Here is a 105882-nt window from a genome sequence, read left to right as displayed (position 1 = left end):
TTAATGTTCTACAATCACTGCCATAAAACTTAGATGTTAATGCCACCCCCCCACCCTTACCCTTCTCCTCCCCCTCCTTCCCCAAGATGGCATACAATTTTATATAGGATCTACATATACTTTCCTATTGAATATGTTTTCACTTTAGTCATGCTATGTAGATGAACTAAAATAAATGGAAGAAATCATATAACAAATCAGAGCATAATACACAAACACACACATACAAACATGATCTGCTACACTCAGCAAATGAATTCCATAGTTCTTTCTCTGAGTGTGGAAGGCATTTTGCCTTAGAAAACCATTGGGAATTTTTTTCTAAGTTCTTGTGTTTAAATAACTCAATCTTAAAAAAATATATTGAACAAGCCTGAGTGAATTCTCAAAAGAAGGAAGTTGGATTTAAGAATGAATTCTATCAAAAGTTTGAAGAACAATTAAATTCATTAGCTTATGAAATATTGGCAAAAATAGGAAATAAGGTATCATAACAAATTCTTTCTTTGGAAAAAAAATGTGATCTTGAAACCTAAATCAGGGAAATACAAAAAGAGAAAGAAACTGTAGACTAATATTGCTAATAAGGATTGATGCAAAAGTTTTAAGTAAATTATTACGGAAGAGGCTATGGCAATATATTTATAAAAGATTACAAACTACCACCAGATTGAATTTATACTAAGAATGAGAGATTGGTTTAAAATTAAGAAAACTATAGACATAATAAATCATTGTAGTAATAAAAATAATAAAAATCGCAATAGATGAAGAAAAGCATACGATAAAATGATATTTATTTTTGTTTAAAAAACATTTTTAAGTACCACAGGAATAGACTTTTTAAAGATAGTCAGTACTATCTGTCTAAAATCAGAAGCTTCTATCAGGAATGGAGAAGCACTAGAAACTTTTCTAATATCATGGTTATGATATATATGATATCTATGACATAGGTAAGCATACCCATTGTTAGCCCTATTATTTCATGTACTTCCAGAAACATTGGCTATTCATATGAGTGTGTGTATAGCAACAAGTCAAGAAAAAGAAATTAAAGGAATTTAAGAAGCAAAGACGACATAAAATCATGGCTTTTGTAGAAGATATGATGATTTGCTTAGAAAACCCTAAAGATTCAAATAAAAGTAGAAACAATAACTTCAGCAAAAATAGGATATAAAATACAACCACAATTTTCATTCTTTCTGTAGATTACCAACAAATATCAGCAGGAAGCAATAGTAAGAGAAATTTCATTTAAAATAGTGGCATCTTCTCTCTCTCTCTCTCTCTCTCTCTCTCTCTCTCTCTCTCTCTCTCTCTCTCTCTCTCTCATTTTTGTGTCCATCTACCAAAACATTCATAAGAATTGTATGAATGCAAATGAAAAATTCTCTCTTCAGAGAAAAAGACATTCTTAAATAATGAGTTAAGATATTTGCTTAAAGTTAGGCATGCCAAAATAATAAAAATGACAATACTAATTATATTACTTATTCAGTACTATGACAAACTACCAAAGTTACTTTACTGAATTATATTTCTTTTATGATTGTGGTCATAGTATGAATTCTTTTCTTAGTTTTGTTTAATTGCCTCTGTATCAGTTCTTACCAGATTTCTCCAGTGTCTCCTAATTCTCCATATTCATAATTTTCTTATGGTGAGATAATGTTCTATTACGTTCCTCTACCATTGACATTTGGGTTTTTCAGAACCATACCAGCACTATACAAGCTTTGGTAGATCCTTTCAAACTGGAAAGTCTTCAAGCATATGGACTGTGTCTGTGGTCAGAGGATCAGCCTAGCTAGGAGGATCATCACTACAGGTCAGTCCATCAGGTGAAAAAGTAAAAATAAAACGCAGTAATTCACAAAGACAGCTTGCTAAGGCAGGAAAGGGCTGTTATTGCTGTTGGTTGAAGTTTTTGTTCCACATCAACAGAACCTTGAGTCACTGGAGCATTGAAGAATAATCGTAGAATGAATCAGAAAGGCCCATATAGTCACACACACATACACATACACACGAATATACACATACATACAGTTATATAACTCTTGTAGTCCAACTCACCATTCAAAGGACAATTCTTAGGTTCAAATATTGACTCTCCTATCTACTGCCTTTGTGACTCTGGTCAAATAAGTTAACCTTTCTGGACTTCAGTTTTCTCATCTATAAAATGAAGGGTTTAGACTCAGTCCTGCTTAGCTGTACATCTATGCATATCCCTGGAAGTTGGCCCTCCAGCCTCTACCTGAAAACTTCCTCACTGATTGTAACATCCACCAGGATATAAGCATGTCTTATACTGCTTTTGAATCTTTTACCTTGACTAGTACAATGTTAGATATTCAGTAAATACTTGATGAATTGTATGAGGGTTAAAGAGTAAAGGAAGCTATTTTAGAAATTTATCTTTATGACTTAATCTTGACTATCTAAGTCAATAAATGCAGACTTGGAGTAGGATTTTTTCTTTTTAAAAGTGTTATTATATTGTTTTACATGATTACACATACTATAACCTGTATCTGATTGCTTACCATCTCAGGGAGGAGGAAGGGGAAAGGAGGGAGGGAAGTATAGAATTTGAAGCTCAAAACTTCAAAGAAGGTTAAAATTGTTTTAACATGTAATTGGGGAGATATATATTTATGTATATATATGCATGTCTGTATATACATATATATAAAAACAGTGAATTTCCATTTCAAGAAAAAGTGATAAATATTACACATTGTTTTTAAAGCTTAAAAAGTTCATTATTGGAGCATATTGCCTAGCAGACTTGTACATTAGTAAATAATTTATGAATAAACAAGAGATAGAGAGTACTGTGAGATGTAAAATGAATAATTTTCATTAGATTAAATCAAAAAGGTTTTATATAAATAAATCCAATGTAGCCATGATTAGAAGGAAAGCAGAAACTTGTTTAAAAAAAATTTATAATCCATTTCTCAGCTAAAGGTCTCATATCTCAAATATTTAGAGAACTTTGTCAAATTTATAAGAGTATTATTCATTCCTCAATTGATAAATGGTCAAAGGATATGCATAGGCAGTTTTTCAATGAAAAGATCAAAGCTATATGTAGGCACATAAAATGCTCTAAATCATTATTAATTAGAGAAATGCGAATTAAAACAATTTTGAGATATCATCTCACATCTATCAGATTGATTAAAATGATAGAAGGGGAAAATAACAAATGTTGAAGAGAATATGGAAAAATTGGGACACATACACTGTTGGTGGAACTGTGAACTGATTCAACCATTTTGGAGAGCAATCTGTAATTATGCCCAAAGAGTTACAAAGCTGTACTATAAATTATGTTTAAAAAAAACATCCAAAAACCTTTTTTTCACCCAACAATACCACTATTAGGTCTGTTTCCCAAGGGAAAAAGAAAAAGAAGTATCTGTTCTAAAATATTTATATCAGTTTTCTTTGCGGCAACAAAGAACTGGAAATTGAGGGAATGCCCATCAATTGGGGAATGGATAAACAAGTTGTGGCACATGATTGTGAGAGAATACTACTGTGCTTTATGAAATGATGTATAGGTTGATTTTAGAAAAACATGGAAAGACTTGCATGAAATAGCGAAGAGTGAAATGAGCACAACCAAGAGATTGTTGTACACAGTAACAGCAATATTGTTTGAAAAATAACTGAATGAGTAAGTTATTCTGAGTATTATAAATACTCATATCAACTCTAAAGATCCTATGAAGGAAGATGCTAGTTGCCTCCAGAGAAAGAACTGATAAACAGAAATGTGCATAGTATAGTTTTCATTCATATATTTGTGTGTGTGTGTGTGTGTGTGTGTGTATTCATCCAAAGAAGACCATGCTATCATAGAAATAATGGCTTGACTTGCACTTAACTTTGTTTTGAGTGAGGGAGGGGGCTGTGCAGGTCACCAGCCTCACTTCTCCTCCAGAGCCATCTGAATCCAATGATCTGATATTTCTCAGGATTACTGGAGATGACCCAGGATGAGGCAATTGGGGTTAAGTGACTTGCCCAAGGTCACGCAGCTAGTGAGTGTCAAGTGTCTGAGGTGAGATTTGAACTCAGGTCCTCCTGACTCCTGCACTGGTGCTCTATCCACTGCACCACCTAGCTGCTCCATAATTTTGACTACAATAAATTGAAAAGTTTATGCACAGACAAAGCCAATGCAACCAAGATTAGGAGGGAAACAGAAAACTGAGAAAGAATTTTTACAACTAGTGTCTGTGATAAAGGCCTCATTTCTAAAATAGAGAACTGAGTCAAATGTACAAGAATACAAATCATTCCTCAATTGATAAATAGTCAAAGGATATGAGCAGGCAGTTTTCAGAGGAAGAAATTAAAGCTATTTATAGTTGTAGGAAAAAATGCTCTAAATCACTATTGGGTAGAGAGATGCAAATCAAAGCAACTCTGAGGTACCACATCACACCTATCAGATTGGCTAATATGACAAAACAGGAAGATGATAAATGTTGGAGAAGGTGTGGGAGAGTTGGAACACTAATTCATTGTTGGTGGAGCTGTGAGCTGATCCAACCATTCTAGAGAGCAATTTGGAACTATATCCAAAGGGCTACAAAAATGTGTATACCCTTTGATCCAGCAATATAACTTCTAGGACTGTATCTCAAAGAGACCATAAAAATGAGAAAGGTCCTACATGTACAAAAATACTTATAGCAGCTCTCTTTGTGGTGCCAAAAACTGGAAATCAAGGGAAAGCCCATCAACTGAAAAATGACTGAACGAGTTTTGGTATATGAATGTAATGGAATATTATTGTGCTACAAGAAATGATGAACAGCTGGACTTCAGAAAAACCTGGAAAGACTTATATGAACTGATGCTGAGTGAAATGTGCAGAACCAGGAGAACATTATACTCAGTAAGAGCCACAGCATATGAGGACTGTTTCTGATAGATTTAGTCATTCACAGTAATGCAAAGGCCTAAAATATTCCCAAAAGACTCTTGAGGCAAAATGCCATCCACATTCAGAAAAAGAACTATGAAATTGGAACACAGAATGAAGCAGATTATTTTTTCTTGTGTTATATTTTTGCTTTGGGTTTTTCTCATGGTTTCTCCTATATGTTTTAATTTGTCTATGCAGCATGACCAATGTGAAAATGTGTTTAATAAGAATGTATGTGTTAGAACCCATATAAGATTGCATGCCATCTCAGGGAGGGAGGGGGAGAAAATTTAAAACTTATAGAAATGATTGTTGAAAACAGGAATAAAATTAATTAAATATTTAAAAATATGTATACCAAATAAGGAAAATAAATGAATATATAAATGAAGGTGCCATCCCTTGGGTAACTAAAGAAAAAAAAAGATACTGTAATTCCTTATCAGGACTAAGACTTTTTTATATTCCATCAGTATTTGAGTCTTTCTAAGTGATATTATCATTCTAGATCATATTTTTGCCTCTGCTTTCTTCATTCTGCATTACTTTATATAAAGCATGATCTCTAAATGTCACTGCTCTGGGCTCCAATTCATTTCAACAAGTAATTGCCTATTTCTTTCAGCCATGGCCTCTAGTTCTGGCATCAGATCACAGGACTTATCCTTCACATGTTAAGACTGCAGTTGATAATGCATTCTCTCTGAAGAATTCATTTGAATCAGACAAGAAAGGAGTGTGTAATACATTCCTTACATGCACTACAGATCAGCTCCTGCCCCTCCCCATGGTGTAATTGGCTAGTGGTAACTGTAGTATAATAAACCTTTTGGTCATGGAGTGGTGCGGGTGTCTCAGCTAAAAAAGGAGATTTTCTACCTTAGTGAAAATTGAATTTTTTTTTCTATTAGACATTCTAGAATATTGCCCATTATCTTTTCTTAGCCTCTTAAGATTTAGAATATTTTAGATGTTCTTATTACTTAATCTTACAATCATGTAAGGTCACCTAGTCCAAACCCCATCATTTTTTTAGATGAGGAAACTAAGGGATAGCAAGAAGTCACAGGAGATTATAAAGCAGCAATCATCAAAACTACTTGGTACTGGCTAAGAAATAGAGTTGTGGGTCAGTGGAATGGGTTAGGTACACAATACACAGTAGTCAATGACTATAGTAATCTACAGTTTGATAAACCCAAAGACTCCAACTTCTGGGATAAGAACTCAATATCTGACAAAAACTGCTGAGAAAACTGGAAAACAGTGTGGCAGAAACTAGGCATAGACCAACATCTTATACCATATATCAAGATAAGGTCAAAGGGTAAAAGCATAAGCAAATTGGGAAAACAAGAAATAGTTTACCTGTCAGATTTATGGAGAAAGGAAGAATTAATGACCAAATAAGAGATAGAAGACATTATGAAATGCAACCTATGAGTCCAGATATTCTGCCCAGAAGATCAGTGAATATTCTGGCCTATGACCCAGGGCTTCTGCTGAAAATCCAAAGGAGAACTGGGGATTATAGCTTATTCCACTGTGAAACCTGCTGGCTGATTGGTGGATCCTTTCTCTGGGATCAATATATCTTGAGGAGCGGCAACCTCACTGCTCAATTCACTTCCTAATTTTCTCTCTATCTCTCTCCTGAGCAAGAGTGTTCCTCCATTAAAGTCAGTTTCCTCTGACATTCAATGGCCAAACCTCCTTTTTATAGAACTCCAAGGGACACATGGAGACCAATTAAGAGTTGTTATGTTATCTCTGCCAAATGAAGTCATTCATTCATAGGCGAATGTGTATGATCATTCCCATGGGACCAGCATTCATGTTCCATGGGAATCACCCCTGCTACAAATCCATAGTAGTCATCATAAAACACTTCTGCAATTGTTAACATATCTGCAGTTCATTAAGATAACTGTTTTGCTATTAATTATTTAATAATATTTTGAAACCACTAAGAATCTTTAGCATTTTATAATGATGGTGTGTGGTAGAGTAATGGAGTGGCAAGTGAGGTGAGGGAGGGTTGTTTCTAAGTAAGAACAATTTTCTAAGGTGGTGGAGCCAAGATGGCAGAGTAAAATCAAGGACTTGATAGAGCTCTCCCCCCAAACCCAGACAAATACCTATAAAAAATGACTCTAAACAAATTCTGGAGTAGCAAAACCCACAAAATGATGGAGTAAAGCAAATCTCCAGCACAAGACATCCTGAAAGGTCAACAGGAAGCATCTATCATGCTGCACTGGGAGCAGAGCACAGTCCAGGGGGGGCCATGCCCAGCGCAAATGGGACCTGAGCAGGCCTTGGGGGGGCACTGAATCACTGGCAGCTGTGGTGGTTTTCAGACCTCATGACCCCAAAACACCAAGGACAAATTGGAAGGTCAGTGGGAAAAAACTGTTGGACCTGTGTGAAACAGTAGAGTGATCTACCCTGGCCCCACCCATAGGGTGGTGGAGCGGTGGAGGAGCCTGTGAAAGCTTCAGCAGCAGCAGGGGCAATAGCAGTGGTTGTTTCTGGAGCTCTAGTCCCACAGATTGTGTGTGTGTAGGGGATTGAGCAGCTGACGGTAAACACTCCCACCCCCACTGGAAGCAAGGAACTACCTCGATAAAGAGCTCAAAAGTCAAGTAATTGGCTGGGGGAAATGAGCAAAAACAAGGGGAAAAAATCATACTATAGAATCTTACTTTGGTGACAAGGAAGATCAAAACATACAACCATAAGGAGACTACAAAGTCAAAACTCCTACATCCAAAGTCTCCAAGAAAAATATGAATTGATCTTAGGCCATGGAAGAGCTCAAAAAAGATTTTGAAAATCATATAAAAGAAGTAGAAGAACAATTGGGAAGGGAAATGAGGAATGATGCAAGAAAATCATGAAAACTGACTCAACTGCTTCCTAAAGGGGACAGAAAAAAATACCAAAGAAAATAACACCTTAAAAAATAGACTAACGCAAATGGTTAAAGAGATCCAAAAAGCCAGTGAGGAGAAGAAAGCCTTAAAAAGGAGAATTGGCCAAATGGAAAGTAGGTCCAAAAACTTAGTGAAGAAAATAATTCCTTCAAAATTAGAATGGAGCAGATGGAAGTTAATGACTTTATGAAAAATCAAGAAATTATAAAACAAAAACAAAAGAATTAAAAAAGTAGCAGACAATGTGAAATATCTCATTGGAAAAACAACTGACCTGGAAAATAGATCCAGGAGAGATCATTTAAAAATTATTGGACTACCTGAAAGACATAATCAAAAAAAGAGCCTAGATATCATCTTTCATGAAATTATCAAGGAAAACTGCCCTGATAGTCTAGAACCAGAAGGTAAAATAGATATTGAAAGAATTTAGCAATTGCCTCCTGAAAGAAACCCCAAAAGGAAAACTCACAGGAATATTGTAGCCAAATTTCAGAGCTCCCAGGTCAAGGAGAAAATATTGCAAGCATCCAGAAAGAAACAATTTAAGTATTGTGGAAACACAATCAGGATAACACAAGATCTAGCAGTTTCTACATTAAGGGACTGGAGGGCTTGGCATATGATATTCCAGAGGTCACAGGAGCTAGAATTAAAACTAAGAATCACCAGCCCAGCAAAAGTGAATATAATACTTCAGGGGCAAAAAAAAGTTCATTCAATGAAATAGCAAACATTCAAGCATTCTTGATGTAAAGATCAGAGCTGAATAGAAAACTTGACTTTTAAGTACAAGAATCAAGAGAAGCATGAAAAAGTAAACAGGAAAGAGAAATCATAAAGGACTTACTAAAGTTGAACTGTTTACCTTCCTACATGGAAAGATAATATTTGTAATTCTTGAGCCTTTTCTCAGTATTAGGATAGCTGGAGGGATTATACACATATAGACAGAGGGCACAGGGTGAGTTGAATAGGAAGGGATCATATTTAAAAAAATAAAATTAAGGAGTGAGAGAGGAACATGCTGGGAGAAGGAGAAAGGGAGAAATAGGATGGGATAAATTATCTCTCACATAAAAGAGGCAAGAAAAAGCTTTTTCAGTGGAGGAGAAGAGGGGGAAGGTAAGAGGGAAAGAGTGAACCTTGCTCTTATCAGATTTGGCTTAAGGAGGAAATATGTACACTCAATTGGATATGAAAATGTATCTTACACTACAGGAAAGTAGGAGGGAAGGGTGGAAGTAGTCTGGGGTGGTGGATGATAGAAAGGAGGGAAAATGGGAGGAGGGGTAATTAGAAGTTAACACTTTTGAGGAAGGACAGGGTCAAAAGAGAGAATAGAATAAATGGAAGGCAGGATGGGATGGAGGGAAATGTAGTTAGTCTTTCACAACATGACTGTTATGGAAGTGTTTTGCATAACTACACATGTATAACCTATATTGAATTGCTTGCCTTCTCAGTGGGGATGTGTGGGGAGGGAAGAAGGGAGGGGAGTTGGAACTCAAAGATTTAAAAATAACTGTCAAAAAATAATTTTACATTCTACTGGGAAATAATACATACAGGGAAGGTGGTATAGAAATCTATCTTGCCCTCCAAGAAAAAAGAGGGGAAGGGGATAAGAGAAGGGAGGGGTGTGATAGAAGGGAGGGCAGACTGGGGGAAGGGGTAATCAGAATGCATGCTGCCTTAGAGTGGGAGGAGGGAAGAGATGGGGAGAAAATTTGGAACTCAAAATCTTGTGGAATTGAATGTTGAAAACTAAAAATAATTAATTTTAAAAAACAAATGTTATCCTCACAACAACCCTGAAAAAAAAAATAGTTTTCTAAGCATTCCTTTGAGCTGAGTGAGAGGCAAGATGAATTATCCCCACTTCACAGAGGGGAAACAAGCAGAGAAAAGTTACCTGTTTCAAGTTACTACTACTGAGCTGGGGTGTAGTTCAGACTTGTGATCTCCTTCCCTGTCAAAGGCTCCAAAAGCTTTGCTTCTGTAAATGGTAAGAAAGAGAACCAGAATGTGGTCTCTGTTTCTATTAGCAGCAAGGACAACTTGGTATTGGACTTGATCCAATAACCTCTAGGTGACTGGAAGGTAGCTTTTCACCTGGGCAGGGCTCCAGTTTCCTAAAGGGGAAGGAGGAAGCTTCATGGTATGACCAAGCCTTGTGGATGACGCCTCACTCCCCTCTTCAAGAGGCCCTCTCATTTCCAAAGATGGAGATTTGTCTGGGCCTCATGCCATTTCTCAGACTATCACATGGGGCCCAGGCTCTTTGCCAGCACAGATGTTTCCCTGAGTTCTTAAAACACCCACCTTTTCTCCCTTCCCTACTTCTCTTGACAAAAAAGAACAACTTTCACCTTCTGCCATATTGTTTTGCTCTAGAATTCTGCTTCAGGCTGGGGAGAGGAGTAGGAGATTGCTTGCATTATCCTTCCACCATCTCACTCCTTTTGGTTTTCCTATTCCCTCTCCCCACCCTCTCTTTTTCTCTTTCTTTTCAAGATAATAGGAAAAAGTGGAAGTGGATGTGAGCAAAAATAAACAAAAATTCTAGGAATATGTTCCATCTGTTGACCATTCAATCACCTAAATCTCCTTGGTGTCCCTGCTAAAAAGAATAAGGTTTAAGAAAAAGGATTTGGGGATGGTGGGCAAGGCATTGGAGCAGAAAGGAAAGAATTTCCACTCGGGAGGTGAACAATAAATATGCACACGAATTCAAGAGACAGACTGCAGCAATGCATGTGCTGAAAATGTGTCCTAGAGCAGAAAGAGAAAGGGCACGTCATTGGAAGTGATGAGGACATACTTCTATTTATGGGCTGGTACAACAGCATTAAAAACAGACACTTGATGATGTGCTTATACTTCAGGGCTTCAGGTGTTCATGCAGTGAGCCCATTGATTTGGCCAAGGGTAAGAAATAGGACAAAGATCACCTGCCTTTTTAAGTCTTCTCCACCAAGCCCAGCACCTTTCATTTGCATGGAATCCAAGGGGCATATTTAAGGGAGGATAGGGTTGAGAAATCTCTTCACCCCAGATTCCTCCAGCTCCATCCTAGTGTCACTAAATGGAGCCCCTGAGAGGGGTTTGTCCAGATCAAGGGCTTGATAGGAATTAAAAAGAATTTTCTAACCATAACTCAATTGGCAATATGGAGAGAGTCTGAAACACAGGAAAGAAGAATACATTCCACTGACATACATAAAACATCTAAGGACTTCTCTAGCCTTCAAGTTTCCTGGATGCAATTAATGTGAGTGTGTGTGTGCGTGTGTGTGTGTGTTAGGATATATCCCCAAAGAGCTAAATTTGTTCTGTTGGTTGATGGCAGACCCCTCTATCCCCCAAGCCACACTGTAGCCAAAGACAGACTAAGACAAAGCAGCATTAGCATGAACAATAAATGTATTCATCAGAGATGCAGCCGATAGGCCAGAGCAGCCAAGAAGCCCAGCTCAATAAAGAAAGTAGTTTGCTCAGTGATATCACCAGAGGACATTGCTGAATGTGAGTTGCCCTGGCCACATGGTACATTCCCTACCCATGTAATATGCTATGCATGTTCCTTGGTCACATATGTTACATATTGGGGTATTCGAGTAAATGTTTAACTGGTTCTTTGGAAAGAAGAAAACAAACTCCAGAATGTACGTTACACTTTTAAGATTAACCTGAATTATTAACATTTTCTTCACCACTTTCTTAAGTCTAGGCAAACAACAAAACAATAGATGAAGCTATGATTTGTAGCATTTGCAGATTTCTGAAGTATAAATACTTACAATGAAAATTGAACAATAAGCTCTCTTAAGCAAATTTGAGCTGGCTCCGGTATACTCCTGCTTACATATATATATATGTGTATGTGTGTATATATATCTACACACATGTATGTGTATATTTCTATATACATATACACATGTATTTATATATGTCATGTGTATATATGTATATATAAAATGTATGTATGTGTGTATACATACACATATATATACACATATGTTGTTTCTTCCACTGGTGATCTGGTAACTTGTTTGGAGAGTGTAACACTGTGTATATGTGGAGAAACATTTTTGTCACTTATCTTGCTTTGCTATGTAGTCCAATTTTGGTGTGTGTGTGTGTGTGTGTGTGTGTGTGTGTGTGTGTACTTTGAACTGTTTACTCTGGTTTGGCTAGTAAAAGAAACACACTGGTGGGGACTCATAAGCTATGGTTCTGAATGGATGTTGAATCATATCCATAATGTGCCGTAGGTAGTGTTGGCATGCTATATTCCATGGAGTCCTGAAAAGGTGTACATGACTCAACAACAACAACAAATACAATATATCCTAGACCTTAGTCTAGAGTAACTCGGCTTTAACCTCAATAGGCTGGAATTGTGTGTGAGTGAAAAATCTTGCTTTGGTTCCTTAAGAGATCTCTTGTTTGTTAGCAGATGGCTAGTATCCAGTCCAGGCAGAATCCCTCCTAGGAAGTGAGTTGTCCTGAATTAGTATAAACTCAACTGAATGCAAAGAGAATTCATGCATTGTGGTCCTCTCATTCAATCAGTCAATTTCTATTGGAGCCTATTTGATTCACTCCTGTGAGAGATAACATGGAGAATACCTTGTTTTGGGAATCCAGAATACTGGGATCTAGGTCCAGTTCTAGAACTATGCTCAAAGACTACTAAAGTTTGGAGGCACCTTAGAGGTTTTCTAATCCAACCCCTTCATTTAGTACAGGATGAAATTGAGACCCAGAAAGGAAAGTGACTTTTCCAAGGTCACACAGCAAAATAGAGGCAGAATGGGAACTAGAACATCTCTCTCCATGCTAACTGTGACTGAGTCAATCATTCAACTTCTTCAGGATTCTTTCCTAAGGACCTTTCCAATGTTCACAGGATTATATGACCTCAACTCTGTTGTGAGATTATCAAATCACAGAATTTCAGAGCTGAAAGAGACCTCAGTCATTATTCAGCCCAATCTGTATCTGAGATATCAAAGCAAGAAATGTGAGTTGGAAGGAACCTCAGAAGTCACTCAGTCCAGTCTGTTGAAGCATTGAATGTATACTATGTGCAAAGCATTGTTCTAAGCCCCAGGGATACAAAAAGAGAAAGCAGACAGTGCCTGCTCTCGGAGATTACATTCTAATTGGGTAGACAACACATATGGAGGTTTTAGCTGCAAGTCAAAAGGAAAATGATCCTTAAGGTACAGTGGCAAAGCAGATGTTAATGCCTCTTCTTTAATGTTATGTCTGTTAATAAAATCATATCAGTTTCTGATGCTGGATTATTCAGTAGTGTTAAGGACTGTAGGGACAAGAACTTTCTTTTCTAGGTCTTCAATAACTGTGACTATAGCTTTGGCAGAAGCAATTGCCAGGCTGCATCCCAACAGGGGCTACTTCCCAGGATGTTGGCTAAAGGTGCTATTGGACTGGAAGTGTTACTATTCACAAGGCTTTTGGGTTCAGGGGTTGTCTCTTTCACCGTCTGAGGGAGATGATGGCCAAGATAGTGGTATCTTATGGATGCCTCATCCTAATAATAGCTGCCTCAGCTGTTATGGATAGCCTGCCCTGTATGTGGCCATTGGTTGGCAGTTAGTGGGGATGGCTGGCTCCCTTTCTATAGTAACTGCTTCTTCAGAGGATGACTCTGAGTTGGAAGCAGGACTGGCAGTCTAGGAGGTATTTCCACTCCCTGGATACCTCTGCCTAATTGTTGGTAGCAAGTGGTCAGTAGTTGCCTCTGGTGGTAATGAGGAAGTTGGGACGCTCCTCTACAATGATTTCTTCTCTCAATGATGGACATAGGGGCTAGACTGGAAGCAGGTCTGGTGGTTTGGGGTGTGCAGCTATTCCCAAGGCTCTTGGACCCAAGGTACTGGGCTGTTGCCATCAGGGTCAGAGGGGAAATGGTGGTCAAGGTAGGGGGTGGTTTGACTTGACTGGCAATATTGCCTCCTGTCTTTCCCTCAGGATACTTTGCTATTTTCACCAACTCATTAATACTCTAAAGCAGGGCTCCTTAAAATTTCAAGGGCAAGGCAGTGTAACAAAGGGGAATGAATACCCAAGGATCCGTAAATCTGGGCTCAGGTCCAGGTTCTCATCCTTACTTAATATCCTTAACATCCTTGATAATGCTTCACATTTACAATGCTTTAAGATTTGCAAGTGTTATACATACATTATCTCATTTGATCCTCATAACAATCCTGTGACATAAATATTATCATCCCCATTTTACAGAGGAGGAAAGCAAGGCCCAGAGAGACAAATTAGTACTCCTTGGGACACACAAGTAACTCAGTTCTTCTTAACTGGGTCCAGTGCTCTATCTACTTTGCCATGTTGAAGACCCCGAATATGCCATGATTGCTGAGCCTTCATTTCCCCAGCTATTAAAAAAAAGGATAATAACACTTCACTACCTACCTCAGAATGTTGCTGAAGCATCCTAAGAACCTTTAAGCACTCTATACATAGGAATGATGGGCATTATTAGTCTCTGACATCCTTAATTACATCAGTGTACTGTATTGCAATTAGCTTCAGCAAAGGACCTTTGAGAGGTGTTTTAGACTAGACAAGAGAGTGACAGGGAGGAGAAGGAAATATAAGAAAACATAAAGATCCCATGGTAGCTTTAGGACCTCAGAGTCTGCCAGACAGAAGCTTGATCTCAGGGTGTCTCAGGAATCCATGCCCCCCAACATCCATTATGTCCAAGGAGAAGTTTGTACCCCTGATGAACATGGAAATCATGTTGTTGGAAGTAGGGCAAGTGAAAATCCATGGCACCAAGCACCCAGAGGAGGTGAGGTGGGTCGCACTGGTGCTCTGATGGGAGGACAAGGACTTGACTGAGAAATACTGGCACCTCTGCCAGGAACTGGAAGAGGTAAGGGAGACCATTGTTCTGGTGCAGGACACCAAGTTTGCCTTTGAAACCACGGAAAGGGAGGAACAGTAGGTAAACTGGCACCTGCAACGGAACCCAGCACCTGACTGGAGAGTTACCGCCAGGCTGCCCCACCCTTTGTCTCTTAATAGGGCTGTAGTGTCCACAAAGACATCCATAAATCAAGGGTGGCTTTGCATTCCTTACATCTTGTTATTTATTTATTTTATTTTATCTTAACTATAAATTATATTTATTATAAATTAAGTAATATAATATATAAATATAATAATATAAATTATATTTTATTATAAATTAGATATTAGTATATCATATTTATAATAAATAAAATTCATTTCATCTTTAAAATTTTATTCATTTTGGTTTTTTTTTAACCTCTGAAGGGAAGATGGATAATAAAATACTACTCACCTCCTGACCAAGAGATAATAGACTCCTGAAGGAAAAATGAGACCTAGATTTACAGAAATGGCTAAAGGGGGGATTTGTTTTGATTGACTGTGTATATTTTTGACAAGGGTTTGGTTTTTGTTTCTTTCTTTTCAATTTATAGAGGGAAGTGGGGGGATAAAAAGGTGGGTTAGGGATAGGGTTGCTGAAAAATAAATAGAAATGAAAGAAAAGAGAGTCAGGGTTTTTTTTTTAATGTATAGAAAAGAACAGAAGAAAGGTCAGAAAGAATCATGGACAAGAAGCTCTGGAAATTTGTGTTATCACAGGAATTTACCATCATAATAGACTTTGCTCAGCTGCTCATTTTAAATCTTTGTAAATCTTAATAATAATAATAATAATTAGCATTTATATAGCACTTGTTACATATCAGGTATGGTGTTAAATACTCAGTGCTTAGCACATGGTAACTGCTTAAATACGTTTACTGACTAATTGATATTATCTCATTTAATTCTTACAACAACCCTACAAGATGGATTGTATTATTTTACAGATGAGGTAGTTGAGACAAATAAAGCTTAAATATGTGTCTTAGTAAGGAGATCGCGTGTAGGATGTCCAAAAAGAAAACTGTATGTAGTAGACATAAGCAGTTTCCTGTTTGACCCTCTTTTTGTGTTTCCGTGTTTATGGAGTTTGTGTTTATGGAACGGCTTGTTTCACTTGGTGTTTAATTTCAGAATAAATAAAATTCTACAAAGGTCTGCAAGAGTCTTCTTCCCTTCTTTTCTTCCTCCCAGCCATGTCTTCTGCTTTCAGTCACGTGTCCTGCTGTATCCTACCCCTTCCCCTCTCCCCCCCTTGATCTGTCCATTCTTTTCACCATCCTGGGCAGCAGCACTCTGCTTTTCCATGGCTCTCCCTTTCTGAGTTGGTTTCTTCATGTAGTCTCCTCCATCCAATCCAGTTTCCTCTCCTTGCACATGGGGGAAGGGAGGGTGTAAGGACTCCCTCAGCCAGACGGCATTAGTGAGGATTACAGCTGTTCCTGTCCTTTTCATCTATAAGGCTGCAGTGTCAGGAAGGAGTGACTGCGTTTGTATTTGTGCTGCATTTGTGCTTCAAGGCAAGGGTTCTTAAGCTTTTTTTGTGTCAGGGCCCTCTTTGGTTGTCTGGTGAAGCCTATGGATCCCTTCTCAGAATGATGTTTTTAATGGGAAACTAAGGGGGTGCCCTGTTGGGGAATGGCTAAATAAACTGTGGTATATAAATGCAATGGAATATTATTGTGCCATAAGAAATGACAGAATGGACAATTTCACAGGAAACTAGGAAGACCTTTATGAAGGGTGAAATGAATAGAACTTTTTGTTCAGTCTGGACCCCATTGGGGTTCTCTTGGCAAAGATACAGGAGTGGTTTGCCGTTTTCTTCTCCAGCTCATTTTACAGATGAAGACACTGAGGCAAATGGGGTTAAGTGACTTGTCCAGGGTCACACAGCTAGGAAGTGTCCGGGGTCAGAATTGAACTCTTGAAGATGAATCTTCCTAATTTCAAGACCGGTGCTCTATCCACTGCACCACCTACCTGCCCCAAACAGAACTAGGAGAACAATTTATGTAATAATAGAAAAAAAAAAACCGACTATGAAAGACTTTAGAACTCTGATCAGTGATAAACCACAAGGCCAAAAGAATGAAGATGAAACATGCCATTTATTTCCTGAAATAAAGCTGAGGTACTTAAGATGCAGAAAGAGACTTGCAGTTTTGGACATGGTTAATGTGGAAATTTGTTTTGTCAGACTGTGTGTGCATGTATGTGTGTATGTTAATGTACACACACAAATTAGATAGATAGATTTTTTTCAACTCTTCAAGAGGGGGAAGGTTGACAGTGTAATGGACAGATGATTTTTAAAAATGCTTGTTACTTGGGGAAAAAAAGTAAAGCAAATACCAGCCCTTAAAATTAAAAAAAAAGCTTTTAAATACATAAAATAGGATACACAGGATTGTAAAGGAAACCACTTATACTGAAATATAGTTATCAAACTATTTTTAAAAAACCAAGAAGTTCATGGATCCTAGGTTAAGAACCCCCAAGTGTGAAATTCTCTGCCCCAGAGCTAGCTCCTGGTTATTCAGATGTTCAAAACCCTGCTGAAGGTTACTATGCTAATTTTCTCCTTTAGCACAGTATCTTCAAGGGATTGATTTGAAATTTATAGAAATTATTATGAAAGAAATGTTGTTGAGGAATGTAAGTCCTCAGCCTAGTTCATCATCTAATTTTTCAAGGGGGTGGGGCTGGCTTGTGGGTTGTCACTGCTAACCCTATCTCACCCCTGTTTTCACCTTCCAAACTGAGAGCTAGTCACATTCTTAGACTTCTCTTTCCTGGACTTGAGATCTGAGATGAGAGGAGAATTCACAAAGCATTGCCTAGGAAGTACAGAGGGAGGACCTTTGCCCTAGTCAAGAAGACTAAATTGGCATGCCAAGTGTTCTCTGGCCCAGTGCAGAGGGAATGTCCTGAGCAAGTCAGGATCTATTTGTGCTTTTAAAGTCTTTCTGCAGCAGGAACTTTTTTTCTTGCTTGAAAGTGCAAATTAGAAACCAGACAAATAAGAGACTGAAAACGGTGCAAAAGAAGATGGAATTTAAGAAGTAGGACACATTACCCGCTGCACTGGGGCTCTGTTGTCTCTTTCTACCCCTTGAAGGAAGGGAAACCAGTTAGGGTTGAGGTGTCAGGATGATTGGAACAAGCCCTAGCTTTGGAGAAGTGGGTAAGGGATAGAGCTCTATTAAAGGAGAAAACATTTCCAGTATCCTTAAACATTCTTAGAAGGAATGGGGCATTTTGCCTCTCCTCTTCCTCCAACTTTTGTTAGCTTTGCCTAGAGAATTCAAAGTCAGAAGGCTGGGAGGAGGGAAAGTTTAGTTCCTAAAATTCCCTTTGATTGACACTGAGTACTTGTTATTTTTCCATAGGAGAGAAATGGGAGAAAATGAACTTATTTAAAAAAAGGAGGAAAAAAAGAATTAAGAAGTGCCAGCATGAACATGCATTTGGAGAATGTGCTGATGGAACAGAGGGTTTTAAGAATAAATAAATCTGAGTGTACTGTGTGTGTGCATAGCATGCTTCTAATTCCAGGATCCAGACTTTCTCCTCCACCTCCACCCCTAAACCCATCAAGTGGAGGAATGGAGATGAAAAGTGATTTCCCCATACACTAGAAAAAGCACTGTCTCTTTAGTCAGAGACCCTGGGTTCAAATTTATCCTCTGAGGGCCTTCCAGCGTGACCCTGAGCAAATCACTTACTCTCCCCAGGTCTCAGTTTCCTGATCTGTAAAATAAGTGGATCCTTCAGTTCTAGATCGGTGATCTTTGGACTTCTATAATCTAAACTCTTAAGTTCCAAGCCAATGTACAAAAAGACTTGGTTTGTCATTCAATTCTATGCTCTAAAGTGTAGTTTTCCAGTCCCCAAAAGTTTATTCCCTGGATGACAGAAAGAGGAACTATGACTGGTTGCAGGAAAGGGTTAGGCAGGACAGGGTAAGTGACTGGCTCTAAGGCAGAATTAGGAGAGGGCTCAGGTATCCATATCTTGGAGAAGGGCATCTGCCTCTATCTGCACAGGAGAAATCCTAGCCACTTGCCCTCTGCACACAAATGGCTATGAAAAAGGCTGTTCTGCCAGGCATGAAGAGATATTGCTAATGAGCCCAGGAATGGGAAATCAGCAAGCCTGGGTTTCAGGAATAAATGTTTACTATTAACCGGCTAGGAGACCTGGGGCAAAGCATTAACTTACCTGAAAGAACTTCCTCTGTAAAATGAGGGGAGTGGACTACATGATCTCTAGATCTATTTTATCATTTTTCTGGGTAACAGCAGGACCCGATGTTGGAAGAAATCATGAGGCCAAAAAAGGAAGAAGCAACTTAGAGGTGTCAGTGGACAATTACCACCTCCGCCCCTCGGTGGTCAAGAAAGATTTTCCACTGAATTTGGGCTGAGAATAGACACCCTGAGCCTCGGGTATTCTCGTACCCCCAGTGTTTAGAGTTGTTCCTGACATGTATATGTTGTTACCGTTGGTCTTGTTCAGCCGTGTCCGACTCCATGTTTTTTGTCCATGGGGTTTTCTCCTTAAAGATACTGGAATGGTTTGCCATTTTCTTCTCCAGTGTGCCCCCATTTTACAGATGAATTGGGGCAAGTAGAGGTTAAGTGACATGCCCAAGCCAGTCACGCAGCTACTAAATATCTAAATGTTCGAACTCATTGAACTTCCCGACTCCAAACCTGGTGCTTTATCCACTGCACCACCTAACTGCCCCGCCTGGCACATAAGTGCTTAATAAGTGATTTTTGATTTATCAGTTTCCACTTCTCTAAAACAAGGGGTTGGACTTGACATCTTCTCAGGTCCCTTTCATTCTAAATCTATGATCCTAAGTCCTATGACTGACACCCTCCCTCCATCTAGGAGAAGGAGTTTACCAGGTAGGGCTGAGTTACACGCTCTCAGCAGTTCCCTCCCATCTCCTAACAGGAGGATGCGCAGTCTGTTGGCGTCCCGAAATAAAGCAGAGAAGGCAATACCTGGGAAAGAAAAACGCACGCTGGAACACATGGGTTTTTTTTTCAGCGGGAATGAACTAAAAAGGGAGAGGAAATAAAGAACGCGGCAAGGTCCTCCGGGGGCTCCTCTGCCTCCTCTCTCCCCCTTCTCCTTTCTTTCCCTCCCGCAAGGAAGGAGCTCTGGGTGACAATAAAACTCCAAAGTCGAGGGCTCCGCCCCAGTCTGTCTTGCAGCTGGGCTAGGAGTGAAGCCCCGTGCGCCTGGTGAGCTTCGGGACTGGATCCTGGAGGGCCTTCACCGGGAGGCCGATTTAACTGGAACCCATCCGGAGAAACTGCGGCAGGGGCCCAAGGGGACTAGAGAAACTCAAGGCACTCTTCCATTCCTGTGCACCAAAGGCCAGCGGGACTGGAAACTGGGGAAGACGCAGCGGCTGGAAGCTGGGAGAAGAGACCTGTCCTGGAGGAGGCGCCAAGCAGCACCCACCTGCGCACACGCAGCCACACCTACACAGAAACCATACATCCCCCTTCCACACACAGTCACACACCTACATACGCCGTCTCTCTGTCTCTGTCTGTCTCTGTCACACACACACACACACACACACACACACACACACACACACACACACACACACACACACACACACACACACACACACACACACACACCCTTGAGTCTGTACATCCTTAAACCAGCCATCCAGATTGGCACACGAGATCCAGATTGGCACACGAGAACATACGCCGGGGAGGTAAGGTTAAACTTTATTAAAAGCTGTCCTTCACTTTACTTTGAATTAAGAGCACTTTTCTTTCATTTCCCTCTCGCCACACTTCTGCCTTTCCTTGCTTCTTTCTATAGGGAATAGCTTTTTCTTCACCCCTCTTTAGAATAGACGCATCAAGTTGGGGAGAAAGGTCGGAAAGATCGGGGTTCAAGTTTAGTCCCTGATAATTTATTGTCTGGGTGACCGTGGGCAAGTCCCTTAACTTCTCAGGGTCCCGGGCGGCTCTCCAGGGGATTACAGAATTACGGCTCTCCCTCAGACCAGCACTGGGAGATTTGCTGCATCAACGACGAAATCGTTAATAACATCTGACCCTGATACTGCGGCTCTAAAGTTTGCAAAGTTCTACACACAATCTTTCATTTTATCGTTGCGAGGTCCCGCCGACAAGGGATAGATGTTTTTCTGGGTACAAACTCCAACAGACTCTTGGCAGGATGGGCCCTTTCCTCCCAGAGTGAGCTTTTGCACTTACTACCTGCCCCTAGGGTTAATGAGCCTGGGGTTTCATCTCAGCGGGAAACCAAACATTCCCGAGCTGTGGGTGAGGGTGATGGGAGGGAGGAGACCGCAGCTCCAGATCCAGCTGGATTAGACTTGGGTGGGGGGTGGGGAGGAGAGAGGATGGGAGGAGGAGTTTTGCTTTATGAGCAGATTCTGTCCCACCCAGTTCCCTGTTGCAATTTTATGTGTTTCAATAACTACGGGTGAGGAGGAGGGGGCAGAGAAGCACTCAGGTGGATTGAGTTCTCAAACCCATCTTCTTTGGAGAAAAACTCTCTGTTGCCTATTCAAGGAATGATGAACATGGGAAAGACAGGCCATTGGAACTAGGGACAAAAATTTAGAAACAAGAAAGTCTTCTCCGGGATCATTGCCCGGGCTGGAGTCTGTACTCCACCACACCCTCCTCATTGGCTCTGCAGGCAGGACCAGCCTAAGGAGTCCTTAGAGTAGGTACTTACTTTAATCCACACCATATAGTTATGGGTTTGCTCCTTTACCCATCAATTCCTAAAATTATTATTCCAATAATGACAACACAAATAGCTAGCATTTGTATATGTCAGACGCTTTATAAATATCTCCTTTGATCCTCACAACAACCCTGGGAGGTAGCTGCCATTACTACTATCCTCATGTTACAGTTGAGGAAACTGAGGCAACCAGAAGTTCAGTAACTTGCCCAAGGTCACAGAGCTAGTAAGGGTCTGAGACTGGATTTGAACTTATGTCTTCTTGACTCCAGGTCCTCTGATTGCCTTTGACTTAAGATTCTAATATTTATTAAGTACCTACCAGACATCCTGCTAAGCGCTAGGGATGAAAAAAAGTAAAATAGTCCCTGCTTTCCAGAAGGGAAAGATAGCATGCAAAAAATTACATTCAAACAAGCTACATACAGGATAAACTGGAAATAATCAGCAGAAGGAAGGCACTAAAATTAAGGAGGATAGGGAAAGGTTTCCTATAGAAGGCAGGATTTTAGCTGGGACTTGGAAGCCAGGAGGAGGAGATGTGGAGGGAGAGCACTTTAGGCATGGGGGACAGCCAGTGAATCCAGAAACATTTATTAGTACCTGCTGGGCACTTTGTTAAATACTGGGGGTAAAAAAAAGGCAAAAAACTGTCCCTGCCCTCAAGGAGGTCACAATCTAAGGGGAAATAAAAAATAAGCAAATTATGTACAAACAAGTTATATATAGGATTAAGTAGGAAATAACTAAAAGAAGAAAGATTTATTAATTATTAATAATAATAATTAAGGTGTTAGGAAAGGCTTTGTTTACACCAGGTGTCCAAACTGTGGCCCAAGGGCAGCATTTGACCCATAACACTCCTGGCTGCAGCTGAACCAGATTAATATATCTGATTTTAACGTTGATATATTAATTTTTTAAAAAGAACTATATTAGCCTGTATGATTTTTGAAGTCAACATGCAGCTCTCTCACTTTCTTCTTATTTTTCATCCTTTGTTCTTGAAGAGGACCTATGACATCAGCAAGATGATGTCTTGACTTGTGAGTGGATTCGATTTAAGTGAGGCGGGACTGCAAAGTCATCAGCCTCACTCTCTCTTCCAGAGTCATCTGAGTTCAGTGGCAAGACCTATGTCAAGATGATTGTTGATGGTCCAGAACCCCATTTCTGTTTCACTTTGACATCATTACTGTAGACTTTCATTGGTATTTGAAGGAAGCCAGGAAAGCCAGTAAGCAAATGAGGAGGGAGAGCATTCCAGATACAAGGGACCAGAAGAGAAAATGCCCAGTGCCAAGAGATGGAGTATTTTGTTCATGGCCCAGTAATGAGGCCAGTGTCAATAGTAAGATGTAAGAAGACTGGAAAGGCAGGTGGGAGCTAGGTTATAAAGGGCTTTGAATGTCAAACAGGATTTTGTGTTTGATCCTAGAGATGATAGGGAGGCCATGAAGTTTATTTAGTAGGACGGTGACATGGTCAGATCTGCTATTTTGGAAAAGCACTTTGGAGACCTGAGTGGAGGATGGAGCGGGGTGGGGAGAGACTTGAGGTAGGCAGACCCACCAGCAAGAATTCATTTATTAATTGATGGGGTTTGTCATCCAGCAGAAGAACAGAGCTCTAAGGGAATGGCGTTCTCTGGGGTATATGTGGGAGATTTAATTAATCTTACTTTATATCTTTGCAGTGTATACACCTAGATATGCTCCATTCCACCTCCCTCTCCCATGATTCCAAACCAAAAAAAAACCATGAATAATGGCATGACTTAAGGGATGACTGAGAGAGAGCTTCAGGTGCTTTGTGGATAGGAGGTGCCAAAGTGAGAAGTATAAGGGTATGGGGTGACAAGTGAGAGCATCCTGAGGATCGGACATTGAAGGCTTTTTTGCAAGAAGCAAGTTCCTTGGGCCCTCTGCCTTAAGATTCCCAAGTTGCCTCTAGGCAGTTGCTAGAGGATGTTGGTTGTCTTGGGTTGGGACGCCCCCTAAAACACAACACTGGGCCAGCACAAAAGCCATTGTCAGCCCTTGCTTTGAATATGCCTGCTCTGAAGTCTGAGGTCTGGGTAACAGGCATTGGCGATCATTCTGTTTTTTTCTGCGTAGATGGTCAGACTTGTCTGTTTGGAGTGGTTCAGCATCTCCATCCAATCAACAGCATTTCTTATGTATGTGCCATGTGCCAGACACTGTCCTGGATTCTGGGGATAAAAAGATGAAATCTAGATAGTCTCTTATATGAAGGAGTTTACATTATATGGAGGAGTTTACATTATATATGGAGTTTACATTATGTAAACAACATTTATACAGGTAAATAAATACAAAATACATAAATATAGGAGGGGATCAATCAGCATTCCTGATGGAGGCCACTTCACTCCTTGTTTGTAGAAAACTGCCCCCAATTTTGGGCTTAATTGACATCCTACTTTGGGTATTGCTATGCACTTTTGGACAGAACTAGAACTTGTATCCTAATACCAGTATAAGCCTTAACTCTGGGATTTGCCATTTCAGGTACTAGATTTGTGACTCTTCTTACCAACTCAACTCTGCAGTATAGTATTTTTTAATCCCCCCCACATGTAAAGAGAGGTTTTTTTCTTTTTGCTTTTTTTTTTGGAGGGTAGAAGGCAAGGCGATTGGGGTTAGTGACTTGCCCAAGATCACACAGCAAGTAAGTGTGTCAAGTGTCTGAGGACAGATTTGAACTCAGGTCCTCTTGAATCCAAAGCCTGTGCTCTACTCATTATGCCACCTAGCTGCCCCTAAAGATAGTTTTTGACATTCATTTGTGTAAAATTTTGAATTCTAAAATTTTCTTCCTTCCTCTTCTCCCTTCCCCAAGACAAGGAGCAATCTGATACAGGTTATGCATGTACAATCGTGTTAAACATATTTCCACATTAGTCATGTTGTGAAAGAAGAATCAGAACAAAAGGGAAAAACCATGAGAAAGAAAAAAACAACCAAAAAAGTGAAAATAGTATGCTTCAATCTGCATTCAGACTAGTTCTTTCTCTGAATGTGGTTAGTATTTTCCATCATGAGTCCCTTGCAATTGTCTTGCATCATTGTATTCACCAGAGCTAGGTCTATCATGGTTAATCATCACACAGTGTTGCTATTACTGTGTAAAATGTGTCCTGGTTCTTCTCACTTCACTCAGCATCAGTTCATATAAGTCTTTCTGGTTTCTAAAGTCTGCCTGCTCATCATTGCTTACAGCACAATAGTATTCTATTACATTCATATACCACAATTTGTTGAGCCTTTCCCCAATTGATGGCATTCCCTCAATTTCCAATTCTTGGCTACCCCAAAAAGATATTTTAAAAAGGATATAAATATTTTTGTACATGTGGGTCCTTGGGAAGACCTTTCAATACCAATGCCACCTAGCTTTGTGGATCTATCATACACATCTAACTTCTTGGGGTTTTTTTAAGTTCTCATTTGTGACATTCAGTTGACAAGTGTGTTTGTGTCTTTGCTGCTTTCCCAGTTTCTAAATTGCCTCTGGAGAGGACTGGAGTAGCAGTATGGATTGGGAAGAAGCTTGCCCTCATAGGTAGAACAACGTATCTAAGTCAGTTCTTGTGATGACTATTCATGGTTTCCTAGAGGACTTTAGCACAGTCTTGTCTTCCATAAGAAGAAGTAGATCAGATTCCCCATCTGAAAACAGAGATCTTTCAGGGCCAGAGCAGCATTTGTTTATGAACCACAGGTTTTCACTGTGGTAAGAGAACTCAGTTACTGAGTCTGACCTGGACCTGACATTTCATCCCAGACAGATGTTCATCCAACGGTAAGACCGCCTTTAAAAAGGAGCTCCATACTATTCTAGTTTTTGGACTGCTCTGGTTGTTGGGAAATTCCCAGCTCCAAGTTTGTGTGCCTATTAGAGAAGTCACTTGAGAATGCTCTCAGAAAAAAAAGGGGGACCATGTGGGTCTTGGGGGCAGCTAGGTGGTGTAGTGGATAAAATGCTGGGCCTGGAATCAAGAAGATGCATCTTCATGAGTTCAGATCTGACCTCAGATACTTAATGTGTGTGACTCTGGCCAAATTACTTAATCCTGTTTACCTCAGTTTCCTCATCTGTAAAATAAACTGGAGAAAGAAATGGCACATCAGTCCAGTTGGCCAAGAATACACCAAATGGATTCATGAAATGTCAGAAATGACTGAATAATCACAAGCAACAATGTGGGTCCTGAAGTTAGAGGCCTAAAACATTAAAAAGAATTCTGTATTTGCTAATGGGGGAAACCCCGGCCACTGTTAGACTCATCATTTTCTGCTAAAGTTCTCAGAATGGGAAGGTGACTGACAGATTGAGCAGGGAAAGGGACTGGGAGTTTAGGGTGTCACTAATGAGTGTTGAAAATTGTACTAAATCTTGGAACATCTTGTACTTTTATCAATACATAGGTGGCCAGGAAAGAGCTGTAGGTAACAAGAATCAATTGGTGAATGAGCGTTTATGAAACAGTGACTACCAAAACCACTGATACCAAAATGGCCTTGGGCCCATCATTCATCCCTCTGAGCCTCACTTTTCTCATTTTAAAAATGAAAGAATTGGACTTTACCATTTCTAAGTTCCCTACCAACCCTTGTAGTTCTATATTTCTATCTGGGTTTTGTGAACATGATACATTAGGTAACTAGGTAGGGTAAAAGTCAGGGAAAGACTTGAATTAGAATCTTGACTTAGATACTTAGTTGTGCGACCCTGGGTAAATAGTTTAATCTTTTGGTCTCAGTTTCCTTATCTGTAAAATGGGGATCATAATAGCACCTCCCTCACAGGGTTGTTTTGAGGATCAAATCAAAGGAGGTAATACAGGCAAAGAGTTTTGCAAACCTTGAAGTGCTATAATGCTAACCTACATTTATTTCTTTTATTTATAATATTTTTAGTTATGAACTAGATTGATTTTTTTTAAAAAGTAGGTTTGAAATTGGATGATTATGTCAAGGGAGAATATTATTTATTCCTTAAAGGTTTTTCAGTCCTATTTTATTTTTCCCTGTATTTTTAGTTCAGGAACATGAACTATACTCCTTACATGTGATCCTGCTAATTTAGTATCAGCAGGGGAAAGGGAAGGAAAGGGGAAAAGCATTTATTAAGCACCTACCATGTGCCAGGCTTTGTGCTAAGAGCTTTACAAATATTGCCTGAATGATCATCATAACAGCTCTATGAGGTAAGTACTCTTATAATTCTCATTTTACAGATGAGGAAACTGAGGCAGAGGGTAAGTGATTTGTCCCCTTGGTAGCACAACCAATAAGTTTCCAAGTCAGGATTTGATCTCACGTCTTCCTGAACTCATGCCACCAGGTCTAGAGCTCTATTCATTGCTACTTCTAGCTGCCTTTGTGTTTTGAGTCTAGTTTCTAGTAGAAGGAACCAGGGACTGAAAGACAGGTTCTCATTCTGTCTCTGACATTCTCTAGCTGTGTGACCTTGAGTGACTTATTTTGCCACTCTGGGTATCCACAGTTTTCCTTACCTGCAAAATTATAGTGCTGGATTAGATAATTTTTAAAAATTAATTTGGTTGTTTTTAATTTTCAACATTCACTTCCATATGCTTTTTTTTTATTTTGTAATGTTTAACAATCACTGCCATACAATTGTGATTTTATCCCCCCCACTTACCACCCACTCCCCCCCTCCCTCCCCACGACTGCATACAATTCTGTATAGATTCTACATATACTTTCCTATTGAGTATATTTTCACTATAGTCATGCTATGTAGTCAGACTAAGATAAATGAAAGAAATCGTATAACAAATCAGAACATGATACACAAACACATACACATACACAAACATGATCTGCTACAATATGTGAGTGACTTCCATATTTCTCTCTCTGAGTGTGGCAGGCATTTTGCCTTGAGATCCTCCATTGGGATTTTTTTTTTTTTTGGTAAGAAGTTCTTGTGTTATTACAAAAATCTAAGTCTACCAGAAAAAACTCTCACACACTGTGGTTGTTGCTGTGCATAAAGTTCTCCTGGTTCTGCTCCTTTCACTCAGCATCAGGTCATATAAGTCCTTCCAGGCCTCTCTGAAGTCTTCTTGTTCATCATTTCTTATGGCACAATAGTACTCCATTACATTCATATACCATAATTTATTCAGCCATTCCCCAATTGATGGACATCCCCTTGACTTCCAGTTTTTGGCAACTACATAGAGTGCTGCTATAAATATTTTTGTACATGTGGGACCCTTTCCCATTTTTATGATCTCTTGGGGATATAGTCCTAGTAGCGATATTGCTGGGTCAAAGGGTATGCACATTTTTGTAGCCCTTTGGGCATAGTTCCAAATTGCTCTCCAGAATGGTTGGATGCGCTGGCAGCTCCACCAACAATGAATTAGTGTTCCAACTCTCCCACATCCTCTCCAGCATTTATCATTTTCTTGTTCTGTCATGTTTGCCAATCTTATAGGTGTGATGTGGTACCTCAGAGTTGTTTTGATTTGCATCTCTCTAACCAATAGTGATTTAGAGCATTTTTTCATATGATTATAGATAGCCTTAACCTCTTCCTCTGAAAATTGCCTGTTCATATCCTTTGACCATTTATCAATTGGGGAATGACTTGTATGATTATACATTTGGATCAGTTCTCTTCCATATGCTTTTGAGATTTATATTTCCTCTCCCTCCCTCTTCTCCCTACTCCCCAAGATGGCATGCAATCTGATAAAGGCTCTACATATATATTCTTATTAAACATATTTTCATATTAGTCATATTGTAAAGAAAAATTAGAATGAATGGGCGAAACCACAAGAAAGAAAAGACAAAACGAAAAAGAGAGAGAGCAAGTAGCTTCAAACTGCATTCAGACTCCATAGTTCTTTCTCTGGATGTGAATAGCATTTTCCATTATGGATCTTTTGGAGTTGTCTTAGATCCTTGCATTGCTAAAAAGAGCCAAGTCTATCAAAGTTAGTCGAACACCGTGGTTGTTTTCTGTATACAGCGTTCTCTTGTTTCTACTCATTTCCCTCAGCATCGGTTTATATAAGTCTTGCCAGGTTTTTCTGAAGTTGGACTGCTCATGATTTCTTTTTTTTTTAAATTAAATCATTTGTTTTCAGTTTTCTACAATCACTTCCATAAATCTTAGATTTTCTCCCCCTCCCTTTCCCCACCCTTCGAGATGGCATGCAATCTTATATGAGTTCTACACATACATGCTTATTAAACACATTTTCACATTAGTCATGTTGCATAGAAGAATTAAAATGAGTGGGAGAAACCATGAGAAAAACCAAAATAAAACAAAATATAACACAATAGAAAATATTCTGCTTCATTCTGTGATCCATTTTCATAGTTCTTTCTCTGGATGTGGATGGTATTTTGCCTCAAGAGACCATTGGGAATGTTTTAGGTCCTTGTATTGCTGTGAAGGACTAAGTCTACCAGAAAAATTCCTTGCACACTGTGGTTGTTGCTGTGTAAAAAGTTCTCCTGGTTCTGCTCCTTTCACTTAGCATCAGTTCATATAAGTCCTTCCAGGCCTCTCTGAAGTCTTCCTGTTCATCATTTCTTATAGCACAATGATATTCCATTACATTCATATATCACAACTTGTTCAGCCATTTCCCAATTGATGGGCATCCCCTTGATTTCCAGTTCTTGACCACCACAAAGAGAGCTGCTAGAAATATTTTTGTACATGTGGGTCCTTTTCCCATTTTTATGATCTCTTTGGGATACAGCCCTAGAAGCAATATTTCAGGGTCAAAGGGTATGCAGTTTTATAGCCCTTTGGGCATAGTTCCAAATTGTTCTCCAGAGTGGTTGGATAGGATTAGATAATTTTTAAAGCTCTTCTTTAGTGGGCATTCTGTTGGGAGATCCACATTTTTATCCCTCCACTGTTGTGGCTCATATCATTTGCTAGATAACTGGTTAGGGCTAGGGACATGACTCCTGGCTATAGAAGGGGGTGGAGTGTATTGGAACATGGGAGGTCTCATTAACATGATTTTTTAAAGTCATTAAATCAGCAGGCCACACTCACATAACAGGAAGACCCCTGTTGATGAAGTGAAGGCCACATTTGGGGTTCAATAGGGTAAGATCCTATTCATTCAGAATTTATTCATTGGACTGCTAGGCTGCAGTTCACCTTGGAGTGGTGTGGGAAAGAACAAGGAACTAGAAGAGAGAAGATCTGACTTCTATTCCCAGCTCCTCCACTTACTAGGGACAAGTCTATGTTCTAGGAGGGTCAGTCAGCCAGTCAGTGTTTATTAAGCACCTGCGTCCCAGGTGGGCAGCTAGGTGGTAGTGGACAAATTGGCCTGGAGTCAGGAAGACCTGAGTTCAAATCTGGCCTCAGGTATTTTCCAGTCATAGACCCCAATATGACTGAATGACCTCCACTTACTAGCAATGTGACTTTGGGCACATCACCTCTCTGGGTTTCCCTTTTCTTCATATGTAAAATGAGGATATCTGATAGTAAATGTTACAGAATTGTTGTAGGATAAAGTTAGATAATGACTATGGAAGTCCTTCATAGGGGCATCTAGGTGATGTAGTGAATAGATTGACTGACCTGGAATCAGGGAGACTGGAATTCAAATCTGGCATCAGATGCTTACTAGTTGTGTGACCCTGGGTAAGTCACTTAACCCCAGTTGCCTCCCCTCCAAGAAAAGTACTTTATAAATTACAAAGGGTTATATGAGAGATGGCATGCATGGCTTTGGAGTCAGGAAAACCTGGATACAAGTCCTGACTCATAAATGCTGTCACCATAGGCAAATCACTAAATCTCCCAGTTTTCCAGGCAACTCCAAGCCTGTAAGTTCTAGCTGAATTGCCAAATCTTCATCAATGGATTCTTCCAGCCACTTGGGTGCACAACCTATAACCTTTTCTTCACTCTTGTTTACCCGGGACATAGTTAGTTGTCAAATCTTATCTCTTCTATCTCCTCAACTGACCTCTGTCTCTTTCTATCCTTACTACAAGCACTCAAGTCTAGGCCCTTTTCACCTTTTGCCTGGACTTTTGCAATGTCTTCTAGCTGGTCTCACAGCATCCACTCTCTCTCTTCCCAGTCCAGTCTCTACACAGCTGCCAAATGGATATTTCTGATGTACATTATCTGATGACATAGGTGCCTGCCTAGCTCACGAAGCTTCAATGCTTCCCCATTACCTGCAGGATAAAATACAAACTCCTCTGTGTCCACATCTTGGTGACTTTCCTCTGATGCCTGATGTGTTGAATGGGAACTTCTTTATTCTTATAGAGATTGGTTCCTTCCTTGTCCTTCCCCTCTCTACTTTGCACCCCAGAGTTCATTGAAAGCCCTGGTCTTACTGAGCACTCTTCTTTCTGTGCAGGAGATGAAGAAGTACCCCCTTTGGCTGCTGCTGCTGCCCCTGCTCCTGTCATCACCTGCATCCCTAGTAAGTGAGAATGCCCGTCTCCTAGGGGAAAGAGGCCTGGAAACCAACGGGAAGGTGTGTCAGAGTCCGTACAGTGCCCGATCAGAAGTTAGGAAGACCTATGTCCTAATCCTGCCTCAAACACTTAATAGTTGTGTGACCTTGAGGAAGTCACTTAATCTCTATGTACCTCAGTTTTACTATCGATAAAATAAAGGAGTTGGAATAATGTCCCTTCCAGTTTGAAAATGATATTCCAGTGATCCGGTAGTATGAGCCTCTGGGCAGTGGCCATAACTACTCTCTTGCCTGGGACTGAGCCCTCCTTGGTACTTTGCGCACCATCCAGATGCCCATAGGGCTACAGATTGCTGTGGTACAGTGGAAAGACTATTAGGTCTGGAGTCAGAGTATGAGAATTCGAATCTCATTCCTGACACTTATCCGATCAGTCCTTGGACTCCATGCTAAAGGGGAGAAGTGGATAGGTGTATCTGTCACACCAACCACATGACTGTTCTTCCTGCTCTTTCCTGGGGGCTAACAGCTTCCACTACTTGTGTCCTCCTCCATTCTGGAACCTTCTATAGAAATAACAATAATAATAATAGCTAGTATTTACATAGTGCCTATTAAGTGCCAGGTCCTGTGATAAGCACTTTACAAATATTTCATTTTATCTTCAAAACAACCCTGGGAGTTAGGTGCGCTTGCTAACTCCATCTTACAGTTGAGGAAGCTGAGGTTAAATGGCCTTGGAGTTAGGAAGACCCAGGTACAAGTCCTAACTTAACTTAAAGGAGGATAAATGACTTATTCAAGGTCACATGACTAGTGTCTGATGGCAAATTGGGACTCGAGTCTTCTTGCTTCCAGGCCCAACACTCTGGTTGCTGTACCACCACTCATTTGGGTAGAAGAAAATCACTCCAACTAGTTAGAGTCTGGTCTTAACTAATTTTTCAGAGACAGGAAGAAAGAGAATTTGGAACTATTTCAAGTGGTAAGTTAGTCAACAATCACTCATTTATTAAGTTAATTATCATTTCTTATTAAGAATAATTTATTAAGTGCCTGCTACGTACCAAGCACTGTGTTTAAACCCTGAGGATACAAGGAAAAGGAAAATGAGATAGTCTCAACTCTCAAGGATGTCACATTCTAATGGGGATAGAATACGTAAACATTTAGGTAAATGTTTATACACACATACATGCTATACGCACACACGTACATATACACATGTATGTGTATGAATTTACATTCATATATGTATATATATGTTTTACACACATGTGCACACACATATTTAGCAAATATACATATCTGAGAGATTATTTGAGAGGGGGACCAGGAGAGGCTGAGTCCTGAATAAAACCAGAAAAACTAGAAGCAGCTGGTTTTCATGTGTCCTTGTGTGACTGTTTCTTCTTTCCTTTTTTAAAAAAATTAGTTCATTTATTTATTTTTAGTTTTCAACATTCACTTCCATAAGTTTTGAATTTTCTCCGCTCCCTCCCCCCTTCCTCTCTAAGACAGCATGCAGTCTGATATGGGCTCTACACATGCATTCCTATTAAACACATTTTCACATTAGTCATGTTGCAGAGAATTATAACAAATGGGAGAAAACATGAAAAAAACAAATCAAAAAAGAAAATAGTCTGCTTTGCTCTGCCTCCGGGCTCCATAATTCTTTCTTTGGATGTGGATGGCATTTTCCATCATGAGTCCTTTGGAGATGTTTTAAGTCCTTGAATTGCTGAGAAGGGCTACGTCTATCAGTCAGTCATCAAATAATGACATTACTGCGTACAATGTCACTTCTTGAGTGGCTGTTTCAGTAGCTTCTGGATAGATGAACTCTGTAAAGGCTCATTTCACGGATGCCAAGTTCTTAGACAGTTTCTAAAGCTAGAAGGGAGAGCAAGGAGAAGCAGGGAAAGAGGGAGAGAAGGAAGAAATAAGCACTTGTATGGTGCCCATTAGGCAGGCAGAGTGCTAAGTGCTTTTTACAAATATTATCTCATTTAGACCTTACAACAACCCTGTGAGAGAGATACTATTATTATCCTCATTTTATACTTAAGGAAACTGGGTAAATGACTTGCCCAGGGTCACACATTCAGTAAGCATCCGAGGCAAGATTTGAATTCCAGTCTTTCCTGACTCCAGGTAGGTGGGAGACAGCATGGTACAGTGGAAAGGATGTTGACTATGGAGTCAGGGGAACTGGGTTTGAATACTGCTTCTGATATTTATTACTTGTATGACCTTGGGCAAGTCATTAAAATTCACCAGGTCTCAGTTTCTTTATTTATACAAAAGGTGGTTGTACTAGATGGTCTTTGAGGTCCCTTCAAATTTTAAATTTATGATCCTGTGACTTCTGCTGTTCCTCTCTTCCCTCTCTCACTTTTGTTTCTACAATATTCAAATTGTTTCTTTCTGACTGCTTGCAATATTTTCTCCTTGATCTGGGAGCTCTGGAATTTGTCTACAGTGTTCCTAGGAGTTCTCCTCTTGAGATCTCTTTCAGGAGGTGATTGGAGGATTCTTTTAATATCTATTTTACCCTCTGGTTCTTCAATATCAGGGCAGTTTTCCTTGATAATTTCTTAAAAGATGATGTCTAGGCTCTTTTTTTGATCATGGCTTTTAGGTAGTCCAATAATTTAAAAATTACCTCTCCTGGATCTATTTTCCAGGTCAGTTGTTTTTCCAATGATATATTTCACCTTGTCTGCTATTTTTTCATTCCTTTGGTTTTGTTTTATAATTTCTTGATTTTTCATAAAGTCACTAGCTTCCATCTGCTTCATTCTAATTTTGAAGGAATTACTTTCTTCAGTGAGCTTTTGGATCTCCTTTTCCATCTGGCCAATTCTGCTTTTTACGGCATTCTTCTCCTCATTGGCTCTTTGGATTTCTTTTGGATTTGGGGTAGTCTATTTTTTAAAGTGTTATTTTCTTCAGGATTTTTTGGGTTCCCTTTAGCAAGCAGTTGACTCAGTTTTCATGGTTTTCTTGCATCACTCTCATTTCTCTTTCCATTTTTCCTCTACTTCTCTTACTTGATTTTCAGAATCCTTTTTGAGCTATTCCATGGCCTGAGACCAATTCGTATTTTTCTTGAAGGCTTTGGATGTAGAAGCTTTGACTTTGTTGTCTTCTTCTGTTTGTATATTTTGGTCTTCCTTGCCACCAAAGTGAGATTGCATAATCTGATTCTTTTTCCAATTTTTGCTCACTTCCCCAGCCATTTACTTACTTTTGAGCTCTTTGTCAAGGTAGTTCTCTGCTTCCAGTGGGAGTAGTGTGGTGTACTGTCATCTGCTCAATCCTCCCGCAATCTGTGGGCTTAGAGCTCCAGAAACAGTTGCTGCCTCTGCCCCTGCTGCTCCTGTGACCCCCTTGGGCACCTCCACTGCCCCAGGGCTGGGCCCACTCTTCTCTTTCACACAGGTCCCAAGGTTTTTCCCACTGACTTTCCAATTTGTCCTTGATATTTTGGGGGATATGTAGACTGGAAACTGCCCCAGGTGGCAAAGATTCAGTCTCCCAACCCATGCTCAGATCCCGTCTGTGCTGGCTCAGGCCCAGGCTGAACTGTGCTCTGCTCCCAGCAAGGTGCAATAGATGCCTTCCAGGCTGTCTTGGACTGGAGATTTGCTTCACTCCATCATTCTGTGGGTTCTGCAGCTCCAGAATTTGTTTTGAGTAATTTTTTATAGATATTTGCCTGGGTTTCAGGGAAGAGCTCTAGCAAGTTGGTGCTTTTACTCCACCATCTTGCCTGTGCCTCCTGCAGTGATCCTCGTCTCACTTTTGAAAAGTCTAAATAATGTAGGCTTACTCTATCGGCCACTAGAAAGATGCACTGATTGCTATGTTCAGACCTGGTCAAGCTCTGCTTCTAAAAAAACAAGGAATAGGAAGAAATCCAAGCTATAAATGGCCATGTGGGGGGGAAATGATCCAAAATCACTAATAATTAGAAAAATGTCCATTTCAAAAACCAGGAAATTCAGTCTCACATCCACCAAATTGCCAAAAAAGGCAAATGACAGATTTTGGAGGGACTGCAAGAACATATAGATACTAATACACTTTTGGGGAAGATGTAAATTGATCCAGCCATTCAGGAGAGCAGTTTGGATCCACAAAGTCACTAACTATGAGTACCATTTGTCCCAGAGGACAAAACCTTCATTTCCCCTATGAGTCCTATGCCCCCGATGAAATCAAAATGTGTACAAAAATATTTATATCAGCTTTTTTTTTGTTGTAACAAAGAACCAGAAACTAATGGAGGGTGCTAATTATTTGGGTAATGGTATGTAGATGGAACAATCTTACATAATAAGAAATTATGTAAGACATAACATCAAAGGACTCTAGGAAGATTTTTATGAACTGATGCATAGTGAAAAGAAGAGAACCAGGACAAGAAAACTTACTCCATATCTGCAACATTATAAAGAACAGCAAATTTCTTAAAAACCATTTATTTGTTTATTTTTAGTTTTCATCATTCACTTCCATAAGATTTTGAGTTCCAAATTTTCTCCCCATTCCTCCCCTGTCCCCACTCTAAGATAGCAGGCAGTGTGATACAGGGTCTACATGTACATTCATATTGAACATATTTACACAATTAGTCATGTGGTAAAGAAGAATTAGAACCGATAGAAACCACAAGAAAGAAAAAAAATGAAAAAAATAGAGAGCAAATAGTGTGCTTCCATCTGCTGCATTTAGACTCCAGAATTCTTTCTCTGGATGTGGACAGCATTTTCCATCATGAGTCGTTTGGAGTTGTCTTAGATCTTTGCATTGCTGAGCAGAGATAAGTCTGTAAAGGTCAGTCATCACACAACATTGCTCTTACTACATAAAACATTCTTCTGGTTCTGCTCACTTCATTCAGCATCAGTTCATTTAAGTCTTTCCAGGTTTAAGAACAACAATTTTTAGGACTTTAGAAATCTGATCAATGACCAACAACAACTCCAGAGGGACTGGGTAATGAAGCAAGCTACCGGCCTCTTGGCAGAGAGGTGATGGACTCTACGTAAACAATGAGATATATGTTTTTGGACATAGTCAGTATAAGGATTTATTTTTCTTGACTATGCTTATTTATTATAAAGGTTTTCTTTTTTTCAATTGATTTGGGGGAGAGATAGGCAAGTGATAGTGTTGCAAAAAAAAAAACAAAACCCAAACAAACCCAATAATAATAAGATAAGATCATTGAAAAATCTTAAAGGCAGAAAAGAAAACAAAAAGGAATTCAGAAGGAGACACAGACAAGGAGGATAGCTTTGAAAGTAGCAGGTTGAATTTGTCATATACTTTTTAAAAAAGCAAATTGTACATAGTAGAGATTCGAGATTTCATATGCAAGCATCATTTTGTATTCTACTTTGTATATGGAAATGCAAATTCTTTTTTGTATCTATTAAGTGCAAAAGAGAAATTAATTTTTTCTGGTAAGCAAGGGATGCTTCTGTAAGGGTCAGAGAGTGAATGGCAATGTAGCCTGATGGGTTCCAGTAATGGTGATGGGTGGAATGTTCTCAATTTCTCTTGATAATATAGCTCAATTCCATAATCAATTATTATAATTATTACAGGCAGGATGGTATAATGGATAGAGAGCTGGTCTAGAGGCCTAGAAGACTCAGATCCCTTCTCTATCACAAACTGGTGATAAGTCACTTAGAGTCTTAGTTCTCTAGGCAGTGGGAAAAACATTTTTGAGGAGGCTGGGTATATGTGAGTAGTCACCTATTCGTTGGAGTTGCTCCTGCCTGGGATTCCTTGTCAAAGTTCCACAGTTCAATCTGTGTAGTGGGTAAGGAGGTTGTGTTACAGCAGCTTTCCCTCCTTCATTCATCTTTCTTTACTCTAATACCTCTCCTTCCTGTGAGAGGTCTCCTTTTCCCCAAACCATACATTTCCAAGGATGAATTAGAATTCAGAAGACCTGAGTTTGAATCCTGCCTTAGGCATTTACCAGCCCTGTGACCCTGGGCTAGTCACCCATGACCTCTCTCAGCCTCAGTCTCCTCACCTGTAAAATGGGGGTAATAATAGCACCTCACTCACAGGGGCTGCTCAAAGGTGGCACAGATAGAACACCATGCCTGGAGTGAGCAAGACTCATTTTCCTGAGTTCAGATCTGGCCTCAGACACTTACTAGCTGTGTGACTCTGAGCAAATCACTTCACCCTGTTTGCCTCAGTTTCCTCATCTACAAAATGGGCTAGAGAAGGACATGGCAAACCACTCCAGTATCTCTGCCAAAAAAACCCCCCAAATGGTGTGATGAAGAGTCAGACAATTGAAACAATTAAACAACAACCACAAATGCTAGCTGTTATTGTTAGCTAGCAGCAACTCCAGGGATGCATTTTAGGCTACGTCAGCAGAGGCCTGCTTCCCTCCGGGTCAGGTAAAATAGGAGGCAGCTTGGGCCCAGAGGTGGGGCTTGGGGTGGGGCTAGTTGTGAGGCGAGGTCCAGTTCAGAACCTGTCTGGTGAAGCTAAAGTGTGTGACTCCTTCCCTTAGCTTCTGGTTCTAGCCTGGGGCAGGAAACCCAGGTGGGACCCAAAAGTCAGGAGGGTGGGGAAAGAGGGAGGGTAGGAGTCGATGCCAAATATGTCAAGCCTTCCTTACCACTCAGTTGTCTTTCCCAGGAGGTACTGTATGAGACTCAGGTTATATCAAACTTCCTTATTCTTCTCTTTGTACCTCAAGCCCTCTGTTAAAAAAAATAAAAAGCAATTTTTTTTGGATGCTCTTTTCTCACAGCATTCCTGTTTTCCAGAAGTCCTCTTCTCTTCCCTCCCTAATTCTAACAAAGTACAGTCAAGTAATACAAATCAACCCTTGGCCAAGGCTGAAAACGAATGATTTAGGATTAGGACTCTGAGCCTGTTATAAACCACTTCTCCCCCTAGAGGCCAGAGCTATATCAAGTTGAATTATGTTGAGCAGAATTCTGAAATCTTCTTTGCTTTTTTCTCTACATCATTACGGTCATTGTGTAAACCATTATGGTTCTGTTTACTTTAAGACCTTTAAAAAATGACTCATTGGGCTTCCCAACATACAGAGGTCATGGGGATCATAGGGTTGTAGATTGATAGCTGGAAGACACCTTAGAGATTAGAGTTGAACCCCCCCCCTTATTTTAAGGATGAAGGCACTTAAGGCCCAGATGAGGTCACATAGCTTGCCCAAAGTCTGAGATGGGATGTCTTCCTGACTCTTGAGAAAACTGAAACAAAGGCAAGGAAGAGATTTTCTGAGGTAATAAACTTAAGATACTCCTTCTCAGTCTAGAATTCATCCTGCCACATGATTAGACCCTATCTCTTGGCTGCAGCTCATTATCAACATGGAGGCTGAGCCCAGTAGGGCTTGGGCAATCAATCTCCAGGCTCATTGACTGTCCAAGCCCTATAGGACTCCTCTATCCCCTTTGACTTCAGATTTTAAACTTGTAATTGAGAGTAGAGGCAGGTTTTGTGTGTGTGTGCCTGTGTGTCTGTGTGTCTGTGTGAGACAAGCTTAGAACTGAGCAGGCAGAAATGATAATGGTGGTAGATTCCAGAGTAGGGGTTTGGTTGTGGAGTAGGCCCTGGAGGGTGAGTAAGGGTGAGTCAGAGTCGAGTAGTTGAGCCCAGGAAGAGAATGTACCAAAATGACTTATTACAGAATATAATCAAGGATTTCATATTTTTGGTATATTGGGGGTAGATATGGATACACATCAGTTGACCTGGGATACGTCCATAAATAAAAATCATCATAAATCACATTTATACAATGCTTTGTGGCTAGAGAAGTTGGAGGGACCCAAGGTGTACGTTGAGATATACATTTTTGGATATGCCTCACATATAGATTTTTTTCTTAATTATGTTTGTTAACTATTTTTTTTTAATTGTAGACATTTTGGAAGGGAAGGGGGAGCTAGAAATAGGAATGTCAAAAAAAAAAGGAAAGAAAAAATTTATTACGGCTTTTTAAAAAAAAATCACTGAAGAGAACAGAAGCAGGTTCAGAGGGAGACATAGAGAAGCAGAATCCAATTGAACTGATTATAACATTTTGAATTTTATAATTGAATTTATTAGAAAAATTTGAAAAGAAGTAGAAGCTGCATGTAATAGAGATTTGTGGTTTCATTTATAATCCTTATTTTCTGCTTTTTGCATTTGGAGATGTTTATGTTTGCCAAGTTCAAAAAATTATATATCAAAAACACTTTATGGTAACAAAGGTATTTATCTGCATCATCTTATTTGAGCCTCATAGAAACACAGGAATGTAAGTTGTTCAAATATCATTATGCCCATTTTGTAGATGGAGAAATTCAGGTCTCAAGTAGAACTTGATTTGACTATGGTCACACAGGGGCAAAGGCAGGTTTTAAATCCGGGCATTCTTTCTTCCAAGTCCAAGGCTCTTTACCTTCCACCAGATCTTTAATCTTGGTGTAGTATAATTTGGTTAGTTGATGGACAATTTGTGTATGCTCTTGGTCAGCTAGGTGGTGCAGTGGTCAGAACATAGGGATGGGAATCAGGAAGACTCAGCTTCTTGAGGTCAAATGTGACCTTGGACATGTATGGTCTTTGTGACCCTGGTCAAGTTGTTTCTCCTTGTTTGCCTCAGTTTCCCCACCTGTAAAATGAGTTGGAGAAGGAAATGGCAAATGACTCCAGTGTCTTCATCAAGAAAATCTCAAATGGGGTCACAAAGAGTCAGACACAATTGAACAACAACAGTTCTATTCTCTATTTGTATAGTTAGTCAATCAACAAACATTTATTGAGCACTTACTATGTGTCAGCTCAACACCAGGGGTACAAAGAAAGACAAAAAAGTATCTGCCTTCAAGAAGCTCACAATCTACTGGGGAAGGGAAGGGAATCTGCATTCATGTAGCATTTACCATGTGCCAGGCACTGTGCTCAGCACTTTATAAATGTTAACTCGTTTGATGCTCACAATAACCCATTTTACAGTTGAGGAAACTGAGGCAGAGGTTAAGTGACTTGTTCAGGGTCCCACAACCAAAAAGTGTTTGAGTTGGAATTTCAGCTAAGGTCTGCCTAACTCTAAGCCCAGCACTTTGTCCATATCACCACTAGATGTCTTTTGTCGGGAGACAAAATATAATTATTACATATGTACAAGATATATACGGAGTAGACAGCAGGTAATCTGAGAGGGGGAGGCACTGGCGGTTGGGGAGGAGGGGACCAGGAAAGAACTCCTGCAGAAAGTGGGGCTTGAATTGAATCTTAAAGAAAGCCAGAGAAAGGAAGAAGTTTTGCTTGAGGGAACAGAGCATTTTAGACATGGCGAACCAAATAGAGCTGAACTGTCCCTTCTGAGGAATAAATTGCAAATAGGCCAATGTAGCTGGATAATAGTGTGTGTAAAGGAGGAAAATGTAAGAAGACAGTCAATAAACATTTATTAAGTGCCTACTGTATGCCAGGTTATTAAGCCCTGAGGATACAGAGAAAGGCAAAAAGATAGTCTTACCCTCAGGAAGCTCCGAGTCTAATGGAGAAGACAACATGCAAGCAAAGTATGTACAAAGAAGATAGATACAGGAAAAATTGGAGTTAATCAACAGAGGGAAGGTACTGGAATTAAAAGGGATTGGGAAAGGTCTCCTGTAGAAGGTAGATTTTAGCTGAAACTTCAGGGAAACCAGGAGGAAGAAATGAGGAAGAGGAGGAGACTTCCATGCATGGGAGACAGCCAGTTAGAATACTCTGAGCCATGAGATGAAGTATCTTGTTGGAGGAATGCCACTGGATTAATGAGTACATGAGGGTAGGTAGGTGTGGATATAAAATGCAAGAAGACTGAACATGTGGGGAGGGGCAGATTATGAAGGAGGAATTTGAGTTACTTTGAGCAGGATGGGGATTACTCCAAGAGACTCAGAGGAAGACTTTTAATATGCTCAGTGGCTCCCCCATAGAGCATTTTTGAAAGGATGAGGAAAAAGCTTGCATGGCATTGGAGGGCAATCTGCACCCATCAGCACTGGGAATTCCATAATCACGTTGAAGTATCAAGGCAGCTGACCTGGAGAGTCTAAAAACAACACACCAAAAGTTATTCTTGCACCTTGCCTTGGGCATAGGAATGTGCCTGGAAAACTAAGATACAGCTTTCTGAGTACCGGAAGACCAGACATTTGTCAGCTTAAGCAAATAGCCCCTTATGTCTCAATCACTGAATTCTAATTCCACCTCAGACTTGTTATGTGTCCCTAGGCAAGTCAGCTCTACTTTCTGAATGTGGTAAAACAGGATCTTGAACAACGTGAATTTGGGTTTAGAAAATATTTTACTATTCCAGATCACATTTCCTTTAAAAATTTCTAAAGCTTTGAAAAAAAAATTGCCTGAATTTCTGAATACACCTCAACACCCAACATCTCCTGGATTTAGCAAGACATCCTTTGTTCATAACAGAATAAAAAGAAAAAAGAAAAAATTTGGTTCAGCAAAATTAACCTACACATTGACCGAAGTCCGATAGTAAGTTATGTTCTACAACTATCCCTGCAAAGGAGGGAGGAATCAATCTGATTGGTTAACAATTGGTTAACAATGAAAGAATGAATATTATAATAAGAGGTGGGTTTATTCTAATGAGGGGCTGGGGATGTGACTCTGAACATGTCACTTTTGGACATTATCTCTACACCCAGCCTACCTGACAATCTAGACAAAACACAATGGATCAGAATTCACCTAGGTTAGATTCTCTTTGTAAGGTCTTCTAGTTGAGAGAGGCAAGAAACATGTACTCAAAGGATCTGAGCCATCTCTTCTATCAGCAATGTCCTTCACAAGGACTGATCTTTGAGGAAATAGAGGAAAAAAAGCCCCTGGTTCTCCCCAGTATTAATTGGTTATTAATAATCATTTCTCTCAGAGAGTTCCAAATTCTATCTCTCCTTTCTTCCTTCTCTTCTCTCTCTCCTCCCTGAGACGGTAAGCAATCCAATATGGTTTATACATGTATAGTCATGTAAAACATTTCCATATTAGTCATTTTGTATAAGAAGACAAGTATAAGAAAGAGAGAAACACCATGCTTCAGTTTGTATTCAGATTACATCAGCTGTTTCTTTGGAGGTAGAGAGAGTGCGTCATCATGAGTCCTTTGGAATTGTCTTAGAATATTGTATTGCTGAGAGAAGCTAATTTGTTAATAGTTTTTCATTGTACAATATTGCTGTTATTTATATAACACCCCCTTGGTTCTACTTACTTTGCTTTGCAGCAGTTCCTGAAAGTCTTTCCAGGTTTTTCTGAAATCATCTTGCTTGTTATTTCTTACAGCACAATAATATTCCATCACAATCATATACCACAGCTTGTTTAGCCACTCCCTGTTTGATAGGCATCCTCTTCATTTCCAGTTCTTAGCCATCACAAAAAGAGCTGCTATAAATATTTTTGTACAAATGGGTGCTTTTCCCTTCTTGGGGGTACACATGTATATTATACATGCATGTACGTTGTATAAATTACACAGTGTACACATGATACACGTATATCCTAGACATATATTGATAATTTACATACAACATATGTAACATAATGTACATCTGCATGGTATAATATATGCATGTAATATATGTATGTGTATACATATATGCATATTCACACATAATTCATTCCAAAGGTGCTTGGCTTATCCGTGTTTGCCTTGGAATCTCCTTCTATTCGTTTTTGTGCATTTTAAAAATGCTTCATTGATTTTCTTTTCTTTTTTTGTTGGTGTTGTTATCCCTAACCTTCCTATAAAAAAGAAAAAAAAGGTTTTTCCTTGTCACAAATAAGCTTTGTAGTCAAGCAAATACACCGCAAGTTGGGTGTGGCCTTAAATATGTCTCTTCTTCTGCCCTTGGTCAGATGACTTCCATGGACCCTTCTGATTCTTAAGATTCCATGGTTATGATTTTGTCTGGGCCTTCTGGAGACATTACTTTGGCTCAAAGGAATGACTGATAATGGTAATTTCAAGTGCTTGGCAGGCTGGTCTTTATGTAGCCCTTGAATCATGATGAGTAGGATTTGAACTCAGGTCTTCCTGACTCTAGATCTGGCGCTCTCTCCACTGCACCACTTAGCTGTCCCTAGATTTCCTCATGTTCTACATACAGTTGGGATGATGCTTTGGTGATACAGGGGCACAGGGGATGGAATGGTTGACTTGGAGGCAAGAAGACCTGGGTACAAATCCTGCCTCAGATACTAGCTAAGTGACCCCTGGGCAAATTACTTAAACCTCTCTTTTGCCTCAGTTTTCTCATCTCTAAGATGGTGATCAGTAATGATAATCAAAAATAGAATCAATGAGATGATTGTCTTTAGTTATTAATGACATGCAGAGTGTTTGGCAAACTCTGGTGGTTTTTCAGTCCTATCCCACTCTTTGTGACCCCAAGTGGGAGTTTCTTGGCAAAGACAATGAAGTGATTTGCCATTTCCTTCTCCAGCTCATTATTGCAGATGAAGAAACTGAGTTAAGTGTTAAGTTAAGTGACTTGGCCAGGGTCACACAGCTAGTAAGTGTCTGAGGCCAGATGAGCACTCAGGAAGGTGAGTCTTCCTGATTCCAAACCCAGTGCTCTATCTAATGCACTACCTAACAATCCTTTGCAAACATTAGTGTTGTAAAAGTGACATCATCGTTCAAAAAATTATTTTAACTTGGAATTAAAAACATCAAATGAAATGGACATTTTCAAATACAAAGCAGAACAGAATAAGAGGATTATGTGCATTTATCTGTTATATCTGTTACAACTTGCTTTTCTTTTTATGTTCAACCTATAGCTTTCAAAGCTGTTCAGCTTCTCTGGTTCTCTTTCTAACTTTCCCTCTCTTTTCTGTAATTTTTTTTTTGGCACGTCTTAGAAATATGCTGCAATGACCATCTTATTTTTCTTTCTTTCTTTTCTTCCTTATCCCTATCCCCCACCTTGGTCTCCTCACCAATGGAAAAAAGAAAAAAAAACAAACCTTGTCACAAGGAAATATAGTAAAACAAAACAAATTCCCACATTGTTTGTATCTGAAAATGAATGTTGTACCCTGCATCTTGAGGTCATCGCTTCCTCATTGAGGTCATGTCTTCCTTGATCCTCTGGAATCTTGACTGGTCATTGAATTTGATCAAAGGTCTCAAATTTCTCAAAGTTGTTTCTCCTTATATTGTAGATATTATTGTATACATGACTGCCTTGTTTCACTCCAAGTGCTGTAGCTATTCTGGGACCCCCCCCTCTCTAGTCTGAGTCCCTTTTTAGTCCCCCAGAACTTTTCCATCCTTGTTCTAGTGGATGCAGAGGCTCACCTTAGCCAACTGCTTCACCCTCCTGGGTATTTCTTTCCCATCAGGCAAGAAAGGTGAGAAGACAAAACGAAGGCTGGAGCAACTGGGGAGAGTGGAGCCCATGCAGCAGGACCTGTGGTGGGGGCGTCAGTTTCCAGGAGCGACATTGCTACTCCCGGAGGTACTGAAATTTCCGATTAAATTTTCAGAAACATCCTCATTAGTAAACTATGACATCTCAGATTAATTATTGGTTTCCTGATTCACCTATTATGATTATGAAGCAAGAGTCAGTGTTAAGATAAGCAGATCTCACTTTATGCTCCAGGAGATTGTATAAATGGATATTTTTTTGTAAATCAAGTCCATATTTTTACTCCAATGTCTTCTATTTTCATAGGTACTTTGTTTCTCTAGCTTTCTCTGCCTCAAGTTTCTTTTGTCAAGTTCAGATGCTTCTCAGTTCAGATCAATAGATATTTACGCAGTATTTACTGTGCTAGATGCTAAAGGGGATCTAAAAGAAATAACAGAATTTTATATAATTCTTTGTCATCATTCAGTTATTTACTCATGTCTGACTCTTCGTGACCCCATTTGGGGTTTTCTTGGCAAAAGTGTTGGAGTAATTTGTCATTTCCTTCTGTAGCTCATTGGACAGATGAGAAAACTGAGGCAAACTCAGTTTGAGGGTAAAGTGACTTGCCCAGGGTCACACAGCTAATAAGTGTTTGAGGCCAGATTTGAAGAGGGGTCTTCCTAACTCCAGATGCAGCACACTATCTACTGAGCCACCTAGCTGCCCATCTACATCTTCAAAGATGAGGAAATTGAAGTCAAGTGACTTGGCCAGGGTCATACAGCTAGTGCCTATCTCAGGCCAGTTTTGAACATAGGTCTTAACGTTGTTTCAATGTTCCATTCATTTCACCATGTCTTTCAAAAAATTATGCTTACAGAGTACTTTGTATGGTTACAATTTTTTTTTGTATTCTGCCTGAGGAAAATTAATATTTTCTGTAATACATCTTTTTTGCTATTTTGTCAGACCCTACTTATCTAGGGTAGGGAGTTTCTGAAGGGCCTGATTTAGCAATGTGATCACTCCCAGCCCCCAAGGCATCTGTGTTAACCATCTTGGGCTAGACCCCTCCCAAGTGGAACCCTCAGTTCTGTTTACTGGGTGAACAGAAGCCAGCTTGAGAGGCCCTCCCCAGGAGACAAGTCCCTTGTCCTTGCGTTTCTTTACTCCAAATTGGAGATAACTTGGTTTGCAAGGAGACTAGGCTGGGGAAATCCTGATTGGGATGGTTTTTCTAGCCAAGATTGCTGGAGGCAACTGGGTCTTATAAAGCAACTAGCATTCCAGAAGTGTTGGAGAGGGACGTAATTAGCCAGCTACATCTCTAAGGCCAACCCACTTTCCCTAGCTACAAATTAATCTTTTCACTTGAGAATTGGGATGTAGGGGACAAAAAGCACTAGGGAGGGGCCAAGAATTATTAAACCCACCTCCTCATTAAAATGTCCACCCTTTGGGATTGCCTTGCCTTTTGCCAGGGGAGGTCCAAATGATGCACTTGTTAGGCCAATCAGAAGGAAGATAACACCTAGGTTTAAAACACCCTGTTGCCCCTCACTCTGGGTCTTTTGGCACAAATGGAGGCAGGCCAGAGATCCCTTTATTAATAAGTTCAGTGTCCTATTAATAAACTGTTATCTTGTGTGGAGAATTGCCTTAGTTTCCTCTTTTGTTAAATTCACTCTTGACATTCCTTTGATTCAGGAAGGCTTGTCTTTCAGTCTTGCCCCTGACTCCCTGGTCAGGAAGTAGCTTGCTTTTCACATAGCTCTTTAAGATGATATAATGCTGATCGTATTGGTACAAGGTGCTTCCTCACCGGGGTTCCCTGGTAATGTAATCGCAGGCCCAGACATTTTAAAAGTCTCTTTGATCCTAATGAGCAGAAACTAAGTCTTTCATGGATATTTCTTTCCCTAGTCACCGTATCTGTGGGTACAGCGCTGTGCTCATAGCAGACACCCCACAAATGCCAACTGTCTGACAGACTTCAGGAGAGAGAAATTATTTTTGGTTCCCATGAAAAAAATTAGAGTCAGAATCTCAGAATCTGTCTGCCAGGCTGGGGAAAACACTTGGCTAGGCATTTTTAAAAAATGTACTCTTGTTTTAATTTAACGTTTTATTTTTCCCCAATTACATGTAAGAATAATTTTTAATATTCGTTTTTAAAAATTTTTGAGTTTCAAATTCTTTCCCTTCTCCCTTCTTTGAGAAAGCAAGCAATTTTATATAGGTTATACATGTGCAGTCATACAAAACATATGCCCATGTTTTGGCTAGGCAGGCATTTTTTTTTTTTTAAACAGTGAGTTAAAGAGAAGAAGACTGTATCTGGGATTTCTTAGATCTAGGGAACTCCAAGTGAGGGAACTCTGTTTACCAATGCAGATAGCACCTTCTTTTCAACTTATAATTTTAGAAAAGAGCCTTCAGAAGTTGAATGACTTACCCAAGGTCACCTAACCATTATGTGTCAGAGGACAGAGTTAAATGCAAGTGTTTTAGGCACCAAAGTCAACTTTCTATCATCTAAACCTTAATCTATAAGTAAATATAAATAGAAAATTTTACATATGTGTATAATATACATATACAAGTATCTTTATGTATATATCTGTGTTTTTATTTATTTAATGCTTTTGAAAAATTATTGTTACCTCTCAATGACTCTTGGGATCATAACTTCAGAGCACCTAGATCATCATTCCCATTTTACAGATGAGGAAACTAAAGCCCAGGGAAGTTAAGTGATTTGTCTAAGGAGGCACAGAGGTGAGATTTGAGCCCAGGTCCTTTGACTCAAGAACCAGTAAATTCTTTCTACTACCTCATGCTTGTCTCCCATTCCTTTCCCCATAAACCCTCCCTTACAATGCAGAGAAATATTGGGGGGTGGGGGGGAGAATAATTAAAATATTACTAAGTAGATTATGGCTACCCAAAGAATAGACTTCTAGATCCATCTGTCTGAGGAAGGAGCAAGAGGGTTTCGTGGGCACTGCACTGGGTGGAAAGATGGACAGATTACCACTTAATTGTGTGGGCTTGTCTCTTAGGAGAGACGGAGGCTCCAGCTGTATTGGACCCAGCCGAAATTATCGTTCATGCAACACTGAGGTAAGCTGCTTTGGGACTCACATTTCTTCTCTCCTTTATTAAGCAGTTTTATCTCCTGCAAGAGTTGGGTAAGCCCTCCATCATCAGGGTAGTATTTCCACACCCTCTTTTTAATCTTGAGGTCCTACCACACCATTGGAGATGCAGCAAAGACCAGAGCCAGGCCTCCAACAAGGGCAACTAGAAGCTGTTACAGTTTTTGCTAGGAGCTTGGATAAAAGAGGGAACAAGTCCGTTGCTATACCCCTCAGGCATGTCTGTTGGTGTTTTGGGCTGCTGCCACCCTTACCGAGTTACTGAGACAATAACTTGATGATGAAGATTTTGATTTCACTGCCTTACCCCCATCCTATCAGTTTTTCCTCTGAAGAACTTCCAAGTATTTTACAAGATAGAGGCAAAGGAATCCTTTGGGGGAATGATTGTAGAGGAGGATTCCACATGGAATTATGTTGTTTTAAATCCCTGTGGCTACATTTTATTTGGTATTTGTTAAATTTAGAACAGCTTAAAAAAATCCCTGTGGCAAGTCAGGCCTGAAGATTGAATTTAGGAGTTCATCTTCCCTATTGTGGGACTGTCTACTACATTCTTTAGCTTCCCAGCCTGCTGGGTGAGAAATAGCTTCTGAGAGAAGCTTCTGTATCTTGGAAGGGACTACAGTTATCCCTTCCACATCTTGGGGGTTAGGGGATAAAGTACCCCTATGATCTGGAAAATCTGTATCAAATTTTTTTGGCCTTCCCTTTGTAGAAGAGAAGGTCTGAATTTTTTTGTTTTTATTATGGGGTATTTACAGTATCTTATTGTAAAATTTGGGTTGATATTATACAATACTATACATAAATTTTATGCATTTCCATGTTTCTAAACTTTTTCTGTGTCATCTGCAGCTTCTGCAAAACTCCCCCCAAAATCTCATTTAATTTCTTTTTTTCTTTCCATTTTTTTCTTTATTTCATGTTTTGCTATGCTTTTTCCCCATTTAATTTCTTTGGCTGACCTGTGATATATCAAAAGTGTGATGGGGAAAGTCAAGATGTGGAAGGGATAGGTGTATTTGGTATCCCCAGTGCATCACATGACTGACATTTTAGTTCGTGCTTGTTGGTTTGAATTTGATTGGATTCTCCCTTCTTCCCCTTGTCTCCCAGCAACAATACAGTATCCTATAATGTCCTCTCCTCTTCCTTTCTCCCCTGCAGAGCTGTCCTCAGGGCACCCGAGATTTCCGAGCAGAGCAGTGTGCAGAATTTGATGGCGAGGAATTCCAAGGAAAGAGATACAAATGGTTTCCATATTATGGAGGTAAGAGCTAGGATGGATGACTCTGCTTAGTAACATGGGCTTCCTTGGAATGCCCTGGGACTTCTATACTTGTTCCTCAGGAAGTTTGCTGGTCCCTAGGACTCCCTCCATAACCTATGGGAGCAAGGGCTGTAGGAAGTCTCCTAATACCAGAGACCCATCGAGGAAGGAGAAACTCCCAAACCAATATAATTTTTCTTATAAAGGGAAGAGGATTTTTTGCTATCTCTGAATGACTTTGAAAATAGGACCGATGAGAATCTGCCTGGGCTGTTCTACCTCAAAGCAGGAGGAAGAATGATGATATCTGACTTATAAATAAATAAATACATCAGACATGTACATCTATGTATATACACACACATACACATAGAAATACATAGCAGCTACACACACACAGATGATAGTATATGTGTATGTGTATATATAGGGCAGTTAGGTATCATTGTGGATAGAGCCCTGGGCCTGGAGTCAGGAAAACTCATCATCCTAAGTTCAAATCCAGCATCAGACACTTAGTAGCCGTGTGGTCCTGGGCGAGACACTTAACCCTGTTTGCTGCAGTTTCCTCACCTATGAGATGAGCTGGAGCAGGAAATGGCAAACCATTCCAGTATCTTTGCCATGAAAACTCCAAATGGGGTCACAAAGAATTGGACACATTTGAAACAATTACGCACACACACACACACATATACATATACACACGTATGTAAAATGTACATATATATACAGTATAAATAATGTTCATTTTTTTATTTGAGTTCCACAGCAGGCCTGTGAGGTAAATACTGTGTATATTATTCTGTCCATTTTATAGACTGAGAAACTGAGTCTCACTACCAAGTTATCACTTGGCTAATAAGTATTGGGGACAGAACTCAAACCTAAGTCTCTTGACTCCAAATTTGTGATCTTTTCCCCCATTATACTACTAGGTAGCTATTTAAGAACAGTCAGGCAGCTCTTCAAGATGTCCTCATGTTTTGAAAAATCCGGAATTCCTTAGTCCCCTTTTACCAAGGAAGGTAAAGGAAGAGGGAATTATAGTGGAGAGAGGAAGGAAGATGGCTCGTGTACATGTTGGGAGGAGGGAGTTTGATAAGGTCTTTATTTGATAAATTTCTATTTACTCAGCATGGCTTAGGATTTGGATGGTCTAGTTAAAGGAATATTCAAGTGTTGCCATATTAAGCACCTGCTTTCAGGGAACTACAGGGACAGGCCATTTGGGTTCTGAGCAGGAAAAGAAACCTCATCTTTTGGGATTGCATCTTCTTCCCTCTTCTCTCCCCAGCTGCCAACAAGTGTGAGCTGAACTGCATTCCCAAGGGGGAGAACTTCTACTACAGACACAAGGAAGCAGTGGTGGACGGGACCCCGTGTGAGCCGGGCAAACTGGACGTCTGTGTGCAGGGCACTTGTCAGGTGAGCCACTGGCCTGCCCTCTCTGCCTTTCATGGCCCCTACCCAGGGCTAAGATTTGCCTCTCCAAGATGACCAACTTCTACTTAATTGTCAAATCCTGCAACATTTTTGGAGCCCTTTAACTTGTCTTTAGCTTTTGATGTCACTGATCACCATCTCCTCTCCTAGACACTGCCCCCCCCTAACTTTAATGACAACGCTTTCTCTTGGCTCTCTTCCTACCTGTCTGACTCAACTTCCTCAGCTCCCTTTGATGGATCAACATCCACGTCCGACTTCCTATACATGAATGGATACTCCAAGGCTCAGTCCTAAGTTGTCTTCATTCTCTTTTTCTTTCTCTCCTTCTCCCCTTCCTTTTCCCTCTCCCCTTTTCCTTTTCTTCCTCTTTCCCTTTCCCCCTTTTCTCTCTCCCCTTCTCCCTTACCCCTTTCTCTTTCTCCCCCTTTCCCTCCCTTTTCCCCTCCTTCCTTCCCTCTCTCCCTCTCTCACTTTTCCCACTCCCCTGTGTGTGTGTGTGTATATATATATATGTGTATATGTATATATACATATACACATATATATATCCAGCCTCAGTCTCTTTCCTGAGCTCCAGTCCCACAGCATCAACTACCTATCAGACATCTCCAACTGAATGTCTCACGGGCATCACAAACTTGACATGTCCAAAACTGAGCTCATTATCTTTCCCCCCAAACCTTTCCCCCTTCCTGACTTCCCTATTTATGCTGAGATTACCATTTTTCTTCCAGTTGCCCAAATCTGCAACTTCAGAATTTCCCTCAGCTCTTCCATTTCCTTCATCTTTTATATTCAGTAAATTGCCAAGTCTTGTCAGTTCTGCCTCCACAATCTACACTGCATCCATTCCCTGCACCACAGCCACCACCCAAATCCAGACCCTCTCACTCCTTCCCTGGACCATTTCAGCAGCCTAATTGGTCTCCCTGCCTCAAGTCGCCCCCCTCTCCCATCCATTTTCCACACAACTGAGCTTATAAATTGATATTCCTAAAGCGCAGGTCTGACCATGTCACTCCCCTGCTCAAGGAGCCCCATTGCCTACCTCCTCTGGTTGAATTTGAAAGCCCTTCACCCTCTGACCCCAGCTATCTTTTTTCTTTAATTTTTTTTAATTAACAAAAATTAATTCTATTTCCCTCTCATCTCCCCCTCCAAAAAAAATTAAAAAGAAAAAGAAAAAAAAAACCCATGTTAATGATTTCATTCTACCCTTCCAGACTTATTGCTCATTGCTCTCCTCACGCATTCTACATTCCAGCCAAATTGGCCAATTTGTTGTTCCTTCTACGTGGCTTTCCTTCTCTCATCTTGGTGTCAGGCTGTCCATCGCCCATTTCTGTATTGAGTTCCTCCTCACCTCTACTTGAGGGAATCCCTGGTTTCTTTCATGGTTTGGGTCAGTGAGATTTCCTACTCAAAGCCTAGTCTGATTCCCCCCAGTTGCTATTATCCTCCTCTAAGAAATTACTTTTTTATTTGCAGCAGTTTTTTTTGTATAGATCTTGTATTTAATTTTTTTTGTGTACATGTTATTTTCCCCCAGTAGAGTCTAGGTTCCTTGAGGTCAGGAATTGTTTAATTTTTTTTGTCTTTGGAGTCCCCAGTATCTGTGCTTGGTACATAGTAGGTCCTTAATAACTGTCCTATTGGCCACAAACAGGGATAGGATCTTTTGCATCAGATGAGGGAGATTTCCATGCTATTACCCATGAAGTAGCAGCACTCCTAGGGAGATTAAGGGCATTGTTGCAGGTGATTCCATGAACAACTGAGCAGTTTCTTATTAAGACAGATTCTCTTATTCAAGAAGTCAATCACAGGCATAGCCATCCTTGACATGGACGCAAATAGCATAGCTTTCCCCTCTGGCTCTTGACTGACAAAACCCTAAACAAGTCAGAGCCTGGTCTTTTGGAATACCAGGCTTCTAGGAGAAGAAAGAGTTCCATGACTCTGTCTCCTGGTGTAGGGGAGCAGGTCATTTTTCCTGGCTTTCTATTCTCCTTTGTTCAGTCTGATCCTTAATGAGATTGGCCTCTTCTCTTTTTCTTCTTCTTCTCCTGTGCCTGGGCCTAGGCAGGCTGTTGGCTGTGATCATATGCTCTACTCATCTAAGAAAGAAGACAAGTGCCTACAGTGTGGAGGTGACGGCCGGACCTGCTATCAGGTCAAAGGCACTTTTGATGCCAATGACCTCACCAAAGGTAGGAGGCCCTGGCCTTGATCACGTGTTAGAATTGGGAAGAAGTTACTTAAATATACTTTCTCTGATCATCTGAGTGTGTGTGTATGTGTTTGTGTTTGTGTACATGTGTGAACATGCACATGTGTGGACTTCTTTACCTTTTCCTAAAACCTGTTATCTACTCATAGGTCCCCAAATGTCTGGTCTAGGCTCTAGGCCTGCTATGTTTTTGAAGCACTCTTTTCCCTTGGATTTTCTCTTTAGGCTTATGTCACTGCTCCCTCCAGATGTAGCCCTAATACCTTGGGGTCACTGCTTCTCTCCTACATAGAAGGGGCAGCTGCATTAGCATTGAGGGTCATCCCTACAACAGGCCCAACTGTCTGGACCTTCTCTTTAGCTGCCTCTGGGCAGGATACATTCTCTGTGCTTACAGAGGATGTATCAGCAAGGACCTGGGCATACACAGGAGCACCTGCTGTACAGGCTCTTAGATCTGCTTTTCTAAAAGAAAAGCAACTTTTGGGGGGATCAACAATCACTTTAATCAAGCACATATATCATTCACTTAGTTCAGGGAAAAAAGTCAGCACCCTGAAGTTCAGAGAACAAACAGAGAAGCAAAGATCAACCAACAGACAGAGCTTCCAACTCTGACCCTAAGCAATACATACATCACAGATCAACAGACAGATCCAACTGTCTGACCATCCATACAGAGTTCCCAGAGAGAAGCACCAACATCTGGATTTTCAAGGTGGGGTTCCTTAGCAGCTGCTCAGTCTCCTCTGGCCAAGCAAACACTTCCAACTTGGGGAGTAAACCCCAAAGTAAAACCTCACAGTATTTATACATTTTTCAGAGCCAGAGGGCATCACAACCCTTGAGAACCAGTGCATTAGAAATGAACAAATCTCCTAATCAAGCTTCTCTTAATGGGCAGGTCCCTTAATGGGTGGGAAAGATCTTTAACTCTTATTAGCATTACAGAGGGCTGGGTTTTTTTCCCCAAGGATAGCACCTAAGCCCCAGTCAACACCTTACTATAATTCCATTAAAAAAACAAAACAAACAAACCCCAACTTTTAAAATTATGCACTTAATTGCTGTTGTCAAATCATTCACTTGTGTCTGACTCTTTGTGACTCTATGGATTGTAGCAGGCCAATATTGTCCATGCTGTTTTCTTGGCAAAGATACTGGAGTAGCTTGCCATTTCCTTCTCTAATTCATCCAGACTAGAAAACTGAGGTAAAAGAGGTTAAGTTACTTGCCCAGGGTCATAAGGCTAGTAAGTATCTGAGGCTAGATTTGAACTCAGGTTTTTCTGATTCCAGGCTCTATTCACTGAGCCATCTAGTTGCCATGTATTTTATAGTCATCAGTAAATATGAATATTTTCATATAGAAAGGACAAAAAAGAGGATTGAATATGAAATCATTAACCTACCACATTTTTTTTTTTGTGGCAATTGGGGTTAGCTGATTTGTTTAGGGTCGCCACAGCTAGTAAGTAGCCAGATTTGAACTAAGGTCCTTCTGACTCAATGGATAAACAGATCAATAAACAAGCAAAAGAATACACATCAACTTTAACATAGTGTTACTAACACTGCCTTTCCTTTTTTTTAAAAAATATATAATTTATTTATTTTTCAGTTCTCAACATTCACTTCCACAGGAATTTGAATTCAAAAATTTCTCCCCATCACTCCCCAGCCCCCACCCCAGGAGAGTACGCTCTTCATCCACCCCTTCCTCCAGTCTGTCTTCCCTTCTATTACACTCCCCTGCCCCTTCTTCCATTCCCTTTCCCCTCTATTTTCCAGTAGGGCAAAATAGATTTGTATACCCCATTGTCCGTATAGCATATTTTCCAGTTGCATGCTAAAACAATTTTTAACATTTATTATTAAAGCTTTGAGTTCCATATTCTCTCCCTTCCTCCCTCCCCACTCACCCATATTGAGAAAATAAGCAATTCAATATAGGTCATACATGTGTGATAATGCAAAGCACTTCTATAATAGTTATGTTGTAAAAGACTAACCACATTTCTCTCTGTCCTACTCTGTCCTTCATTTATTCCATTCTCTCCTTTGACCTGTCCTCTCACAATAGTGTTTGCTTCTGATTATCCCTTTCCCCAGTTTGCTGTCCCTTCTATTATCTTCCCTCTCCTATCCCCTTACCCCTTGCCTTCCTGCAGGGTAAAATAGATTTCCACATCCAATGGAGTGTGCAACACTGCCTTTCTTGTTAGATACCCTCCTGAATTTCTCTCACTACTCTACTATGTATTTTTTGTTTTTAATTTAATTTTATTCTTTTCATTTAAAAATCTGTTTCTTTCCCTCCTACCTCTACCCAATTTTCCCCTACCCCCCACAAAAATAAAAATAAAAACAAAGCCTTTGTAACAAGTAAGCAGAGTTAATAAACAAATTCCTGCATTGGCCATGCTACCAAATTGACGTCTCAATCTGTATCTTAAATTCAGCCTTTCTCTATCAGGAGATGAGTAGCATGTTTCATCAGATATCCTCTGGACTCATGATTGGTTATCGAGTTGATCCGAGTTCTTATATATTTCAAAGTTGTTTGTCTTTTTGAATGCTTTTGTTGTATAAATTGCTTTCCTGGTTCTGTTCTATTTGCACCTCTGATGTGTATTTTATTTTATTTATTTTTTAAAATTGTATTTTGTTTTTTACCAATTGCATGTAAAAACAATTTTTAATATTTGTGTATTTTTTTAAATTTTGAATTCCAAATTTTCTCCCTCCCTTCCTTCCTGAGCCAAATTAATCAATGTCTTTATTAAACATCTACTGTGTGCCAAGTGAAAGACAGTATGGTGTAACTGAGAGAGAGTTGACCTCAGAGTCAGGAAGACTTGGGTTTAAATCTCATCTCTGATACACTTTCAAAGAGGTGGAAATCATTCTTCTAAATAGTTTTAATTGCTAGAAATTTTTTCCCTGTATAAAGCCTAAATCAACTTCTCTGCCACGTTTGCCTAGTGTGCCTAGGTCTGTCCTTTATGGCCAAACAGAGCTGGTCTAATTCCTTTTCCATTCAGATAATTTTAGACTCCTACCATTTCACCCACACCCCACCTAAGTCTTCTTCTCCCTGGTTCCTTCCGTTGATCCTTATATGACATGATCTCCAAATTCCCTTCTTCCTCAACTATCTTTCAGTATTTTATTTTTTAAATAATGAACATGTTTCTTTTCTCAGTGTTCATTTTTTATAAGATCTTGAGTTCTAAATTTTTCTCCCTCCCTCTTCTCACCCCTCCCCAAGCTAGCAAGCCATCTGATATAAATTCTATATATTTCCACATCAGTCATATTGTAAAGGAAGAAACAACAAAAGGGAAAAACCACACACACAAAAAGTGCAGATAGTGTGCTTTGATCTGCATTCAGACTCCATAGCTCTTTCTCTGGATGTGTGTAGTACATTCCATCAAGAGTCTTTGGAAATTGTCTTGGATCACTGTATCGCTGTATTGAGAACTAAGTCAATCTCAGTTGCTCATTACACAATTCAACTATCTCTCACTTTCCAAGAAGTTACTTTGTATTTACTTTTCATTAAGCTAAGTTATCCCTGAACATTTTTTCTCCTAGTAGAATGTAACTTTTTCTTTTTTTTTCTTTTTTATATCCAGTGCCTAGCACAGTACCTTCTACTTAAAATCTACTTAATAATTGGTTATTGAATCCTTGAATGAATGGAGGGATAGGTTTCTGATTGTTTATATTCTGAAAATATGACATCCAGAACTGGATGCAATATGGGCCAACTGGATGACCCAGAAAATTCCCAGAGTGTCAGGCACTGGGATTGGGGTCCTTGGTCAGTTATCCAGTGAGCAACTGAATGTGTGTGAATGTGCATGAACATTTATTAAGCAGCTACAATATGCTAGGCACTGTGCCAAGAGCCAGGTATACAAAGAAAGGCAAAAGACAGTTTCTGCCGTCAAGGAGATCACAACCTAATGCAGGAGACAACATGCAAATGAGTACATATAAACAAGCTACGTAAAGAATAAATAAGAAATAAGTAAGAGAGGGAAGGCACTAGAATTAAGAGGGACCAGGAAAAGTTTCTTGCAGGTAGGATTTTAACTGGGACTTGAAGAAAGCCAGGGAGTGGATTGAGGAGAAAGAGCATTCTAGGCATGAGGGATGGCCAGTGAAAATGCCCAGAGTTAGGAGATGGAGCATCTTGTTCTAGATAGAGCAAAGAAGCTAGTGTCACCCTATCATACAGTACATGACAGGGTAAGGGTGTATAGGGTATAAACAGACTCGAAAGATAGGAGGGCTGGCTCATGAATATGTATGTTTGGGGTGGGGATTAGAGGGGTGGGGTACAAGGAATACAGTCTAGGAAGTCAGCATCACTTCCCCTGACTTCTCCAGCCTCATGATATTTCTGTCTCCCTCAGGTTACAACCAGATTTTGGTAATTCCTGCAGGAGCCACCAGCATCCATGTTGCAGAAGCCATAGCCAGCAGGAATTTTCTGGGTAGGGACTCACAGCTGATCTTGCCCTCATACTTCCTGAGGCCAATCCCTAGAGAGAATCTGGCTACAGGATTAAATCCTGGTCCTAAGTCCCCAAACTGAGAACATTATACTTGTGGGTTGGGGGCTTGGGCCACAGGGGAGGGGAGGAGGCATAGTCGGAACTATAAGTCATCAGCTGTATAGGACTTTTCTGGCTACTCCCTTCTTCTTTTTTTTCCTTTTCCTTTTCATCCCACAGCAGTGAAGAATGTACGGGGGGAATACTACCTGAATGGCCACTGGACAATAGAGTTTGGCCAGGCCCTGCCGGTGGCCAGCACCATCCTTCAGTATGAACGAGGCTCTGAGGGGGACCTGGCACCTGAGCACCTTCATGCCCGGGGCCCGATCTCTGAGCCCCTGGTCATCGAGGTGAGTGAAGCCTGTGGAAATTGCTAGTCCTCTCTGTCCCACATCTCTAACCCACTAAGTAGTGATGATGCTTGATTTGTTAAGAGGCTAATCCAGAAGAGGGGAACCTTCAGCCTCAAGGACACATGCAGGTCCTTTTGAGTGAGTCTAAGTTTTACAGAAAAAATCCTTTTATGAAGGGGATTTGTTCTGTGAAGTTTGGATTCAGTCAGAGGGCCGCACTTGAGGTCCTGGAGGCCACATGTGGCCTTGAGGCTGCAAGTTCCCCATCTCTGGGCTAATGTCTACACTGAGAATGTGGAGAGTTTCATTAAGGTTTGCTATAGCAATAGGGCTTCACATGGGAGCATTTTTATTCACACCTTGGTATTTGTTCTGGAAGTAGTAGGTTCTTAACCCATGCTTTGGTTTTAGAAAATATTTTAATAATTGTATTTCAGTATCACTGGTTTCCTTTATAATCCTATACATTTTATCTTGTGTATTAAAAAATTATCCTGAGAAAGGAATCCATGGGCTTCATCGGACTTCTAGAATCCATGACATACAAACAGAAAAACCTTGAGCTAGGAAATCTTTTTTTCTTTTATTTATTTTTTTTTAATGTTCTACAATCACTACCATAAAACTTAGATTTTTACTCCCCACACCTACCCCTCACCACCCCCCTCCCTCCCCAAGATGGCATACAATTCTATATAGGATCTACATATACTTTCCTATTGAATATGTTTTCACTATAGTCATGCTATGTAGACGAACTAAAATAAATGGAAGAAATCATATAACAAATCAAAACATAATACACACACTCAAATGATCTGCTACATTATGTGAATGAATTCCATATTTCTTTCTCTGAGTGTGGAGGGCATTTTGCCTTAGAAGAACATTGGGAATTTTTTTTTCAGTTCTTGTGTTGTTACGAAGTTCCAAGTCTACCAGAAAAAAACTCTCGCACACTGTGGTCGTTGCTGTGCACAAAGTTCTCCTGGTTCTGCTCCTTTCACTCAGCATCAGGTCATATAAGTCCTTCCAGGCCTCTCTGAAGTCTTCTTGTTCATCATTTCTTATAGCGCAATAGTATTCCATTACATTCGTATACCATAATTTACTCAGCCATTCCCCAATTGATGGGCATCCCCTTGATTTCCAGTTTTTGGCCACCACAAAGAGAGCTGCTATAAATATTTTTGTACATGTGGGATCCTTTCCCATTTTTATGATCTCTTGGGGATACAGTCCTAGTAGCCATATTGCTGGGTCAAAGGGTATGCACATTTTTGTAGCCCTTTGGGCATAGTTCCAAATTGCTCTCCAGAATGGTTGGATGAGCTCACAGCTCCACCAACAATGAATTAGTGTTCCAACTCTCCCACATCCTCTCCAACATTTTTCATTTTCCTGTTCTGTCATGTTTGCCAATCTTATAGGTGTGATGTGGTACCTCAGAGTTGTTTTGATTTGCATCTCTCTAATCAAAAGTGATTTAGAGCATTTTTTTCATATGATTATAGATATCTTTAGTTTCCTCCTCTGAAAATGGCCTGTTCATATCCTTTGACCATTTATCAATTGAGGGAGCTAGGAAATCTTGGTACAAGAATTGATCCCTGGTCTCTAAGTCAAAAGAGAGAGAGAAGAAGAGGAAGGGAAAGAGCAAAACAGAATGAATAGGGAAGGTAGGGCCAGAATGAGTCCTAAGAGTAGGTCTAGGGCAGGATTGGAACCCAGGATCCTGATTCTCAAGTTCATTGCACCACCCCATTTCTCAGGCCCGTCCTCTTCTCCACTCCAGTAGTAATGTGGATAGAGGCAGTGGAGGGAACACTGAGTGGCCTGGTCTTGAACCCTGCCTCTGAAACTTGCTGATTGTGGCATTTATGGCAAATCATTTGGGTTTGGGGTCTCCTTATCTGTAGAATGAGGTTCACAAATCTTGTAAGACTCCCCTTGCTATTTGATTTTGGAGCTCAAATGAGAGAATGAGAAGTACCTTGTAAACTTGGAACCCTTTTACAAATGTAACCTATTATGATTATTTCTAATACAAAACAGACAGACAGACAGACAGACACACAGAACCCTAGGAAATGGGGAAATGGGACAGGAAATCTGGGTCTTCTTCACCGGTTTGAAAGTAGGTGATTTCTTTCCTCCATTTCAGCTTATCAGCCAAGAACCCAACCCAGGGGTGCAGTATGAGTACTACCTGCCCCAGCGGGCCCTGAACCCTGGCTTCAGCTGGAATCATGGCTCCTGGAGTGATTGCAGTGCAGAGTGTGGAGGAGGTAAGGGGGACAGGAGAGGGGACAGGTCACCTTGGAGCTGAGACAAGAGTGATCAAGAGGAGAGAGGAGGTTCCAACGTCTAAGGAGGTGAAAGTAGAGAAAGGCCCCAAGGAAGGGTGAGGGCCCACAGAACCAGGAGGTATCCAGCTCCTTTAATACCTGGGATCCTCCTCCTCTCGCTGCCAAAGTGAGACTGTTGAATGAGCCCCAGCGACACTTTTGGGGACACAGGTCTCCAGGCAGTGCCCAGTTCACCTGGGTTCCCTTTCTTGACAGGTTATCAGACACGCATGGTATTCTGTACCACTGACAATGAGATTTACCCTGACCATATGTGCCGGCATAAACCCCAGCCATCTGATAATCGGACTTGCAACCTTCAGGCCTGTCCACAAACCAAGCGGTGAGCTCTGCTCCTCCTACCTCCCCGTGACCCTTCCTCCCTTCAGCAGAGCTATGGGCCACACATTGTCAGGGTTAGTCCCTTCTCCAGCATAGATGGTCTCATGGGGTTCAGGACTTGGGAAAGGGACAAGATAGGAATTACTCACCTGGGTGTAAGAATGGAGCATCTGGCAAATGTTGACCAGGGTAAAGATCGAAAGGGAGAGTCAGGGAAAGTGATCCTTCTGGCATTGTGAAATTCAGCAGCTAGTCAACAAGCATTTGTTAAGTGCTCCCTATATGTTAAGCATATAGGTAAAAACAGTCCCTACCCTCAAGGGTATCTTCTAATGGGGAAGACTTCATATAAACCATTAGGCAGATAGAAGATACATGCAGAGTAGATGGAAGGGACTCTTGAGAGGGAAAGGCAAGAGGGTATGAGTGTCATCGCCTCCTGATATAACCATCTCCTGTCACCCTCTTTCTCCTGACATGGGGCAGGAGAGGATGCAGAGCAGGAGAATAGACCTACAACCTCTAGCTCTTTCTCAGTAAAGAGGGGATCCTATTCAAAGAGAAGTCATTTGGAGCCTTCAAGAGCTTAAAGGCGGCCATGTGAGATGCAAACCACCATACTCCTAAAATAAGCTTCCAGGGGTCCCTATTTAGAGATTGGTTCTGAGGCATATTCCTCATAGAGTTCTCTCTAGACAAAGAACTTAGAATCAGGATGGACTTGGTGGTCTTCACCCTTCCTCCCCCCTCCCTCAGCTGCCACATCAGGTCTATGTGGATCTATGAGAGGAACTCATATTTTCATGCCTTGGAAAAGAATCAGTCTGGGCCTTTGGCATCTAAAGACACCCTTAGACCTCCTTCTGGGAGGATGGTGGTTTGCATCTCAGATGGTCCCGTTTGAGCACTAGAGGACTCTGGTTGGCATCCTTTTGCCACAGGTAGGATATTCTGTGGTGGGGATATGGATGGATGGATGGAGTTTGTGCTTCTGAGGCCTCCCAGCCTAATGTGAACCTCGTGGAGTCACTGGGTCAGAGACTAACCTGGGGAGCCTCCCAGGGAAGATAGATGCCTAGCTGCATGGCCCTTTCTTCCATGATCTCAGAAAGAGAAATGCTCTTACTGGTCCTTGCAAACCCCTTTGTTCTGTGCACAAAGGATCTCATACCTCCACCCGCCTGGAGCGTGGAGCCGAGGCCGAACCGGAGGCATGTGTGGGAAAAGGTAACCGTGGGCAAGGGTGGGCATCCAGGAGTACCAACTCTCTGTCATTCTGGCCATGGACTGTGGACATTCTCAAGCCTGTGGCAGTGGGCCCACTGAGAGCCTCCCTCAGCTGGGCAGGGGCCTTGGGCTGGTGTTGGGGCTTCTCTTGCTCTCTGCCCCCTTGGTGGGGAAGGTGGCGGTCACTGGAGCTTTTGCATGGCCAGCATAGAGTCTGGGAACCTAGATCATCTTTGCTGTTTCAAGCAGTCCAGGTCCTCCTTTCAGCTTCTCTGTTGGCTCAGTTTTGTCTTCTGGGATAATGCCAGTTTTGAAATCAAGTCCCAGGAGCTCTAGGGGTGATGGAGTGGTGGTGGGAGCAAGGACAGGAATCTACGGGAGAGGCGACACAGTGAGATAAATAACCATACTTATGAATTCAGGTTGTGTCTGAATCCCCTCATTTTACAAAAGGGGAAACTGAGACCTAGAAGAGAAAAAGTGACAACCAAGTCTGGTCTAGAATCTGGATATGTTGTGAAGAGAGTACTGAACTTGGAGTTTAAAAGAGCTGGATTCGAATCTGCCTCTATCATGAATTAGCTGTGTGACCCAGCACAAATCCCTTAACTTCAGAAAAAACTCTTTTAAAGCCCTCAGTTTCCTGATCTGTAAAATGGGATAATAATACCATTATTGGTTAATATTATTAACAAGGTGGGTATGAGGATCAAATGAGATAACGTATATATAAAAGTGCTTGGCAAACCTTCAAATGCTATATGAAAGTTAGCTGCCATTATTAGTCATTTAAGCGGCCCACAAGCATTTATTAAGCACTTAATGTGTGTCAGGAATTTTGCTGTGCGCTGGAATGCAATGAAAGGCAAAAACACAAGAATTCAATTCAAGAAACTTGAATTCTAACTGGGACTTAAGTATGCAAAAAATTGTATGGGAATTAAGTGGGAAGTAAACAGGAAAGATTACTAGAGGATAAACACCCACAGGGACAGGGACGGGCAGAAAGGCCTTCTGAGAAAGTGGGATCTGAGCTGAGTTTTAAAAGAACAGAGTGAAAGTAAGAGGCAGAGGCGGGGAGGGAGAGCATTCCAGGCATTGGGGACAGCCGGGGAAAATGAATGGAGGGCGGAGATCTTGTTCAGAGCATCTTGTTCAGGGATCTGCAAGACCAATGCCACTGGATCATAGAGTACGTGGGAGCAGTCAGTCGAATATTTATTAAGAATTTGCTATGAAGGGTGTCTGGGTGACACAGTGGATAGAGCTGGAGTCAGGAGGACCCGAGTTCAAATCTGCCCTCAGACATTAGACACGTACTAGCTGTATGGCCCGGGCAGTTCACTTAACCCTGATTACCTGACAAAAACAAACAGACAAATAATGCCCCCCACCAAAACCCCAAAACAAAAAGAATCTGCTATGTACCAGGATGCAAAAAGAGGCAAAAGACAATAGTAGGAGCTCACAGTCTAATGGTAGAGATGACAAGAGAACTAATGTATACAAACAAGTTAAATATAGAATAAATAGGAAATAATTAAGAGAGGGTAGGCACTAGAATTAAGAGGGAAGAAAGTACAGTTTTCTCTTCCACATCTGTGGAGGGTGGGGTTAGGGACGGTGCCCCTTGGACTTGGAAAATCCCTGTAAAATTTTTCAGCCTTCCTTTCGTACCACAGAAGAAGTCTAGATTATTATGGCATTAAAAGATAAAATATGCTGATGTTATACAATACTATGCATATATTTTACGCATTTCTGAGTTCCTAAACCTTTTCTGTTTTATCTGTTGGCCTTCACTTGTTGTCTGTGACTTCCAAAAAACTCCCCCAAAATTCCCATTTAACTTCTTATGCTGACCCACAATATATTGAAACTGTGATGGGGGAAGTCTTGATGTGGAAGAGATAACTGTGATATGTTAAGAACACTGGAAAAATAGAAAACAGGCCATGTCGTGAAAAGTTTAAAGAGCCAAACAGTATTTTTAAAAAATTAATTAATTAATTTTTATTGTTCAACATTCACTTCCATAAGTTTTGAATTTTCTCCCCCTCCTCTTCGCCCCTCCCCAAGATGGCCTGCAATCTGATAGAGGCTCTACTTATGCATTCATATGAAATTCCACGTTATATATTATACATTGTATATATTGCCAATAATATATTGTACATTATATATTATAAATTTCACAAAATATTTTCAAATTAGTCACTATGTAAATAAGAATTGGAACTAATGGGAAGAGCCATGAGAGAGAAGAAACAGAATAACAAAAGAAAAAAAGCCAAACAGTATTTGATATTTGGTCCTGAAGGTAGTAAGGAGCCATTGGAGTTTGTTGTGTGAGGGGATGAGATGATCAGTCCTGTGCTTTAGGAAAATCAGTTTTTAAATATCATTATGTACTTCATTTGATTCCCACAATAGAGAGCTATGGTTATTGTGATTACATTATTGTTTTTGTTATTTCATTTATTACCATTTTACAGAAAGGTTGGGTGACTTATCCAGAATCACATAGTAAGTTAGTGATGGAATCCAGGGTCTCCTTCGTTTTCTTCCAATGCCTTCCCCCTCGTGCTAACTGGGACTGATTTTCACTGGAGAGATGTGAGTGAGCAGTTTCAGTATATTAGTGGCAGCCTCCTGTTTAGGGAGATGGGCAGGAGCCTGAGGAGGCTGGGTGATGGAGGGAAGAAGCTTCCTACTCAATGCTTTTCCTGCATCAGAACCCAGATGTGGTCTAGTTTCCTTCTCCCCTTGCAGCTGGAAGGCTGGGCCATGGAGTGCCTGCTCTGCTCCATGTGGAGGAGGTTCCCAATCCCGACATGTCTACTGCGTTATATCTGATGGGGCAGGCACAGAGGAGGCGACAGATGAATCTTCATGTGCAACCCTGCCAGGGAGGCCCCCAAACACAAGGTCCTGCAACCTGCACAGGTGTGCAGCATGGAGCTCAGGGCCCTGGGGAGAGGTGAGTCCAACGAGAGGTTGGGAATCAAAGAGGGGCCCTGAAGGGCAGGACCTGCAGTGTGGAAAAGGAGGACACACAGGAATGGGATGAGATATGTTCTGTTCTGGAGAAGGAGACAGAAATATGGAGTTATGAGTGAGTGTGTGTGTGTGTGTGTGTGTGTGTGTGTGTGTGTGTGTGCATGTGCTCTGGATGATGCATTCTTGCACAGTGAAGAATTGACCATGTGTTGTTGGGGGTTGAGAGTGTAGCAAGGAATTGACTACTTGGTGGCTGTTTCCACAAAAAGTCTTCTTTGTTAGATAATTTCCATAAAGTTGGCAATGTTCTGTGAGGGTAACCCACTAAATGGATATAATGGGACACTGACCGATGCAAGCCCAGTCCTTATGAGAATGTATACTCTTTACTGAGCATGTGCAGCCTTCAGTACATGTGTGGGTATTCTATAACTGTTTCTTGTCAGTTCATCACATGGTGAAGAAACAAACTAAATTGGCTGTTGACCTGAAATAGGCACTGAAGAGAGTTCTTTATGGATTTCCTACCTGGTTGTGTTCAAGTGAGGAGGCAAGTGAGGAGGCAAGAATTGCTGTAAACCTCTAGGTGGGGAGAGAGATACCTCCAGCTTTGCAAAACCTGCCCCAGTCTTAGGCAGAATTAGGGTTACATAGGATTTCCAGGGTGGTCAGGTTACTGTGCTCAGCACCCAATATAATAAAAATGCAAAATGGGGGGAGGAGGTAGCAAAAAAGAATATCAGCCTGAAAGCTGACAGACCTGAATGCTAATCCCACCTAACTGTGTGATCTTGAGAAGTTTACTGTTCCTTTCTGGGTCTCAGTTGTTGTTTCAGTCATGTCCAACTCTTCATGACCCTACTTGAGATTTTTTATTGGCAGAGATACTGGAATGGTTTGTCATTTCCTTCTCCAACTCATTTTACAGATAAACTGAGGCAAACAGGGTGAAGTGAAGGGTTGCATAGCTAGTAGATGTCAGAGACCAGATTTGAACTCAGGAAGATGAGTCTTCCTGATTCCAAGCCCAATGCTGTATCCCTACTGTACTGCCTACCTTCCCCAGGGCCTCAGTTACCTCATTTGTAAAATGAATGCGTGGGACTAGGTGATCTTTAGGGTTCTTTCAAGCTCTAAATTTAACAATTGATGAAAATGTTTAAGGAGAAAGGATTAGAAAGTCCATTAGCAGAGTCTGTGTGATTCTGTAAGTCCTGATTATCTCCAAGACTTCCTAGCAGATGTCCAGCTATCATTTGGGGTGTGTGACTTGGCCTCACTTATTAGTGGCACAGTGGATAGGGCACTGGGCCTGGAGTCAGAATGATCCGAGTTCAGATTTGGCCTCATATATTTACCAGCTATGTGGTCCTGGGCAAGTCACTTCAACCTTTTCCTCAATTTCTTATTTGTAAAATGGAGATCATTTCATCACCACCATCATCATTATTAGGCAGCAGGCCTGGAGTCAGGAAGGACTCATCTTCCTAAGTTCAAATCTGGCTTCAGATACCTACTGTGTGACTCTGGAGAAGAAAATGGCAAACCATTCCAGTATCCTCACCAAGCAAACCCGAGATGGGGTCATGGAGAGGTGGATATGACTGAAACGACTGAACAATAACCAATAGTTGTCATTAGGTAATAATGTTTCTCCATTTGTAAAATGGAGTTAATAATACCTCTCAGAGTTGTTGTGAGGATAAAATGAAGTAATAATTGCAAAGTACTTACCATAGTTCCTGGCACATAGTAGGTACCATATAGATGTTAGTTATTATAATTATTATTTTTGTTACTTATTGTTATTCTAGACCAAGGTAATGTCTTCCAGGCAGGGTACTCCTCAAGGGGAATGAGAGGCGGAAGCTAATGAATGGGTTTCCCCTATAGTGCTCTGCCAGCTGTGGCCCAGGGGTTCGAAGCCGGACGGTCACCTGTTGGGGGGATGAAGGCACTCCCCTTCAAGATTTTGCCTGCTCTTCAGTAGACAAGCCTCCCCTGACTGAGGACTGTATAGGAGAGAACTGCCCTCTTCAGGAGCCTGGCTGGCATGTCGGGGACTGGGGGCTGGTGAGTATCTGACCTTGCCCATATTCCCAGCCCTAGCATCTGGGTGTTGGCATCTTGTTCTCTAAAGTGCCTGGTGCTTGACATATGTCTTTATAATGACATGATGGGAGAAAAAGCCTTGACAGAATGCTTGAATCTCTCTGAATTTGCATGGATCAGCCCCCCCTGCCTCAAGTGCACATGCCTGCTTCTCAGAATCCCTCATGTCTGGTGCCTCCATCCACCCTAATGCATCTCTCCTGGCCAAGTTACCTTGTATTTACTTTATATGTATCTTGTATGTAATATATGAACATATAGTTTCCCCTGAGATGAATGAAAAGTCTGAGACATAGGTTTTGAGTAATTAATAATCAATTTCTTAATTAAGCTAGTATGTAATCAATAAATTGAATTCAGTGGTTCTCTCTGAAAGACCGAGTATGGAGGTCACTTGAATGTTTAAATACCTTTGGAAGAGGGGTTGAACCTGATGGGTGGAAATCAATACTGATTTGTTAACAATTGGTTGTTGCCCTTCATCTTTGAAGAGGACCAAAATGACATCACCATGATAAAGTGAAGTTTCAGTGTGTCTGACTGTGGCTGATCAGACCAATATGAGCTCGGAATGCTCTACCACAGGTTGGGCACAGATAGTCCGTGTGAATATTTGGGGTGGATATCCCAAATTTGTGCATCCTGTGTTTACTTTGTGCTGTCTCAATTCTACTTTGCTCAAAGAGCACAGCACCCTTTCTGATGTGGGCATGCCATGCTGAGTGGTCCTGTGCCAGTGTCTCCCATGCTGCACAGTCAAATTCAAGGTTTTTGAGAGTGTCCTTGTATTGCTTCCTCTGGCCACCATGTGATCGCCTGCCCCATGTGAGTTCTCCATAAAATAGTCTTTTTGACAAGCGTACATTTTGCATTCGAACAACGTGGCCATCCATCAGAGTTGTGCTCTCTGAAGCATAGTTTGAATACTTGGTAGTTCAGCTTGAGCAAGGATTTCAGTGTCTGGTACCTTATCCTGTCAGGTGATGCTCAGAATCTTCCTAAGACAATTCAAATGGAAGTGATTCAGTTTCCTGGCATGGTGCTGGTAGACAGTCCATGTTTCACAGGCATACAAGAGTGAGGTCAGCACAATGTCTCTGTGGACCTTCAGTTTGGAGTCAGTCTAATACCTCTTCTCTCCCAAACCTTTCTTTGGAGCCTCCCAAACACTGAGCTAGTTCCTTTAACAATTAATGAGAGAATGAATATTATAATGATAATAATATGAATTAATATTATAATGCTTGTTCTAATGAGGCCTTGGGAACCATGACTGATCATGTTAGCACTCTTGGACAAAGAGACTTATCTCAAGTCATACCACTAGACAAAAGGGTTAATTCTCTACCCAGTCCTTACTGGGATAGAACAAAGGGAATTCACTTAGATTAGAATCCCTTTTCTCCCTGATCAGAAATAAGCTCTCCCAGGTGGGTGGGATCCTGCCCAAGACTGAGGAGGATGTCTCATTGTCATCCCTGTCCTTCACAAGGAAGAAAAAAGAGGAAGAAAAAAGTCTACTAATAATTGGTTATTAATAATCAAAAAGAGGATCTTTGGGTCCTGTTTATAAAATTGGTTATTCATACAATAAAAAAATCATTTTTCTCACCCCTGACAGAAGTAACCCTGCTTTGAAGGCAGGGACTTTCATTTTGTTTTTGCATTCCCAGTGCCCTGTACAGTGCCCGACACATGGCAGATATTTGGTAAATGGTGATTATTATTAGTACCTGTAAGTACAATTTCTTGTGAGGTGGGGCCAGGTAATGATACTTTACTGCTTGAAGGCCCCTTGGCTCCCAATGGTTCGCTGAAGGGACATGCTAGCTGCACATCCTCTTTCCTCCCATTTTTGACAGTGTATCACATAGAAAAATAACAGGGAGTCCGGAGCTCTGGAGGAGCTTACAGTCTAGTGGAGGAGAGGCATGGCCTCCTTCATCATCTCTACTTCTGGAAAGACTAGGCATGTATTCTGACGCCCATCCTCACACCATTTGCCCAGGACTGACATTATAAAGAGAAAATTATTGAGCTTCAGGTCCTGTACTAACAGCCTTTCTCATAGGATATTTCCAGGGTGTCCCCTTCCTCCATCCAGCCACCGGTATGAGATCTTCTTGATTAGAGCCCTGGGAGAGTAAACACAGCTACATGCCATGTTTCATATGTGCATATCAACTGTTTTTGTGTTTCCACATGTGTGTACATTTACACATATTTCTGGCTCTGCATGGGTCTTCTTGCATGAGTCTATGTCTTGGCCCAAGTCTGTGCATCCATGTGTGTGCACATATCCCTTATTCAGTGTCCTGGTGAGTTTCTATGTGCACATGTGTTCACCCACAGAGCTAAGATCCTGTCTTAGACACATACTAGCTCTGTGACTCAGGGCAGACCACTTGACCAATCTTATTCTTCATTTATAAAACGAGTTTGTGGGACTTATTGGCCTTGAACGGCCCTTTCACCTCTGAGTAAATGATCCTATGGTTTCTGGATGCATGACTCTGGTTCTGTGTCTTTGTGTGTGTGTGTGTGTGTGTGTGTGTGTGTGTGCCCATCCACCTTTGATTCTATGTGCATTTCCTACATGGTTGTATGCATACACATCTATGATAACATGCTTTCTTCTGTGTGTAGATTACTTAGATGGAGCAGTGGCTAGAACACTAGGATGATTTAAGTTCAGATCCAGCTTCAGACACTTACTAGTTCTGTGACCCTGGGCATGTCCCTTAACTTCAATTTGCTTCATCTATAAAATGGGGATAATAATACCTACCTTCCAGGGTCCAACTGAAAATCAATTGAGATAATATTATAATAATAGAATTAATATTATAATAACATGATTATATGAGATAATAATATAATAATATTACATGAGATAACAATAATAATAAAATTCTTTGCACAGTGCCTGGCACGTAATAGGTGCTATACAGGTGTTAGCTATCGTTGTGTGTGAGTGTGGGTACACATATCTTTTGTTCTGTGTCTTAACCTAAGGTGTGTAGGTGTGTGCACATCTTACACAGAATCATAGAACTTGAGACTTGGAAGGAACCTGAGTGACCACCCTGTCTAATCTATATACCAAGGAATCCTTACTATAATGTGACTGACAAGGGGCTGCCCAGCTTCTGCCTGAAGGCTTCTAAAGACAGCGGGGAAAACTAGCAGCCCCCTCCAGGGCCTGCCCATTCCACTTATGGATTCTACCTTTTATCATTTGGAAGTTTTTCCTAACATTAAGCCTAACTTGTCCTTTTTTCATTTTCTACCCATTGCTTCCAGTTCTGACCTTTGGGGACTAACAGAGCAAATCTAGTCACTCTTGCACAGGACAGTACTTTGCATACTTGAAGTTTAGCTCTTATGTGTCTTCCTGAGTCTTTTTTCTAGATTAAACATGCCCAGTTCTTTCAACTGTCCTGGACTCAAAATCCTTCACCATCCTGGTTGCCTTCCTTTGGACTCTCTCCAGTTTATCAATATCCTTAAATAATGATGCCTAGAAATGAACAAAATACTCCAGATGAGATTTGAATGGGAGCAGTGCACCATCATCTCCCTTTTGCTGGAATCTGTGCTCCTCTTAATGTAGCCGAAGATCTCATTAAGCTTTTGTGGTTGCCGTATTTCACTCATATTGAACCCAGATCCTTTTCAGAACAACAGCTATGTATCCACACTTCCTCCATCTTATAGTTGTGATATTGACTTTTTGTACCTAAGTGCAAGATTTTACATTTATTCCTGCTGAATTTCATCTTATTAGATTCAGCCTAGTGTCCTAACCTGTTAATATCTGTTTGTACCCTCACTTTTCCAATATGGGAGCTATCCCTCCCAGCTTTGTGTCATCTGAGAATTTGATGAGCTCACTCTCTATGTCTCTATCTAAGCCTTTGATAAAAACGTTAAATAACACGTGACTGAGACCAGATTCCTGGAATACTCCACTGGAGAATTCCTGCCTTGTTGACGTGGAGCCATTAACAACTCTTCTTTGAGTCCAGCCATCTGACCACTTTTGAATCAATCTGATTGGATTATCTTCTAACCTATAGTTCTTCTTCACAAGAATAGCATGAAATGCTTTATAAAAAACTTCACTAACGTTATGGGTGGAGCCAAGTTGACTGAGTAGAGGCAGCTGAACTCTCCCAACATCCCCCTCTAAACAACTTTAAAATAAGTCCTCAAATCAAATTTTGGAGTGGCAGAACCAACAAAGTGAGCCAGAGTGACTCTTGCCTGAGACAACTCCGGTTGACAGAGAGAGATCTGTAACATTGGTGTGAGAGTTAATCCAGAATGTGGCAGCAGCACCAGCCATAGGCCTTGGAGATGGCTGTGAAAGCAGCTTTGGGAGCTCTCAGTCCAGAAATGGTAAGGGGGTCAGATGACTGGTCAGAAACAGATTACAGGGGACCCTTTGCTAACACTGGGTGCTGTTGACACTGTTTAACGACTCTATTGTCCATATTCAATTCTGGGTCACAGTTCTGTGGCCAAAAGGAACACCAACACCTGTGGCTGCGGAGGTACAAGGTAAAGACCAGAGCACAGACCAGCATCTTTCCTTGGATCACACGACCTTGGAAGCACCAACAACTTGTAGATCCCCTAGTTCTGAAAACTGCAGCATGAAAGAACCTGAAGCTTGAGATAATGACTCCCAACCCCCAGATGAGCAGAGAGTCCAACTTCAGTATAACATCCAAAGTCAAGAAATAGACTGGAAAAAAGAGCAAACAACAAAAAAAGAACTTAGCCATAAAAAGGTACTATGGTTGTAGGGAAGACTTAAGATATAAACTCAGAAGACAATAATATGAAAGCAACTATAAACAAAGCCTCAAAGAAAAGCCCAACAATAATTCCAAGAAGAGGTAAAGAAGAAATAAGGATTTCATATGTCTAATGGATATAATTTTGCTTGCTTTCCCAGTGGGTAGGGGAAGATTGGAAAAGAACCTGGAACTCAAAACTTATTTATTTATTTATTTTTAATTACTTATTTTTAATTTATTTGTTTTCAGTTTTCTACAATCACTTCTATAAGTCTTAGATTTTTTTCTCCCTCTCTTTCTCCTTTCCCTCCCCGAGACAGCATGCAATCTTATATGGGTTCTACACATATATTCTTATTAAATACATTTTCACATTAGTCATGTTGCATGGAAGAATTAAAATGAATTGGAGAAACCATAAAAAAAACCCAAACAAAACAAAACATAACACAAGAGAAAATATTCTGCTTCATTCTGCATTCCAGTTCCATAGTTCTTTCTCTGGATGTGGATAGCATTTTGCCTCAAGAGTCCTTTGGGAATGTTTTAGGTCCTTGCATTGCTCTGAAGGGCTAAGTCTACCAGAAAAATCTCTTGCACACTGTGGATCTGGTTCTGCTCCTTTCACTCAGTATCAGTTCATATAAGTCTTCCCAGGCTTCTCTGAAGTCTTCCTGTTCATCATTTCTTATAGCACAATAGCATTTCATTACATTCATATACCACAGTTTGTCCAGCCATTCCTCAATTGATGGGCATCCTCTCGATTTCCAGTTTTTGACCACCACAAAGAGAGCTGCTATAGATATTTTTGTACACATGGGACCCATTCCCATTTTTATGATTTCTTTGGGATACAGCCCTAGAAGCGATACTGCTGGGTCAAGGGGCAGGCACATTTTTATAGACCTTTGGGCATAGTTAGTTCCAAATTGCTCTCCAGAATGGTTGGATTAACTCACAGTTGGAACTCAAAATTTAAAAAGGAAAGAATGTTAAAGATAAAAAATAAATTTTTTTTGAAGGCAAAAAATCCCAAACTTTGCTAAAACCTAGTTGAAGTATATCCACAACATTCCTCTCATTTACTGGTTTAGTAATCCTTTCCAAAAAGAAAATGGAGTTAGTCTGACTTGTTCTTGATGAAGCCATGCTGTCTCTTTGTTATCTTTTCTTTCCTTCCTAGATATTTGCTAGATATCTTAAATGATCATTCCTAGAATTTTAATAAGACTCAAAGTCAGACTCGCTCACTTATAGTTTGTAAACTGTTCTCTTCTTTTTATTTTTTTAGAATTAAGATCAACATTTGTCTTTCTCCTGTCTTGCGTCGTATCTCCCATTTTCCATGATCTTTGAGATGTTTGTCATAAGCACTCAGCAAATACATCTGCCAGTTTTTTCAGGATCTAAAAATGTAGTTTACCTGGATCAGGTAACTTGACCTTGCCACGGGCAAGTAGACACTCTTTTACAAGCTTTTCCTTATCTTGGGCATCAAACTCTTAGTTGTTTCCTATGTAAAGGTAATTCTCTTTTGCAGAACAGACCTAAACATTATAAGATTTGAGCAACTCTGCCTTCTCTCTGTGGCCAGTTATTATCCTTACTCCATAACGTGTGCTCTGCAGTCTCCTGACTGTTCCACAAAGAAGACACTGTCTCTCAGCCGCAGGCATTCTCTCTGGCTGTCCTACCTTCTCTAGGAAGCCTTCCCTAGCCCCTCTTCATTCTAGTGCCTTTCCTCTGCTAACCATCTACTATTTACCTTATCTAGTTTGCTTTATATAGATTTATTTGTATGTAGGATCCCCCATAAGATTGCCAGCTCCTTGAGGTCAGGGATATTCTATTGCCTTCCTTGGTGCTGAACAAATGTTGATTATTCATTATTCCATCCACCCCAAGCAAAGGTTCCCTCTCTTCTTTGATCTTCTTTCTCTCAATACAGGTTTGTTTGTTTGTTTGTTTGTTTTAAAAAAACAGCTACCTACCCTCAGCTTATTCTGAGCTTTCACATTCCTGACACTATTTTTACAGGACTTTGTCATACTTTTATAGTTATCTTTAGTTATCTGACCTTGCTCTCATCTTTTATAAATTTCTTTTTTAAATTTAACTTGGTTGGTGAGTCCCCTGTGTACCTACATTAATCATTTGCAAAACAATCCATTTCCCCCTCATTGGAATTATTTCTCTTTTGATCTTCAGAATTTCAGTCTTCAACATCTCCCATCCCTAGTGGGTTGACTTCCCCTGAAGCATTTTTGCTCCATGAGATCCTAACAGTTTTTTCTCTGAACTTTTTGAAATCTGCTTTTCCAAAATCTAGAGTGTATGCCAGCGTATGCCCAGGTTTCCTTTCCTCTATCACAAAGACTAGGCTGGAGTGGTCCCTTCTATCATTTCCAAACCAGCTACCAGTTCTTCCTTTTTTAGAATCAGATCAGACTATAACTTTGTCTTCTTAATTCCTTTACTTTTTGGTGGATTAAATTATCACTAGGTACTTAACCCACTAGTTGTTCCATTTACCTTTTCTCACTTTCTGTGTCCTGCCAACTATCTTCTCTTTGTCCTTTTCAAGTCTACATTTTCAGGTTCTATTTCTTAAAGCTCCTTAATTATTTTAATCCTTAATTGTTCTTGATCCTGATTTCCTGAAAACCTGTAGGTTTTAGAATCTTGATCAGTATCTGCACCTAAACATCGTTCTTCAATTTTCCTTAATTTCTTCCCCGTATCCCCAAATTTGACTGCTTAACCTATTCCACTATTCCAAGCCACTTTAAGTCATCTACATAATTTTATTCTTTTTCCAATTTAATCTAAGTCCTTTTTTGTCACTCCTTTGTCCATGTTTTTCTCCTGTGGAAGTTGGAAATGGAATTTTTTTTGGTTGATGTATGATTTTTGTTATGTATATGTGTGTACATATCTCATCTCTGGTTCTGAATATCTTTGTGCATGACAATATATGTATACATCTCTGGTTCTCTATTTCTCTATGGCATTGCCTTCCTGATGCTATGGCCATCTTTGAGAATACAGAACAAACAACACCAGCAACTTCGAGGTAAGCACCTATCTGGCTCAGTATGTGACTTTATACCTCTGATCTTTTATGTGTCTTTGTGGGTGTATGTGTACATCTGCTCTGTGTGCATATGATTACATATGTGTACTTAGACATTTTTCTGTCTCTCCCTAATGGTTCTCAGTGCTCTAAGAGCTGTGATTCAGGCATCCGGAAACGTCAAGTCATTTGTGCTGACAGGGAATCCAACGTCTACAGCTCTGACCTCTGCCTGGCTCGCCAGCCCCAGATGCCAGATGAAGTAGAGGCTTGTAACACACAGTCCTGCCACCTACCTCAAGGTAAGGAATAGGGAGAGGGAAAAGGAGGAGCAGAGAGGAGCATCAGTCAAGGACTGTGGACTTCTCTGGGTCAGTGGCTCCCTCTGAGGACAGGGGGCTGCCCTTTCCACCAAGACCAGTAGAGGGCATGGAAAGACTAGACTGAAGGGACATCAGAAGGGAGCAGGTAAAAATAAAAGAAGTCTTGCTTTCCCCTTTATGTTTTATTTTTTTCACCTTTATTTTTCAACCATTTAACAAGTCAGCACCTGATTCTGTGCTCAGCAGTAGGCTAAGTGCTATAGAAGAAATACAGCTTAATGGGTCTTGTCCTCAAGGAGCTTCTAGTCTAGTGGTGGAGCTAAGTCTAATAAAAGTGTGTGTGTAGGGAAAGCTCAAATAATACAAGAGGGAATATTATCACAGCCTGCTTTTCACTGTTCTCTGGAGCAGGGATGTCAGACGTGCAGCTCACCAAACTTCCAAATGTGGTAGGAACTAGATTAAAATGGAATTGGGAAATGTTCAACAAAATAAATCAAAACGCAAAAACCATAGATAATGTCACATTTTAAAACTAAGTCAATATCCTGCCTGCAGGTATCCTTTGTACAGATTAGTGCCCCCTCTTCCCACCCCACCCCCATTTCTATTTCAGTTTGATACCATAGGTCTGTAGTACTCAGATTACTGGGTTCAGCTGGGAATTCTTGGAATGAGCGTATGTCATCCAGTTCATGCCTGCAGTCTAGAGCACCTAGGGGCCTCTAAAATCAAATGAGTTCATTTAGTAGATAGAACACTGGACTTGGAGTCAGGAAAGCCCGGGTTCGAAACCACCGCTCCCTCTCCTGCATACACACCATCCTCCACCATGTAACCCTGGGCAAATCATTTTCCTCTTCAGTAGAATTAGAGAGGCTGGATTTCCTTTTAGCTCTAAATCTATCATCCTTTGCATTTTCAATGTGCTAGGAGGTCTTTCGAAAATAAATTACTTTTAAAAAATAAAAGAGTTAAAATAATTAGTAAAGGAACTGAGAAAACACACTCCACACACATGCAAACACACACACGCTCACACACACACACACACACACACACACACACACACACACACACACAGGATTCAGCTGTGCTCTCCATACCAATGGTGAGGAAAACCATGAAACAATCCTTTGGAAGATTTGGGCTGTGGGCAAATAAATTGTCCCTTGTGAAGCCAGACAAGCATATAAGATTCATCTGCGTAACTTTCCTTGTTCCACTCTCCCCAGTAATCATCAGTCAAAGCAGTGTGAGTAGGTCATCTGCGTCCCTCTCCTTCCTCAGTTTTGGCCACTAGTGGGAAGGCTTTACTAGCAACTGCTATATTATATTTATGCATAAAACATACACACATATATGTATATGTATATACACACACGCATGTGTGTGTGTGTACATATGATTCCTATACTGAGAGGTGGCTGTGAACTTGTATGAAGCTCCTTTCCCACAGTGTTCTTACTCCACAAATAGAATCCATCTCTCAGTACAATGTTCTTTCCTCCAGGCACACAGTCCCCCTAGGAAAATGATGACTCAGGAACTTCTCCTAACTAGCAATCACAGCCTGAGTGGGCTCAGGCATTTTAAGGGATGCCATTGAATGGACCTCTCCTCGTTATATAATCAATATTTATATTTTGGGGCTACAGATTCTCAATGCTATGGAAATTCAGACACTGGAAAAGGTTTTATGGAGAAGATGAGAATACAATTGGACCTTGATGGACAGAAAAGACTGTTCCATCTCCCAGCTTGTCCTCTCTCTTTTCTTGAATAAGGAGAGGGAAGGCCACAACAGACTCTGGAATGACCTTCATGCTTGTGGGACAAGGAGAAAGCAGCCGGACCATAGCGGAGGCTGCCTTGCTGGGTTAGGGACCAGTGAGATGGAGATGGTTTGAGAAAATGGATTCTGGTAGTACCTAGAAGAGTACCCAGGGGCTAGGGAAAGGAATTAAGAGAACCAGACAGTTAGGTATGAGGAGGTGAGATGATGAGGCCTTGACCTTCCAAGCAGAGTCAAGAAGGCCTGGACAAGGGCAGTGTTTTCATTTCTTGATATGTCACAAGCACATTGATCATTGTCACTCATGTGGGGCATCTCCCCTCACTGCCCCATCTCAGAGCCTGCAAAGAGGACCACTTCTCAGTCAGCTCCAAGGCGGTTCTCTCCCTGGTCTAAGGGTCCTCAAGTGAAAAGGGTAAAAGAGAGAAGGTGAGGATTTGAGGAAGATTGTTTATTTCCCTATTTTGTGGAAAGAACCGGCCCCTAAAAACTGCCTCCTTTCAGTGTTTTCATGCCCTTTCAGTGTTTCACTAGATAGAATAAAAAATTAGACTAAAACTAAGATATAACTCCTATTCCTTTGATACTTCCAATTTAAAGTCAAAGATGGAATTTCACTCCGAACCAAGGCATGTTGTAGGACAGAGTGTCAAAAACAAGTGGGCAGCCCAGATTAAAAGGTAATTGGAGAATATTTAACAAAATTTAAATAAATATATGAGAGAATGTAGATAATGTCCATACGCGGTTTTCTAAGTGAGCATGTAGCCTGCATGCATCCATATATAGGGTTTATTGGCTGCATACCCCATCTTGACATCACTGTTGTAGATCATCTGGAAATAGAGGCTAAAAATGTTTCCTCATTTTCCTTTCACTTCTGGGAATGTTGTCCGAAGCAGGTGGTAGCAAAGAGAGGCAGCGTCTTCCTTCCATGGCTCCCCACCCCCACCCCGTCCCCCTGGTGGTCTAGTGGCCCCTCTAACTGGGAAGGACCCAGTTTGGTGATTTTCTCAGGTTTATCCTTTGCTCTCCAGTTTTGTTCCTCTATTCTTTTCTGTGTCGTTCTTCAGAGGTCCCTAGCATGCAGGATGGCCAAGGCTACGACACCAGTCGCCAGGACCTGTTGGCCTACTTGGACCCTCTGGGAACCCCTTCCCAAGGTTTGGGAGTAAATGCATCCCCTTGTCCTCCAAATTTTCCTTCTCTTCTGCCCCTTGCTTCTCTAAATTTTGGGGGAAGGGTGAGGTAGGTAGGATGACAAGACTGCACTGGCTCTAGATGCCAGCCATCTGAATACAAAGGTTTGGGCAACAGACATATCTACCTCAGGCAGCTGGGAGAAGCCACCTGAGAGTATCTAGCATCTGGCAGGGTGAGTCAGAGGGGAGGCAAGGTGGCAGGGTGTGATGAACTATAGGCATTAGGTTCTATTTCCTCTGCTTTCTAGGTACCAGGGAGGAATGGCGGATACACAGGAACCAGCCTGTGTCTGAACATAGTGCTGAGGGAGACAGGGGCTCTAACTTATTGCCTCATCACTGGGAGTCTGGCCGGAGCATCTCCAGATCTCAGCACAACCCTGGGGTGAGGTCGCAGTCTCATGACTGCAGCCACAGTCTTCATGGGTGCTGCCCAGATGGCCATACAGTGGCACCTGGTCCCTTCGGGCGCGGCTGTCCCAGGATCTCATGTCAGCAGAGCAGGTGAGTGATGAAGATGGCCATTCTCTCCTTGCCAGGTAAAGAGAGGACCCTCGGGGAATTCTGATTAGTTCTGGTACAGAGTAGCATGGGGACAGTATGTTTAGGGGAAAGAAAATTTGGCTGAGAATCAAAAGATCTGGGCTCTAATCTTTGTTCTACCGTTAACTATAATTTGGGCAAATCACTTCCCCTTTCTTGAGTCTGTCGCAGGGTGACCTGAGAGAATTGGTGTGAAAGCATTTCGCACTATCAAGGTATCAGAAAGCAGTCAGTGTTGTGGTTTGTCCTTCATTCTCCAAGAGGACCATCAGGAAAGTGATGCCCTGACTTACAAGTGAATTGGATTTAAGTGAGGCAGGCTGTGCAAGGTCACCAGACTCACTGTCTCCTCCAGAGCTAGATATAGATCAGGATGACTGGAGATGACCCTAGAAGTCAGTCAATAAAAGCTGGATTAAGGACTTACTGTGTGTTAGACTCTGTACTAAGTGCTGGAGATACAAAGGAAGACCAAGAACAGCCCCTGCTTTTAAGGAGACCCCAGTTTAATGGGGAGACAACAGACAGACAACTGTAACTACATACAAACAAGCTATATGATGGATAAGTTGGAAATAACAGAGGGAAAGCACTAGAATTAAGGGGGAATAGAAAAGACAGATTTCTGAGATCTGTAACTCCCTGGGACAGGAGAGACAATATGATTCCATGAAAGGGGTCAGAGGATCTGGGTTTGAATTCCAGTTCTGTCACTGACTAGTTATGTAACCTTGGGCAAGTTACTTTTCCTCTTGAGATCTCAATTTCCTCATCTGTAAAATGAAAGGGATGAATTCAGTGACCTCCAATTTACTTTCCAGATCCAAATCTCTCTCCCTCCCCAACTTTCTCCCCTTCTCACCCCCCTCTCCCTGTTCCTCCCTTCTTCCCTCCCTCTCAGCAATCAGATTTAAATGACTTGCCCAGGGTCATGTAGCTAGAAAGTGTCAACTGTCCAAGGTCAGATTTGAACTCAGGTCCTTTTGACTCCAAGGCTGGTGCTCTGTTCACTACACCACCTAGCTACCTCCAGCTCCAAATCTCTCATGCTAACGCCTTGGATGACACATATGGGACCTGATAACCTTCCTTCCTTCATAATCCTACTCACACCAGTCAAGTAGAGAGGGTACCAAAATAAATCCATGAGCTCCCATTTTTTTCACCCATACTCATTAAAAATCATAGTGGTCATTGTTTCCAAGGAGAAGGAGTCGTGCAGGACCAGGGCTTCATGAGAACTCATGATCATACATAGGATTTAGAGCTGGAAGGAACCTTAGAGAATATCTAGTCCAATACCCTCATTTACAGATGAGGAAACTGAGGCTCTGCAGAAGAAACTAACCAGGTAGGAGAGTTTGGATTCAGACCTAAATCCTTTGATGCCAAATCCCCAGAACTCTGTCTACTGTATTTTCCCAAAGCCTAGTTGCTCCTAAGTGCAGCTCAGTTCCTAATGGATTTTATACCATGCGCTAACCATAAGCACTCTGCATTTGGGGGTCATTAATGAGAGCTGCTAGATAATACTAATTGATAGCTCACATTCATAGAGTAATTTTAGTTCCACAAAGTGTTTTACAAATATCTCATTTGATTCTCAGAACAGCCCTGGCAGGTGGGTGCTATTATTATTATTTATCCCCATTTTACAGATGAGGAAACTGAGAGAGGCATAGCTGAAGTGACTTGTTCAGAGTCACATAGCTAGTAAATATCAGAGGTAAGATTTCACCTCAGGCCTTTCTTACCCCAAGTCTAGCGCTATCTGCCGTGAGCCATCTGGGTCTGGTGAGCGTTGGGCACATGTTCACAAGACTCATGCAAAATAAATGGTCTGAGCAGCGTGAGAGAGATGGAAAGGGCATGACTGCTTTTATTTTTTAAGAGGGATTCCCTAAAAGGGGTGTGATATTGATAAGTAGATCCTTCTTTACTTTACCTCTTTCTATGAAAAGGCTGCTTAAGCCTCTACTACTAAGAGGCCACAATGCAGTAAAGCAGATAGAGATGTTCAGAAAGCACCAAGTTCAAATTCCTACTAACTGTGTGACCCTGGGCAAGTCACTTATAAGGTCTCTTCCCCCCTCCCCCCCGCCCTCCCAGGACCTGAGCTCCTTGGACCATCGTTGCCTGGACCCTCTAGCTCAGTAGAAAAGAGGAAATCGGGAGGGGGGAGGGAGAAGCAGAGGGAAAAGTCTGGCAGGAAGAAGACAGACTCCGTGAGAACTTTCAACAGGTATGGATGCTGTCCTGATGGGGTCTCGTCAGCACTGGGCCTGAACTTCGCAGGCTGTCCACTGTCCTCTGGGAATAGACATGGGCCCAGAGCAGCATCCTCTACGGCAAGTAGCTTGATCCCTTGGGTGGGATCCACTGCTTGTTTAGATTTGACTCAGGTGGCTAGGGTGCAGAATTCCCTTCCTGCATCTGCTTCTGCCTTCCTGAACATGCTTTGAGACTCTATGTCCCTGCCTCTCCCTGGCTACCAAGACTTGGGAGGGACCAGGAGTTTGGGTGCATCTGGGAATGGGGAGTAGGGTGGGGAGAGAAAGTCTCCTACCGCTGTTCTTCTGATTATCTGTACCAGGGTGAGAGTGGAAGTCTGAGAGTCTGGGAATGGAAACATGAAAAGCTGGGCTTAGAGACCCTTTCTTCCATCCCTTGCTTTTCCCAAAAATGAGTTCTAAAAACTCTCTGGGACTCTCCATGATGTAGGGTTTGGCGTACTGGTTTGCCTGTCCCTTCACTCTGTCATCACCTCTTCCCTCTACGTAGGCTGAGCAAGCTGAGCCCCAGCGGAACCCATCCATAGAGTGCCGAGGATCCCAGTATGGCTGCTGCTATGACAATGTGGCTTCCAGCGCAGGCCCCCTGGGAGAAGGCTGCAGAGGCAGGCCCAACTACCGTAAGTGACCCTGTCCTCTAGGCATTACCACCCTCTTTAGGGTGAAAGGAAGGAGAATAAGAATTTAAATAGCACCTACTGTGGGCCAAGCACTAGATGTACTACGTGCTTTTTTAATTTTTTTGAGACAATGGGGTCAAGTGATTTACCCAGAACCACACAGCTAATAAGTGTCTGAGGGTGAATTTGAACTCAGGTCCTCTGCTCCAGGGCCGGGACTCTGTCCACTAGCTGCCCCTTAAGTGCTTTATACACATATCTCCCTGGTCCTCACAACAGTCTTTGGAGGTAGATGTTATTACTGCCTCCATATTATAGTTGAGGAAACTGAGGCAAGCAGAAGTTAAGTGACTTTCCCAGGGTCACACAGTGACCATGGTGGATGGATTTGAGCCAGATCTTCCTGACTCTTGGTCCAGCAGTCTGCCCACTGTCTCACTAGCTGCCTCATAAGTTCTAACTTTCTATTTCCCCTCATTTGTCATTTTTTCTCAACCTTGACAATCTCATGTCTGTGAGGAAGAACTTCAGTTGTTTTAATTTGCTTTTCTTCAGTCTTAAGTCACTTAGAGCATTTTTCCATATTTTTCAGTCCCTTCCCAATGTTCCTTCTTCTGATATCTTCTCCTTCCCTTGCCCCTAAATCCTTAAGGACATATCTTATGCAAAAATAGCATGTCAGGAACTAGAAGAGTGCCTTGCACACAATAGACTCTTTATTAAAAGATTGTTGATTTGGGTAAATCCTACTTCCTTTAAGGTGTTAGCTGATATGAACTTAAGTTCTTACCTTTATGTGTGTTGGCTGAGATTCTTGAAATCCTCTTTCATTGAGGTCCCCTTGGCATTTCTTTCTGTGTGCAGAAATCTGGGCAGAGGGTTCAGAATGGCTTCGTTCCCAGCACCACCACTGGCTCCTCACCATGGAGATCCTGGCCTTGGTTTCCCCAACTCTTCTCACTCCCTGTCTTGGCCCCTCAGTTTTCCTGAGCCTGTGTCCTCAGAACAGTTGATAAATAAAGAGAGAGAGGAGTAGTGCTCTTGCTAAGGACTGAATGTGAGGAGGAAAATTCCTGTAGGTGATGAATGACCGTCAAGGCACAATTCTCTCCTGCTCTTCCTCTACAGCCTACCCAGTCAGGTGCCTGCTGCCCAGCGCCCATGGCTCTTGTGGGGATTGGACCCCTCGCTGGTACTTCATTCCCACTGTGGGCAAATGTAACCGTTTCTGGTATGGTGGCTGCCATGGCAACAGGAACAACTTCCTCTCTGAGGAGGAGTGCATGAAAAGTTGCCAAGAGGGAGCTGAGGACAGTCCCCCAAGACCCCTGACTCACGGAACAGAGCAGAGATGGGCATCTCCCTCCCAGAAAGAGACAGACACACCCTTGAGGCCCAGCCAACCCAGGCAAGGGTCTTCTGGCTATAACCAAGGAGGAGGCCCTGGGGACCACCAGGAGGTCTCTTACTATGGCCATTCATTCGGAAATGATGGCCATAGTAGGACTAGGGTGAGTTGGGGTCTGGATCACACAGAGACATCCGAGGGAAGTCCCTCCCTTTCATCTAGCTCTTCAAGGCTCGAGCAAAGGGGACAGTACCTGAGGCAAGATGAGACTCACCTACCCAGAACCTTTGAGCAGAATCCCTCAAAGAATCAACATACAGGACACCAGGACCTGGAGTTCAGACCAAGTGCATTTGTTCCAGGAGAAGCCATTAGGCAACCAGCTCCACACTTACAGGTTCCTTCTCACAGGTAAAGGTGGACCACTAGGGAGGGGTGGCTAGGGGAAGGACCAGCATTAGGAAAATTTGCAAAGTCAGGATAGCTTGCGTCTGCCCATATACCAACTCCCCTTCCAGCCCCTTTTCTTTTTTTAAAATTAAATTGTTTTTTTCCCCCAAAGATCTGTCTTTTCTTCCTCCCTCCTCCTCCCCACTCCCATTGAAAAAGAAGGAAAAATAAACTTCATGTCACAGACATGAATAGTTAAATAAAACAAGTTCTTGCATTGGCTATGTCCCCAAAAAATGTCTATATCTTGAGTCCATCACCCTTCTATGAGAAAATCGGTTAAGAGTTTTCGTCATGAGTCCTCTGGAATTGTGGCTGGTGGTTGTATTGATCAGAGTGCCTAAGTTTTTCAAAACTGTTTGTCTTTACAATATTGTTGCCATGGTGTAAAATGTTCTCTTGGGTCTGCTCACTTCACTCTGCATCAGTTCATTCAAATCTTCCCAAGTTTTTTAAAACCATCCCCTTCAACATTTCTTACAGAAAAATACCACATTTTACCACAAAATCATCACTGATTTTATGCTAAATATTTTTTTGCAAAAAAGTGGGGTGCAACCATTATGTGAAATTTTAAAAAATTTATGCTGGTATTATTTAAAAATCATTTATTACTAACTATCACTGGCAGATGAATTGTACAGTTTAGCTAGCATGGGAAGATGCAAGTCTTATCTTATTACATGGCAGCTTCACCTGCTTGTCCACTCCCCTTGCACCTATGGCTCTTCACTGGGTTGAGTGACAATACCATTAGTACTGCAAAGTTTTAAACAAACCATGCAAGTAGGCTTTTAGAAACATACTGACAATGCATGTGCACTGAAAATTCTAGACTCGCAGCTCCCAACGTGTGAAAGATAAATGCATATCCATAGGTCACTGGTAAATACATTGCTGCTCTGTTTACATTGCGGCATGATAAACAGAATTATGCCATACAATGATTACATGATGAACGGTTATAAACCAACTTTTGGACTAAAAAAACAAGGTGCGATGATGTGGTGCCAATGATTATGCAGTGAAATATGGTAGCATTCCATCATGTTTAAATACCATTTCTTTTTCAGCTATTCCCCAATTGATGGGAACTCCCTTAACTTCCAAAATACTTTGATATCTCAAAAGAACTGCTAAAAATATTTTTGTACATGTGGATCTTTTTCCTATTTCTTTGATGTCTTTGGAGTATAGACTTTTGTAGTGCTTATCATAGGATCACAGTTTAGTAACTTTTTGGGCATAGTCCCAAATTGCTTTCCAGAATAACTGGAACAGTTCATAGCTCTGCCCAAAATTCATTAATGTACCTGTTCTGTCACAGCCAGTGCAACATTTGTCATTTTTGTCAGCTTTTCCAATCTAATGGATGTAAAGTGGAACCTCAAAGTTGTTTTATTTTGCGTTTTTCTAATTATTCATGATTTAGAGCAGTTTTCTCTATCGTTAAGTCCTATTTCAACACTACTTTTGATCTGCTCCTTTTTCCAGTACCTTCTTTCACCATCTCCCCTAAATGCTTGAGGATATAACTTATACAAAGAGGAGTAGGTCAGGGAACTTAGCAAAGTGTTTTGTACAAAATAGGCTTTATAAGGAATGCTTGTTGAAATGGATAAATCCTACCTCTTTAAGGTATGAACTTAAGTTCTCAGCAGAATTTAATAGGGAACTTTTGAAGATTTCCCCTCCTCCATTGCTTTTCCCACCCAGAACAAATTGATATTCTTCTTGATCTTCATCCATCTAAGAGGATGCCAGGCTTGCCAGGGTCAAGCTTTTGAGTCAGACAGGATAGTTGCCTTATGATGGGATTTGAGGGGATCCAAGAAGGCCTGCTTGATCCCAAATATCTCAGCTGCTCACGATGGTATGTGAAATTCTATCATTAAATCACTTAAAATCCTATGAATTAGAAAATAGAACCCAACAATTTGTGGTCTTCAAGAAACACACCTAAAGCACAGGGAATCCATATAGTTTGAAAATGAATATAACTCTAAAGTGAGTTAGGTTTAACATAGAAGCGATTTAGAATAAAATATATTATGCTTCACCTAATCCTAAAATGTAGAAATTACAAACATAATTTTAGATCAAACAGAAACAAACACAAATTCCATTGAGAGGCATGCAGAAAAAGTAAGATATAATTTAAGGCATAATGTAACAATATTAGTGTAAAATAAAAGCATTGGCATTGCAACCAAGTTTATAAGGGAATGATTACTAAAATGCAAAAAGACCTAGAAAGTAAAGTATTAATTTGTACATGAGTTTAATGTTGTTCTGTCATCACTGGACCAATCAACCAGGAACATAAATCTTGTAGAGAATGTTGGAAAACTGGATTTAATAGAAACCAATGAATGAGAATATTAGGGACTCTGTGTATTTCTCAGGTTCCCAAGTGACTTTAAAAAAAATAATCATATGTGAAGGCATAAAAATCTTAATTTTTAAAATTAATTTATTTGTTTTCAGTTTTCTACAATCTCTTCCATAAGTCTTAGATTTTCTCCTCCTCCCTCCCCGAGACAGCTTGTAATCTTATATAGGATTCTACACATATACTCTTATTTTTAAAAAAATCTTAATTTTAAGATGATATTTTAATTTACTTAGAAAACTTTAGAGAGTCAACAAAATTAATCATAACAATAGCTTCAACAAAATAGCGTGATGTAAAAGAAAACCACAAAAATCTTCAGAATTTCTATTTGTTCCTAGCAAGGACCACAAGAAGAGATTAAATGGTAAATACCACCTAAAATAACAATAAAATGTAGGTACATAGAAGAACAGTACAAAATAATTTTCATACTTGGAGAAACATTTATTATTCAAGGTTTCTGTATGCCAATAATGTAAAAATGATGCTATTGTACAGATAGCTCATAGACTTAAAGCTATGCCAAGCAAACTACTAAGGAGATACTTTATAAAATTAGGAAAAATGATGACAGAATTCATATGGAGGAACAAAAGATCAAGGATATCAAAGGATGTAGCAAAAAACAGTAGGAAAGATGAGAACTGGGAAATAACATCTGAAATTATGTGATAAAAGTGGTAATTATGAAAAATTTTAATTTTGGGTAAAAACTTTTAAAGTTGATTAGATTAGATAAGCAAGACTTATGTAACTCCTCTAATCTTTGATAAACCCAGGTACACAAAGTATTAGGAAAGAACTCTTTATTCAAGAAAAATGTGGGAAAAGTGGAAAGCGGTTTGGTAGAAAATAGTTTTAGACCAGCATCTTATAGTATTCATAAAAAGGAGTTGTAAATAGATATAATGAATAAAGGAAAAGATCATCACAAAAAAATCAGAGGAGAATTGCAACCATGGAAAGAGGGATAAACCTTAACCAGCTAAGGGAAGAAAGAAATAATAAAATGGTACACTTGATCATTCAACCAAGATTCATTCAGAATTTAGCCCTCTGTGCTAAGCACCATGAGACATACAAATATGAGTAAGAAACATGGGCTAATAAAGGAGATAACACCCATACACAAATAATCATAATATATCATCCTGCCATTTTCTAGGATTGTCTTGGACAAGACAGAATATTCTGGGGTTCAGGTCACCCTGGGGCAGATGGTTCGATTCTTCTGTGTGACAGGTGCCAGCCATGATGTGAAATGGCAGAAAAATGGGAAGCCAATCAGATCATCAGATAGGTAAAGGAACTCTTCCTTTCCACAATCCACATGACCCTTTACAACTCAAGATGCTCCCTTCCAAAGGTAGGATTTGGGGATTTGGACAGCCAAGGAGAGATAGGCTGGGGCAAGTCTATCCACAGGTCTCACTAAATGGGGCGTGGGAATTCAGGGATATTATTAAGGAAATTAGTAAATATTTAATCATAACAAATATTATTTATATGGTGCTTTATGTTATTATTTATATAATTTGTTGATTTTAAAATGTTACATCAGTTATTCCACCTAATCCTTACAACAACCTTGTGAGAAAGGTAGAGAAGGTATCATTTTTTCCCTTGAGTAAACTGAGTCTCAGAAACGTTTGGTATTTTGCCTAAGGTCACATAGCTAATTCAGTTATCCCTTCCACATCATGGGGATTAGGGCTATAGCAATGCTGCAATCTGGAAAATCCATGTATAAGTTTTTGACTCTCCATTTATACCAGACAAGTCTGAATTATAGTATTAAAAGATAAAATATATTGATGTCATACAGTACTGTACATTTATTTTATGCATTTCTAAACTTGTTCTGTGTCATCTGTTGGCCTTTGTGTGTTATCTTCAGCTTCTGAAAAACTCCCAGAAAATTCCCATTTAATTTCTTATGCCACCCGGATATATCAGAACTTCAATGAGCAAGGTTGTGATGTGGAAGGGATAACTGCAATTGATAAAACCAGGACTTGAACTCAGAGTCTTTTGATTCCAAGAACAGGGTTCTTTCCTCTATCACAATTAGGTGAGGAGTCTGGATTGGGCATGATAGGGTACAGGCCAGGGCATTGTAGGGCATAGGTTGGGAGATTGATGTATTGGTCAGGGCTGTCCCTTGATATATGGTCTCTCATAGACACCATCTGCAGTCAGATGGCTCCTTGGTCATCAATTCAGTGAGTGAAGATGATGCTGGCACCTACACCTGCAGCAGTTCTCCTGGGGGCCAGGACAGTAGTCGTCACGTTCAACTCTGGATCACAGGTCACTTGGTCATGCCCCCTTCAATGGGATTTTTAATGGATTTGCTTTGTTCCTGCCCACCCTCTCCCTGGGATGGGAAGGGTTAGATTTAGGTGGTGGGATTAGGTTTAGGATTGTCTTGATTGAGTGCCCTCCACTCTGTGTCTTTCCTGTTAGCCGTGATGTCCCCTGTAGAAACTCAGGGGGCATCCTCTGGAAAGGAGGGCTTAACATTTTTGTTTCCAGAGCTGTAGTGCCTTGGTGTTCGTGAATGGCAGGACGATGGCAGGACCCTGTTCTTAGGCTCCATTTACCACTTACAAACATTCTTGCCTCAGCGTTCCCTGGAGGATTAGTTGTAAAGTTCTCTGTCCTTGTCTGTCTTCGCACTTTCCTCTGCTTCATGATAGGGGATGACAGAACAGCACCTGCAGAAGCTGAGAGGAATCTCCCTCGAATCCAGGACCATAGACCCCTGGATTTTGGCATAGAAGGAGTTAGACAAGGTCAGAGGTCCAGCTCCCACAGGCACCATCAGCCAGGGTCCAGGTAATACTGCTTTTGTGCTACCTCTGGCTCTCTTTATTTCAGTTTTATGCCATACATATAACTTCCATGTTTTGCTACTTTGCTTATGATGTCACCTTTTATGCATAAGTCATTAACTCATTTTGAGCTCATCTTGGTATATGGTGTGAGATGTTGGTCTATACCTAGTTTCTGCCAGTTTCTCAATTTTTGTTCAATAGCACCAGTTTTGTTGTTTTGTTCTCATAGTTGGAATCTGTGGGTTTATCAAATGTTAGGTTACTCTGCTCATTTGTTTGTCCATATTATGTGCCCAATCATTCTTTTTCTTACCCAGTACCAAATTGTTTTTGACAATTACAGCTTTGTAGTATAGTTTGAGATCGGGTACTGCTAGGTGTCCTCAATTTTTCTCCATTGATTCCTGTGATATTATTGATCTTTTGGTCATCCAGATGAACTTTGTTGTTATTTTTCTAGCTCCATAAAGTAATTCTTTGGTAGTTTGATTGGTGTGGCACTGAATAAGTAAATTAATTTAAGCAGTATTGCCATTTTTATTATATTAGCTTGGCCTACCTATGAGCAACTAATATTTCTCCATTATTTTCATGTGTTTCTACTTGTGTGAAGTGTTTTGAAATTGTGTTCATATAGTTCTTGTGTGTCATAGCAGGCAGAGTTCTAAGTATTTTATACTGTATGTAGTTCTTTTAATTGGAATTTCTCTATCTCAGCCTGCTAGGTTTTGGTGGTTATATACAGAAAATGCTGCTGATGTGTATGGGTTTATTTTGCATCCTGTAACTTTCATGAAGTTGTTTCAATTAGTTTATTAGTTGACTCTCTAGGATTATCTAAGTATAAAATCATGTCATCTATAAAAACTGATATTTTTGTTTTGTTGTTGTCTATGCTTATTCCTTTATTTTTTCTTGTCTTATTGCTTTAGCTAGCATTTGTAGTACAGTATTGAATGGTGATAATGAACTTCTTTGCTTCACCTCTGATCTTACTGGAAAAGCTGTTAGCTTGTCCCTTGCTCTTGGTTTTAGATAAATATTACTTATCATTTTAAGGGAAATTGTTTATTCCTGTGCTTTATGGTGTCTTTTAAAAACAGGAATGTGTGTTGTATTTTGCCAAAAGCTTTTTCTGCATCTATTGAAATAATCATATAATTTTTGTCGGTTTTCTTATTGATATGGTTAATTATGCTTATAGTTTTCTTATTATTGAACTAGCCTTAAATCCTGCCTAGTCACAACAAAATCTTTGTGATATTGCTATAATCTGTTTGCTAGAATTTTGCTTACAATTTTTTCGTCAAAATTCATTAGGGAACTTGGTCTATAGTTTTCTTTCTCTGTTCTGACACTCCCTAGTTTAGGTAGCAAGACCATATTAGTATGAGAGAATGAATTTTGTAGGATCTCTTCTTTATCTATTTTTTTAAAAAATAATTTATATAGTACTGGAAATTACTGTTCTTTAATTATTTTGTAGAATTCACTTGTAAATCAATCTTTTTTCCTTGGGAGTTCTTTTATGATTGATTTTCTTTTAATTCTAAGAGTTATTTAAGTATTCTATTTACTCCTCTGTTAATTGGGCAATTTATATTCTTATAAATATTCATTTCATTTAGATTGTCTTATTAGCATCTAGTTGAGCAAAATAGATCCTAATAATTACTTTTATTTCTTTATTGGTTGGGAATTTTGCCCTTTTGTATTTTATGTTGATAATTTTTTCTTTTTCTTAATCAAATGGATTTTCTATTTGATTGTTTTTCCCCAAAAACTAGCTCCTACTTTTATTGGTTAATCAATTTTTTTTAGTTTTGCTAATCTTTCCTTTGATTTTCAGGATTTTTATTTTGGTGTTTAATTGGAAATTTTGAATTTGTTGGTTTTCTAGGTGTTTTTGATTTTGCAGTTACACACCAAATTTATTGATCTGTTCTTCCTCTTTTTTATTGATGAAAGAATTTAGAGATATAAATCTTCCCTTAAGGACTGCTGTGGCTTCATCCCACAAATTTTGGAATGTTGTTTCTTAGTTGTCATTATCATTAGTAAAAATGTTTTTATAATTTGTTCTTTGACCCACCCATTCTTTAGTATTAAGCTACTTAGTTTCCAATTTTTAATCTTTGCTTCAAAGGTCCTTTATTGAATGTAATTTCTATTGCATTCTGGTTAAAAACAGACACATTTAATAATTCTGCTTTTCTGCATTTATTTGTTAAGGTTTTTATGTACTAATACATGGTTGATTTTTGTGAAGGTGTCATGCACAGCTGAAAAATAGGTATATGCCTTCCTATTTCCATTCAGTATTCTCTAGAGGTCTATCATATCTAACTTTCCTAAAATTCTTTTGAGGTCCTTAACTTCTTTCTTGTTTTGTTTTTTTTTTTTTGGTTCAATTTATCTAGATCCGAGAAGGGTGAATTGAGATTCCTCACTATTATAGTTTTACTGTCTATTTTTTCCTATAACTTATTTAACTTTTCTTTTATGAATTTAAAAGTTATGTCATTTGGTGTATGCATGCTTACTGTTGATATTAATTCATCATCTACATCTTTTAGCAAAATGTAGTTTCTCTGTTTGTCTCTTAATTAAATCTCTTTTGCTTTTGCTTTGTCTAAGATTATGATTGCTACCTGTATGTGTTTTTTGTATTTTTAACTTTAGCAAAAGTATAAGATTCTGCTCCAGTCCCTTATTTTAACTCTATGTATATGTTTTTTTGTTTTAAGTATGTTTTTTGTAAACAATATATTTTTTTATTCTGGTTTCTAATCTATCCTTCTATCCTCTTCTCTTTTATTGTTCCCATTCACAGTTTTGATTGCCATGTATTTCCCTCTGTACTATTCTCTTATGTTCATTTTTCTTTTTTTCCTTGTCCCTTTTTAAAGAATCTGTTTTGCTTCTGACCAATGCCTCATATAATCAACCTTCCCTCTTATTTCACTCTTTTTCCTTATTAAGGGGAATCATTTTTGCCTGTTGTGTAGGATGTGTTTCTGTACCTGGCTGTGTAGTTTTCCCTCCTATAAGTAGTCCAGATGAGACTGAGGTTCAATATCATTCACCCCTGCTCCCTTCTTGTTATATAGTTGACTTATGTGAACTACTCCTCATCCCCACTCCTCATGTATTTAATTCTTGGTTTGACATCATCCAAACACAACAGAATCATGCACAGGCTCCTTCGAAGACCTCTGGTGAGCAGGGTTTACATTTATCATCTCCCCATATAAGAAGATAAACAGTTGAACCTTGTTTAGTCCTTTAGGATTCTCACTCATATTTACATTTTCACTCGAGTTTTTATGCTTCTTTCAACTCATGTATTTGTATATCAGATTTCCTATTTAACTCTGGAATGCTTGGAAGTATTCTGTTTTGCTGAAGATCTGTTTTTCCTCTTGTAGGATTATACTGTTTTGCAGGGTACATTATTCTTTGTTGTAAGCCTGGATCCTTTGCTTTTTGAATATCATATTCCAAACTTTCTGCTATTTTATATTTGTGATGGCTAAATCTTGTGTGATTCTGATTGTGGCTCCTCAGTACTTGAATTCTTTCTGGCTGCTTGGAATAATTTTTCTTTGACCTGGGTGCTGTGGATTTCATTTTGGAGTTTTTCTCAGGAGGTGACCAGTGGATTCTTTCAATTTTTACTTTGCTCTCTGGTTCTAAGATATCTGGACAGTTTTATGATTTATTGAAAAAAGATGTCTAGGCTCTTTTTGTTGTTGCGCATGGCTTTCAGGTAGTCTAGTGATTCTTAAATTATCTCTCTTCAGTCTAGTTTCCAGGCCAGGCCAGTTGTTTTTCCTATAAGGTATTTCACATTTTCTTCTTGAACTCTTCTGGAATTCTTATTGGACTTCTGTCTAAGCTGTATTTGTCTTTGAGGATTTGCTTGTGGATTTTTCTCTGTCCTTCTCTTTTTCTATGTTTGTGTCCTGAGTGTCCTTGTCTTCATGACTAGCTTTTGTTGTTGGTGCTTGCTCATTCTTCCAGTCTACTCCTCGACTTTGCATTTTATGTAAGGGCTGGGCTCTGTATATTTCTGGGGGGACAGGAGGGAGATGTCTAGCCTGAACTTCTGTCTCAGTGCTACTTTCATAGATTCAGTGGAGGGCCTTTTAGTGGGAGCTTTTAGTGCTCCCAAAGTGAGTGAGCCAGGGGAAAGGTCTGTTCTCTCATCTCCTGGTCCGAGTTCTGCAAGTTCCTGAACCAGGTTTGGGACCAATAGCTTCTTTCTGGTTGGGAGCTTTAGCAAACTAATGCTAGACTCAGTGTTGGCCTGCTGGGAGACTCTAGGTTCAGAGCAGGGATACTATGCTCAGCTCCTGGGTTAAGAACCACACAGCCACCATGTGCTTCCCAGTCACAGTGAGGACCAATGTTTACCACCACTCTTCTCTGCCCAGGATCTGTGACTTGGTACTGTGTGATGAGTGAGAGCTCCCATTCCTACGTCCAATGCTTACTGAGGGATCCTTTGGGATCTCTTTTTTTGTGCCCTGTCTTGGCTCTCTTCCAGTATCTGGGCACTGGAATATTCCTTCCCCCCACCTTCACCACCACTACCACCATGAATTCATGACTAGGCTCCCTCCCAGAGTCTGCAGACCTGTCTCCCTAAGCTGCCCTGGGTTGGAAAAGTTACTCGTTGTGACTTTTTCTTGGTTTTCCTGATAAGAATTCAGTCTGGCACCTTCTCTAGATCTCCTTCAAGGTGTGTGGGAAGTTAGACCATTCTTACCACCATTTTTATATTGATATAGCTTCAAAAAAGATTTGTGTAGATTTGCAGAGTGCTTTACATTCTGGGTCATTTACTCCTCACAACAACCCTGGGAAGACACTATTATTAAACTTGTTTTACAGATGAGGAAACTGAGATTGAAAGGCTAAGTGCTTTGTCTTAGATCAAAGAAATAGTACATGTCTGAAGCAGGACTCAGATTCAGGTTTTTCCAATCCCAACAAAGCACTTTATCTCTCCCCCCCATCCACCAAGTACTAATTTGATGAGAAATTTAGTTTAACTTTCATTAACCAAAGGAAGTGATTAGTTAAGGTAAGTTTCCATAGGCTAGACTTAAGATTTATCATGAATTATTTGTAAAAATGTTTGGCAGTATTGTAGTTTTTTTTTTAAACTGGAAGAAAAATAACTCTTGTATTTTGGTTTCATAAAATCTTTTGAAATGACAAAATAATGGAAGAGGGGAAAGATAAATATGGGAAAAGAAGACATTATTTAGGTCCATAGGTGATGAAACCATGGGTTAGGGTGGTACTACCTGGGGCAGTAGAGAAGAGGGAGCAGATCCAAGAGCGTGTTTTTACAAGGGGTAGTTGTGTTTTACAGGTTGAGCTTTGATAGGAACCAGCCAGGAGTGGTGAATGCCAATGTGGGTCAACGAGTCCAACTGCCATGTCGAACATTTGGCTACCCTCCCCCAGTCATTGAGTGGCAGAAGGATGGACAGCCTCCCTCATCTCCCAGGTGGGTCTAGCTAACTTCTTTCCTTCTATTTCCAGCTTTGCCTCTAAGGGGAGGATGATGGGAATCAAAGTGGCACCTTTGCCTGTTTCCTAATGGGCCTGGCCCTCCAAGAATGGTTTCTGTCATTACTGTAATTTCTAATGCTCTGAAAATGTCAGCCATCCCACTGGCTCTCCCAAGGATCTTAAGATCTTGGAATAGGTGAGGAATGCCTAACTACTACTCTGACAACAATGCTAACGACTACTAAACTAACATGTATATAGTGTGTACTATGTGCCAAACACTGTGTTAAACGCTTTATGTTATTATCTCATTTGATCCTCCCAACAACTCTAGGAGGGTATGTGCTATTATTATCCCCATTTAACACATGAGGAAACTGAGGCAAACAGAGTTTAAGTGACTTTCCTAGGGTCATACAACTAGTAAGTGTTTGAGGCTGGATGTGAACTCAGGCATGGGCTTGGAATCAAGAAGACCTAACTGCTGGGTACTAGTTAGAGACAGCCATTGAGAAAACTTTTCTTTCTTGCAGTACTATCAAACTGCTTTGGATACCATCAGGGTCTCCCTGTGCCAAATTATCAAACACTAGAGATTTAAAAATATATAATAAAGATGGAATCAGGCATAGAAAATATTTCTGACTAGAAAAAGGCATTTCTTTGAGCAAAGCAAAAAGAAATAATTTGAAAAATTCATTTATGGACCAAATTATCATAAAATGTAAAAGATGTCGCATAAAATTTATTCTTGAACAAAAAGCTAGAATATTTCTGGTATATTAAATGACAGCCAACTGGAAGGCCTGGGGAGAGAGGAATCTGCCATATTATAGGCAGTCATGAGAAGTGGAACGTTCAGATGTTCCATCTCAGTGTGACAACATGGCCCACTTGCATGAAATCACTTGGCTGTGCCTTCATCTGGCACCTTCTGCCCCTCAGGGCCTAAGGGACATGATTATGCTTGATCTGCAGACACCGACAGCAGCCAGATGGCTCCCTGGTCATCAGTCCTGCTACCATGGAGGATGGTGGCTTCTACACCTGCATTGCTTTCAATGGACAAGCAAGAGAGCAGCGATGGGTCCAGCTCAGAATTCTGGGTAAAGGCAGAGTGGGATTAGGATGCAGCCCAAAGCAGAAGGCAAAATAATAGATGCTAAAGAGCCTGGGGGTAGGAGTGGGTGAGGGCTACCTATTTACCCTGGAGATCATGCCTACCTTACTGGACCAGGAGAAAGAGGGTGGCAACTCTTGTTGATCATGTTTTTATGTGGGCTTGGGATGTCAGATAGAATGGGCTGAGAGACCCAGAAGAGTATGGGTTGGAGTGGGCACTCTATATCTTGTGTGATGAAATCCCCTATTTGTCCACAGGAGAGCTGAAGATCATAGGACTACAACCCACAGTTACGGTGCCTGAGGGAGAAGACACTCAGCTCCATTGTGTGGTGATAGGAGACAATGTGAATGTGAGATGGTCCAGGTATATGTTCCTTTAAGTCCTCAGTTCCTACTCTTCACCTCCTTTCACCTTTGAGATTTATTGAAGACCTAGACTGGACTATAGCATGGGTAGGGGCTTTTTTTTTCTCCCCCTCTTACTAGCTGTGTAAGTCACTTAACCCAGTTTGCCTCAGTTTCCTCATCTGTAAAATGAGCTGGAGAAGGAAATGGCAAACCACTCCAGTATCTTCGCCAAGAAGACCCTAAATGGGGTCACTAAGAGTCAGAGATGGGCAGAAGAATTTCCTTTACCTTTCCTTGTATCTGAATCACACCTCCCTGATGATGTCTCATAGCCTACCTAGTGTAGGTAATAATAATTGTAATTATTGCCATTCAATTGTTTCAGTCATGTCCAACTTTTCGTGGCTCCTTCTGGGGCTTTCTTGGCAAAGATACTGGAGTGGTTTGCCATTTCCTTCTCCAGACAATTGTAATAATTCAATCATATAGGACTTCAAGGTTTTCAAAGTGCTATTCTCACAAAAGCTTTGTGAGGCAGATAATACAACTACTTTTATTGTTGCTCTTGTACAAATGAAGCAGCTGAGGTTCTTGGAGGTCATGACTCGTCCAGGGTCATAATTTCATTTATTGTTCAGTCGTTTCAATCATCTCTGACTCTTAGTGACCCCATTTAGGGTCTTCTTGGGAAAGATACTGGAGTGGTTTGCCATTTCCTTCTCCAGCTCATTTTACAGATGAGGAAACTGAGGCAAACTGAGTTAAGTGACTTACACAGCTAGTAAGTATCTTAGGCTGGATTTGAACTCAGGAAGATGAATCTATCCATGAGTCGTTTCTGTGCTCTGTCCAGTGCCACCTAGCTGCCTCTATGTCATAGTCAGGATTAAAACCCAGAATCTAGTTCTATTTTCAGTAGAATATGCTGTGTTGCCACCTGTAGTGAAGGGAAAGACATTGTCATTCCACTGCTGGTCCTGCCAAACTGATCTCATTTTATACCATCACCTCTTTGTCGGGAGGCACATGCTTCATCATCTGTGCTCTAAAGCAAGTGACTGGCCACTTCACAGACTGGAGTTAAGTCTAAAGTTTTCCTTTACATTACTGTGGAATCAATTCAGTTGTTCATCTGGTTGTGCTTACTTTACACCGCATCAGTCCATACAAGCCTTTGAGGCTTTCTCTGAATCCATCACACTCATCATTTCTTACATTAGTAACATATCACAATTTATTCAGGAATCCCCAACTGATGGGCACTCACTTTGTTTCCAGTTCTTTGCTACAGCATAAAGGGCTGATACAAACATTTTTTGAACGTATGGGTCTTTCCCTTTATCTCTGATCTTTTCTGAGTATATAATTAGTAGTGGCATCACTGGGTAACATCTCCACAGAAGTATAAGGTAACTCCTACAGCTGATGGTACTGTTTTTTGTTTGTTTGTTTGTTTCATGAGTTGCCCTGGCCAAAGAATTTATCACCAAGTGGCTAGTCTACTTGTAAGTAACATTGAGTGACTTTCTTTCTAGAATGGTTAGACCATTTCAAACTCTACCAACACTGTAATGACAATAACTAAAGATAATGATAGCAGCTAGCATTTTATGGTTTGTAAATCACTTTGTATTATCTCATTTTAGCCTCATACTCCTGGGAGCTAGGTGCTGTTATTAACCCCATTTTATAGATGAAGAACAGCTATTACGTGTCTGAGGCTTAAGGCAGATCTTCCTAAGTTCAGACCTGGTGTTCAGTCTATCCACTGATTCACCTTTCACTGACCTTTCATCAATTGCATTTTCCTTTTTTGCCAATCAGATTGGTGTGAGGTAGAACTCTGAAGTTGTTTTGATTTGTGTTTCTCCTACTGTGATTTGGAGTATTTTTATATGATTATTCATAGCCTGCATTTCTTAATTGGAAATTTTCTTCATATCCTTTGCCAGCCTTGACATATATACACATACATATGTTTGTTTTCATTCCCTTTATCACGGACATCAGCCCTTTATCAGAGAAATATGCTACAAAAATCTTTTCAGCTGTTTCCCTTAAAAATGTGTTTTTTTCATTAAAATCTTTTGCTTTTTCATATTACCAAAACTTCCCCATCATATCTCTCCTTCCCCTTCTCAGAAAGCAATCTCTTCCCATACAAAAAACATTTTTTTTGAAGAAAAAATGAAGAGAAAAATTCAAAGCTGATCAATACATAGAAAAAGGTTGATACTATGTGCAATGTGTCACTTTCATGAACCTCTCACCTCTGCAGAGGAGTGGAGTGCGAGTGTCTTACATCTCTTCTTTGGAGCCACAGCTTGTTCTTTGTAATTTTGCAACATTCACTTACGATTGTTTTTCATTGTTCCATTTACACCATTTGTAGTCATTGGTTTTGTTTGTTTGTTTGTTTCTGCTTACTTTACTGAGTTCATGTAGATCTTTCCATGATTCTCTACGTTCATCACACACAAAATTCCTTATAGCATAGTAAAATTCCATTACATTTATGTCAATTTGTTTAGCCATTCCTTAATTGATGGGCGTCTATCTTGTTTCCAGTTCTTACTATCACAAAAAAGAGTTGCTCTAAATATTTTGGTGAATAGGGCGACTTTCTATTAATGGCCTCTTTGGGGTATAAACAAAGTAATGAACTCTCTGGGTCAAAGAATATAGACATTTTAGTCACTTTATTTGCATAATTCCAAATTTTTCATTTTTTTTTCTTTACCTTCTAATTGGACTGATCTTGCTTGTGTATGATTTTCTTGAAAAAAAGTATAACATAGAAATGAGGCTATTTTATATATATACATATATATATATACATATGAGTTTTTGACCTCTTTCAATCTTATAAACCATGTTTTCTGTTTATCCTCACCTATTTTCACCTATGTACTAAAATATATACTGATTTAATTTTGAAGGTTTTGCCAAGTTTTTCATGACTCTTCATTCTCTGCAATAGATACTAGATCAGAAGATACAATTCTTCTAATTGTGATGCTCTTGCAAATATTTGTCACAACCCTAAATATTTATCAACATCCCATGAAATGATGTTTTTTGCTGCCTTTGAGTGCATAATAAAACCAGCACTGCTGATTATTTGTCTAAGGAAAACCTATGAGTCATCCTTCCATTCAGTCACAAGGTCCTTCTTTCTTCTACTTTTATTTATAATGTCAAGATTGATATGATGCAGTTCCTAACGTTATATCTACAAACTGGTCACTGCATAAGGATCACACTTTTAATGTATGAACAATCCCTCTTTCTGCCACTTTTTTTTTTTTTGCACCAATCTGTCACAGTCACTGTCCTGGACCAGGTGGCATTTTTAATTTTTCTGCTTCATGAGTTACTTTGGCTAAGTGATTTATTCTTGTTATTATTGATAACAGCTAGCATTTATATAATGCCCACTATGTGCTCTTACAGATATTCTCATTTTATCCTCACAACTCTGGGAAGTAGGTGCTATTATTATCCTCATTTTACAGATGAGGAAACTGAAGCAAACAGAGGTTACGTGACATGGCCAAAGTTATACAGCAAATGTCTGAAGCAGATTTGAACTCAGGTCTTCCTCACTTCAGGCCCAGGATGCTCCCCACCAGTAGCCAGGCTGTTAGGCTCATTTTCAGAAATCTGAACCTCTGCCATAAGAATATGAAGGTCTGAAAGCAGGACTCTGTGGAAGAGGATAAGATGGACAGAAATAACTTCTGGCAGACTCTGATTAAGAGCAAAGATCACTTTCAGCCAGATGAGAGTGGGAAGAGAAGGCATCAGGGACTTGAAGGGACTGATTTCAGTAGTAGAGACAGAGTCCATGCTAGGCATCAAAAACATGAGAGACAGAGTTGTCCTGTTTGGCTGGAGCACAGAGTGTGGAAGGGGAGCATAGTGAAATAAAGCTGGAAAAGTAAGACAAGAGTCAGAATGGGGAGGTCTTCAGAGATAGGATAAGGGGTTTAGACTTTATTTGGAGGTGAATGGCAACCCACTGAAAAGTTTGGAACAGGGAAGTGTGATGCTCAGAGACACACACTAGAAAGCATGTTTTGGTAGTGTGTAAATCACAAGTTGGAGAGGGGGATGAGACTGAAGACCAGTTACTGCTTTGGCAGTAGTCCAGAAAAGAGACGATACCCTGCAGTGGGGTGAAGGTGATGAACCCAGAAAGAGAAAGACAGATGGGGGAGAAGTTGCAGAGACTGAATCAATATAACAGATCAAACTTTGAGTGTTGAGAAGACAGAGAAGATGTAGGCATGACACCATAGTTTTCAGTTTGAGTGATTTCTTAGACTTTTGCTTTGAAATATTTGGGATGTTTCTTCAATGTGACTCTTGCCTAGTCCTCCTTAAAAATAAATTACACTCTGACAGAAGGCATCTGACTCCCGCTCCAGAGAAATGGCCTCTGTTTTTTTCTGGGAAATATCTATGCTTGTGGTGAACTTTCAACGCTTGCACTAATCTCTTTCCTTGAACTAAGCTGCCCTAGGGCACTGAAGGGTGGGGACCCACTCAGCAGCATAACCCCCAGATCTCTTTCCTTATCAGAAATGGGGTGCCTGTGCGAGGTGATGGCCACCGCATCCACCTGTCCCAGGATGGAACCTTGGTGATTAACAACACACAAACCCGTGATGAAGGGTCCTATACCTGCAGTGCCTACAGTGAGACTCAGGCTGTCAGCCGCAGTACAGAGGTGAAGGTGATCCCTCCTAGGCCTTCAGGTAAGACAATGGGATGAGTTCCTGCTCCTATTATTTTATTGTTTTCAAAGAATTAAATTTTCTGCCAACTTGACCGGAATCCCATTCCAACAGATTTCAAGGGTATTTCATGTTTTATCATAATGCTCCATTGCAGTGAACCGATTGTTTTTAAAAACAGGTAGGATCTAGGCTTAGAAATAATAAAAACATTTATAATGTGCTTTTCAAAGCACTCTCAAACCTCTTTGATCTTCCCAACAATCTTGCCAGGTAGACAGGGTGGCCATTATTATTACCACCTTCTTACCAAGGAAGCAACTAAGGTTCAAAATATTTATGATTTGCTTAAGGTCACCTGTCTGCTCAGTAGAAAAGTCAGGGCTAAAGCCATAACCTATCACTGTTGAAGGAAAGAGGCTGTCTTTGGTCTGCTAATCAGTTTCATCATTATAGAATTCAGAATATGAGATCTGAACTGCATAGTAGGTTGATAGTTTAGCATTTGGAGGATTTTTCAGCCTTTTCTCCATCCTGGTGAAGTTGCATTCTGTATTCTAACTCAATTATGTGTACATGTGAGGCCTGCACTTCAATTCTATGTTCAAATTCAGAGGCAAGGAGGAAAGGGAGCTCTGTCATACGTCTCAGGCCATATTTTTAAAACCCAAGTAGATTGAAATAACTGTAGACAACGTAAAGTACTTGGGAGTCTACTTGCTGAGGCAAACCCAGGAAATACATAATGAATTACAAAACACTTTTCACACAAATAAAGTCAGATCTAAACAATTGGAAAAACATTAATTGCTCATGGGGAGGCCAAGCCAATATAATTAAAAATGACAATTCTCTCTAAATTAGTCTACTTATTCAGTGCCACACCAAACGTTATTTTATAGAGCTAGAAACATAGTAACAAAAGTCATCTGAAAGAACAAAAGGTAAAAAATATCAAGGGAATCAATGAAAAACATGTGAAGGGAGGCAGCCCAGCTGTGCCAAATCTCAGATTCTCAAACTGTATTATAAAGACACACACACACACACACACAATCAAAACAATTTGGTAGGGGCTAAGAAATAGAGTGGTGGATCACTGGAATAGATTAGGTATACAATACGTTGTAGTAAATGACCCTATTAATTTAGTGTTTGATAAACCTAAAGATTCAACCTTTTGGAACAAAAACTCACTTGACAAAAAGTGCTGGGAAAATTGGAAAACAGTATGGCTTTCTGACATAGGTATAGGTATGTGCTTTTATAAAGGTATACCTTTATATCAAGGTAAAGGTATAGATCAACATCTCACACCACATACCAAGATAAGGTCAAAATGGGTACATGATTTACATATAAAGGGTGATACCATAAGCAAATCAGAAGAGCATGAAATAGTTTACCTGTCAGATCTATGGATAAAGGAAGAATTTAGGCCTAAACAAGATATATATATATATATATATATATATATATATATATATATATATATATATATATATATAGATAGATAGATAGATAGATAGATAGATAGATAGATAGATAGATAGATAGATAGATATATATAGATATAGATATAGATATATAGATAGATATATAGATAGATAGATATGATATATCTGTCTATATATATACATATGATATGTATAAGAAATATAAAATGTAAAATTTTGATTATATTAAATTGAAAAGGTTTTGCACAAACAAAACCAATACAACCAAAATTGGAAAGGAAAAACTAGAAAATTTTTTAACAGCAAATATCTCTGACAAAAGTCTCATTTCTCAAATATATAGAGAACTTAAGTCAAATTTATAAGAATACAAGTCAGTCCCCAATTGATAAATGGTTAAAAGATATGAACAATTTTCAAAGAAATCAAAGCTGTCTAAAATCATATGAAAAAATGTGCTAAATCACTACGGATTAGAGAATGGAAATTTAAAAACTCTGAGGTACGACAGTTAAAAACTCTGACACCCATCAGACTGGCTAATGTGACAAAAAAGGAAAATGACAAAAGTTGGCATGTGGGAAAACCGGAGCACTGTTTGTGGACCTATGAACTAATCCAACCATTTTGGACAGCAATTTGTAATTAAGCCCATAGAGCTATAAAACTGTACATACCCTTTGATAGCAATATCGCTGCTAGGTCTGTATCCCAAAGAGATAATAAAAAGTGGAAAAGGACCCACATGTACAAAAATACTTATAGTGGCTCTTTTTGTGATAGCTAAGAATTGAAAATTGAGGGGATGCCCAATTGGGGAATGGTTGAACAAATTGTGTTTGTACAAATGAACAAATATGATTGTAATGGAATACTATTGTACTATAAAAATAATAAGCAGGATGATTTCAGAAAAACCTGGACTTACATGAACTGATACAAAGTAAGTGAGCAGAACCTGGAGAATATTTAATATTCAATTCAATATTCAACAGTCAATTTTGTATGTAGAAGAACTATGAATGACTTAGCTGTTTGCAGCAATAAAATGATACAAGACAATCTTAAAGGACTGATGATGAAAAATGCTATCTGCCTCCAAAGAACTGATGTCTGAATACAGACCAAAGCATACAAATTTTCAATTTCTTTCTTTCCCTTTTTATTTCATTCTCCTTTCCAAGTTTTCTTGTACAAAATGACTAATATGGAAATGTTTTACATGATTGCACATATATAACCTATGAGATTGCTTACTGTCTCGGGAAGGAGGAAGTGATAGAATTTGGAACTTAAAACTTCAAAAATAAAAACAAAAACAAACACAAACAGGTCACTGGCTGGACCTGAGAATAAGCCACACTCCCAAGACTCCCCAGAACTAATCTAGCACCCAAGTTGGGCTAACTAGATAAGGCCAATTAGCAGGCCCTACTTTCTGCAAGGAGAAATCTTACAGCTCAGTTGTCCTTACAGCTAAAATTAAGTGGTGCAGACCTAGAAGTAAAGAATGATGGTTTTATTATTTCTAGTGGATATTCACTGAGCAGCCATTGGACAGTGGGCATTCTTCTCCATGCAGCAGTAGACTCAAGTGGGAAAGGTGCTTAAGAGAAAAGGGGAATTAGGTGCCATGGCGATCCCAACTCTCCTCAGAATTAGTTCTAGTAGTTGTCAGGCCTTTTTTTTTTTTTGATCACACTAATATAAGTGATAAAGTTTTTAATAAGGAGGAATCACTAAATAAAAGGGAGAAGAAAATTCAGAGATTAACAAAGAGTTCTAAGGGACCTTGGGGATCATGTAATCCCATTCCATTAGGGTCCTATGGCTAGTTAAGAATGCCTATCTTAAGAATCCATGCAAAAGTAGGGAGGGAGAGAGGAAGAGGGAGAGAAAGTCCATCTTGTTTGGCTGGAGTACAGTGTGTGAAGGGAAACAGGGTAAGATAAGCCTCGTTTCCTAATCAATCCAATTCTTTCTCTCCTTCCATCCTTCCTTTTTTTGTATCTAAATCTCCATATATTTATGTACAGATATGTAGCATACATACACTTATGTATAGATATGTATATATATACATATATTTGAGTTGTGAGTATATATCCATACCACTTGAGAAAAATACTTGGAAGCTTAAGGACACAATTTTGAGTTGAAATTAAATAATTTACAACAAAGTTAATTTGAAACACATATGCATCACAATCCATTTGTGTATACCTAAAAGCTAGGCATTCAGGGCATTGGCTTGGGGAAAAGACAGTACTAAGAGCAGGTGGTAGGAGAGTTTTGCAATGGTGATTATAGAGCCTAGGGGCCTCAGACAGGCAGCACTGAACTCTGAAAAAGGGAGAGAACTCAGAAAAGCAGCACACCAAACTTTATCTACTTAAAAATGCTACAGGATCTGGTCCCTACCTTGGCCTACCGACTCCTGAAAGACCAAGAAATTTGTGGTTTGATTCTTATTAGGCTATGTCTCCCTGTCTCCATCTCATGTGCTTTTTGAGAGGGAGGGTGGGCTGGCTGTAAATCATCTAGTTTTCTGGAAGCAACTCAGGAAAGAAGGCCCCCTGTATTAAGAGCACTGACCTGTGTATGTCCATGTATACAGTCCCATTGGAACAGTGTTCTCTGATGTGAGAAGATAGTTGGGACTTGGAGTGGAGTTACATAATGACCCTCTCTGGAATTTGCAGGGCTAAGGAATGAAGTAACATTAGGCCACTGGTCTATAAGGATTCTTTAGAGAGCACTCTAACCTGAGTTGTTTTGTCCTAGAAACTGCAGAGCAGCCCAGGGACCCTGGCAGGGAGTGCATCGACCAGCCAGAGCTTGCCAATTGTGACTTGATCCTGCAAGCCCAGCTTTGTGGCAATGAATACTACTCTAGCTTCTGTTGTGCCAGCTGTTCCCGCTACCAACCCCATGCCCGTCCTGTTTGGCAACAGGGATGAAAGCTGTCTTCTGCCCTAACTCTCAAACATTGTGGCTGGGGAGAGGGAAGACATGCCAGTCAGAGTGAAGTAGGCAGAAGGTAAACACAACTATCTGCTCCATAGCAGACTGTCCTTTTCAAAAACCCATCAATTGTAAAAAGCTATTGTAGCAGCAGCAGCCGGGATTAAGTTCCTGCCCTAGTCACCTGTGCCTTGTTTGCTCTTCAGACACAATCATAAGTCATTCTGTAATGAGACTGCTTAGATGAAAATGGAAGCCTGCTACTTCCTACAGCAAGCTCTAGGAAACAGGATTAGTATATAGTATTTTTATTATTTTTTCGGAATAAAGTTTCTTCCAAGAAAACTACTCCCAATGACTTGCATTACTAATGTTGTCTGAACGGGTGTTGAGGCATGGTCCATCTGAGTGAACATACGTCTTGTACAAGGATCAGTGACTGCTGCATCTGAACCATAGACTTGAATCTAACCTTTCTTTGGGGCCAAGTCTGACACTGAAGCCCTAGATGGCTTCTGGCATCATACCAAGTCATCTAAAAACCTCTGCAGAGATAGAGGTTGAATCTATTTCTCCCTTCTGGAACATCTGCCTTTTCTGTTGAAGGTTATCTCACACAGATCCAGATTAAACTGCTCCAATAAACCCAAAGCTGTCCCCATGCCCTAAGGATGCTGAGAAGACCAGAACTAAATAAAGCAGGAATATCTGAAGTAACTGTATTTTGAAAAATGAACAACCAAATTAACAGTAAGAGCCCCAGGTGTGTTAACCGAAGGATGCGTACAACCACCCCAGCTTATCCAAATGGCTAGTTCCCAGTAGAATTGGCAGAACACCTGGAATCTTGTCTCCAAATGGAAACAGGAGCCCTGGACGTGGTGTAGCTTTGAAAAAAAATGGCTCTCATCTGGGACAGTGAGTTTCTCCATTATCACAGCTGGGCACCGGTCAGAAATGGAACCAACTACATCATGGTCGACTATTCCTCAGTCTACCTTCCTTCCTTCTATCATTCCAGGGAGAACACACAGTGTATGGGGAAGATTTTCTTGCTTTGAAAATATTAACTATTAGGGACTATATTATCAAGGTTTCTTTTTACTTGTCATAGATTCTATAGAAATAGGAAAATAAAGTCCATTTTCTTACATTTATGTGGTTGTCTATTAGACCAACACCAGCAACATAGCATAAGGAAAGTTAATTATGTTTTTCATGTCTCCACTGCCACTGAAATTACAGGCAGAGAATCTGCCCTGGGAAGGACAAGTGATGAGGCTAAGTTCTGACTTTTCCAGGTCTGTACCAAATTTCTTAAAGTTGTTTCAACAAATAATTCCTTTAACTCAGGCCTGACACCAAAGACCACAGTGATTATAAACTCTGACCAGGGACCACTAGTTAATAAGCAGCTACGGTC

At 40.3% G+C, this 105882-nt stretch overlaps 1 protein-coding gene across 2 annotated transcripts; it reads left to right on the top strand.

Annotated features, from left to right (window-relative positions):
• Positions 1 to 19831: 19831 nt before the first annotated feature.
• PAPLN (papilin, proteoglycan like sulfated glycoprotein) lies at positions 19832 to 105612 on the top strand. Of its 2 annotated transcripts, XM_072629187.1 has the most exons (28): positions 19832 to 20599; positions 31034 to 31099; positions 44540 to 44655; positions 47616 to 47676; positions 48882 to 48984; positions 50282 to 50412; positions 52520 to 52643; positions 57090 to 57170; positions 57411 to 57583; positions 59751 to 59874; positions 60151 to 60277; positions 61438 to 61503; positions 64276 to 64483; positions 66397 to 66576; positions 74642 to 74798; positions 77688 to 77777; positions 78065 to 78320; positions 80602 to 80707; positions 81141 to 81270; positions 82399 to 83029; positions 86629 to 86763; positions 87646 to 87773; positions 88163 to 88301; positions 93684 to 93821; positions 94805 to 94932; positions 95207 to 95315; positions 99884 to 100059; positions 104280 to 105612. In XM_072629187.1, the coding sequence occupies exons 2-28, from the start codon at positions 31037 to 31039 to the stop codon at positions 104453 to 104455; spliced, it is 4056 nt and encodes a 1351-aa protein (XP_072485288.1). In that variant the 5' UTR covers positions 19832 to 20599; positions 31034 to 31036; the 3' UTR covers positions 104456 to 105612. The 2 variants fall into 2 exon arrangements, with proteins under 2 accessions (XP_072485288.1, XP_072485289.1); XM_072629188.1 differs by lacking the exon at positions 61438 to 61503.
• The last annotated feature ends 270 nt before the right edge of the window (positions 105613 to 105882 follow it).

The sequence above is a fragment of the Notamacropus eugenii genome, chromosome 1 (assembly GCF_028372415.1).
Source record: "Notamacropus eugenii isolate mMacEug1 chromosome 1, mMacEug1.pri_v2, whole genome shotgun sequence".
NCBI classification, from domain to species: Eukaryota; Metazoa; Chordata; class Mammalia; order Diprotodontia; family Macropodidae; genus Notamacropus; species Notamacropus eugenii.
This window is presented reverse-complemented; position numbering and strand designations above follow the sequence as displayed.

Bases quoted from the DNA above. Each gene is read 5' to 3' on its own strand.
- PAPLN (XM_072629187.1), top strand. From the start codon at position 31,037: ATGAAGAAGTACCCCCTTTGGCTGCTGCTGCTGCCCCTGCTCCTGTCA. The intron at 57,584-59,750 runs GTGAGTGAAGCC...CCTCCATTTCAG, and splicing joins CTGAGCCCCTGGTCATCGAG to CTTATCAGCCAAGAACCCAA. The intron at 74,799-77,687 runs GTAAGGAATAGG...GTCGTTCTTCAG, and splicing joins GTCCTGCCACCTACCTCAAG to AGGTCCCTAGCATGCAGGAT.